At 43.2% G+C, this 144,179-nt stretch overlaps 1 protein-coding gene across 3 annotated transcripts; it reads left to right on the top strand.

The window, feature by feature from the left end:
• Positions 1-48,404: 48,404 nt before the first annotated feature.
• PELI2 (pellino E3 ubiquitin protein ligase family member 2) lies at positions 48,405-128,556 on the top strand. 3 transcript variants are annotated; one of them, XM_062618446.1, is made up of 6 exons: positions 48,405-48,519; positions 75,378-75,507; positions 113,400-113,501; positions 121,919-122,116; positions 122,803-122,991; positions 126,124-128,556. In XM_062618446.1, exons 1-6 carry the CDS (start codon positions 48,467-48,469, stop codon positions 126,688-126,690), a joined length of 1,239 nt encoding a protein of 412 aa, XP_062474430.1. In that variant the 5' UTR covers positions 48,405-48,466; the 3' UTR covers positions 126,691-128,556. The 3 variants fall into 3 exon arrangements, with proteins under 3 accessions (XP_062474430.1, XP_062474429.1, XP_062474431.1); XM_062618445.1 differs by having other exon boundaries at positions 48,405-48,543; XM_062618447.1 differs by lacking the exon at positions 113,400-113,501 and having other exon boundaries at positions 48,405-48,543.
• Positions 128,557-144,179: the final 15,623 nt, after the last annotated feature.

Here is a 144,179-nt window from a genome sequence, read left to right as displayed (position 1 = left end):
AGCATGGAATATCTGGGACCAACAGAGATCCGATCCTAAACATTGCATTTGTGATAACAACTACATCAGTATAGCTAGGAGTTTGCTACTGAATAGACGTGCATATTGAAGCAGAAAGGCTGCGGGAGGCCAGGGATGCTGGAGAATGGTGGATGCCAGGAGCAGCTTGTTGGCAGAATTCTGGTGGCACCCTCCTGCCTGCAGGTCTGAGAGTCTGGTTTCTGGCTCAGACCCGTGCGGCTTCGTGCCACACTGTGAGCATCCAAATGGCTTTCAGGCTTTGCTGCAAACCACAGGACTCAGTGACCTGCTGGGATAAGGAGGGGTTCCCTCCGTCATGCCTGATGGGCTGAGATATCTGTCAAGCTGATTAGCAAGGACAAAGGGGAGGAAAAGGGATTCTTTGCTGTTCTCTGGCCTTTTAGGGAAGGTGTGCAGGCAGGATGGTGAGTGGCAGAACCATGTGAGAGATCCATCCCAATTTCCTTGCTCAGATGTGCCCTACAGCTCAGCATCCCAGTTTCATCCCAGGTTGAGGGCAACACGGGGCAGAGACATGCCTGAAATGTGCAAGAGAGCAACATATTTAATTGACACATCCCATGATAAATACATAAACAAGTGAAGTCTACTGAGCACTGAATCTGTGAGCCAGCTGTGTGCCAGAAGATTATTCTACTCTTGGTCTTGCCACTGCTATGTGCCAAACCGCAGTGGCTCTTTCACAATCCCCTTGTTGGGAGTTGCCTTTGGCTGCTTGGGCTGGGTCTGCAGCAGCAGGCCCACTGACAGGGCAGTACGGTCATCACAGCACCCTGTTTTCTTCCCTTGAATATTGTTCATAAGGGATAACTCAGTCAAAGGGAGCTTACAGCTCTTTGTGTTGGTTATTGCTTGGTTTGCTAGGGCTAGCAGAAGAGAAATGGAGTTGGTTTTGCCCTTGTAAGGGCATAACAGGTGGCTTTCCCATTAGCATGGACCCCCTGAACGTGGATGAGGCTCGAGTGGGCTCCAGAGCAGACCTTGCAAGCACATTCTTCTGCTGCTGCCAGTAAAGAGGCAGCGCCAAAGGTGGAGGGGTTGAGTGGATATCACCATGTGGCTTCCCCAGCCACGGGGAAGGTGGAATGCCCACCCTCGCCTACATCCACCCTGCTGCCTTGCCTTTCTCCCAGCCCTTTGGAAAGGTGCACAATATTCTAAAGCTGTAGAGGGATGCTAAGTGTAGTAAGCCCCCAGGATCAGGGAGAGACCCTGGAGCATGGTGCTGTCAGATGAGGAGGGATGCAGAGACCCCAGAACAGGTGATGTTATGGGGTGGGAAGAGAGGATAACCTTGTAAATCAGTGTGGGAGAGGATCAGGCATGGAGCACAGAGGATGAGGTGACAACATTGCAGGAGCTGGTGTATGGGAGAGTATCTCCCATGAGGCCATTTCTTAAAATTACAGCTGCTTCCGCACTGCCTGTGGTGTCTGTTCCCATGCATTGCTACACTATTGCCAGGAAGTTTTTCCTAATATTTTTCCTAATTGGTGTCTTTGCTTCAGATAAAGCTGATTTCCTCCTCTTGTAGCTGCAGCGGATGCTGAGAACAATAGGTGCCATGCCTGCTCTGCCCACCCTGTGTGGTGGGGACTGATATCCTGCTTCCTTAGCACTGATGCCCAGACATCTACAGGGAATGAAGCAAATTCGGAGAACTCGCCCAAGGGAAAAGTGTTACTCCAAAGAAGTGATTTGGAAGATAACTTTGCAAAAAAATTGTAAATGGTAGAAAGCAGCAACTGAATGAAGAATAATGTCTATAGTTGTTCCAAGATGGGTACAGCAAAATAGACACAGGTATCCATAGCACAACTTCCATAAAATTAATAGAAATAAAAGAATCTCAGCACTGGCATGTCTGCAAGCATAAGGAGTTAAGAAGCAGCCAAGGGTGACCGGCACGACGGAGGAAGACTGTGACCAAGCTTCAAGTGCTGTGTCGCGTTGTTGCAAAGAGAAGGTGCTGCTCAGGGAAACCTCATCCCAGGAGCCCTTCACAGGGCAGAGACCTGCTATGGGGATCCAGCCACTGATGTGAAGCTGCTTATTGCGAAATACATAGATGAATGTATCCAGTTATCACTGTCTCGGGGTAAAACCTGAGCTTGTTGTTTTAAAAAATAGCAGATGGTGAAAAAGTCTGCAGCCCCAATTGTTTAATCCTTTCTGCGTCAGCCCTTGTTTCCAGACCTTGTCTGGTTGCTCTTTTCTGGACTGGCTCCACCTCATCTGTGTTATCACAGTGAGTCAAAACACTGCACACAAACAAAGGTGTCACCTCCGGTGGCCGTACCCAAGGGTGGGTCTTGTGCCTGCCCCTCCCTCCTGAGCAGCACCCCAAGCTGGTTCCCATCACAACCTCCCGAGCTGTTTTTTGCAGGTTATAGACCTCTCCAAAAGTTATTTCTCAATTGTGTTCCAAAACACAGCTCTTTACTTCTCTGTTCTTCCTGATTTTGGTCTAGATCACTCAGAATAAATGCCATGAATTTATTAAGATTGTCTCTGATTATTTGCCTCCCCAAACCCTTGTAGTCCTTGTAGCTCAGAATTATCTGCACACTTTGTATCACACTCTTCAGTCTATCAGCTGGGTTGCTAATGCAAATTTTGCATACATAGGAACTGGGTGCTCCTTCAGATCCTCTCTCAGTCTGACAGGGAAAGCCTGATAACAGCTTGCTGAGCACAGGTTTTTTTCTCTCTGTTGTGCCCCCCCTTTATAACCTCACCTGGATCAGGTTTCCCTTATTTGTTTGTAAAGTTGTCAGCCAAGACGGTGCCAGGAGCCTTCCTGGAGTGAGGATCTGTCACAACTACAGCTTCCCTTCATCAGCCAGGCCGGCTTTCTTGTCAAAGAGTAGAAGGATTGACATGAATTTACTCTTGGAAAATCCCTGTTGGCAATTTCTCTTTCCCTGATTTCCTTCTGATCTAATACTTCTAAATTGTTTCACAGTTTTTACTGGTAGCTTTCTGGATGCTGAGATCCAGGCTGGGATGCCCTGGGCACTGCCTAAATACACTACCTGCTTTGGATCTTGCGTTGCTGATCACAACCCGGGAACAGTTTGGCATGTTTTATTCAGCAGTTCTTTGGTGGAGAGGACAAGAGATCTGCTCCCCATGCAGGCTGCTGCAACACCAATGGATTTGTTGTGGCTGTGGAGGGCAATCTCCCCACCATGTAGGCAGTGCACTCAGGATATCTGGGAGAAGCTCCCAGCTCTTTGAGGATGTCACAGAGCCTTTCAATGCAATGTCAGAGGTCACTTGTATTTAGGTTTTTGGTGCTTGGCAACATTTATGAAGGGCAGAGAAAGCATAAGGGACTGGCGTATATTCTCAAATGCTCCATGACAATGTCAGCTGAGGAAGGTTTATATCAGAGCCGGAGCATATGGCATGCTTTATCACTGCAATCTTCTGCCAGGACATGTGCCGTCACTTAATCACATACCCACATTTTGTCTTCTCTGCTTTGCATCTTGCCTTATTTCCTGCAGAGGCATCAGCCATGGGTTTTTTAGATGGAGAACTGAGTGATGCTCCGTCAGAGCAGTGGGACATCCAAGACAAGGACAGCAGGAAGAGGTTTCCCTGCAGGCATCTCCTGGATTTGGTCTCATGCTGGTTTGTGTCTCAGAGCTTGCTGAGGAGTTAATGCACCTCTTAGCTCCCATGTGGCTAAAATCCAGCTGGACTGGCTCCTGGGGAGATAAAAAGAGGATAAGGGCAATCAGAGAAAATAGATGTCTGTTTTAACACATTGCCTGTTCCAAGGTGACACTCTGCTCTGCATTGTTCCTATATACTCACCGAAGTTGTTCTTAAAGATGTCCAGTGATGCAGACTCCTTTGCCTCCTCGGCTAATCTATACCCCTGCTTAATTAACCTTGTCATTAGAAAGATTTCCTCAAACCTCACCCGAATGTGCTAATTCACCCCTTGTTGTCCTTCCTTGCAGTGGAGATGGAGAACTCTCTGAAGGGCTGTTATATCTCGAGGATTGTTGGAAGGTCTTTCCTCAGTTGTCTTCATTTCCATCAGACCTTAAGTTAAGTTTTCTTGATATACGGTTGTCTTTGCTTCACCCCTTTGGGCTCTGCCCAGTTTGTTTGCATCCTCCGGCACTGGTACTCTCCAACTAAGACGTTGCCAGCATTGGGCCAAACCAAAGGAAGACTCTGTGCGCCTTAAATCCAGCAGCTGTATTACCTCATCCCATTTTCAGGAAAGAAAATATCAAAGGCTCTCATGGCCCCATCGAATTGGTGAAGAGGGGGACAGACACTGCGGAGTAGAAGACAAAAGGTTCTGCCCATCATAGTGGGATTTCTGACTGCTGGCAACCAGGGCCTTCCTGTTTGGGAAAAGATTTTCCAAACTGGAAAGAAAAAAAACCCAAATCTATCATGATCCAAATGTTTTACATTTGGAGTTCGATTTCAGTGGTATTTTCAGACCTGCTTTGGTTCTAATGTGTCTCATTTTGAAAAGATGAGAACATTTTGTGCCAATGAAATTGTCTGGCTTAATTGCATGCTAGAAGCATGTTGATGTTTATATTATGTGAATATTAATTTTAATCTCCAATATTAATCAGCAGTAATGTAAACAATGTATTGACTATTATCTTCACTAGGTTGTATTTGTATATAATTTAGTATTTACAACAGCTGTTTAATATTTTATATTGTGTGAGAATGTTTCTCTGTTACTGTTCACCAAGGGTAGGAGAAGAAGTAAGGCTTTAAATTGTATCAAGGAAGTTTAGATTAAGCATCAGGAGCATTCGTTCTTAAGGGAAAGGCAGTGAAGCCCTTGAGCACTTTGACAAGATGGTGAAGAAACTGCTGTGACCCCAGTGTCTGAACCCATGTTGTTGCACCAGGCCATCAGCCCTGTTCCTTTCATCCTTACTATTCCCATGGGGAAAGGAAGCTTCAGAAGTTGCAGCCTGTGAAAGGAATTTCTTTGAAATTCCTGAAATCTCATAGATTTGATTGCCCTAAGGGAACAATTTATTTATTTATTATTAACTATGTGACCAGCAGGTCAAAGGAAGAAGCTCTTCCCTGTGAGGGTGCTGAGGCTCTGGCACAGGTTGCCCAGAAAAGCTGTGGCTGCCCCATCCCTGGCAGTGTTCAAGGCCAGGTTGGTCAGGGCTTGGAGCAACTTGTTCTGGTGGAAGGTGTCCCTGCCCACGGCAGGGGGGTTGGAACTGGATGAGCTTTAAGCTCCTTTCCAACACAAACTATTCCATGATTCTGTGATTCTGCAAAAAATGAAGAAAATTAAAGGCAAGATCTGGACTGGTTAAATTTTGCTTTGATTGGGATGTTGGGGTCATTGAAGTAGCTTAAAATGAACTGCCCAGAAAACCATGGTCTAATTTCTCCTACTTCCAGAGTCAGCTAAACTTTAGCCATCACTTCCTGGCAGGACTGAAGACCATGTATCCAAAGCTGGATTATGGCATGTGCCTGAAGATCAAGGGTCTCCATAAGAAATTATATTTTTTGCTTGTAAAGCTGCAATCTGTCTGTCAGGTCTGCTGGGTGTCTGGAGCACCCAACTGGCACAGCATGGGAGCTGTGGCCATTTTCACCCCAAATTTTAATGGCAGAAGAACCTGCTGCCATTCACCTTTTACATAATAACCTGGAGCTAGAAAGCTTAGTGGAGAAATTTGGTCTTCAACATACAAGATGCTTTGGATCCTGTAGGAACTTTGTTTTTATTTTCCAAAGGGTAATGGCCATTAGGTGGAGGTGGCAAGGGCAGGATGGGATGGTGACAGTGTCTGTGTTGCGTCACAGGCTATACATTGTGAAAGCTATGGAAAGCAGAAAAGATGCATTTCTCAGTCCCTTTGTCCCAGGGAAGGTACCTAACACCAGTAGTGAGCACATAGCACATTTAGAGACATCAGGAAAGAACACAACTTCAATTTAGGACACCTAAATTACCAAGACAATTGAAAAAACAATGCATCTTTTCAGCTGTTTGAGCACCTCTAGAAGTTTTTCTCACCGTTCCCTTACCTGCTGTGTCTCTCCTTGCAAGGTGCCAGAGCTGAGGAAACCTGAACTGTATTTCTGCCATGTCCTCTAACACTTGGATCTACAGCAGGACAACTTCCTTGGATGTGACTCTTGATTGCCAGCACTGAAAGAAGGGCAATCCACCCTATCTTCTTCAAAAATTACTTTGAGATCTCATGGAGTTTTGTAAGAGCTAAACATCATTTTTCAGAACTCAACTGCACTTTTGACATATTTTGACTTTGAAAATAGAAAGTTGGGGTTTTTTGTTATTATTTTTTTTCCAGGAAGCCATTTGATTAAATTACATTTTAATGATGTTTCAAAAGACTTCAGTACAGGAAATAAAGTAGTCACAAGTTATGCACCTAAGCAGTGATTTGCATTATATTTCCTCACAAAAAATATATATTCGTTGTTGCTATGAAACCAGAAGTTTTGCTTAGATCAGATAATTTTGTTCTCATGTAATGGATAAAGGAACTGAATGAACAATGCATTGCTAATGGTTTTCACTTTAAATCTACTTAAAGAAACCTCTCGCCTCCCACACTTTCCAAACAAATAAGGTCTTTTAAAAATGTTTTTTGGTAAGTTTAGTGTTCCTGAAAGTCCCTTCTGCAGCAAGGTGGGAGAGGCAGAAAGAGGGGTCCTGGGGATGTCTGTTGGCCTGGCAGTTTGAGTTTTGCAGTGGTTTATGCCTTTTTTAAGTTGAGGGGTGGTTTTTTGCTTATGCACCAGTTCCCCCCTTCACTAGAGAGGGGCCTCTGAGTGTCCTGAGCCTGCTCCTGTGTCCTGAGCCCAAGTGGAAGCCCAGTGTGTCATCAGGATGTTGATAGTGAGACACTGATGGTGAAATGATGATAATGAGAATCTTATTTTTGGTTGAATAGCTTTTTCTGGTTGCCTTTTTGAAGAAAGATATATATATATATATATATATATATATATATATATATACACACACTTCTGTTTTTTTGTATCTATATATATGCACATGCAAGCATATTCCTGAAAAAGGACTCAAAGAGAGAAAGTTTGTCTTGCTCCTGTCGTTATGTATTTCTAATAGTGGATGATGGATTGCATTTATATGGTTTCCTCTAATCGCTTTATTTAATACAAATATACCTCTGTGAGAATTCCTTGGAAGAACTGCAGGCAGAAAGCTAATTTAGCCTCGGTACTGATTCACATTCCTTCCGTGCTGCAGACATAACAGTAATGGGTTTGTAAAAGCTGGTGTTTGCAGAAAACCCCACCTGTTTCAGGGAGCAGCTCTGGGCATCTTGTGAACCCCCGTCTTTCCCCTGTTATCAGCAGGAGGGTGGCTGTGAGAACAGTGCCTGTGTAACAGCTCGTGAATGGGAAATGAGATGCAGCAGCCAAAACTGGAATGAAAGTCTCTTTTTAGCTGCTGAACAGAAGATAGGAGTTAAAATATGCAAGTCCATGACAGAGCCAGAAAAATGTGCGCTTCGTTAAAATTAACCAGTGAGGGCTGTTCTCCATCCTTCCTCCTCAGCCGCCACAGTAAACACCACGGCTCCTCTCCAAACAGGAGCTTATTTTTGGGTTTACCTTGAGCAAGCTTTGACCCTGCCATCCTCATTCATGTGCTGGAGGCACTGGGTACTGCTAGTTGCAAAAATCTTCCCAGATATCCGTCCCGGTGCATGCATACATACATGTATATATATATATATATATTTACAAGTCTCTAGCTGCTCTGTTTGCAAAATAAACGTTCAGTCTGTGAATTAAAAAGAATGCAGAAAAACTGAGAGTGAGTGAACTTTGAGACTCTTGGAGCAAAGGGATGCTGTCTGTAAAATCAAAATGTTTCTAGGGCTCCTCTTGCAGGTACAGATACAAGTCCCATCTCAAACTACCTGCTTCATTACTGCAGCACTTCTGGCAAGTTTATTCTCTCGACTTAAACCGAGTTTGCAGGGAGACCAAGAGAACAGTCCCTAATAGTAACCTAGTTCCTACCACTGTTGCTTTAATTTACCACTGAGCATCACTGATTTAACTACAACTTAGCTCATTAAATCAGGGATGAAAGAAGAGGGCATCTCAGAGTGAGAGGAATTAACCCAGCAGGGAACAGGGTGATCAGGCATTGGAAGAGGCTTCCCATTGATGTGGCAGAATTGTTGTCCCTGGAAGTATTCAAAATGCGTAGATGAGGCCCTCAGTGACATGGTTTAGTGTTGAACTTGGCAGTCCTGGGGTAAAGGTTGGACTTGATGATCTTAAAGGTCTTTTCCAAACTGGCTGATTCTATGAATCTATGAAATGGAGATGTAATATATAATATGTAATACAGGAGGCTCCAGGAACTGATTGGTATGGTAGCCCTTTAAAATTTTCTACCCAGGCAGCAGGATCTTCCAAGGGGGAAGATTCGTGCAAGTAATCTAGGATATATCCCATGCCACACATAAGCCAAAAATCCCAGTGGATTTCTTTCAGTCCCTTAGCAAATTCTGGCATTAAACTTGCAGGAGTTGTACTGGTTGAACTGGTTGTCTTTTATAGATACAGAGAACACAGCTAAGGGAAAGCTGTCATGTTTTCCTTTTGCATCCTCAAAAACAAACTGTAAGAACATGTCCTCAGCTGTTGGGGCAAGAAGGGAGGAAGACCCACATCTCTCCCCTTGAAACCAGTGATAATTCCTGGATGGTTTGGATGAGAACAAGAAGGGAATTAGAGGATGCACAGAATGTAACTGTTGGGATCAAAGTGAACTTTTGGGCTTGTCGCACTGGGGTGTGATACATAGCATGGCTGTTTATACCTCCAGTAGGTTAAATTAGCATCATTATCTATTTACAAATGAGTAGGTACTACCATGCTGCCTCTTAAAAAAAAGCAATTTCTGTATCTATTGGGTAGTACATTAGATGACACCATTTAATTATAACCTAATTTATCTCTGAATGAAATATACGTAAAACTGCTGTACAGTACATCATTCCATTCAATTACTGCAAATCTCTGTCCGTTTGCTGCCACACACGAGCTCTGTGTTGCCAAGCTGGCCACACAGACCAGCGAGTGCTTGGCTTTTTCTCTTCTGTGCCTGATGAGTCAGCTCCACATTCAGCCCCAGCAGGCTGATTTCTGTCTTTGATGGCTTTTCCAAGCTTTAGTGGAGGCAAGATGTTTTCCAGCCATCCCCAAATGACCAGGGCTGAATTCAGCACTGCTGTTGCTGATCCCTCCTGAGAAACTGTTTCTGCAGGTGCCACAGGCCTTTGGAAGGCTCATGCCAAATGGGATGCCATCCTTGGAAAAGCTCCCAACATATTTCCATAGTATGCATTACAAGAGGTCAGCTTTGGGGTTATCAGGAGAATCCCACATCAAACTGATACAAGACTCAAGAAGAGGTTGGAATACCTTTAAGGGATGTGGGATGATATCCTAGCCCTACTGAGGTGAAAGGAGTTGATGACCATGTTCATGGGTTAGGGTTTCTACTGCGGCCTCTGGTGAGGTCTCCAAGGTTAACCTGCAGGGAAACCAAGCTGAAATCCAGCAGTGGCCCATTATTTTAGTCCTTCTAGCAGAATTAAATCATGCCCCAAAAGTTTACATTTCACAAAATTCCGTGTGTTTTCAGTCACAGAAGCTCACCAGGTGAAATAATCATGGCAAGATTTGCCAATTTGGCTTAAACTTGGGCAGAAACCTGCTACTGCTAGCCAAGGACAGATAATTTGCTGCCTGTGCTGCTAACCAGTCAAAAGAAATGTGCTTGTTCTACGTGTGTGTGACTAATGGACCAGTAAAATAAGGCTTTAAAATAAATAAATAAAATAGCTACGCCTCTGGCCATATGCTCTGGTTTGCCATTATGTCATGTCCCATTTAGCCGTGCCACATTTGAAGTCAGGGGCAGGAGGGTGCACGAGACACCATGGCAGTATACATGGTGCAGCATATTTATTGGGGAGTTTAAGAAAGCCCTTATTCATTTGAAAAAAAAAGAGAAATAGAGATGATTAAATTATTTAATTGAATTTATAATGTCATTTCTGGCAAGGTTTGCTGTCTGAAAGGGCAGACGTGGATATAATTGTGTGCCACTGTCAATGATGCTGCCTATCTGAAGGCAGATATTCCTTGCTACTACCTGGGCTGGTGGCATACCCTCAGCTGTTGCCCTGGCTTACTCAGTCCTGTGCAAGAGGAAAGTGCCTGTGAAGCACTTTTCCATCAGCTTTAAGAGCTGGCAGCAGTGCTAAGTACCCTAACGACATGATGTTTGTGACTGCTGTCCTGTTTGCACAGGGTTGTGGGAAGCCAGAGAGAGGATTTCATGACTTTGGGAATACAAAGGGCAAACACTGTTGAAAGAATAACACTTTTGTGCAGCAAACCAGAAGATACACAGCTGCCCACTAGAAGCCTTTTGTATATAACACACAGTCACAGCCTTGCAAAGTGCAGTGTGAGAGGGAGGTCATTTCTATTATCATTAATTTGTGTGATATTACTATCTTCTGAGCAGACTGAAATTGGGCAAGAGGTTTAGGGATGGTTGGGAAATAGATGCAGACAGTGTTCCTGCTGCTTTTGCCCTGAGCTACAAATCTCCCTGTGCTAAAGGCATTTTCTTCAAACACAGGTGCCACCACTGCTTCTTCCTAGGACTATGAAATATTGAGGCATCACATTGTGAAGGGAAGGAAAAAAAGACCCTTTCGAGGGACTCCTCCAGCCCCGTGGTAGTGCAAGCCCTGTCTCTAGAGCATGGACGTGGGCATTTTCCAGCCTGAGACTGGGCACCAACAGCACCTGGCAAAGGGCCTTTCTCACAGAGCTTGACATGAAGCTGTCACAGCTGTAACATATCTTTCAAAGCAGGTTCAATCTCCTGCTCTTCAGTACTGTGTGATCCACAGGAAAGCACCCATTCTCTGACCATTTGCTTTGCATTTGGATGGTGTTGCTCACCATGCTGGAAGGGAGGTGCAACCTGGAAGGGAGGTGAGTGGGGTTGGGAAGTTGGCCCTTCTTCTCTTCTGCCATGCCTTTCTTCTGCAGAAGAAGAAAAGATTGGCTGCAAATCTAATAAAACACAAATCCCATGCATTTATCAAAGCCTTTGATTTGAAATACTCTCCACAAATCTGGTGAGCTTCATTTTGTCACAGGTAGTTTTTTTAGCTATATTCACTGCTTTTGCGTTTTCTTGGGGGGCTCTGTTCTGAATCCCCTTAGACCCATGGTCAGGATTTCTCTAGGGATCACATTTGCACTGTTACTTCCACCTTCACACTCTTTCCCTGCACAAGTCCTTCCATGTGGCCACAGAAACGTGCATATATTTTTCCTATGTGCTATATATTATTTGTCTGCTATATATGGTCTGTCTTCTATAAATGGTCTATGTGCTATATAGCTATACATTAGTATTCCAAATACATTTACATACAGTAATTGTGATATGAAATAGTAGCTTTTGCCTAGAACCACTCAGATCTCATTTATTTTACGAAGGCAGCTCCCGAAGCATGTCTTTAGAGACACACCAATTTCCAGCCCGCAGAAGGGTGTGTTGTTTTTCGAGGTAAACAATCTCATACCCACACTGATGCTGGCTCAGAACGTATTAGCGTATGGATTACATGTAATGCAAACCATTATGCAATGCAGCCTGGATTACAGCCTGATAAACTCCATGTGCGCGTGAAGCTTTGCAAAGCTGAAGCTGTCTTCAGCAGCTCTTGAATGGTAGTTACTGATGTGAGGCTGCTCACACATGGTGTTTCAAGGCTCAGGCACCACAGTTTTTAGCTTTTCATTTCAGATACTCATGGGAGTTGAGCCTCCAGCCCTTCCCTCCCTGGGCATACATGTCAGTATGGGATGCCCAAACTGCAGGGAGGCATTTGCGGTTTTATGGCTCCTAGGGCACATCCTGGTGGGGATGAAGGGGGTATGCATCCCTGTTGCAGAGCATGATGCCTTTCTGTAGCATCCTCGGGTCCTCAGCAACTCCTTCTTCTGCTCAAATGTTGTTTGAGTGATGCGGAATCACACAGCTGGGGCAAGGTCTGCCTTAAATTTATGATGTCTGTGTGACCTTTTTTGTCTTTTTTCCCTCTAATCCAAATACACTATCTGCTTTTTATCCTGAGCTATAAGAGCTCCATCCTTTGCCTTTTGGATCATGCTAATTGGGTTGGAACAGAGGCTTTCATTACCAACAGCAATAGCTCACAAGGATCGGCACCAATTATTTTCCTAGCAAATGCTGGTTTATTTAATCTGAGGCTGGATTTTGAAGTCAGAGGTACAGGGGATAGGGATGCCACATTAGCCTGGCTATAAGGGCATTAGGGATGAGAATGATTACTGAGAAACATACATGGGCAGGGCATCGCCTGCTTTTCAGGCATGATTTTGGGGGATGTGGAGGTGTCAGACCTGATAAAAGGTGAGCAGCTGCAAGAACCATTCAATGTCAGGATTTCCCAAGGCCAAGGTTTAGCCTATTCTGTCATGGAATATGGGAGAGCCTGGAATCACAATTGCAATTGATAACAAGAGAGCTGGTGGGTTTATTAATCTTCCTGCTCTCAAGGTTAAGATTAATTAACCTCTTACTATGAGATGCCAGGATAGAGCACCCAAGGGCTGTTGGTTTCCATCCCTTAGAAAAACCTGCCTGGTTAGCCCTAGTACTAGGAATCTCTGTCTCCCCTTCCTGAGCTGGGATGCAAATGGGAAAAAAAAAAATAAATAAAATTTCCTGTTCAGCGGGAGGATTTAGCATGGCCACTGCATCTCCAGGTCGGCACAGAGGAGTGGAAGCTGCAGAACAGATGCAGTAAAATATTTTTGGTCCAGGGAAAACACTGCCCTAAACTGTTGTAGGGTATTAGGACCGTACAAAAAGTGTCCTGTGCAATAGGGGTAGAAACCTTCAGGCTGTGTGGCACCTGCAGAGCAAGACCTTTTTTAATCCCTGACCTCTGTGCAGCTAATGCAGGAGATTAAGGGAGTAAGGACAGCTGCTCCGCTCCTGTGGGAACACCCAGCCAGGCTGCTGCTCCACACGTTGAGTTTTGTTCTCCCAGGGGGCTGCTATTGGAGACATGGAGAGAGGAAAAGCAGCAAGGAATCATCTCTGATTAATCAAATAAGAGTACACACGTCCATGGGGATCAGCTCAGCCCTGCACGGGAACGTGAACTCTGCTGTGCCTGATTAAACCCCGTCCATCTCCTTCAGCTTCTTGCCCTGATGCTGGCAATCACCAGATGTTTCTGTGGAAGGTGTAAGAAAGTCTGGGACCAGTCAGAACCCCCACTCGATGTTTTCTCTCCTCTGCCTCTCTGCCCTATTTCTTTGCCATGCAAAGGGGACTGCAGTGACTGCTTTGCTCTGGGCTGCAGAACAGGCTCTGCATGCTGGGGGGTTCTCTATCTATCTATCTATCTATCTATCTATCTATCTATCTATCTATCTATCTATCTATCTATCTATCATTTATCTATCTATCTATCTATCTATCTATCTATCTATCTATCTATCTATCTATCTATAATCTATCTCTATCTGTATCTATGTATCCATCATCTATCTCTATCTATCCATCTCTATTATCTGTCTATCTATCTATCTATCTATCTATCTATCTATCTATCTATCTATCTATCTATCTATCTATCTATCTATCTATCTATCTATCTATCTATCTATCTATCTATCTCTATTTATCTACCTATCTATCTATCTATTTAGAGTTCTACTCATCACTGTGCCCAGAGCTGTGCTGCTTGCTCCTGGGGACCCCACAGCATCCCAGCCTCTTGCCCAATAGAATGGACACAGATTTAGAAAGCCCAGCCAGCTCAGGGAGGGGAATGAGGCAGTGGCTGGATTTGCAGCATTTCTCTTGTATTTGAGAAGCTCATACTGGGCAGATTAAATAGCTTTGCCTCCTTCTCCCAGCACTAAGCCTGCTAAAGGCAGAGCTGCAACCCCTGCTCTGACCCCAGCCATGGTCCCAGAGGTCATGGAACATGGATTTTTCCAAGCCGCTCCCTCCAGCAAAGGCAAATGATGGGTGAAGCCCTGGAGTGGTCAGCTGGGGACAGGCATGGCGTCTGCAATACGTGCCCCTGCCTTGGTGAACAACTTCAATACCTTCCCAGTCTTAGGGCAGGACCTTATCTTCATCTGCCCCTGCTGTCACTTTATTGCCCTCCTCAGCACCTGGATGCTGTTGCACGTTGCAGGATGAAGGGCTGGTGCCTATCACACTGCTGCAAATGCATCTTGTGCTGAGCCTCCACAAGTGCAGCTGTGCTGTGGAGATGCTGGATGTTTTTTTTTTTTCCTCTAGAAATAAGACCCAACTTTTCTTAGATCTGCAAGGCTAATTGAGTGGAGGAATTGATTACCATGGGCATGAAACATTTCTTATCTCTTTAAATCCATAAATGACTCACACCGGCATAGTTATGAAATCTCTGTAAAGTCCCTGAGGTGTGTTCTGCCAGAGCAGAGATGCTTGTGGGGTCCCTTCCCTTGAGAAACATGAAACCCAGGGAGTGATGCCCCATTGCTTGATGCCTCTTCAGAGGATAGCTGTGATTTTCTGTCTCAAATGGCTTCATGTTGCTCCAATCAGCAGGACTTTTCCCCAGCCACAGTGGTGGAAACCACAGAGGTAGCTTATATTTTTGCTGGGGATGACGCTGATGCAGGCACATTTCAGCTCACCAGTGCCATTTGTCCTTGGTTTACCATTACTCACTGCCCTGAAATGCACACAACCTGTCAATCCTGACCATGCTGAAAGCAATAAGATAGACTTGGTGGTAGCAAACTTGTCACAGTGAAAGACTGTGTCACTGGGTATCTAATAGAACATATTTTAAATGACTATATGCACGTTAATGCATGTATTTAATATATTTAAATGTCTTTTAGACTGTGCAAGTTTTCTGAGCTCCATGAGGAAATACGATGATTGGCACCATCCACTGATGTATTCCAACAGCTCTGATGTTTAAACTCTTCCTTTCACTGTGAACCTCAGCATCCCTCACTGACACGTGTCTGTGCAGTCACATAGAGTATTACAGGCACCAAGTGTTACAGTTTCAAGCCAAGCTTTGGAAGACTTTATGTGTTTGTGATAAATCCCAGGCTATTAGCGATTGCTTCATGTTTTTTTTTTCAACCAGGATATTATCAACAGCCTAAGTGGATGCTTTCTACTTTATTTTTTTTCATGTATCCTTTGTGGGCAGAACCACATAGTGAGCAATCTGTGTGCTCCAAACAAGATAATGTGATGATACAGTGGACCTCCTGCTCAGCTGGAGATTGCTAAATAATATATGGTATTCTGGTGAGATAATAACCCAAAATGGAGTGAATATTCCTCCCTGCAGTGTTTACATCAAATACTTTGTGGACAAAGAAGACAGAGGTAGTATCATCTGACTGGAGAACAGAAAATACTTGAAAAGTGGGGAGAAAAGAGCTAGTAATTGAGATGATTTTACATTCTTGAGCTTGCTAGGCTGGGAGGCCTTGGGATGAAAGCGTATGGAGGGAATAATTTGAGTTATAAAGAGTGGGCAGCAAGCTTGCTGCTGTATGAGTTAATGAGCTATATGAAAATTAAATCCCCAGCCTGACAGCCCTGTATTGAAGATGCTCTTCCTTGCGTTTCTCTTGCTGGCTATCAGCAGATACTAGAAAATGGGATGCACGGCAGCATGGGTTTTGCCATAGATGATGCCAGGCCAACTCGCTGACACCCAATTTCTTTCTTCTAAAGGGAGGAGACTTTCTAGGCAAGGAAAATAGAGTGGCTGTGGTACTCCTGCCTTCCCTAAAGCATCGTCTGTATGCCAAGAGGATATTACAGTGTGAGTTTAAGGGTCAGTGTTGCTATTGTGGCCTGGGAAAGGCTGCAAAAGCAAGGGAATGTGTTAGAGGTGATATAAAATAGGGCAGAATGCCATACTGCATAGGGTGAGTTCATGAATTTCGGAGATGAAGCAGATTTTCTGCTGAACTGAGGGCTCATGACTGCAAATTACGAGGAGAAAGACCCTGGTGCATTCTCTATGTGCAACTTGCATGCAGTGTTGCTGGGGAAAAGCAAAACATGACCCTAAAGTGTAGTAAGCAAAATAGAGATGAAGAAATATTGAAGTACCCTGTGGAACACTGGGGCGATCTCTTTGGGAATATGCCACGATGTACTGGTGTTTGCTCCAAAGAGTCTGAGTTTAAATCGCGGCAGGTGCAGCAAAGGGTTGCTGGGAAGGGCAGGGGAAAAGGGACCTATTTTAGGCAAGGAGATGAAAAATATAATCTGTGTTTGGCCAAGGAGGCTGAGGGAGGATGTGATGCCTGTCTATAAATACAGCAGGAATGTAAACACCAGGGAGGGAAGCCAACCGATTTAGCTCAAAGGGCAATGTCAGCAGAAAAACAAATCACTCTGAACTGGGCTGGAATACATCTAAAAGGAGATCAGCGCATGGTTATAGGATCCTGGGATGACTGGGGCTAATAGGATTGCTGAGGGTGAAAGACCTCAAAACTAGTTTTGAGGCAGAGCTTGTTAAATTGATGACAGATCTGACAGGGCCATTTTTGCTGGCAGCAAACTGGGGGCTGAGCTGGGAAATCCCTCTGGGTGTGTATTACTGTGAGGTCCCTGGCTTGCACCCACAACACTTCAGTGACCCTAAGCTTATTGTAATATTAGTAGTGACTATCACGAGTTTTAAATCTTAAATTTTTCTGCATGCCTATCCTATGCCATTTGAAAAAGAAAAAGTAATTGGAATATCTGAAAATGCCTCCTTATCTCTGGATGGATATTCTGGGAAAAATTCTTCCGTGTGAGGGTGCTGAGGTGCTGGCACAGGCTCCCCAGAGAAGCTGTGGCTGCCCCATCCCTGGCACTGTTCAAGGCCAGGCTGGACAGGGCTTGGAGCAACCTGGTCTAGGGGAAGGTGTCTCTGCCCATGACAGGGGGTTGGAATTGGATGGGTTTTAGGGTTCCTTCCAACCCAAACCTGACTGTGATTTTATGCAGCAATGCAAAGCCACCCATAAAAGAGCTCACAAGGTCCTGTGCTGATGGGCAGAGCAACAGCAGAAACGTTATTAGTCCCTGAGTGCTCAGGGGAGTTAATGAGCCTGTTCATGGGTCAGGTGTGTGCCATGCCTGAGCCAGCTCCTTTCAACTGAGCTGCATCCCAGCGGTGCTGTTTTTAGGAGTATGCAGAGTGATAGAACCAGCACAGCTTCAGCTGATGAGGAAGACACAGATGGGAGGATCTGGTGGGGTCTGGCCATTGCAGAAGTGGGGCAAGCACTGCTGCAGGCTGCATGGTTCTGTGCCCCAGGGACAAGGCAGGCAGCAGGGGACCGGAGGGACTGGGATAAAGGATGCTCAGCTCTGTCTGAGGGAAGGATGCATGGGGGAGTGCAGGCACAGCAAAACCGCTCTGAGCTGATGTGTACTGCTCCTGTTATGGGAAGCACAGTATTGCGTTAATGCTTTGTAAACAACAGCCCAGAAATTGGCAAAATTGACTTTTTTTCTCCAGTTAACCTGAATATTTCCTGCAAGCTGAGAGCCTCCAGACAGATGAATTGTAAAGTCCTCTCTGTGTTTTTTGCAACAGGCTTTTGCAGGGAGATTTGCGGGCTGCCAGCTACACATAGGATTTTGGAAAGGGTCATGCGAGGGAAGTGGGAGAGGCTACCCTGGGGCAAAAGGCTGTTTGTTCCACAGCAGGAACAAACCTAGGAATGATTTTCCTACTTTTTTCCCTAGGCATTTTTTTGCTAATCAGATGAAGCTTGCAGATCTGCTAATTCGTTGGACTGGAATATGCTTAACCTCGTGATGAAGGTCTTGGGATAAAGCATTCGGGAAATTGGGCTGTTTGGACACAAAGGGGTTTGCTAAAGCTTGCGTGGGGTTGCAGTGACCTGATTACGACTTAAGGGAAACTCTGGCTTTGTAAGTGGGCTGGGTTTCAGATAAACGAAGAAGGTACCTGGACTGTGCTGTCACATGTAGGATATAACATTAAATGAGCTTGTAAATCAGATGGCTCTCATTATAAAAGGGCAAGTCTGATGAACAGTTCCTGAGAGCTTTCCCCAGAATGATGCCTTTGACTTCTGCTGCTCCTCTTATTATGGCAGGACAAGAAGGCCGGGTGGATATGAGGGGTAATGAACTGATGATAACGCCGAGCCTTGGAAGAGCACGGCTTTGATGCTGGCAATAAAGAGCAATCATTTTGCCTCTGAGCCCAGCACCAGTAAATCTATGCATGATCACAAAGTTCAGCATGGCTGCTCAGGAGCACAGCAAAACCATTATCAGGCCCTGGGGGACTGAGATTCCTTTGGAAGTCATTGTCAGTGTTGGTGGAGGTTTTGGGCAGGTGTCATGCCTAGTGTCCTACTGGGGCTGGCATGGGCAGGTGAGTCACTCTTGGGTGTATTTACACTCAAACTCAAGGAATTTCCTCACAGCATCTCCCCAAAGTCTCTCCAGAAGCAGAGAACCCCAGCGCCCAGGGCTGGCACAAGCCATGGTGGAGAACAAGTCAAGAGCACTTGGCTAAGTCCTCAGGATGAAGGAGCACTGTTTTTTCCTGCCTAAAATGATCTTGACTATTAAACCTCAAGTCCTAGATCTTCTCACCCTGATGGTATCACTTCAGAGGCATAAGATGATTCCCCTTGAGCTTTCTACTCTCTAGAACAACCTGTGTTTCAGCTCAGCCTACTCATAACGGCTCTGTGCTACGGCCCAGCTAAGTGTAAAGGCTCTGGGGACATAGGCAATATCTCTTCTGAACACCAACGGCTGGAGGATCAGAGATGTCCATCACATTGGTCATCAGGTTAGAGCAATTTTCACATGCAAGGGATAGATTTTGCTGAATAAGAAAGTTTTTGTTACCAATCCTGTAACTGAAGATTAAACTCCTTGCTTCACATCAGTTGCATTCCTGACTCTGGTGGTCACTTTCTTTGGTTTATTGGAAATACACTAACAGATAGGGGGAGGGCCTTGGGGGTTATAATGGAGAGGACCTATCTTTACGGGATCTGTACTGGATTCCCCAGGGGATGCTGCAAAAGGTTTCCTGAACTCCCCTGCTCTCCTGGAAGAGGTATTAGGCTCTGACACACATCTCCAGCCAAACATCCCCAGGCAATTTAGATGTTCACCATTCATAAACATGGTAGACGTTCACAGTTTTCTCTGGGACAAAGAGACTGATGCCCTGAGTGTCTGTGAGTATATCAGACCCAAAGCACTTTCCTTTTGGACTAATATTCTTCTGTGCCAGAGATTAAAACCTGCCCCACGCACTCTCTATTTTCTTTTCCTCATCTCTCCTGCACCCTTGATCTTTGCCCACAGGTTTGTCAGGGCCAGGACTACACCTCACAGTGTGCCTGTGCAGGTTTAGGCAATGAGGTCCCAGTGCTGGTTACACCCCTCAGCAGGAATCGATATTCCCTTAAGCTGGAAACTACATGAATAAACCCTTAATTTTTAGCACCCTGTGCTGCTTTCCTGACTCTGACTACAGCAGTTAGCAACCCTGAAATTGTCACTGTAATTATAGGGGACTTGGAAACCCTGAGCCCTGCCAGAAACATAACTTAATCTTTCCTGAGATGTTCCCTTTGAGGGCTGAGCATGGGGATTTACTCTTCTTGTGGTGGCAGGGACCAACCCTGAGCCCACCTCCGGCAGGGAGGGTCTGGGTGGTTGCTGTAGCCTCCAGGCATGTAACAAAGTGCCCAGGTAAGGGCAGCACATAAGCTTGTTACAGGGGCTTATTCACCAGATGGACGAGCTGTTCCCAGGTAGATCTCATTTTTCATTAATATGCCATTAGCCTTATTTGTGTGCCTTGCTCATCTCTGGCTGTATCATTGTCTGGCAGAGAGATTGTGTTTCCAGCTCAGCCTGTCCTTGGCATCGCGTTGCCGTTGCTCCTCACCTCCCTAGATAAAAATAAGCCATGAGGGATCTTGGACTACCTGGCTATGGCCATGCCAGCCGTGCCAGCCTGCCCAGGGCTGAGACTGGTCCGAAAGGTGGCACTGGGTCACGGTCCCAGAGGTAGGGGAAAGGCACTGCTCCCAGAAGCATGGCTCTGCCATCTCTTCCCGGGGTGATGTGCCATGGGGTGAGAGGAACTCTGTACTGACAGGGATACAGGCTCCAGGGACCAACACCTCCTCCTTACTTCACCTGCAGCCAAAATCAGGCTTGTCAAAAATGAATTAACCATGTTGCCCAGAGAGGTTGTAGATGCCTCCTCCCTGGAAACATTCAAGGCCAGGTTTGATGGGGCTCTGAGCAACCTGCTCTAGTTGAAGATGTCTCTGCTCATTGCAAGGGGTTTGGACTAGATTACCCTTAAAGGTCCTTCCCAGCCCAAACCATTCTGTGATTCTATGATTTGACTGCAAGAGATGCCAAAGGTTTCTGTATCTTCTTCAGGTGCATCCTCCCAGCATTGAAAAAAAACCCTGGGATTTCAGAGCCCCTGGAGGAGTATCTGTGAGCTCTGCAGCATGTTGATGTGAGGACAGGTAGGTGACACAAAACCTGCGGCACAGGGGAGAGCGATTCAGGACTGGGAACCTACTGGGTTCATCTGTAGCATCTATCAAACTCCTCTGAAAAAGTAAAGCCTGTTAAAATCCCTCCTCCTGTGTCATTCTTTCTTAAATGTTTGCTGTCAAGTACATTTGGTTCTCCACTTTCCTCAGTACGTACTGAAATGAGAGATTTTATAATGATTCACACTGTGCTCTGCTGAGCAGCTTCAAGCAGCAACCAGGGAGTCTGTTAAGTAGGCATCCAGCCCAGAATATTTTGTACACTATCTAAATACAGTGCTGTAATTAAAATACATGCTTGAAATAAATGACAGAGGGCTTGGGGTTTGGGTTTTTTTTCAATCCTTTAATTGCCAAGGGAGGATAAGGAAAGGCAGGTTGAAGTTGCACTGAAGTATTAAAAGGCACAAGAAGCATATATTTGAACAAATAGTATCTAACAATGCGGGCCGACGGAATGACTTCTGTTGCTAGATGTTCAGTTATCACCCAGGGAACTTTCTGTCTGATTAAAAATAATTATTGCTGCCATTAAATCTGTTTAGAATTACTTGGCACAATTCATTTCTTATTGCACGCTGCTACCATATGCCTGGTTTGTTGCGTGGAAAAATGTCTCTTTCTTTCAGATAAATAATGCTTTGTAAATATTTAGAGATGACTGTTCTGGATCAGCGAGCGGCTATTTTTTTCTGACAATAAATATGTGCAAATGAGCTTGGTTTTGGCAGTGGCTCCGCTTGAGGCAGACGCTATATGGGGCCAGATTAATCCCAGTGTAACTGTGCAGAGGCTGTGTCAAGATGACTTACCACAGGGACAGCAAAAGGGTCATTTCTGCTGTTGAGTAAGTGGGGCAAAAGCAAATTTTTACAGATTTTAAATCTATTAAGCACAGTATTTGCAATGCCTTCGCAGGTACCTTTGCAAATGCCATGGGTTACATTTGTTCCTGCTGCAAAATACCTAGGAGGACCTGTGGGGCATGGGGAAGGGCATGTGAGCTGGATCCACATTGTGTCTGGATCTGACCCTGCTCCCCGACACCTGGAAGGAAGGTTTGCTTGAGGAGAGGGTCACAAAACCTCTTGGCATACCTCAGACTCCCACCTGCCTGCCCTCTGCCGTCACAGGCTTGTGGGGCTGGACGGGACCATGGGTTATTGCTCCCGAAGCTGTGTGACAGCAAGGGAACTGATGCTTTGCTTCTTTCCCCTTTTGCACATCAAAAGTGCTGCAAGGAAACCGCTCATCTCAGTGCCAAGAAACATATTTGCTGAACACATGTAACCACCAGCACAGCTGCTCTGCCTGGGTCTTGGTGATTCACAGGAAGGGACCACAGCAAGGGCTGTCAGAGGGTGCGCAGAATATTTAGAGAAACACAGTTTTCACATGCAGTGCTTTGTCCAGAGGCTTTAAACAAGATGATGATTCTATGATGCTATGAAATTACTCCTACTAGTGAGATAAGGGGCTTTGCGAGGGGTGGGAGTTCAGCCAGACACATCCCTCCGCTCCTGAGACACTTCCCAAGGAGCAGGGCTGTCAGATAGAATGTCCCAAATGCTGAATTTCTTTCCCTCGGGACATGTACAGGAGGGAAGGTGCAAGTCCCAAGCCTCCAGCTGTCTTCACCGACGTACTGCCACCTCTTCGTCTCCGTCTTCTTTTTCTTCCTGGCAAATTAAAACTGGCAGGAGATCTCAGTCCTGCCTGGATTGGGCTGACTGTCTCAGTGAAGACTCTTCAGATGTATTTGCTTTGCATTCGATTAGAGCACAAAGGCAAGCAACAAGCATTAATGAATTCATTCGTTTATGATGACAATATGTTTTTGAGTCCTGCAATTGATTTGCCAAGCAAGCTGATAAAAAGAGCAAACCTTGCATTATTTACTGCCCCGAGTCTCAATGTAATGTCTGAATCAACAGACAGAGCTTGTTTGCTTTTTAAAATTCAAATGAAGACAATAATAATCTCCTTTCCAGGAGGCTGGCAGTCCGCTGCAGGAGGGGTTTTACCCACCTCTCTCAAGAAGATGCCATGGCTTAAGGCCAACCTGAATGACCTGGTAAAACTAACTTGTATTTGCCAGAGTTTCAAGGTCTGCACTAATGCATAGGGAGGCAGACACAGGGTCATGTTATGAAAACTCGAAACCAGAGCAAAAAGGCTTTTGACAGTTGGCTGAGTCATCAAGTCCTCGTGGTTAATTAGGCATAATTCCTAATTAAAGTCACTATTTACCTTGGAAAGCAAAGGGCTGGGCTGCTCCTGCTCTTGCTGGGTGCAGGGCTTGGCTTTGATGTGTTCTCTGAGGATGCTGAGAGGAGGATGGGTAACTGGAGACAGACAAGAAACCAGAAACTAAGAAATAGGAGCCACTGAGAGGGTCAGAGCTGCTTCTGGCGCTTTGGGGTTTCCTCTGCACTATCCCATGTACAGTGGCAGGATGTGATAGAATGGAGAGGGATGAGCAGTGGGAGCCCAGCTGAACACAGGCTGGATCAAAACCACCCCTGTGCAGATTAATAAAACAAATAAACAAACAAAAAGCAGAGGAGTAAAGAAGTTCCTTTATCCCTCTGGAATATCGGGTACTGCAGGACACACCTCTGCCTCCATGTTCACCCCTAGAGCAGATTGAGCAAACCCATCCTCTGTTTGCTGCTCCAAACAGCATGTTCAATCCTTGACCAAAGAGACCATTACAAAAGCAAGCCAAAGCCTCAGTTTAAACCAGCTTGTTTAAATATTTTTATGCTCCATGTGGTTAGACTCCAGACTTTTACTCCCTGATTACTTTAGCCTGGAAAAAAAAAAAAAAGGGGATGCTGGAAAGCAAAAAGAAAGGCCTGATTCACTGATGAGGGCAAGGCACTTCTGAACATAGGGTGCTACAGTTTCCCCAGGAATGCTTTTGGGTCTCAGAATGCCCTGTATTAAATAAAAATAACCAAAGATTGCGAAGGCACATAGGAGATAATTTTACCTGACCTAACAAGTTACAGGGTGCTGTTTGAGTGAGCAGTATGCAGGGGATGCTCCTGGCCACAATTAGCAATCATTTGTGGTTATTAATGAACAGCCTATGCTTTCAGCACCCTCAGATTATTTTTGTTCAAGATCCTGAAGTGACTTTGGGTTTACTGGGCATTCCCTTCCCTGCATGCCCATGATGAGAGGTTGGAAGGACCCTTCCCATCTTGCTTCTCCCTCTGAAGTGATGGCTGCAGGAGAGCACCGGTGCCTCTGGGGCTATGCTGAGTCCAGGATCAGCTCCAGCTTCACCCACAAATTACTTGTGGTCATTACTGGCTTTCTGCTGCCCTGGTGTCTTTGGCGCGTCTGGTGTAAGGGAGATGCTCAGCAAGGAAAAACCTCCCAGCATGCTTGCCTTGATACCCAGAACCCTATTTTCTTGGTTTTCCTGCATCCAGGAATGTGCTTGCAGGAGCACCTTCACAATCCACAAACTTTGATGTCCATGGAAGAGACCGGGGAGATCTCCCCCATACCCTACATCTGACAGGCACTTCTTATGTCCTTCTCCCCTTTTACTGGTGACATGTGGCCTGGCTGAAAGCCTACCGTGGTCACAGCCATCTCTCCATGGCCATGGACCAGGCACAGGATCAATGCTTTTTTGCAGAAGATGATTTTTAGGAGGAAAGAGGCAGATGACAGTGGCATGCACTCTTTCCAAACAAAGATAAACAAGGGTGCCCTAGATAACTCTGTTCTTGCTGGCAAGGGGTATTTTTAACTAGCAACACAACACAAAAATAACACAGACGGCTGGATAAAAAAGGAACATTTGCTTTTTTGGGAGATGGGTTTGCTGTGTTTCATGGGGAAAGCAAGAAGCTTCTTTTCTGCAGCCCTCTCCTGGCTCTCCATCAGCCACACCATTCCTAGGAGGTGCTACCCATAGTGTTCGCATGAACATGGTAGATGTTTTTAAATGGCAGCTATAAAGTAATAAAGGTTGAAAGGTCAGGCTTGGCTAAAAACAGCTCTCAGGAGCCTGCATTTATAGCCTGGCCATGCCTTAAACCAAGATAGAAAGAACTGGTTAACTTTATGGATCCACTCATCCAGAGATACCTTGGGCATCTGGATGCTCTGGCTAATGCTGTCAGAAGGCAGAAAATACATCTCCGCCTCAGTGCCACTCCAAGAAGTGACTGTTTATGCAACACTCCTGCCTGCAGCCTGCCTTCCCCATCGTGCAGCAGAGCCAAGGCTGCCCTAGACCATGCCAGGAGCAGGGCTGAGCCTGCCCCTGGCAGGAAGAGGGCTCTTGTATGTCCTTTAGGGTGACTGGGGTTTTCTAGCTGTCAAAAGAGCCTTCATGGCTTTGGGGTAATTTATGTACATGCCTGTCAGCTGGCTTTTCCTTTAGAAAAAAATCAGGAAACAAGCTGGGGTAAGGATGGGATGTACAGCACGTGAGGAAGTTTTGGAGAGAGCCTTAGACCCCTAGGCTATGTGAGGCAGGCAGAATCTGCCAGGGATATTATATATTCAGGTGGAAAAGCAGGCGTATCCCCATGCAGGTACATGCACACACATGCGTAAGGGAAATTAAGCCTCTCTCGTGCTTGTCAGGGCTTCATTTGTGGGGAGCAGTCAGGAAAAAGAGTGGCTATGGAGGAAAAGCAAGGTCCATGCTCATAAAGCAGCCCTGTGCTGGAGGAAAACCGGCTCCAGTCTCACCAGCACCTCTCCGTGTTCTTGTGATGTGAGTCAGCTGCTTCCCTCCGCCTTCCCCTCCAGGATGAGTAATTCAGCCGTGATAACCTTTAACGAGTCCTGGGGACTGTCACAGCTTCATATTTAAATGCAGCCTTGTGTTTCACTATCAGAGCCCAGGACAGAGACAAAGTGCCGGTGTAGGAAATGTGGAGGAGGTCTGCTGGAAGTTGAAGAGACCCTTCCAAGAAATGCATTCAGTTCCTATAGAAGCATCTGCATTCGGTGGTGAGGGACCCCCACAACTCAGCCCTGTTGAAACTGCAGCAACCTCTAGTAAATCTTATTTGTATTTTAATGCTTAAAAGCTCCAGCAGCTGCGAGAGCCCTTGCCGCAGTGTTGCAGCACCTGGAGCAAGCCTTTGCTGAGCTTATCCTTGCGGTGCTGAGGCTGTGCCTGAAAGGGGAGGTCTGGTTGCAGCTTGTCCCCTGAAGCAGCCTGGCAGTGGCAGCAGCTCAGTCAGACCGTGTGGACCAAAATGTACATTTCTGGCTCAAACCTGGCCACTAGATTTTCTTAGGCTGTGGGCTTTTCGCAGGACAGGTTGGTTTCATAGAATCATGGAATCATTTAGGTTGGAAAAGAGCCTTAAGATGACCAAATCCAACAATAAACCTAATGCTTCCAAGACCACCACTAAACTATGTTCCTAAGTGTCATGTTTGTGGCTCCTTTTATTTGTACAACAGTTGGAGAGGTGAGTTGTGGCCCGTGATTTGGGCATTTTTTGTATCTCATGCAAATAATGACCTAAAGCACCTTGGGCTGAGTCCAGTGGGTGCTGAGATTTCCCAGAACAGGTCCTGCACTGTGGGAGGGGGTAGCAAAACTCACATCAATCTCTCTCCCTTTTAAACTCACAGAGAAAGCATCTATACTGCACAACTGATGTGCCATAATTGTACTTGGGTTGGTGAATCAGAGAGGCAAGTAATTTATGTCAAGATTTTCCCATCACCCCTTGCAAATTATAATGTACTATATTGTCATTATAGGATAATGCTTATGTCTAATAAGTAGTTTTGGGTGCTGGCATCTCTTTAAACTTTACTGCAGTGATTTCTTTGCCTGTCCAGAGGTAAAGGCAGACAGCAAGGTCACATGGACAGGGAGGGCTATGTGGCTGCGCAAAAGGAGATGGCTTTTGGAGGTCAGAAAGAAAGGAGCCATTGTGTGCTCCTGTCTCCTGTCTCCTGAGGAGCCTCATTGTGTGCAGCATGTCTGCTGCCTGGCATGGGAAGGGCTTGGTGGTCAGCTGGGCTCATCATGTGTCAGATCTGAGCACAGTTGCTGCCCTTTGATTTTGAGATTGATGAGGTTGTTTGATCCCCTGGCGTAATGCTTAGCCGTTGCATGAACAAGGGATGCTTCCAGCTTTGAAGTCATGGGGTTTTGCAGAAGCATGTGGTCACTCAAGGCAGTGCAAGTCCTTAGTTGTGGTCTTCCCTCTGCACAAAGGGCCTAGAAAGATGCTAGTGGTGATGCAAATGATGAAAAAGAAGATACAAACAGAGCAGGATAAAACAATAGCCATAGGTGCGCCATTTTAAAACCAGTCCTGTTCCTAGCGACTTACAAGTGCTGGTTGTGTTGTGCCTCTCTCATATCATAGAATGCCAGGTTGGAGGGAACCTCAAGGGTCATCTCATCCAACCTTTCTAGGCAAAGCATGACCAAGACTACATGGCCCAGCACTTTGTCCAGCTTAATCTTAGAATCATAGAATCATGGAATTGTTAGGGTTGGAAAGGACCTTAAGATCATCTAGTTCCAGCCCCCCTGCCATGGGCAGGGACACCTCATACTAAATCATATCACCCAAGGCCTCTTTCAACCTGGCCTTGAACACTGCCATGGATGGAGCATTCACAACCTCCCTGAGCAACCTATTCCAGTGCCTCACCACCCTAACAGGAAAGAATTTCCTCCTTATATCCAATCTAAACTTCCCCTGTTTAAGTTTTAACCCGTTACCCCTTGTCCTGTCACTACAGTCCCTAATGAAGAGTCCCTCTCCAGCATCCCTATAGGCCCCCTTCAGATACTGGAACGCTGCTATGAACGCTGCTGTTCAGCCTTCTCTTCTCCAGGCTGAACAGCCCCAACTTCCTCAGCCTGTCTTCATACGGGAGGTGCTCCAGTCCTCTGATCATCCTCATGGCCCTTCTCTGGACTTGTTCCAACAGTTCCATGTCCCTTTTATGTTGAGGACACCAGAACTGCACACAATACTCCACGTGAGGTCTCACGAGAGCAGAGTAGAGGGGCAGGATCACCTCCTTCGACCTGCTGGCCACGGTCCTTTTGATGCAGCCCAGGATACGGTTGGCTTTCTGGGCTGCAAGTGCACACTGAAGCCAGCTCATGTTCATTTTCTCATTGATCAACACCCCCAAGTCCTTCTCCACAGGGCTGCTCTGAATCTCTTCTCTGGCCAACCTGTAGCTGTGCCTGGGATTGCCCCGACCCAGGTGTAGGACCTTGCACTTGTCATGGTTAAACTTCATGAGGTTGGCATCAGCCCACCTCACAAGCATGTCAAGGTCCCTCTGGATGGCATTCCTTCCCTCCAGCGTATCAACCGAACCACACAGCTTGGTGTCATCGGCAAACTTGCTGAGGGCGCACTCAATCCCACTGTCCCTGTCAGCGATGAAGATGTTGAACAAGACCGGTCCCAACACCAGTCCCAACACCGATCCCTGAGGGACACCACTCGTTACTGGTCTCCAGCCGGACATTGAGCCAGTGACCGCAACTCTTTGTGTGCGGCCATCCAGCCAGTTCTTTATCCACCGAGTGGTCCATCCACCAAATTGATGTCTCTCCAATTTAGAGACAAGGATGTTGTGTGGGACAGTGTCGAACGCTTTACACAAGTCCAGGTAGATGGCATCAACTGCTCTACCCCTGTCCATCAGTTCTGTAGCCCCATCATAGAAGACCACCAAATTGGTCAGGCAGGATTTCCCCTTAGTGAAGCCATGCTGGCTGTCACCAAGCACCTTGCTGCTTTTCACGTGCCTTAGCATGCCTTCCAGGGGAATCTGCTCCAAGATTTTGCCACGCACAGAGGTGAGACTGACTGGTCTGTAATTCCCCGGGTCATCCATTTTCCCCTTCTTGAAAATGGGGGTTATATTTCCCTTTTTCCAGTCATCGGGAACTTCACCTGACTGCCATGATTTCTCAAATATGATGGACGGTGACTTAGCAACTTCATTTGCCAGCTCCTTCAGGACCCACAGATGGATTTCATCAGGTCCCATGGACTTGTGCACATTCAGATTTTTAAGATGGTCTCAAACCAGATCCTCTCCTACAGTGGGCCCAAGGTCTTCATTCTCACAGTCCCTGCATCTGCCTTCCAAGACTTGAGTGGTTTGCTCAGAGCCTTTGCCAGTGAAGACCGAGGCAAAGAAGTCATTCAGAACCTCAGCCTTCTCCAAATCCTGTGTAGCCAGTTCTTCCGAGAGCTTCCTGAGGGGGCCTACATTCTCCCTAGTCTTTTATTTGCTATGTACCTGTAGAATCCCTTCCTGTTACCTTTAATACCGCTAGCTATTTTTAATTCTAACTGGGCCTTAGAAAGCATCCAGTGGTGAGGAATCCACTGCTTCCCTGGAGAGATTATTCCAATGGCTGATTGTTTTTATTGTGAAAAATTTTCCTCTTGTGTCCAGCTGGAAACTCCCCAGGAGTAACTTGTGCCCATCACCTCTTGTCTTTTCCATGGGGCACCTTGCAAAAAGCGAGTCTCCATCTTCTTTGCAGCCACCCTTTAAATACTGGAACATGGTGATCAGGTCTCCCTGAACCTTCTTTTCTCTAGGCTGAACAAGCCCAGTTCTCTCAGCCTTTCCTCACATGGCTTCCCAGTCCTTGGATCATCTTGTGGCCCTTCTCTGGACCCTCTCCAGCCTGTCCACATCTTTTTCATAGAGCGGGGACCAAAATTGAGCACAGTATTCCAGCTGTGGCCTGACAAGTGCTGAGTAGATGAGACAATGACAATTGTCACCCACATTCTCTATGGTGATGCCCTTGTTGATGTAACCCAGCATCCTGTTGGTCTTTGCTGTTGCCGCAGCTGCACACTGTTCACTCCTATTGAGCTGCTTGCTCACCAGGACCCTCCAGTCCTTTTCCGTAGAGCTGCTCCCCAGCCAGGTAGATCCCAGCCTGTGCTGCAGTCTTTGACTCTGTTTACCCATGTACAAGACCTTACACTTGTACTTCTAAATGTTATAGGTCCTACACTGCAAGGGACTGTCCCCAGAGATGAAGGGCACACATGAGCTATTACCTGGCCAGTGGCTGGGTGACTTGTCAGCTCTGAGTGCCCATGAGCAGTCCTAATTAGAGTGAATAATACAGTTGCCATCTAATACTTTAAAATATAAAAAGCCTTTTTGTTGCCCAGATCTTCTTACCAAACTCAGTTCTGCCACTACCTGCAAAGCAGACCTGCATGGGTTATTTAAGTACAAAGGTCATTTTCCAGGGCTACTGAGCAGTTTCAAAATACGACAACTCAAAAATCCTAATGTCAATCTAGAAGAATAAAAAAGGAGTGCTTTCTGTAACCTGCTGATTTTTTCAAGTGTCAGCCTCAAGATCTTAGGGGACTTGGTCTATACTTGAACAATTGCAGTTGGTGAGACTAGATTTGAAGGACTGTTATCTGTATATTAAGTCTCTAGCATTCAGTTACGTGTCACTTGTATGAAAACTGAAGCCACCTTCTCCCTCAGATCTCCTGTTAATAGTGTTGCTTTAATTTGGGCTTGTTAATGGGCTGTGTAATTTAAGGACATACCCCTGTGTTTGAAGCATTCCCAATCACATCAAGTCACTCACCAGTGCTAAGTACTGCCCTGCCTTTGCACATGGATGTAGCTGGAAAAAGCAGGGGTCTCCAGAGCCAAACTACAGGTGGATGTCTCCATCTCAAAAAGGAGTTTACGCATATGTATATTTGAGTGGCCGAAAAATCAGGGTCTGTGCGTGCTTATGAAGATGCGACATGCCTGTCTCCTTGCTGGAACAGCCCCCAAAACCCATGGTGTCAGAGTAAAGAACGGGGACAAGGGATCAAATTAGTGATGCCCGGTTTGGCAGCTGAAGCTCCAGCTAAGATTTCTTCTCTAGAGACATTGTCTCTGGGGTTTTCTCTCCTGCTGCCTCCCTGATGTTCTGCTGGGTCCTTGGGCAGCAGAAGGAAGACGAGGAAGAGAAGGAGGGCTGTCAGACAGTGCTTACTTTTCTGGGGATTTTACAGCACGTGTGCCTGCTCCCTGAGCTTCTTACCACATCCTTCTCTGCAGAAGGATCCCACTGTCTGTGCTGTCTGGTCTCATTCTTCCCCCATGGCTCCTACCTTGCTCTCAGAAGAGCAGTTCAACATGTCCTTGCAGCTTTAAATTCATCCACCTCTCATTGTGTCTTCACAAGAGCAAGGTTAAGCACATGCACACATCTCTGCTAATTTACAATCCAGCTTGGGAACTCCATGGCTTCTGGATGTTGCTGAGTGGTTTTGCCAAGCAAAATAAACATCATCCTTCCAGGATTCCAGCTGATAGTTTTATTTTAGTCATTTTTCCCAAGTGGGAAATACAGAATCTACCCTTTAATTCTTTGCTAATACCTGTTTCTTTATGAAATATGTTGCTCAACTGAGTCATGGGGGAGAAGAATTACATCTAGCTGCAGAGTCAGTTCCCACTGCTTGGGATTTATGTCATGGACAACGTCATTTCATCAGGACATAGTTGCTGTGGACATCTCACCAGCAAGACAGGAAGTTGCACTTATCTTTTAGTGTGCATGTAGAACAGGTATCTTCATGATAAATCCAGTGCCAGTGCCTCACTGGAGGATTTCGTTTCTGTGGTAGGAGGAATCTCATTAACACGAACTTCACAGGAATCCAGCATTGCCAGCCAGAAGACAAGTGCAGCAATGCTGTCATCATTTGTCAAATGGAGAATGACCTTTGCTATCCATTAGGATGAAATGAAAAGCTTTGGGCTTTAACTTTGTTAAAGACATGGCTGTCTTTTTAGATCTTGGAGACACCGTGTTGCTGAGATTAATCAAATTGTGCATTTTGCTAGTGCTTTAACAGTATTGTTATTTAATTCAATCTCTGTGTGATTTCAAGACAGCAGGCAGAAGAATTGCACTGAGCCTGGATGCAAAATCATCCTGCTGTGGTCAATGTCTGAGGAGGCAGAAGGGGTTTGGAACCAAGCGCCAACCTAATGTTTTTAAATCACACCCCTTGGATTCAAGTTACTTTTGGTCAGAATTAACTTTGAGTGTCTGTAGAACTGTGTATGAACGCTTGGAAGAGCGCAACTGCAGGAAATCGGTGCACCTCACCCTGGTCTGCTATAAATCTCCCCATGGGAAGAGGGTGTAGAGATGGGGTTTGTATTGCATTTCACTTTGAAAAATGTGGATGTCCCAAGGAAAGGTGGCTATGCTGAAAAGAGGGAGAAGAAGGCACTGATCTGCTGGCATTGGCCATCAGAGAGGGTGCCCACAGAGGGAAGTGGGGCAGGGGATGAGTGTCCTTTGCCTCTCAGTGGTGGCTGGGGCAGGGGCTAGCAACCTGACCTAGGGAAAGACACCTCTGGCCATGGCAGGGACATTGGAATTAGATGATCTTTAAAGGTCTTTCCCAACACAAACCATTCTATGATTCTGAAACCCCAGAAATCCTCCTGGGCTCCTTGGCCAACATTGCACATGACCTGTGTCTGGCAGCACTTCCCTCTGTCCCCACAAGAGTTTCCCTGCTCTTTTTTCTTGTCACAGTGAAGCCTGCCTCCACTCTGGTGGTTGTGTGGGTTGATAATTTGGGATCATCTGTGTTCTGGACAACTCTTGGTGTTCTCACACCAAAAAGGAACCTATTTTATTGCGTAACCCTCCCCCCCCGCCCAGTATTTCTGTTTTTCTGGCAATCCATAAGGTGAGGACACTTCTGCTGCTGAGCCATGCATGCAAGACAATAAGATGGAGGCTGAAACCTTCTTGTCTTCACCCAGGAGCTACACCCAGCTCTGCATCCCTGAGTTTCCAGCCATTGCTGCTCTCTGGGAAGCTGGTTGCTGCCATACAGCCAAGTCCCATTCCCAACTGACTTGAGCAAAGGCAGAATAAGCCTGGAGCAAACAAAACAAACCCCCAAAATCCATGCAGCTGTGTGAATCAGTTTGAGGTCTCACCTTACAGGCTTCTCTGTGTGGTACAACTGAAAAACTACGATTGGGCCTCTGTTTAGAAAAATGGCTGTGTTTATAGATTGTAACCCAACCTGTATTTATTTCAGTGTAGGTCTGTGCAGATGCTTAACGTAAACATAAAAAGATCTTTTTCTTCTGCTTAATGTATCTGCTTATTTACAAACATAAATAAAATCTACTTTAGTGTGTATCATGTAACAGGGTCTTGTCTTGAATGAACAGCAAGCATTGTGTTCCAGCTTGCAGATAAGACCGTAATACTTTTGCATCTAAACAACCATAATGATTTTGAATCTAAACAAGCCGTACATATATATACTTGTAGCTTCAATGGAAAAAAGAAAAAGCAATGACGATGACTGCTGGAGCCTTGTAAATCAACTGAGCACCATCAGCTGGTCTGACAAACAGCAGCTGATACCTCAGTGGAAATCAATCCGTTAATAGGCAGGTTTCCTTGTCTATTCCTAGAGTTAATGCAAGTCTCTGTAGAGGATCTAAAACGATTATCTGGAAATGCATCCTTGTTTGAGAAGGGTCTTTGGGAAGTGTCTATCTAAAGTTATGTGAACTTTCAGTCTGCCAATGACATCGATGCAAATCACCTCTGAAGTGGACTTGATCCTGGATTTTTGCTATACCAAATACCATGGATATATGCCATTTATTTCTGGTTAATTGTAATAAGAAAGCTTACATCACTCAATTACAAATGCATATGTAAAAGTCATTCCCAGTGTGGACTGTGAATCTGCGTGGAGCTGCGAGTCACCGGATCCACATCTTACTCTGGCCTGCCTCTCCCCTGGGAATGTCTCTGCTCTGAGAAACTGAGCTAGGAAGCTTGAACAAGGAAGGAGTGACTAAATATTGAGTCAGGAAAAACAAAGATCCTATTTAGATGTAAATGAAAAGGGGGGGGGGGGAGGGGAGAGAAGGGGGAGTTGAGAAGAAGGAAGGAAACAGAAATACATAAAATAAGCGTCTACAAGAAGAATTATGTTGTTGCAGAATCCACTTTCCAGGTTTCCCTTGATGAGTTATCGGCAACACTCCACATATTCGAGCAGCCGGATAGCTGCGAGGCACAAGTACATTCTCCAGTAGCAAATAATTCCCTTTCCTGATAACATCTTCAGCAGGGCTTGGCTGCAGCTGTGCAAGCAGCGCAAATTTTGCTCTGAAGGTACTGGGGGCAGTGTGTCAGGCTGCTCAAATTCAAAGCAAAAGCAATATATGCACCCAGGAGGGGAGGCTTACAAAGGCACTGCCGTTTTCCTGTGGGAGACAGTCACATCAGTGGCTGGTGGACCTTTAAGCAGCTGCCTTCACCCTTTCTACGCTTTCTACATTCGGACAGCAAAGATGATAACCAAGAGCTGATGGGAGTGTTTCAGTTCTTAACAGGATGGTGCCTGGCCACCAGCTCCAGACACAATCAATTTTTGGGTGTGGAGAGGACTGTGGAAGAGACACGGGGCAGGAAAATGTATTTTCTTCTTCTTGCTTCCTGGCTGTGCTGTGTATCTGGGCTGCTCATAGGGTCCTTTAACAGTATCAGCATTTGGATTGCAGACATGTCAGGTGTTGGTGCTGCCAGAGCCAGGTCCAGACACTGGTCTTTCCCATGTCCCACCAAGTCCAGCCTCACTCAGCTCAACTCAGCCAGCCCTGTCCACCCTTTCCATTGATTATTTGCAAGCACACTGTAGCTATAATCACAAATAAATGAATGTGCTCTATCACAGATAGTGAGTATGGACATCAGCGCCGGGCTGCTTCTGAGATAGAGCCATGTGAAGGTCTACGCAGGAAACCCTGCGAATTTAAGAGAGTAGTTTCTTCTTTGCCAAAAATACAAGATGCTCTTTAATGTGAAGTATCAACACTTCAGCATTTGCAAAACAGTGTCTGTCAGACCTCTCTGCATGAACATTAATTGCTTATAGGTGGGGAGGCTGCACAGCCCAACAGACAACTCTGGCCTTGGCCCAGCTGCTCTGTGACCATCCCATCTTTCAAATACAGGTTGTCCATCTGTGCCACCTATCCCCCTTACTTTGAGGAGTTATCACCCCTGGGTCCGAGAGCATGTGGCTCCAGGAAGTTGGAGTAGATCTTGTTTGGGAAGGTAGACTTCACCCGTCTCCCTGGTGAGCAGAATGAGTGTTAAGGATGTGTGAAATTAAGTTAAAACAATGTAATATTTATTGGTTCAACTTTTTATTTCTCTTTTGTTGTTGTCACTAATGGTAACTGATTAAGACAAAGTGGAGTACTTGGAGAGAAGGGAAACTCTGCTTTCAAGGTCAATAGTTTTTCTGAGTTCCAGAAGGATAACAAAACATGAAGGAGCAAAAGTCAAATCTCTGCTACAAAGCCCTGAGCCTGTGTTGCAAAATCATGCCACTAGTATGGGCTCCTCCACTAATGCTTACACCAGTCCAAGTGCTTGCATCAAGGTGTCAAACCTTGCAGGGTTCTGCTTACCCACATTGGCTTGGCTGTAGCTCTCACCAAGCAGAAGCATTCTTTTCTTTCTCTTTTTTTTTTTTGCCACTTGCTGGGAAAAGTGTGGCAAATGCATAATTCTGTCATCCAGGGATATGTGATTCAGCTGCTGCTCTGCACTGGACACACCAACACAAGGAAAATGGGTGCAAGAGCTCAGCCAAGGGGTCCTGCTCTGTCAGGACTCCCAGCAAGCCTGTTTATTCCTAACTTGGATTTTCCTGTGGATGAAGAGCAAGTTATCCTTGGAGACACAACCCAGAGATGTGCTCGCAGACTGAAATCTTGGGCCCCGCACGCTTGCTGGGGAACGGCGCATTGGCAGTAACCACTCATAGCACGCTGTGCTTAGCAGCACACATCTGCAGGGGCCTTGCTGCTTGTAAGGGTCTCCTGCTCCACAGTGGGGGAAAATGTGATTTTCCTGTGTGTTTTCTTTATTTTTGGAAGGCCTTGCAGGCTAGGATTTGGAAGCTTTCCCAGTTTTTGCAAATAAAACCGTGAGTCTGTCTGTGGAGCGTTGGAAGAGGAATCTCAGGAACGTGGGAGCGTTCTCCCCAGAGCCGCTCTGGAGTTTCTCCGCTTGCTGCCTTGAAATACTCCTAAGGCAGTGGTTCTGCATGTCTCCATGTGCTGGAAACAAAGGCAAAGTGGAACCTAACAACAATTTTGTTAAAATAGGCAAATTTCCCCACCCAAAGCAACAGGATTGGGCCCTGCATTTACAGAACAAAAAGAAGGAAATAGCAAGCTCATGTGAATACATGGTGAATGCAGGACAAAATTGATACCAGCACCAGTCCCTGCTTCAGTCACTGCAATCTGTAAAAGACCTCAGTGCATCTTTGTACTCCGCTTTTCATGTCACCACACAACGGAGGCTGTCTATCAGGGCAGTTAACCAGCTTCCTAACTCTAATGGGACTCAAGAAAGCCAAGAGATATTTAATGAGCTGAGATAAATGGCTGTAGCTGTCTCCCAGGCTGTATATATTAAAACCTGGGATGTTCTTTCCTTGTTCCCCATCTATGTGAAAGACATGATGACTAAGCATAAAATTTTATAGAACAAAAGCTTACGGGCATGGTATTCCCTATTTTGTGAGTTAGGAGTTGCAGCCAGCTCAGGAATGTGATGAACCCTGAAAAGAATAAGTTTTTATTCCTAACCAAGGACTGGAGCTGTGCAGTACTACCGGCAGGATAATCTATTTCCTCCAGGCTGCTGTCTTAAAAATGTCAAGAAGTTAAAGGGATTTGAGTAAAAATAGAAAAGAACATCCTGGATGACAGGGGAAGGCTTCGCATCCGGTGGGGAACTGGGGAAGTCAGGAAGGCACCAGGCAAAGCCCAGCACCAGCAGGGAGTCCAGCTCACATGGGGACCTGTAGGCTGGGTTGGGAGGCAGTGAAGAAACCCCGTGGAAAATCAAAAATCCAAGCTGACCTCTTTTCTGGGGGAAATATGGGTTTGTTTCTGCTTGTTGGTGCTACTCTGGCATGAACATGGGATCAAAATAAGATGGGTGCTAGGGCTCAGACTGGATCTTGGGGCCAGTGGGGTGGATGGGGGGGGCAAAGCACCTTATCCTGTCCACAGCAGCACCAGTGAGCATGGCAAACCCCTTGACTTCTTGCACATGGGCCACCTCAACAAACAGGAGCTCTTTTCCCTTTTAGTAGCAGTGAAGAGGTAACGCCAGTGACTCTGGGCTGGAGATGTGGAGGCGTGGCATTTTTCCAGGGCTTGGTGCTGAAATATCATCTTGGGATAATTGAGTGAAGAAGACTCAGTCTGTCCTCTAGCAGCAAATTAAACACAACTTTGTGGGTTTGGTGGTTTGCTGCCAAGTGCCAATACAGCTCCATATTAATAGCTTATGACAGGATTATTCTCCCTGTTTTTGGCAGGAAGGAGCTCTTTGGCCTTAATCCTGCCTGTGGCTAAGGCGAGAAACCCAGCACATCCCCTTAACAACATCCTAACTCTCACTCCCAAATATTGCTTAAATCCCAGATTTTCAGAGATTAGCACAGTAGAATGACCCTGCATCAATCCAAAAGTGCTTCAGGATGATAGGGGGTGGTGAGGATCCTTCCTACACATCCCAGATGCTGAGGTTTTGAACACGGATTCCCCTGAGTGACCATGGGCACCTGTCCTCCCCTCAAAAATAGAACATAAACTGTCAGGTTGTTAAATGGAGGGCTCTTTAAAAATCTGTTTATACCTGTAGCAAGCTCAGCATTTAAATGACTGAAAGGAGAAAACTAAAGAAATAGTGTTGGAAATAGAAAAGCAAAAGGGATTTGAAGTGGTAGGTTTAGGAGGGCAAAGCACTCAGCACACAACTAGGTCAAAACCCCTTCAGGGGGCATCTGGATAAAGGCTCCCACAGCATTAATCCTTTTTAAAAATCACGGAGTCCAGCCAGGGACCTCAGTGTTCACAGAGAATATACTTCAGTGCAAATCTCCAAATTACGCATGTAAACTAGTTCCCAGGGAAATCCAGCATCCCACCCCTCCCTATGCTTGCAGCGATGAGGAAGTGGCCAGAGAAGCTTCAAGGGCTTGATTTTGGGAAAAGATGAGTTGCCAGCACTAGCAACCAATCTTTGCTGAATTCTACTGGCAGCATCACTGAAAATAAAAGCAGGAGTTTTCTCCAAAAGGGTATTTTCAAAATTTGTCCCTAATTATCAAAGTTTTGACTGGATATGTCAGAATTTGCTGGTTTCTGTGTGGGCAGCAGGGCTGGGCTGGCACTGGAGGCTTTTGGACTGGCCAGAGCTCGCGTTGGGCGGGGGGGAGGCGGGGACGGACAACAAAGATACGTGTGTGCAGACCACTAAACCTCCAGGAAAAATGAGGACAGCCTTGAATTTTTATAAGGAGGTCAGCACAGCCATCGCTTTGTGCTTCCCACGGACCTGCGGACAATGTCCCTTCTCACTGTTACACATTTGCAAAGAGGAGGAGGGGAAACAAAAAGTCAAACTTTGTCTCCTTCGCCCTGATGGTGCCAGCCATGCCCTGTGGGCACAGAGGAGGTGATGGGGTGATGGGGTGGCTGGGGTGGAGGTGGCACCCTGCAACACCGAGCTGCTGTTGCTGCATCGTCAGTGCAGATTTGGGAAGCTAGAAATGTTTATCTCAGTATCACACTGGAAACTGTGTGTGGAGTAACCAGGAGTCAAAGCATGAATAAATAACTGGGGGTGGGGGTGGTGGGGGGTGGGGTGGAGAAGCCCAAAGCTACCTCAATGCTTGAGTCTGCTTTAAAGTTCTCACATGTCATGAAAGGGAGACATCTGCACTTCTTCTGTGTTCCTTTATCTTACCAAAACCACAGAGGAACGTTTACCCATACACACACAAACTTTTCTGAGAGGATGCCAGCAACGAAACACTAAAATATTTAAATGTAGTACTACAGTCAGTCAATGACCTTTGCATAATTAGAAACTCCTTCTTTTTCTGATCATGGAAACGGCCTGTGGTTTCTGCCTTTGTTTTGCTTGCTATAGTCTCCATATGCTCCATTTGCATTCTGAAATTATCTATTGTCTGCGCTTCTCAAATGTAAAGATTTATAAGCAGGAATGGCAGGGTTAGGGGTCCAGGTGGTGGGTTTGCAGGTCACTGAGGTTTTAGCTGCTGCATATGGGACGGGCAGAGGGTGTAGCTGTGTAGAGCCTTGCTAATGACTTGTAAGTTGGGCCAGTTCTTGAATGAGGAGGCTTTCTATGGTCCTGTTCCCATCTGCTCCCAAAAATCAGGCTAATAAAACACAAAACAACTCCCTGATCTCCCACAGGGCTGCCACAGCCTCATCTTCCTTGTAAAGATGTCAGTGTGCCCCCACTGCTGGCTCCATCATGTGCCTGGAAATCAGCGGGTTTAACAGCTCACAGAGGAGAAAATGGTATGTGTCTCTTTGGGTTGTTTGTCCTATAATCAGGGGATTATGGCCAGAGGACCACCTTGCATTGCTTTCACCTTTTGGCCAGCCAGAGTTGTAAGACCGTGTCCCTCACCTATTAAGTCAATGAGAATTGTTCACCAGCTCTACAGTTCCTTACTATCCAGACATGGATTTATAAGGTTGCTTTTGCTCTCCTGAATGTGCTCAGACTAAAATATCTGAACCAAGGAGTCCTTAACTCCAGAAGGCAGGTGGCGATTTTTATTAACCAGTGGTTTCCTGTTCTTTCTGTTCCTTCAATAATGCATTTTCTGGTGCTGTAGTTAGATGTGTGCTATATATATGTATATATATATATGATCAATAACACTTCGCAATGAATTCATGTTGATTTTCTTTCAGCTCACAGGCCTTTTTCATTCATTTTCTGGCTCTTAATGACAACAGCAGGTATATGTGTGCCCTTTTGTAGAAAAAAATGTCTTGCAATCTTTTCATAGCTTCTTCTAGTGTTTCCATATAAAATCTTCCCTAATTTAACATAGTTAGTAAACCTCAGCAACACGTAACAGTGCTTTTTTTCCCTGTCCAAAAGGCAAGGAGCTCTCAACTTCTTCCAAGGTAATTCAGCTCCTTCGTAAAGTAAAGACATTTTCTGATGAGGTATGAGCACCTTCATCTCCTAACAATTCCAGCGAAAGCCAGTAGCAATCAGGGGTCTACCAGAATTGCATTTCTCAGCCATTACCTTATTGCTGTGCAATACAGTTTCAGCTGTCCATCTGCTAAAGAACCCATAATAATGACAACTCGAGCTGTGTCCCCACCAATCCTGACAATAGCGAGCCTTTCAGATTACAAAGCTAACGGCTTACTAATTACCCAGCAGGTGTAGGAGAAGTGACCATCTATAACCATCTATATAGTGAAACCTCCCACAACAAGGAGGAAGGTAGCACTTCGAGTTTCAGGAGCTGCAGTTGCACATTGACTTAACAGGATGTTGCAGGATATTGTTCCTTCTGCTCTGTCATCCTGACATCTGTGCATGGATGGTTGCTGGTTTTTTTTGGTGGGGTGTGTGGGTTTTTTCTTTTTTTTTTTTTTTTTTCCTTTGTTTTTGATTTGTTTGTTGGTTTGTTGTTGTTTTTGTTTTTTTTTTTTTTTCCTAATGCTCAGATTTCAAGTTTTCAGGGACAGCAACAGCCTTTTTTCTGAGTTTATCCATTGCCTGGCTGAAGGCAGCCTGGAAGCCTGCCAGGAGCACCTGGCAATGCACTTCGTAAATTATAGTAATGAAAAGAATGTCAAATGCTAGGAGGTAGTTACGAGTCTTTACTGATGTATATACTCTGAAGGCCAAATGCTGCTTTTAACATATTCGGATATGACCTGGAACCTCTTTACCCTAATAAGATGCAGAGGAGCAAACTGATGAACTGTTAGGTCTTACTGCTGGTGAAGTCTGAGTTACCAAGCAGTTATCAGCTGCATATCCCGTTGCCCTTAGCAAAATGGTGCTTCTCTTCTAAAATTATATGCACATATCAGTGCTGCAAAGACTGCAAAAGACAGTGCTGAGGAGTTTGGGGAGATGAGGTGACAGGCCCCCACTGGCTCAGTGCTTTTGGCTGTGGAGATGAATCCTGTTTGGGAACAGCACAGGTTGGATCACGTTGGAGATGTGGAGGATGTTTCTGTAACCCACTGAATTCTGGCTGAATAGGAACTGAAATCACTGCTGGCTGAATGGGTGCCAGGGGACCGTCTCTCATTTTTAATATGCAATAATTTCTAAACTGCATTTCATTTCTGTAGTGGAAATATGTGAAAATGATGTTTAATTTTAAGTGTCTCTGTGGGTGTTCATGCTTTGCTGGTGGGTGAAATACTTCAGTGCCTGCAAATTGGGAAAGTTTCGGGTTTGAGGTTTACGGTGCTGACATAGCAGGGCTCCTTTTGTCCACATGCTCCTCAAGCATCCCCTGAAAATCAGATTCCTTGGTTAATAAAAAATAATTATGTGATATCAGCAGCTAGATGAGGTTTTCAGCATGTGCAGAGATCAGTGCGATTAGCTGACAAGCCCTCGCAACAGGAGGCTTTCCTACACAGGCTGATGTAGGGTAAACCAGAGAAACCAGAGCCAGGCTGAGACCATGAATCCAGACTTTACCAGAGCTCCAGCACTTGAAAAGCAGAGCTCCTCTCCTACCTTATATCCTGCAATGATTTGTGTGTTTTCATTCTGTTCAATGGGGGAAGTCTGGTTGACCTGTGGGAGTGCTGAATATCTCTTTGTGGAGGGGACCCAGACATCTGCTCTTGAAGCTGCTATCTTGGGGGATCGGGAGCACCATTGGCAGGGATGGCTCCTGTATCAGGACAATGTTGTCCAAGACTGAGAAACCAGTCTCACTAACTTTGTCTGTTGGGATGAAGGCCAGAGCAGCAGAATTTCCCCTAAATTAGGTATAAGTAAATTATATGTCATAGAATCACAGAATCATGGAATCGTTAGGGTTGGAAAGCACCTTAAGATCATCTAGTTCCAACCCCCCTGCCATGGGCAGGGACACCTCACGCTAAATCATATCACCCAAGGCCTCCTTCAACCTGGTCTTGAACACTGCCAGGGATGGAGCATTCACAACCTCCCTGGGCAACCCATTCCAGTGCCTCACCACCCTTACAGGAAAGAATTTCCTCCTTATATCCAATCTAAACTTCCCCTGTTTAAGGTTTAACCCATTACCCCTTGTCCTGTCACTACAGTCTCTAATGAAGAGTCCCTCTCCAGCATCCCTACAGGCCCCCTTCAGATACTGGAAGGCTGCTATGAGGTCTCCATGCAGCCTTCTCTTCTCCAAGCTGAACAACCCCAACTTCCTCAGCCTGTCTTCATGCAGGAGCTGCTCCAGTCCCCTGATCATCCTCGTGGCCCTCCTCTGGACTTGTTCCAACAGTTCCATGTCCTTTTTTATGTTGAGGACACCAGAACCGCACACAATACTCCAGGTGAGGTCTCACAAGTAGAGGGGCAGGATCACCTCCTTCGACCTGCTGGCCACGGTCCTTTTGATGCAGCCCAGGATACGGTTGGCTTTCTGGGCTGCAAGCGCACACTGAAGCCGGCTCATGTTCATTTTCTCATCCACCAACACCCCCAAGTCCTTCTCTGCAGGGCTGCTCTGAATTTCTTCTCTGCCCAACCTGTAGCTGTGCCTGGGATTGCTCCAACCCAGGTGTAGGACCTTGCACTTGTCATGGTTAAACTTCATGAGGTTGGCATCAGCCCACCTCACAAGCATGTCAAGGTCCCTCTGGATGGCATTCCTTCCCTCCAGGGTATCAACTGAACCACACAGCTTGGTGTCATCGGCAAACTTGCTGAGGGCGCACTCAATCCCACTGTCCATGTCAGTGACGAAGATGTTGAACAAGACCGGTCCCAACACCGATCCCTGAGGGACACCACTCGTTACTGGTCTCCAGCTGGACATTGAGCCATTGACCACAACTCTTTGTGTGCGGCCATCCTGCCAGTTCTTTATCCACCGAGTGGTCCATCCATCAAATTGATGTCTCTCCAATTTAGAGACAAGGATGTCGTGTGGGACAGTGTCGAATGCTTTGCACAAGTCCAGGTAGATGACATCAACTGCTCTACCCCTGTCCATCAGTTCTGTAGCCCCATCATAGAACTGTCTCCATCCTCTACCTCCCACCTCTATGTTAACATTAACTTTCAAATTGAGACAAAATTTAAAAGGAAAAAGGGGCAACATCTTGGAGAAAGAAAATCCATTTCCAGATGAGCAACTGGGGCAGGAGAGACCATCCTGCAAAGAAGGATGAGGTGATTTGAGAGGTGACGACTCTGGGCTGCAGGTCCTCATTTGTGGATGGACTGGGTCCTCCTGGGGAGAGAGCAAGAAAGGCGACACTAAGATTTGTATTGCCAGTGCTTCTGATTTTGACAGATACATGCAAAAAGTGTTCATATCCCCTCAGCTATCACAAGTCCTTTAGGAAAGAAGCTGTAAAAAGACTGCACAGTGCCAGCACTCCAGGGAAGACGGGTAAGTGATGTGGCACAGGGCAGAGGGCTGGCGCTTCTGGGCCGTAGGAAAAGAGGTACAGACCATCCACCAGAATAACCCATGTCACTGGAAAAGACCTACAGAAATTTCCTGTCTCACTTTATTTGTCTTTTAGACTCAGGTTGATCTCTGAGCTGATCTTTCAAGAGAAGAACCTATAGTGATGTAAAACCTCAAGATGTCTTTCCTGAATGATAATAGCTCAATTAGAGCCTGTCATTAGACAGATATGGCTAAGGACATCTTCTCTTATGTACTTTACTTGGACATTTTCTTGCTTGGTCCTTCTATTCAAAGACCTTGGTCCTTAGTCCTTTGCAGTCAGCTTAAAATTTTTGGCCTCTCAGCAAACTTTCCCATTACAAGTTAGCTTCCTGGCCAAGGTCCCACAGCACCACAAAATCCTGGCAATAGGCTCTCCTGAGTGTGAAAATAAGAACCTGTTTCTAGCCTTTGTTTTCTCTTGTAGTTAGCTGGTAATCCATGAAGCCTTTCCTTTGTTTCATGCTACTTTTATTGCTTTGACAGCTCTTAACGGTAGCAAAGCTTTTATGAACTCCAGGTATGTGATACACTATCACCTTCTTCATCATATTCATTGACTGCTTCAAAGGATGTGAATGTATTATAAACTTTGACTTCTTTCTCCAATAAAAACCTGTTGCCCTTTCCCCGGTTTATCAGATCTGCCATCCTTAGATATCCATCTGTATCTATACTTGACTGTATTTTCTATGCATTTGCCTAGCATAGGTCAGATCAATTGGAACTTGATTCTTAAACTTGCCTCTTTAGAACCAGTTTCATGACTGCTATTTCTCGTTTGCTGTGGACAAATAGTGTTAATTGCTCATATAATTGTATTTGAATCTCTTGACAAGTCTTTGGTCAGTGACATCTCACCTTGGCAATTTGCTCCTTTCTCAGTTTCTCTCTTTTTTCCAAAATCTCTGTCGGTAACACTTGCATTTAAGAAGCTCATCATGGGGAAGACCCACTCCAGAGAAAGATGGTTTTGCTGTGCATGTCTCCAGCCCCGTCTCCCCATGCAGACACATGGGAGATTCATTTACCTGACCCATTATGGTTTTATTTCACCCAGGACTTCTTTCAAGCTTCCACCACTTGCCCACAGTCCCCATGAGTCCCTTGTAGATTTTCTGTCTCTACTGTTTTTACAGGCATTTTTATGCCTCTGGCAAACTGTTCTGCAATATCTTTTTCACTTGCTTTATTGTGCTTTTATATTTGCCAGTGTTTCTGCTATATTCTATTTCCCTCATTTGGATGTAGAATTTTGATGGCTATCCTTCTTGTTCCTAATAGCCTTCTTCACTCTGCTACTTAACTCCTCTGCTTTTAGAAAATCCTTTAGGGTCTTTACTAAGGAGTGTTATGTGTTAAGCTGAAGCCTTTAATATACCTTTAAGCTCTGCCATGATACTTGAAAGTATTTTATCCTTTTAGTTCTTCCATTTATTTTTAATGTAACTTCCCTTTCTAAATTTTAGGTGTTACTGTGAATCAAGACCACTACATAGCATGGTGGAAAATTACGACAAGAGCAAGTTCAAAGCACTTAGACACCTTCCCAAATGTTGTAAAGAAAAGCAATTCTATTTTAGCCCAATCTATGATGGGCACTGAACCCCTGAACCACAGGACTGAAAGGGTTCCCAAAACATGCTAAGCTCAGTACTGCATCATTATCATAGAATCATAGAATCATCAAATCATTGAATGGTTTGGTTGGACAGGACATTAGTGCTCATCCAGTTCCAACCCCCTGCCATGGTCAGGGACACCTTCCACTAGACCAGGTTGCTCCAAGCCCCATCCAACCTGACCTTGAACACTGCCAGGGATGGGGCAACCACAGTTTCTCTGCGCACCCTGTGCCACGGCCTCACCACCCTCACAGGGAAGAACTTCTTCCCAATATCTCACCTAAATCTACCCCTTGTCAGCAGTCCCTCTCCATTATAAGCAATGATATCACATTTTTTCCTGTAGTATATTCATTTAACCTAATTTTAAAGCATCTACAGCTCTTTCTTCTGCTGCTTCCACTTGGTGGCTGCTCAAAAGCCTTAGTCCCCTGCTAGCTGGGGACTTTCCAACCTGAGGGGTTTGCACCCACCCAGGCAATACAGGGTTGATCCTGACCTTGGAGCTGAGACAAATTTTCACCTTTCCTGGGGTTTATTACCTGCCCTGGAGCACCAAAGCCAGGCTGCTGCAACTCCAGAGATCAATTTTCCTCGCCCAAAGTATCCTGCACCCATGGCTGAACATAAAAGCGGTCCTGCCCCTGGAAACCTTTCTATTAACAACAACTTACAGCTGGGAATTCAAACCTTTATCCCTATTTATGCACTGATCCCATGTACCATGAGTTTCACGTGAAAGCTGCAGGTATGATGTGAGGGCTATTTACATCTTTCAATACTTTCTCTACATTTTAAGCCCGGTCCCTAAGCCCTGATTCATAGAAGTGCTGAAGTACTTACTCGGAGTCCAGCACATCTGTAAGTACTTTGCTGAATTAGATCCTTATTAATCTTCTTGCATTTAAAATAACTTTTTATTACATTTTAAAAATAAATGGGCATGTACTATTTCTTCATGTTTGGGATTTTTTCAAACATTTATTTTAATGCTCTTCTGGCTTGGCTGGATAACCTTCTATCCAGCCAAGCAGCTGCTTGTGCTAAAACTGGGAGTAAACTCCCTCTTACACCGCCAGCGCTGCTGGGAAAGAGCTCCATGTTATCTGTGATTACCACTTCCAGGGGAAAACAACCAAACCTCCCTTAACCTCCCTGAAAGGTGATGCTGAATCCGAGATGGCAAGGCATTTTGAGTTGAAAAAAAATGCAGAATGCAGCTGTGGGTACATTTCTCAATTATTTAAATGTATTTGGGGGGAAAGGCCAGCCAAGTGTTGCCTGCACCAGTTGCAAAAGGAATTTTTGGAGCTGGAGGAAATAGTGGTGCTGGGGTTCAGGGCTGTGATCTGTGTGGGATAGGGACCTGTGCGATGTACAGCAAAGCTGCTTCATCCTCCTGGCTCTGCTTCATTAGTCAAAAATCTAAAATTTTAAAAATGAAAAGCATGTTTCCAGGACTGGGAGCAATAGGTCCTTGGAAATTGCAATGAGAAAACCTATGATTTTGGAAGAAATGACCCAGCAGCCCTTAAAACACCTCGTGGGGCTGCGGCTGAGCTTCCCTCTTCTCCCACCAGCCTAAAGTACCCCATGGAGAGAAGCAGAATGAAGAGATTGTTCATGTACAAATGAAACACATTTCCAAGGAAAAACCTTATGCACTACCACAAGAAGCAGGGCTTATCTTGCTGTCTCCCAAATGTGAGCATCCCAAACCTCTACAGCAAATGCTCTGGTTTGCATGCTGAACAAACAAGGTGCAGCCTTGACAGAAGGGTGCAGAACCTTGCTGCTGTAAACCTCGTGTGCAAGGCTCTGAGCAACTTTTCCCTGTTCTCTAAAAAGTGTAGTGTTAAAAAACAAGAAAGTGGTAAAAAGGACAAAATTAGGTATTCAAAGTCCTTCCTTATCCACTCCATCCCCATGTAGATGCTGTAAATCCAGCCACGTTAATGGAAGGTTTGACTTATGGAAAGTCCAGCTGAGCTTGGGAGTGTTTTCTGGAAGACTACTGAAGTTTGTTTATGCCGTGCGAAAGCCAAGGTACTGCTGAAGTCTTGCTTTCAGGGGGAGAAATGGGAGAAGTTGAAGAGGATGCAGCCAGGAGGTTTGTTTTTCGCACTGCTTTGGGGGTTGTATTTATTTTCTTTGACAGTGACTTACAGCCAGGCTTTCTTTTCTATTTAGTTAGGGCAATAAAGAAGATAAATCTGTAATAATTCAGCTCTCTGTCTTTAATAAAATCTCGTCTTCTTCACACAGCCCCTGGGAAGACCTCCGTTTTGCAGCCCTGTGAGATTGGCTGGGTTTTTCCATTTCACCTCTTCACCAGGAACAACTGAAACATTACCGGGAAAATTAATAGCTAAATAGGATTTCAGGCAAAAGGAAAGCTTTTGTCAGGAGGTGAAGGGCTCAGTCCTGACTCTGACCATGCTGGCTCATGGGAGGATTTTCAGAGAAGGCCTGTAATTACTTTTGTCTTCGTTAACAGGCTCCTAGGTTGGAGACCTCAAATAATGGCTAATAGGAATTTCTACCCTTGACGTGGATGGATGTGGAGCTGGTATTTGTTGGTTTTGTGCTTGCGCTGGGTATGGAGGAAAAGGGAAATTGAGCTCTCAGTGTAGGGCCCATGGGGCAGACACAGTGGCAGTAGTGGGTCGGGGAAAAGCTCTTGGAAGTCACTGTGGAAAGTTTGGAGTTGGGGTTTTTTTTTTAATCCTGATGCCTTTTTAAGCCTGATTCTTCACTGCACAAAGCTTTGGTTTCTGGTCAAATGCCTACCAGTTTTTTGACATAATGACTTATCTCACCTAAATTTGTCAGAAATAAAAGTGAAAATCACAGAACCATAGAAAGTGATTTATGTGTTTATGCTCGAGTGCTGCAAGGGGCAGGCTTTCAGGGACAGCCTATTTTTTCCTTTTTATGGAAAGTAAGTGTTCGGAAGGAATGGCCACGGCCCAGCTTTGGAGCAGACTGTGAAGCTGGGGATGGTGGTCGCGCCTGGAGGGGTGCGTTGGAGCACTGAAAAGTGCCGGGTTTGCAATGGAGACGATCCAGAACCCTGATGTGATCTGGCATCCTGGCCCAGACAGGAGCTGACCCAGACTCCCAGGTGATCTAGAGCCTCGGGCTTCTGGGCTGGAATGTGTCTAAAGACACCCCCTGGATGTTGACATCCCCGGGGCAGAGGTGATCTAGAACCCTCCGCAGTGATCCAGTCTCCCAGGTGACCTGGAACCCATCACCGCCCCCCCTGCCCCCGCGGAGCGCGGTCCCTTTAAGAGCAGCCCAGTCCCCTTTACTCTATGTTTACATAACACACCGAGGCTGTAGTGGCCGTTGTCGGGCGCGCCGCCGGTGAATGGGAGCTCAGAGCGGGGGCGGAGCTGGAGGGGAGGGCGCCTCTTTGCGAAGCCCCCGCGGCGGTGGAACGGCAGCGGCGGGTGACTTAGCGGCGGCCCCATGTTTTCCCCCAGCCAGGAGGAGCACTGCGCGCCCAACAAGGAGCCCGTCAAGTACGGGGAGCTGGTGGTGCTTGGGTGAGTGCTGCGGAGGGGAGCCGGGGGGGACCACGGCGGTGGGGGTCAGTCCTGGGGCCGGGGGAGCGGCGGGGGGGTCCCGGCCCCTCAGCACTGAGATGGCGCTCGGAGGTGCGAGACCCCCGGCGGTGGCGAGGCGGGAGGGGACTGATGGGTGAGGGGCGCCGCTTCCCGCCTTTCCACCTCGGAGCGCGCAGGGCGGCCGTGGGGTCCCTCTGTCGCCCTGCCCCGCTGCCGCCGGCGGCCGCTTGTCCATGCGGGGGGCAGAGCGGCTCGGCCCCGCGCCCGCGAGCGGCCCCGAACAAACTTTGTGCGGGGTGGGGGGTGCGGAGCTGCGGAGAGGGCGGCGGGACCCCTCCGGCCCCCTCCTTGCCGGTTGCCGGTCGCAGGTGCTGGCGAGCCGCGGTCCTTGGCTGCAGCCGCTTTCGGAGCGATCTCTGGCGGTTCCTCTCGTCGCTCCGAGAGACGGCGTTCTCCTTGCAAATTGCAGGGGAGATGACTTTGGAATTAGGAGGAGAGGCGGGGGGAGGGGGAGGGCGAAGCACTTCTATTCGGATCCGTAGTGGCAATGTTTATTTTCTTAGCTTGATATGGATCTTAAAGTAATCCGCTTGGTATTACGTACTTGCCCTGCAGTTAAAGCTTGAAGCCTTTCTGCTGAACGCTGTAGAAGCAGATGAGGGATAAGGGTCTAAGACGTGTTTGCTGAGAGCCCTTGTGAACCTTAAAGGAGATGCTTAATTTTGATAGTTTAATATGTAGAAACGTAGGGTTAATTGAATAATTTTTAGGAATCAATACAACGGAAAGGTTTCAAACCAGCCGTGAAGCAGAACAGTTGCAGCCTTCCAACACCATTCAGCCTTCCCCAGAACGTTAACGTATTTTCTGCAAGGTCGTAGAAAAACCTTTATCCTGGTTTGTTAGGGACTTTTTCATTTTGTTTTGGTCACGTCATTTCATAAAGAGCTGTGTTCACCTCTGCAGAAACAGTGTTTGAATCTCTGGGAGCAGATAAAAAGAGCAGTCGTGACTGGGTACTCTTGTGTCCAATGCTGTTTCTTTTTTCCTGAAGGGATGCTAAGTGTTTCATATCACGAGACTAGGTCAAGCTGCAGTTACCATGGAATAAAATACAGCTATTGCCATGAACGTGGCACAGCTGCGACTGGAAAAACTTGAATTTAAGTTGAATAACTTGATTTGGGAGAAATACCCATATCAAACTAAATTTAATAAAGAAATGATCTTGCTGTTTCAGATGTGGAAATGGAGGGTAACTTCAGCTGTGCAACACTGTCTCTGATAATAAAGTCATAGTATAATGTTGACTCTTAAATTAAATTAGAGTGCATAAATTGATGTTATGCTGCAGAGGCTTTTTCTGCACAGCTGGAAACGTTTTCCTTTCTGTTGCTTACTATTTTTAGCAGCAGTTGAAAGTATAGAAGTATGAAATGTTTTGTGTTTTGGCTCAGATCTTAACCAAGCAGTCTGGTGTGCTTTTCCTTTAATATGGGAATGCATTGATCTCAGCTTATCAGTTCTTCCAGAGGTCTTGATCCTCGCTGCTGTGTTCTGAAACATGCTAATAACATTTAAATAAATTTCATATGTCTTAATTTTCATTTGAATATCAGCTGTTCCCTAAAACTGCTGAGGTTGTATCTTCTGGATGTCACATGTGCTAAAAAGGCAAATAAATCCTCTTATAGTGCAGTTACGAGCAAGAAATCTGCAAGCAGGCAGCCAGGTCGCTTTGGTCAGTGCGTCTCTGTGGGCTATACCGAAACAATGGGACATTGGCTGTAACAGCTTCCAGACGCCATGTGCCTGGTAGATGTAGAAACAGGTAGACATGATGGAAGCAGTCTGTGTAATGATGTTTTCCATGCTTGGACTGAAGGCTGGGGGTTGTTAAGATCCTTTCAACACTTTAGGAATTGAGTACTGCATTTGCTCTCAGAGATGTCTTAAATGTCGCATGTAGTGCTGTAAATAATACAAATGTCTCTCTTTGGTGACTCAACATTTGTGACTAGGAACCCTTGGAACAGCTTAAGCATCTGTTCAGCATTCTAAAAAAAAAATATAAAATATTCTTAATACCTTTTTTTGTATTAAAATCTTGTAATCTGGAGTTCCGTTTAAATAAGGCAGTGTAAATCTGCTCTCCTCCGTATAGTGAAACTGCGACTTGTGGACCAGACAAAGTGTAGCATTGCAGCTCTTGTTAGAATTGCTTGATTAAAGTTGATAGTGATCTCACAGCTAGATTTAGAAAAGTTATTTTGAGAGGCTGTGTGTGGTTTTGTGTGTTTTTTTTTCTTTTTATTTTTTAAAAAAAGCTTTGATTGTGATGTTGATTAATATCTTCTCTCTTGATCTGTGAGACTTTTAAATTATGTGGTGAAAAGGATGATGAACAAAGAAACTGGCATACCTCATAAACTGCTCACAGTCCTCTTTTTAAGATGACAAAACTTTATCTTTCAGTACTCCTCTGTCTTCACAGTATTAAAGTATGGCTGTTGTATACTTGACCTTTAAATCAAGGGGAATGTGTTCTTTTGGCAGTAGGTAATTCTTCCACCGGAACACATTCTTGTGCTGTCTCACAATAGTTGTGATTGCTTGTCTGCGCATTAATGTGATCAGAGGGTAAAGCCTAAGGCATTTCCAAGTCAGTCATTGCAGCAAACACATTTCTAATAACCTTCTCTTAGTAGTATGTTACATATCATCTGTCAGTGATGTGGCAGCGTATGTTTGGTTAAGATTTTGTTTGAGGTTTACATAATCAATGTTGTAGTGAATAAAAACAGTTAATGTAAATCAAGCCAGACAGGTCAAGACGGTTGGTAAAGAAGAGATCATCTGCTTGATTGTGAATCTGCTCGTGTACATTTGCTCGTGGTGTCTTCTATTCACAGAAGGCTGTGGATGAAGCTTTCTTGATGAAGCAGAAACATTTATATTTTATTTTTTTGGGGGGAAGAGAGATAACAAATCTTTGTTTGAAGTCCTGTCAAAATGATAGCTCATTGTATATTTCTTGAAGCATGGGACTGGAGAGAGTTTCAAAGGAGATACTGAATTACAGTACCAAGTATGTGAGTAGATGTCACAATGTTAGTAGGTTGTTTATCAGTAGCCTTCATCTGACTTCTGTGGTATCTGGTTACCACTAGAGGTGCATGTCCCATCCCCTTCCTCCCAGTACCCCTTTTTCCTCTGACTCTGAATTGCACTCTGAAGAAATTGTTCCGTGAGAATGGTATTCAGGCCAGCAGTGCTTTTTCTTTTGTGTGTGCGGTGTGCTGGTCCCTGGCTGCATAGGGTAGCTTTCACTGAAGGCAGGTGTCAGTGGCCTGGTGCTGTTAAATCTCCCCTCCTTTGGGACTGTGTGATGTTGATGGGCAGCTTTAACTTCTGAGAAAAGCCACTTGACTAAAATGATGCAAGTTGAAGGAGGAGTGCCAGTGAGGTGTAAGTTTTAGTTAATGGCCGAGTTCTCTAGCGGTGAAAGGATTTTGTACCTGATGTTAGATATTTTCAGTGTGATGTATTGCAGCCAATCCCGAGGAGTTTTGGATGGGCTTTCTTACAGATGTGTGCATGTAAATGTAGTATTTCTTAGTAACTAAAGATTGCCGTTAGCTATTCATTAGTAAGGAGGTGCAGCCTGGTGGTTCCTCAGCTGGGGAGGAGTTCTTCTTACCTATTTAATTCTTTTTGCATTATCTAATTTTTTTTTTTTTAATTGAACTAGACCAAGCTCTAAGGGCTGTCAGTGTTTTTACAATGGTCACTTTGAAATTGCTATCAATGCTTGATCTATACATTTTCCATAGTCAACCATTAAAATAAATGAATTTGTTAACTTACAGGCTGCAGTGCCTGAAGGAGCCACTGTGGATTGTTGTGAGCTTTGTTTAACATGAGTAAACAGGCTGTAGTTCTGCTTACATTTAACCCTTTGAAAAAAAAACAGAATAAAATCCTCATCTGTGTTTGCAGTGATAAATTCCATGGTCACTTAGGGGAAGTTTTTCCAGTTGATGGTCCATTTTATGTGTGCAGCAAACTTAGATTTGAAACATGTCTTTTTGTGTTAATCTAAAGGGGCCTTCTGTTTTCTCATACAGGCTTTTTCTGACTGATCGAAGCTGCTCCTTAACCTCTACCTCCTTGATAGGCTAAATAAAGTTCCCGAAGTGTTTTGTACTTTTAAGCACATTTCCAGTTTTTAACTTACCTGTTTGGCTTTTCATGGAACCCTTTTGTTAATCACCTGCTGTGCAATTTGGGAAGAAGCTGATGCAGCTTTCCAATAGTGTTGACAAATGCAGATGCAATATGGTGTCTCTGCTTGTCCCTGGTAGCTGCTTGCTTCTGTTTACGAACCAGAGGCAGAGGGAGGATCATCTTGGCTACAGCATTAAACTGGGGACTTCTATGGCTTTGCTGTTTGATATCAAGCTGAAGAGCTTTTAATGATTCTGTGTTTTCCCACACTGTATGGTACAGATACACTGGTGGTACTGCTTAGATGACTCGGGTTCTGCTGTTGAGCCTTATTTAAAAATATACTTTAGGCTTCATTTAAAGGAGCGTCTATTGTAAGTAATGGTAGGCACCCGTTAAGTACATTCAAGGTCATGATTCCATCTGAGAATCCTTTTCTGCAACAGTCATAGCTGGGAAGCTGCTGTTCTGGAGAAAATGATGTATTATTTTATTTGATAGTGACAGTGGCTTCTCGGAGACCTTTATGTCTTGTGCTTAGTTTAGGGTGAATCTTCTGTGCTGCATATTGAGAATATGGGACCAGTGCCAGTTCAGAGCTTGCAAGTAGATTAATCAAACACCAGAAGTATTGTGTCTGACTAGAACACTAACTGCAATGTAGAAAAAATAGTAGAAAGGATTATATTTGAGGAAATCTTTTGTGGATTTTCAGTGAAAGCTTTTGTATGGCTGGATAGAGCAAAGGTTTTGCTTCATTTAAGCTAAGAAAGAAAGCATACTTGCGTTGGTTCTCTGTGACTATGTTATTCCATGGAGTACTTTTGACTTTGTCTCAGAGTACGGATTTGTAGCCAGCTGTAAGCTTTATTCACAGCATCTCAATACTGATGTAAAATCAGAAAGCAGAAACGGCAAACTCTAGAAACCAAAATCTGTATTTGTTAAAGCAAACATGTTTAACGCCTGTTATAAAAACCAAACAGAGTGCATTCTGCAAGTTAAACTGTAATCCCTTTGGTGTGTACAGGCAGTAGGTCACACATATTCAAGGGGAAGACTTTGTTTTTCTCTAAAAAGAGGAAACAGACTGTTTGAGTAAACAATGTAAGGCAGTGTTGCACTTCTCTTGTAGAACCAAAGAGCTGTGCCTTCCTATCTTGGCAAAGTCAGGGATGCATAGTTTTCCATTTTCAGCTGAAATTTATTAATAACTTGGAAGTGAGCAGATACTGTGAAAGTCCACTTGTTTCTACTTTAAAATATGGATATAAACCTATAAATTACTTGCTAAGCTATTAAGATTTGGGGTTTGTTGCTGAAAACAGCATCTTGTTTAAGCTATTTCATGCTCTGACTTAACAGCAGGCTGTTTTTCGACTGTGAAACAAGGTTGCTTGAGAACAGTTTTGTTTTTTTTTTTTCCTAAGAAGTCAGGAACTTCTTATTATCCAGTTTAAATTATGGCTGTTTAATGCTCATTTATTATGGAGCTAATGCTGCTCCCTAACTTGCTTAGTCCTTATTTTTCAGTAGTGATACTTTGAGAAGATGCAACTTTCTTTTCCTCTAATCTAAGGTAATGAGAAGCTGTGTGAGTGTAGTATGGCACCGAGCCTGCGCAGAAGGTAGGGTTTGTTAGTTCAGAGTGCCAGCAGAGTTTTACAACTCTTTGCAAAATACTATTCATATGCCTGTAGGCAACAGCTGTTCAAGTAGGCTGAACTAGCCGTTGTCTTGTGTTCTTCTTGCTGGTATTGTCTGCACATGCCTTGGTTCCGAATTTGCCTTGAGTATCTGTGACTAATATGGGTATGAAACCTTCCAAAGGTGACTCCTGTAGCATGCTGAACAGTTGTAGTCTGACTTCATGTTTAGTAGAAGTGCTTCTCATGATGTCATCTAGAGTTGTGATTGGTTATTCTGCACTGTTGTACTTGTTTATTTGTCCCGTGGTCAGCAAGGAAAGTGACGTAGAGGACCATTCAGTCTGAGCTCCCAGCTTGAAACAAAACCTGATTGGTTTCCAGGTGTAATTTGTGCTGTCAAATCCTGTTCCACTATTACGATTTGATACCCTAAATCTCATTTGTGTTGATGCTTTTCCTATAATCAACAAATATCCTTATGTTTATTCTCACTCTGTCCCAAGGTCACCACTGAAAAGCTTGCATGTGACCTGTCACAAGCTTAAACCTTGAGGGCCAGGAATGGGGATGCTGGTGTAGAGAGCATGTTTACTTCCAGAGACTTGTAAGGCAAAGATTCTCATTTTGCTTGGTTTATAAATACATCACTAAATGGTGTCCTCACATTTTTATTTTTTTTTCACTTTTATCACCTGCATATGCTAATATTGTTTTGAAGGGGTCCCACTTCTCTTTTAGATGACTTGTTTTCCTCTTGACGAGATGTAGTTCAGAATTTTATGCCTCCCTTACACTTGCCTCATATTTTTTTTAGGCACCTACTGGTGTAGCTTTGTGCAGGTTAGTACTAAGTTTTGAGATCACAGTGTTATTTGAATTCTTGGGGGGGGGGGGCAGTTCAATAATACTTTGACAAACTAAGTAACATCTGGGATTCAACTATTTTCATCCTATTACTTGGTAGCCTAGAACAGGTTTTGGACTTCATATTAAGCAAATATTACAGTTAAGAGCAGCAGGAGCTTCCATAGTAGATCAGTGTGCTTTGAGGGTAGAGGTGTAGCTTGGAGTAATGCTGTTGGAGCTCTTCAGAGGTGGTATGCTACTGTGCATGTTCTCTGGATGACCAGATGTGCCCCTTCTTGTGATGACTCCTACATTTAACCTTGCACAGAAGGTCACAACCTAAGTACTCAATAGTTGGGTCTCTGTGTGCTGTTGATGACTATATAATGGTTGCACTTCTGGCTATGAGATTTAAAACCCAACAGAGACCTGGGGGAGGGAAAGGGTGGCAGGCAATTAGCTCTTTGGGGGTTTTTCTTAATGTCCAAGTAGGTATTGTGGTGCTGGGAGTTCAACAGCAAGAGTAAGCTGTCTTCAGGTTTGACTGACTGTACAAAATAAACATCTTTCTACTGCCTTTCCCCACAAACAGCGCTTGTTGGCTAGAGTTAGAGTTTAAGATGGAAGAATACAGACCTTGTAGGGCTTGCAGTAAGCAGCAAAGCTTAAACAGTTATAATACAAACATTCAGTCTTTGAAAACTTGTTTCCAAGGGGCTGTGTGGTAGGAGGACACAGCATCTTGGTGTGGTTGGGTTATGGACGATACATGAACAAGGTGACACTGGGCTTAGATTGTCTAGATGTAGTTTTTACTTGCTTTGATTAGTATGACTTCTGTTCCTAAAACCGGCAAGTATCAGCTGTTTAGCGCTGAGGTTTTGTTTAGTTCTTCCAAGCCTGGAATATGAAGTCCCACTAGGTTGGTCAGAAGTGTGCATGTGCTTCATAGTAGCAGCAGTTACTAGTTCATGGTGAAGAAGTAACAATTCAGCTAAAAGCTCTCTTCCGTTTCACAACAGAAATGTCCTATAGATGAAAGATTGCAAACAGCAATTGTGAAAGCGGATACAGACAACATCTACAGTGCTGAAGAGTCTGTTGTATTAAAAGCAGAGTGGTTTTGAGATGAGCTCAATTTGATCAGGCATGATATGAGGGTGCATATTGCTAAAGGACCTATTAGGTATGCTTCTATCAACAGCAGTTCATTTTTCCTGTAGGGAGGGAAAGTAAGCAAGCCTTGTTTTATGCTTCTGGAAGCGATTTGCTTTGGGGAGGGGGTCCCCCTCATTTAACAGTATCATCTTTAATAGTGGACTTAGGCACACTGCACATCTCAGCCTCCCTGTAGATAAAACTAGCCTACTTCAAGAATGGCGAACTAGATGTGGGACCGTTCTTAATCTAATGTAGCAGAAGGCTTCCTATACTGGGGAATGGCACGCATGCCACACATGTCCTTATGAAGCATTTGGCAATAAAGGCCTAATGCTAATTTGTCATATTTATTGCTTATACTGTGATACAGCTACATTACTGTGTAGTGACTAATTGTATTAAACAGAGACAAAAGCAGCCAGTTGTACAGCGAGAAAAACACTGACTCAGAATGTCAGTTTACTGTGCTGCATCTCCAGGGGAATGGGAACAGGAAAAAAAAAATTAGAGGTAGCTGGTGCATAGTAAGTTTAAAAAGAAGGCCAAGAAGTATTTATGGTCTTCTCGAGTGTTGTAATGTTAACTGATCTCCATTGTTGCAAAATTCCCTTTTTCCTCTTTGCATTGAAGGAATTGATGAAAAGGAGATGTTGGCATCATCCTTCTTACTGATAAACACTTTTGAAAGGCAATCTTCATGTTGCTACTGTAGTGATGCACTTGGGCTTTCAAATTACTATTCACCCTCAAATATGTATGCTATCTTTATTTTAGAATCCAGTAAATTCATAAACTGTCATGGAATGATTTTATTTTTCAGACTGGATGGCTTTAGTAATGCCTAAAGAAACAGGTAGTCTTCAAACTGATGAGGTGTATCCTCTTAAGGCATGTAAATGTCATGGATGAAGAAAAAATGGTACTGACTGTGAAGACAATTAGTCACTGTGTGAAACTAAACTAAATGAATTGAAGCATATACAAGCTTAAATCTCCTCTTGCATATTGCAAATAAGCTGGAGACCAAATGTGCAAACTCCCTAGCACGTGCCTTTAGGAAGAGTGAAAGAACTGTTTAGTCTAGATGCAGAAGTTAATGGGCTGAAACTGATAAAGCACAGCTGTATTTCTTCATGTACAACAGCTTGACCTTCTTTTGATTGTTGATGTCTGATTTAGTAATGTTGGAGTCTTTGAAACAGGAGTAGTGTGTATGCCCTTCTTTCACAAGGGAGACCAAGCTGTTGAAAGATACTAAGAAATGTATGGTTCTTGCTTCCCTGCACATCCTTTGGCAGGGTTCTGTACCTCACAGATGACTGGTTTCTTTTTTATGGAACATTGACTAATAATAATAAGAAATGTTGTTCTATTTCCAACTTGCCTTCCTCCTAGTCCATGCTTGACCTCTGAGAGTAAACAGCTGTGAAACTCAGTACTTGGATTCAAAATTCATTTTGGCATTGGAGAAGAATCTTTCAGCTGAGATAGGATTCTTCACCTTATAGCTGTTCTAACCTTTTTGCTAACAGATGTGTAAGACCTACTATGCATTACTTTTTGAATCTTAAAATTTGCTGGATAGTTTCCCAGTGCATCAGGGAACTGAGTTTTGAATTTGTGAGTTTAGCATGTGGCGTTTTGTTGTATGATGGGAGAGGTCACAGAGCCTGGCTGCGGGTCTGTACTCGCTCTAGCAGAACAGCAGTGAAGGTAGAGGATTTCTTCTTAAAAGTGTTCCCTCATCTGAGTCTGCCAGAAGATTTTATTGAAATGTGCTGTCAGTATGTCGTGGTTTAAACCCAGTCAGGTAATTCGTTCACTCACTTCCCCCCCTTTCTTGCCCTCCCCCTGCTCCCGGAGGGACGGAGAGGAGAATGGAAAAGAATGCAACTCCCACGGGTTGAGATAAGAACAGTTTAGTAACTAAGGTATAACACAAATCACTACTGCTACCACCAATGATAATAATGATAAATAACAAGGGAAGAGAATACATCATCTCACCACCAGCCGACCGATAACTCGCCCCCCAGGCCCAACCAAGCTCCGACCGATACCTCCTCCAACCCTGCAGTCCCCCAACCCTTCCGGCTAACTCCCAGTTACATCCTGGGCATGACGTGCTGTGGTATGGAATACCTCTTTGGTCAGTTTGGGTCAGGTGCCCTGTCTCTGCTTCCTCCTGGCTCCCCCTCCTCCCTGGCAGAGCATGAGGCTCACAAAGTCCTTGGCCAAACCAAAACATCGCTTGTTATCAGCTCTGTTCCTGAGCTGAAAGTCAAAACATTGCACTGCACCAGCTACCAAGAAGGGGAAAAATGACTGCTACTGCTGAACCCAGGACACAGTACCTCAGTGGTTTTGGCCAAAAAAACTACCAGCAAATGAGGCAAGTGGAACAAATTGGTCTTGGGTCAGATCTATGAGGAGTCCAGCTTTGCTTGACATGAGGAGCTGAGTAAGTTCTTCCATTGAAGCTGAATCTGGAGAAGGAAGCTTGGCAATAGGCGAATGGGTCAGTTTTGCATGGATTTTTACTCATTTTTTTTTTTGTTGGTTTTTTTTTTGTTTGTTTGTTTTTTTTTTTGTTTTTTGTTTTTTTTTTTTAGCTGGTCTTTGCTGGACCAGTGAAAAGTCTGAAGCACAAGAAACGCTTCTAAACGCCACTGACAAGCAGATGCCTTTGGGATAGTATTGGTATTCCTCAAAGTTATAGGATATAGGGATGCTGGAGAGGGACTCTTCATTAGGGACTGTAGTGACAGGACAAGGGATAATGGGTTAAAACTTAAACGGGGGGAGTTAGATTGGATATAAAGAAGAAATTCTTTCCTGTTAGGGTGGTGAGGCACTGGAATGGGTTGCCCAAGGAAGTTGGGAATGCTCCATCCCTGGCGGTGTTCAAGGCCAGGCTGGACGAAGCCTTGGGTGGCATGGTTTAGGGTGAGGCGTCCCTCCCCATGGCAGGGGGGTTGGAACTAGATGATCTTAAGGTCCTTTCCAACCCTAACTATTCTATGATTCTATGGATGTGCCACCATGGGCAGTGACCCTGGAAGCTGCAATGCTTTTGTTGTATTGATGATGTGGAGATGTTTTCCTTAGGTAAGATGTATTGCTGAGGGTGCCGGGGTAGAGGCTGCAGACTATTCATTTGTTTTTACAAATGTGCAGTACCATTTCTTTCCAGAATTCCAAAAGCATTTCTTAACTTTTTGGTAGTGAACCTCTGCACCTGTTTAAAACCTTTGACAGAGCTTTCCCAAAAGCTTTAAATATGTTCCTCCTTTTGCTTTTGAGTAATAAAGAAGCCCCCCCCTTTTTTTTTTCTTCCTGGTATTTTCAGTCTGCTTACTGTCAGAGCAAAAGAGCCTTAACTTTTGACTGTTTTGTGCCTTATTTTCAGTCTCTGAGCACAAAATACTGCTGTTACACTGCTGGCTCAGCTGTACCTTATCTATTTGGTTGCACAGTCATACTTCCAACTGTACTACTTGAGTGCTATCTAGTTTTATTGCAAGTTTTGAGTTTCTGGCATGCAGAGGCTGATGTAATACAACAAATACCTTTCCATGTAAGGATGCAGGGAGGCTACAAACTATACAGCACAATTCCCTCTGTAAGCAGAGCTAGGGTTTTAGTAATTAGCAGGGTCTAAGTCACGTTCAGACTACCTTCCTAGTTTATTATGTGCAATGTGACTTTAAATTCAGTTCAGGAATTGGCTTCTGATCATGTATTGCTAGTTTGCACCTTAAACTCCTTGGAGGAGGCTGGTTTATATTAAGGCTTTAACTGCTGGAAATCTTTCAGCACAGAGAGAACAATTGTAAAGTAATACTTTGTTAAAGATCTTTTTGTGGCAAAAGTGATTTGCTCTTTCTCCTCTGGGCATTTTGTAGCCAGTGCAGGCAGATAGGAAGGGACCGGCTTTGGGTTTGGCTAGATTCCAATTACAGACTCTATTCAGAACCAAGCCAGGAAGAGTATAGGCTGATTTGTAAGGTTTGGGTAGAGATGGCAGCTGAGAAAAACAGCTGTCATAGTTTGTGGACTGATGAAATTTGTTATGAATACATCAGGTAGTACAAATGTGATGCTTTGTGCTATGTAGAGTTAGAGAAACGCATTAAAGATCAATTTGTCATGTGTAAGTTAAGAGAGCAAAACAGTTGAGATAAACTAAAAATACTGGTAGATAGGCATGTATGATGTTCTTTACTATACAGAAAGTGTGTAATAACCTGTAAAACTAGCTACTCTTTCATTAAAACCAGATGTGCAAAGTGATGTTCTCCCTCTACCTGCCACTGTTCTTACTTGTCTGTGAACTAAGTGAAGCCTGTGTAAGTGATGTTAAGCAGTCTATCATTTACTTAAATTAAGGTAACTTCCCACCTATGTTCATTACTAAGCCTAAAGAGAGGTCTGGTTGGGGATAATACAAACTTTCCATTTTCTTCCTTCCTCTACTTGTAGTTTTTATGTATGCTATTCATTCTCTGTTTTTAGAGAGAGGAGTTTTAAGTACAGACCTATGCAGAGCATGACAGCTGGTTTTATAGTTTCCTGTTGTTTGTTTTGTCTTTCTCTAGAACAACAAAAGTCTAGATAATGACTGTTCACATGTGCAGTTTGTCTTGGCATTAATTAAGCTTACTTAAAATTTAGGGAAGCTCTGATGAGGTGCTGTTTCAAACTGACCATGGTAACTGTTCGTAGCTTCTAGAACTGCCTGTATTTATGTGGTATGGGATAAACTTTTTGAGGATCTGATGCTTCTTTGAGACTGTAAAAGCTGGAAGTTAGATGGTGGCAGAACAAGGTAGTTGTTTTGGGGTGATGACTCAAATGGATGGAGTAAAGTAGATATCTGAGGTAGTTACAGCTCCTGGCTGTCTAGGCAGTCATCTTGTGGGAGGACACCACATCCTCAGCTCCACTAGCAATATTAGCTCCCTGTTCCAGTCATTTTCCCATCTGCTTCTGATGAATATGTTGTGATTTACTGAAAGATGTAGTGACAGGAGAGGTGGTAGTCTGTGGCTGGAAATGAAGTATGTCACTGAACAGATTGTATTCCAAAGCCGTTCCAATGCTGTGTGAGCTCTACTGAGGAGAGTTTGTAAGATGAATGAGATGAGCCCCCCCTCCCGCCTCATTAGACATCAAGGAATCTATGTGACTGATTCTTACCTCTGAGGAAAAGCTTCAATTGGACCTGTCACCTTGGTAGACAAAGAAGGAATCCAACTGCAAGACATGTACCAGAGGAAATCTTAACTTTGCTGGTTCTCTGACTCATGGAGCAACTTGGTTTCTGATTATTCCCTTTGTCACTACTAATGCTTCCCCTCTACTGCCTGCAGTGATGGCGGATGTCAACTTTTTGAATGGGAATGGACACAAATGTTCTGGCAGTGCAAGTAACTATGGGGAAGGGGTTTGAATGTAGTATTGCAATCCCTAGTGGCAGCCTGGGCTGCACCATAAGGTCTGTTCGTGAAGAAAACAGTGCTTGTGGAGAGTACTTCAGTAAATGTTCATCGTGTTCTATGTGTAAGTCAGTACAGTGCCTCTGGGTGGATAATTTTCTGGTGGTTATTGGGGTACTGGAAAAGCCTTAATGTGCTTCCTAGAGCACTGTGTGTATCACTGTGCGGTGATACTTAACTTTTGCTTTGAATCAGTTCATCTCTGCTTTTTTAGTGGAAAAATGATGTCCCTGAAGAACAACTCTGAGTGTCTGCGTTTTTTGGAAAACGGGGGTTTTGGAGACATTTTAAACGCAACCTGAAACTTCAGAATTGTAAATAATATATTTTAGCAGCCTCATTCTTGGATGTCTTGTGTGAGATCAGTTCAGAACTAAGACTAGTATGCTGTGTTATTCAGCATAAACACTGAGTTTTCTGGGTATGAAAAGCCTTCCTTTCCAAGTGGTTATAAAATAGCCCAGTTAAAGACTTTTGTCCTTGGCCAAAACTCTGAAAGGAGAAGTTTGTCTGGGATCAGTCCAGTTGCGAATGCCTCTGTAGTGAACTGCAGGCTTGTTATAATGGGCTGAGTTTTTACAGATGAAGATACTGAAGCAGATTGATGGGTGTGTTTCTGTACCTCATTCTTGTCTTCTGTTACCCCTCAAGGTGGCAGAGTGATGACATCTCTCGCCTGAGACATTTCTTAGATTAACAGAATGAAAGTTGTAGGTGCCCCCATCCCAGGCAGTGTACAAGGCCAGGTTAGATGGGGGTTTGAGCAGCCTGGTCTAGTGGGAGATGTCCCTGCCCATAGCGGGGGTTTGGAATGGGATGATCCTTAAGGTCTCTTCCAACCCAAACCATTCTATGATTCTATGAAATGCTATAGTGCTTTTTTCTGCTTTTGGAGGAGGAAAGTAAACAGTTGTGGGAGACCCTTACAAATACTCTTATGGGTATAAAATGCCAAAGTATTGACAGAGTAGCAATGGACCATGCTCTTTATTTTCTAAAATGCGTATGCAGTATCTTTGGCTGGGTAAGGAGGAATAAGTAGGAATTTGGTTTTCTGGAAAACCCACATGAAAAGGAGGTAGACTCTGTCTGTTCTAGTGTATTGTCATGCACTTGCAGGGGATTGGGATGCAAAATTCCTTGGCGTTGCAGTGCTCCTCTATTCAACTGAAAACAGCATATCATGGTCAAGGTGCCCTTATAGAGAATGATATTGGGTACAAAAACTGGAGGACAAAAGGGAATCTCTGGAGCCAGCCAGCTGTAACCAATTACTTTATTTTTGTGGCTCTGAACTAGCTCTCTTTCAGACATGCTTTACTGGGGAATCCACTTCCAATTTCAGACTTGGGCTCATGAGCTTTATTTCTACAGCTGAATTTCCATTTGGCTTACAAATACTACTTCTAAGTCCTGTAATACTGTTTGGAATTTCAGCCTGTACTTTGGGAAGCTGCTTCAAACAGATCCTCCTTTTTTTTTCTTGTCTTGTTTGTCCTTTAGGTCATCCTTGCATTTAAAACTAAGGAAATCTAGATAGAAACGTATGGGTTGGCTTGTTTTTTTTGAAAGTTGGTGAACAAAAATAGTACAGTAATAGTATGCTGACTGCCTTTGTGGGTTTTGGCTAAGAAAAAGAGCTGGATATCCAAAGGAAAAAAAAATGAGGGAGAACTATATGTGGTCTTAAACTTGTTTTCTGTTTTACAAACCATTGTGCCACTTGTGTGCGTTACTTAATATCTATTAGAATGTATTTTAATGAAATTTTTTTGAAACTTAAGTTTGTTGACTATGTAACAAGAAGTAGGCAGTCTGAAATAGCACTGCAAACAAGTGAAGGGAAAACTTTGGTCTTCCAAGAAACTTCACTGGTGTAGAGCCTTCAGTGTGGCTTGAGGGTTTTTCAGTGGTTGCATCTGTATTATAAACACCATCTTGCATAGCTGTCTTGCATAAACTCATGTATTGCTGCATCACTGAGAAGGACGTGCCTTCCCATCTGGAGATGACAGTACTGCAAAGTCTCTGGTTTCAGCAGTTGTTGCAAGAAGTTCTGTAGTGAGATTCTTCTAGGGAACAGAATTCCTGAGCATTGGAAATGAACAGCGGTAGGAATACACCAGTTCTGTGACTTGATTAATTCTTAAGAAGTTGATGCAGATGCCTCATAATTCTGACCATATCATACTTATTTGATGTAGCATTTTGGGAAGCCCTCTGAAGGGAAGAAAAATCTCAAAATGCTGTGGGTAAAGGTGTGAAACTGGAATACTTTGCTGTCATAAAGCTGTTTAGATCAGCTGGTTTTGCTGATCAGCAGTAAACATTTAACAGCCTTGCGGAATCTTTTCCTGGCTAGAGGTGTCTAACTTTGTTACAGATTATGATAAAAGCAAACAGCTAAGGTTGCTGTGAATTAGTAAGTTGTCAGAGTGTTTTAAGTCTGACGAAGATATATTGAAGTCTAGTTCTCTGCATTGCTGCACCATTAATTTCTGGTTTATTAAGAGTTTTAAAAAAACCCCAACCAACCAGCCAAAACTCACAGGTTCAGTATCTACTATAATGCTTGTGTACTTCTGGTACATGAACTGATCTGGTAGGTTTTGGATAGTTCTATAAAAGTGGGTATGAATAATTACTTCTCCTGTCTGGCTTTTAGTGCACATAGCACACTTGTTACCGAAGAATAGGTAGTGCTTAAGTTCCTTGCTAGCTGTTCTAGGAGTAATGCTGCGTTGATCTTCATGGTGCTCTCTGGGCCTCTGGAGCTGTAGTTCTTCCAGGCTTGTGTACATTCCTGGTATCTCACTGGCTTTATTTGTACATCTACTTCATAGAGTGCCCATTATTTTCTTATTTACATAGTTTGGAGGGGAAGAATTAAGAGCAGGACCCTCTGGCAGTAACTCACACTGAGTAATACTAATGTAACCACAGAACAGTTCTCAGCTAGGTCAGTACATCTGGTCCAGTACATCTGTCTGGTAGTGCAGCAATTTCCATCTTGAAGCTTTCAACCTCTAGATTTTGCTGGCTGCCAGAAGGTGAAAATACAGTTGTTTTTTTCTGTTTACTTGCCTGCCCTAAATCTGCTTGTAGCAGGCTGTGTGGTAGATAATCTTGCCTTTGACTGCTTGTGTCACTGTAGCAGTTGATGATACTGCAGCACCAGTGATATTTAAGGAAGCTGCTGTGCTCAGAGCAGTAATGCTTACAAGTGCTACAAAGAAGGAAACCTTATTCTTTATGTTTTGCTTTTTGATGCAGACATTTGAGATCGCTAAAAAGTTGGGATTGAACAGGGAGCTGTGTGTTTGTAAGGCTGTATTTTCCCAGGGAAACTAAAAGGAATGTTAAAGTTGGTAGGATTTGACACATGTTGCAGGTCAGGATATGGTAGTTGAGTGCTTCACTTTATATTCAGTACATTGCTTGTGAGACTACTTATACTCACAAAATAGATACAAATTTTATCTCTTCCTCTATGCTAAATGATACTGGAATGAAACTAAGAAGATTCCTGTCATGCTTTAGTGTTTGAAAAAGCTGTAAGTAACAGACATCCTGGAACTGCTTGTTTGTGGAATCACAGAAATGATAGTACCACTGCTTGTATTTGGAGAATAACTGAAATTATAAGAAAGCTATCACTTTTTCTTATGAAAGTGTGAGCTGTCAAATAGTTCTTGATAGTGTTTTATGAAAATGTTTCATTGCTTAGGAAATGAATTGTATGTATTGTGATTTTTTTTTTTTTTTTAAATGGCCCAAATGTCCTTTGAATCAAATGTAGTTTCTCTATACTGTTTAATGTAATGAAGTTTCAGATGGAAAATGGTGTTCATTCCTCAGACTAAAATTTGAACAGCTTGCTTTTGCACCTTCAAGAATGCATGAAGAACAAATAGGTTGGGAACGTGTTTAGAATGTCAGGGCACGTGTGTTTTGAGGTCTCTTTTCCCCTTGTGTTACGTAAAGTCTAATTTTTCTTAATTTTGAAACTTGCAGTTGTCTTTTGCTCTGGTATTTGAGAGAAGATTGTAAATTGTTTCTCAACAAAAGTGTGTGGATCCTAAGCCTCTGGTATTTTCTATAAACAGTCTTCCTCTTTCACTTCTTTCTCTCTTGCATTGAAACCCAGCTGCGCATAGTGCTTTCCTTTGAAAGGGATTTTGTGTTTATCTGACTTGTTTTGAATGCAGTAAAAGCTGGATCTCACTTTCTATCATATCTATCTGTATTTAACAAAATGCTGTATCAAACAATTTCAGTGGCATTTGGCTAGATTATAGATAGTTCTCAGATTAATAGCATTTCTGTAGTATGAGAGGTTTAGGGTTGGAAAGAGTATTCTCTAAACATGGTTCTTTGTCCACCTGTTATGTTGTTTTAGCTAGAATAAGAAACATGCTTTAGAATGAACTTGATTAGTTTATACCCTGTATTTTGCTGTGCACTAAACATTGTTGGTTTTATGCAGTTGTGAGTGGTTTTAGCTGACAGCTTTGGAGACGGGCTTAAAGCACTGAATAAAACTGCCTCCTTGTTAAATGAATGCTGGGGGGAGCTGTAAAATGTTGGAAATAAGGATTGTTAAAGAAGTCATTATATGAAAGAACAGATTCCCTTACCCTTTGCTTCCTAAAAGGAAACCCTCTTGCATTCTAATGCTCTTCTGGGATATTACTTACTGGAATTGGTATAGTAGAATCTTAAATGTGGGGTTTTGGTGGGGTTTTTCCTGTTAAAGCTAACTGGTGTTTTCCCCTACTAGTATCGTGTTTATTGATACTTTTAAGAAATGTATGTTGTGAGACTATAATCATTCCTTTCTCTGGCTATAGTGCTTAACTGGGCTGTCTATATAGGTTTTCAGCTACTAACCTGTTTGGAACTATCACGTTACTTGACTGCGTTAACTGAAGGTTATCCTGATGTTCTACAGACTCCTATCTGTATTGGTATGCCCCTTTGGGCATCCTAGAGCATCTCCTTTTAATCAAACTCTTGTGCTGCTTAAATAGTTGTCTTATACTAGCCTCTGCAGCAGATATCCTCCATTACTGCCTCGAAATACCTGTTTCTATGTTGTCATTAACACATGCAATTGAAGATCTTTAATTTCTTTAATTAAAGTTGCAATGCCAACTGAAACTTCAACAGAAACTTGTGCCATCACAATCTTTCAAAAGTGGTGGCATGGTAAGGGTCTGCTGTCTTTGATTTCACAAGTTATTTTCTAGATAAAATAATCGCTGGCAAATAACAAACCACTTGCTAAGAAAAAAATACGGTTAAAGAGAGTGAGAAGTTTCTGTAGTAAGTTCCTCCTGCCCTAGAAAAAAGATCAGCTAGTTTACATGAGTGTCAAAACTATGCTCCTGGTGAGATCTCCATTATCTTATGATACAAGTAGTTAGAGTAGTACAGCCCTGACTCCTGTGTCCGTCATGTGGTGACTGGCTGCTTTTGCTACTTTGCGTCTGTATTTTCATGCGCTGGTTTGGAGGAAACTGGATGTGTAGTGTAAATAAAGGTGATTAAAAGCAGTTCTTACACGGTCGATTTGGTATTTGCCAGCCAATAGCATCCTTTAACTTTCTGTATGGGGTGAAATTAGTTTAGATGAGGTGCGAGTTGTTTTGAATTGCCTGTATCATGTTAGCTAAACATGCATGAGGATTAGGCAGTTGTATTTTCTAAAATTCTTCCTGAACCAAACTTGATTTTTTTTTCCTTCATATTGGGTAGCCCTGCATTGGGGGGGGTGGGGGGGGGTGGTAAGAACATCTGGAGTAGGGCGGTTCAAAAAAGCAACCTGTGAGCTGATCTGAAGTGTAGGGTACCAGATAAGGGGAAGGGGAATGTCGATGGGACAGGGAATGCCAAATGTGGACGGGGGTATCCCATAGCAGCCATAAATAGGCTTTTTCACCTCTGAAATAGTCTTTTTTGTTGGTTTATTTTTTGTTGCTGTTGTTTTTCTGGTTTGCAGGGGGTAAAAAAAAAAAAGGAGCCAGTTTTCCTCCAGAGCACTAAGAGAAGTAAGGTCACCCTGGAGAACCCCAGCTATTTCACATGTGATTTCTTGTGCTGTTTTCAGTAGATAAGGTTCTTCTTAATTTGTATACTCTGTAGTGGAAGGAAGTAGTTTCTAGGTTATCTGATCTGTTGTAGGTGCCTCTGAAGATATAATTTTTTTATTACTATGTGTTCAGTTTTTTGTTTTCTTAGGTTTTTTGGTTTTTTTTTTGTTTTTTTTTAATGGTATGCATAACCTTTTAGCCATGTGTTCAGCTAATCCACACTTCTGGTTCTGATCAGAAAGAGCCTGGCTGTATTTAAACATAAAAGCACTATAAATGTAGCATACAGCTTTTGGTCAAGATGACTGGTAGGTTCCTAATGGTAGCAGGACAGTTAGGAGCAACTTTTGAAGGGTAGCTGAAAAAATAACCCTTAATCAGTAGCCAGAAATATAAATAGGCAGTCTCTGAAAGTACTGCTTAATAGTTATCAGGTCAGACTGCATTTCACTGAGCCACTGCAACCTCTTTGAAGGCTCTAGGAGTGATGGCTAGCAGTAAATGAGGCAGGAAATGCTAAAATTTGGTGCTGGGGAATAGAAGGCATGTGCTAAACACACAGGAGGGATCACTACACAAACAAGTACTCCAGAAGTGCCAGATGAAGGGAATACCTCCTGAAGTGTCTTGTGATAGTAAAATGACTTCACAGATGCAAATTGTAAGAGCAAACACTTGTCTCCAAATAAAAAAAAAAAGGCAAAGTGATTATAGCCAGAATTAACTGTTCCAACATACCTTTCTCAGGGATGACAGAGTTCACAGATGCAAAACCACTGCTCTTAATTGGGAAAAGAGATGAGATTATCTGGGATTTTGGAATTTGCTAGTTCAGATTTTCTTGCTCTGCAGGAAAATAAACCAGTACTATCCTGCTGGTACAGAAGTACTACTTTTCTTTGCCTATTTGGCAACACATGCCAATGAGATTAAGTTTGAGAATAACTTCTCTGTTCTGTTTCACTGAAACTCTCAGATAATTGGCAGACAGCAGCTGCTTGCTTTATGAAGGCCTGATACAGATAAACATACCTGGAATAAGTAGTCAGTTTTCTTGAAACAGTACATCAGTTCTTCTACATAAAAAATAAATTGGTAGGATACAAGGGAGGGTGGTGTAAAGAGTATGAAATACTGGCAGTGATATTACATAAAAGGAAACCCAAGTTATTTTGTGGTAGTGTTACATATGTTGAAGCTTTCTGTTTGCATTTAAATACAAACCAGCATATAACTTTTTCTTCCGTTTACTGTGTGTTCAAGGGGGTAAATGTTGGATGTGTCAGCTGAAGAGGGCCTTCGAGTTAGGGTTTGAGAGTACAGTCCTGAAAATCTCTGGGGCTGGATATGGTGAAGATGACTCTTTAGACATCTACTGCTGTAGGTGACTTCTACTGCTGAAGGTGAATCTTTAGACTTTTACTGCTGTAGATGTCATGATAACTGTAGACATATGGTACTTCCAGAGGAATCTCTTCTGCCCTCTCTACTTTTTCCCTTGTTGCTAATAAGTGCTTCTGTGGCTTTGCAGTAAACTGGAGAGCAAGGAATTGGTGTGGTTTAAAACTAAATTTAAAGCATACACCTGGTTTTGTTTCCCCTTCATGTGAACCAGGGAGAGAAGTAGCAGGAGCAAACTAGCAAATGGAAGGTTGGACTGCTGCTTTTGGCAGCAGCGTTGGCCCACACTAGTTTGCTGATGGTAAAAATATAGTGTGAGCACAAACGGAATTTTTGATGTGTGGAGTATATACTACTGGATGATACCAACTATGGAATGAGAATGCATGTAAAAGGAAATATTCACTCAAGCCTGACTTCACTTCTGCAGCTTTATTGTTTAGTGCAGCAGAGATGTTTTCTCTCACCCATTAGAGCTATGGAAACAGCTGAACTTGTAATGTTATCTGTTCATAGCAAAGCCTGTGAAACAGGATGGTTTGCGTCTAAAACTGATGAGGTACACAGTAGAACTGTTAGTACTAGGTGAGGAAGGCAAAGTGAAATACTTCTTTTTGTCCAGGAGCAATACTTCCTGTGAAAATTATGACTTGTTCAGTTTGTAGTGTTTTAGGAGCTAGGTTGCATAGGTTAAAAAAAAAACCTGAACAGACCAACATAAGCTACATGCAGCAGCTTCTGTGTCTGGGAAGTAGTAGATGTGCCCTATAATCTTGAGGATGACTTCCCTGGGTTGAAGTTTAACGTTTCAAGGTGCAGGTCAAGATTTCTAGAGCTCTTGGCCTAAATAAGAGACCTTGTTTACTCTTTGCCACTGGCTAAGCTTGATCCTTTAAAAGAACAACTAAACAAACAAAAAGCCTGTGTTACAGGTCTTGTTGATGATAACAAGTAATGAGTGGTGTCCCTCAGGGATCGGTGTTGGGACCCGTCTTGTTCAGCATCTTTGTTGGTGACATGGACAGTGGGCTTGACAATCTTGCTGAGGGTGTGCTCAATGACACCAAGCTGTGTGGTTTGGTTGATATGCTGGAGTGAAGGAATGCCATCCAGAGGGACCTTGACACGCTTGTGACGTGGGCTGATGCCAACCTTATGAAGTTTAACCATGCCAAGTGCAAGGTCCTACACCTGGGTGGGAGCAATCCCAGGCACAGCTACAGGTTGGGCAGAGAAGAGATTCAGAGCAGTCCTGCGGAGGAGGACTTGGGGGTGTTGGTCGATGAGAAAATGAACATGAGCTGGCTTCAGTGTGCGCTTGCAGCCTAGAAAGCCAACTGTATCCTGGGTTGCACCAAAAGGAGTGTGACCAGCAGGTCGAAGGAGGTGATCCTGCCCCTCTACTCTGCTCTTCTGAGACCTCACCTGGAGTATTGTGTGCAGTTCCATGTCCTTTTTATGTTGAGGACACCAGAACTGTTGGAACAAGTCCAGAGAAGGGCCACGAGGATGATCAGGGGACTGGAGCACCTCCCGTATGAAGATAGGCTGAGAAAGTTGGGGCTGTTGAGCCTGGAGAAGAGAAGGCTGCGTGGAGACCTCCTAGCAGCCTTCCAGTATCTGAAGGGGGCCTATAGGGATTCTGGGGAGGGACTGTTCATTAGGGACTGTAGTGATAGGACAAGGGGTAACGAGTTAAAACAGGGAAAGTTTAGATTGGATATAAGGAGGAAGTTCTTTCCTGTTAGGGTGGTGAGGCACTGGAATAGGTTTCCCAGGGAAGCTGTGAATGCTCCACCCCTGGCAGTGTTCAAGGCCAGGCTGGACAAAGCCTTGGGTGGCATGGTTTAGTGTGAGGTGTCCCTGACTATGGCAGGGGAGTTGGAACTAGATGATCTAAAGGTCCTTTCCAACCCTAACTATTCTATGATCTCTGAAGTAGTCAAGTAAATTCCTACAAGTTTTGTAGAAAACAGGAACTTGCCACAGCGCTCAGAGCATGGGAGTGTGTGTGGTCTTGCTCTCCAGACAGCCATGAATGCGTGCAGGGGAGAGGCTTTCATTACATATCCCAACCATGGGAAAAACTTAATTGAAGTTAGCAGTTCTTATATACCCATGTCCTCAACTGTTTGATGTAAATCTGTAGGAAACTGGCTTTGATAATTGCGGTGCCCATAACCTATGCCAGCACCACTCCCTTATTTGCAAGGAGTAGTGCTATCAACAGAAATAATTATCCCACAAGGTTTCATAATGGTAGTTGTCACAGCATTGCTGTCACTGAGAAGCTTTTGGGAAGGGCGTAGGCCTGCTTTTACCACATGCATTGGTCTGATGTTTTGAAACATCTGGAGGACTTCAGAAGTGTCCCGTAGATCTGCATGTGAAGAGGCTCATCTCAGAAGTGGTCACTGGGTCTCTGAAATGTGATTATTTTTTCCTAGGTTTTTTTTTATTAGTTGGAAAGAACATTTTGTTCTAGGCTTTTTGGTGGGGTGTGGGAGAGTTCCAGCTGCAGGCTGTCTTTTGGAAGTGCTGGCCATCTTGTGAAGCAAAACATTGGCATAAAAATGTGCTGGTCCCTAAGATGCACTGGGCTTCTGGAGCTGTTGTAAGGGTGCGGAGGGAAGAGAAATGGGATGATCCTTTTGGAGAGGTGTTGTGAGAGGTTTCAACAAGGAGCTTCTGTTTATGGAGCTCCAGTTGGTTGTGGGGAAGCTTGGGGTCTCACAGTGTTCAGTAGCAGGGAGCTTGTGCCTTTAGTCCTTGTCCCTCTTCTTCCTGTGCAGTTCCATCCAGTTGTTGCTCACCAATGTGCTGCTCAGTAGGACAGTTGAGAAAAATGAAGGATCGGAGAGGGCTCCTTCTCTTGTTGTAGCTCCTGGTGCTGCTGCTTAGAAAAGCTGACTTGGCAAAGCGTGGGTGGACATGCCTGTGTTCCTCCTCCTCTTGAGTACTGAAGCCCACTGTGTCCTTCAGGACAGCTCAGCTTAGAAAGGCAGGGACTTGCCAAGAATTGCTGCCTCAAGAGCAATCAGACTTGTGCACTTGCCAGCACAGGATGGTGGGTGGGTGCAGTCCTGTTGCGGCTGACAAGATCCCATGACATTACCACTGGTTCATTTGGTATGTAGATGGTTTGGGTAGTGGCAAGGAAATGTGTGGCTCAAGTGCTGTGGGGAGGGTTTCTTTGTGGTGAATAAGTTGAGTCCTGGCCTAGAAAAAAATGAAGGTGTCTGCTGGCTGTGGGGAGGAAGGAGGCAAGTTTTGACACTTTTTTTTTCCTGTGAAACTCATATGTATGCCTGGTAATTGATTTCCCTCTTTTCACCAGTGTCAGATCAAAATAAAATTTGCAGGTCTGTAATTAGAACATAAATAGTAAAACTACTACTCAATTTCAACTGTCCTTTTGTACAAATGAAACTCTAGAAATTGGCACAAGGAAAACCTTCACGAAAACTTGTCATTGCTAATCAGGATGAATGAATTGAACTTTCACTTTGCTTGCATATCCTTCCTATTTAAAGTTTCCAAAAGGCCTTTTAACCTTGAACAGCTTCTTTCTTTCTCTTTCAAGAGAATTAAATCCCAAAGACCTAAAATGAAATCAAGTAGCCTTTCCCAGTTACTTTTTTTTTTTTGTGAAGATGAGGAAAACCCAAATAAAATAATCCTACTAGTCTGGTTTTAACTTTCAGTGGAACTACTTAGATTCAGTCCTTCTTAACAGTTACACAAATACAAAAAGTGAAATTACAGAATACAAAGCTAGTGATGATTTTGTCAGGTTCTCAGATAAAAGTACTTGTAGAAAGAATGTTGTCTTCAGGCAAGCTAAAACTTGCTGGCATATTCATGGTAACATAATGTCTTTGAAAGAAAGCATGTGTATATAATTTGTAAGATTCAAGCTGGAAAATCAAATCATTCCTATTTTAAGGCTTGGTGTTTAGGTTGCCTGGGGATCATACTGAGACCACGTGTCTTTCTAGGAATTGGTCTCTTGTGATGAGGATCTGCTGTGTTAACTGAGTGCTACTCTCTTGTGTAGGGTTAATAATAGGTTTCAGGATACTAGAAGGCCTAGCATGAAATAAAGTGTTGTTTTTCTGCTGTGCTGGGGAATCTCTTAATATTCCAGAGATACAGTAGCCTTCCCTGTGAAAACAGGGGTGAGAAGAACAAGTTCATTTGTAGTCCAGCTGTAAAGCTCTTCATTATGTGTCTAGCATCAAGTGTTAAATGTATATTGGAAAAAAAAGTCTGGTTTTATGCTCTAGAGTACTTAAATTTGAGATTATTGCAATCTTAAATCTGTTCTTGTTTGTGCTCACAAATATTTATCAGTCCTGCAATTCAGACACTCTGCATGTGACGTTTTAAACTATCTTCCTGTGTGACAACAGGTCATCCTTACCCAGAGAAAACTTTAGTCTTCTGCAGGACAGTGCTTCAGAGCCTTAACAATGAGACCACTTGCTTTCATCCATGACCCATTTCTCATTTGTTTGCAAAAAGATACAGGGCTCTACAACTGCATTCTCTTGTTACACAAACTAGTTAGTTACATACACAGAATGTAATGGCAAGGAACATTACCCTTTAATGGTATTGTCTGTACTTCTTTTCCTAGTCAGTGATGGTCACAGAACTGCTCTTACAGCCCTAGCAGTGAGTGGCTGTTGGCCTTCTGCAGGTCAACCAACAAATGATTTTGATCTGCAGATAGTTTGGATGTAGAGCCAAATCACTTCAAGGTGTACCTCTAAGCAGATAATGAGTTCTTCTATCTTTTTGTTTTTTTTTAGTCTCCCCTGCTTGGCAGGAAGTTAGTCATCTTTAAATCTTTCTCTTGCTTTTCTTTTTCATAATCTTTTCCTGACTGTGATATTAATTTTTAATCATAAAGGCTGTAGGAGAGGGTATATGTGATCAGTATAGAGTAGACCTCACCAGTAAGACAAATGAGACTTGTAAGTGGAATAACTTCTGTAGTTCTTCAGGTAAAAGTATGACATCTGAGGATCAGGCATGGAAGAGACTTCTGTGCAGTGAAGTAAAGTTCCTGAGCTGAGAGTTAGCAAGAATGCTACAGGTGACAGTGCTGTGATGAGAAGCATCTACCTGTCCTAAATCTTTGGGCTGGGTGGCAGTGAATTCCCTGCTCATGCAATGCAAAGATTTTCAGTTGATCCCTTCCCTGGGGAAGGAGTTATGTCCCCCTGAGGCTCAAGACTTCTCTGAATAATTAGTCTGTTGGGTCTCTGTCTTCAGAAAGAGATGAAAGAACTGTTGAAGGCTGTTGAGTTACACTTGATGAAGGAAGTCAGTGGGTCTGCAGATAGTCACATAAATTAAAAACACTTGCATCGTCTTTCCTTAATAGATGAAGCCTTTAGGATTAGAGATTAAAACCAACAAAAGTGGAAAAAAAAAAACAATAGAAAAGTTGTATGTGAGTGAATAAAATTCCCTTTCATGTAGTTTTACTTTCCCTAAATTACTTTGTTTTTCCAAATCATGCCTGTTCTTCCTCTTGTCTTCTCCATTCCTGCATGAGATGTGGGAAGGCCATCATAGGGTTAAAAAAAACACCATTAAAAAAAAAATCCTCATTTTTTGAAATGACAGAGAAAATTTAGGGATTATTCTCCAAAGTTCCTTTGATTCTAGAAGTAAAGTAGTATTTCATCAGCTTAACTACTCAGTATTTCATTAGTAGTTTATTTATTAAGAATGAATAAGATATCGATCATTGGCAGGTAAAGAATATTTGAATACTCATAATTCAGGAAACAAAACTTACCATGGTGGTTCTTGCTTTTGCCCCATGTATTTGATGATATCAGGATATTGTGACCAAATTGCTTCACTCCTTTTCTGTATTTCAAATTGGTGGTGGTTTGTGCCAAACTTTTTTTGTTTATTTCTAGGTATAATGGATCCCTTCCTAATGGTGACAGAGGGCGCAGGAAAAGCAGATTTGCCCTCTATAAGCGACCCAAGGCAAACGGAGTTAAGCCCAGCACTGTTCATGTGATTTCTACTCCTCAAGCATCAAAGGTATGGGGCAGTGGGGCATATCCTGTTTTTTCTGATGGTCCTGGGTGGTGAACATCTCCTGAATTACTGCCGATTTATCTTGCTGCTGGTCCATTCTTTGGTAGTCAGATATATTTGTTTTAATAAAAAGACTGCAGTGGATTTTCTTTCTGGGAGTATAATCTTCAATTTTAACCCAGTTACCTGTTTAAAATAGTCTTTAACTTGAGGTATGAGAGAACCTTTCTGCTGCTGTTCCAAAAGTTGACTTTGTCAGTGCTGAGCCACGGGGTAGTCAGGTGATGCAAATAAAAGCAGTGTGTTAATTGCTTTCTTACTGGGTTAGTATGTCTCTTTCCCCTTCAGGAAGTTAACATAGTATAAATAAAGTAGTGAATGCCTCTGTGCCTTTCATTTTTGTTGCTAATAATGATATTGTATATGTTACCTGAAGTTTGGTGTAGATGAAGTTGAAAAAACAGCAAATACGTTAATTTATGGAGGAAAAGCAGTAAATATGTCAGTATAGTAATAATATATAGAACTGTCTGATTAGAGTTCTGGTTATGGAGCACATTTTAAGCTGCAGAAAGTCATGCAATGTCTCCTCAAAGCCTTTCTCCTAGAAGCAAAAAGTGACTAGAGCAACTGGAGGGGGAGTTCTGTGGTGATGACACACAAATGGATGGTGTAAGAGGTGTACATCACTTTTACTGAAATACACATCAGGGGAGGGAGAGAACCTACACCATTCTCAGATGTGTGCTAACTTAGACCAAGAGAGGAATACCATTTAATACAGAGTATAGGCTTATATTTTCATTTACAATACATACCATACACAGTAAGCACCTAAACTTATTAAAGTCTACAATGTCAGAGCCTGTTATTTTAAAAGATTGTATAGGATATGCCTAGAGGAGCTAAATATGTAGTCTCTGTAAGTATTTTTCACTGTCTGTATCCTCAAAATGAAAGCATTTGGAAGTTGCATCTTTCTGACTAAGTAAACTTTCACAATAGGCCTGTAGTATATGTTTGTATGTTGGTAACTCTGGTCTGTTGCTTAAAGATTAACAACTTTTAAAAAAGTGTTATATAAAATACTAGCTGATGGGAATATATGTGTGTTCTTGGTGGATAATCTTAATCATTTGGACTGCAGATAGTATTTCAGCATTTGAGTTGCAAGATATTTGAATATTGCAAGGTATCTGGTTAACGTTCATTTATGGTGTTACTGTAGTGAAGATAAAATGTGTGCTGTACAAATTAGTGCCCTTATAAAGATAGCATAGGGCTGAGACATTAAAGCCCCTCCTTTGAGGATTTGGATTCAGGTAGATATATCAGCTTGAATGTATTCTTTTGCACTTTCTCTGAACCCTTATAAAAGCCCTTTTGTGTATTTATACTGTTGTCTGGCACAAGGCAGACTTGTGCCAGAACAGTGATGCAGTGGATTCCCGTTAGCACTCTTTTGATGCTCAGAAAGAAATCTTACATTTTAAAACTCTGTGGTAGACTTTTCTGACATCTTAGACACCAGAGTCTAAATCTGTTTCACTAGGGATGGTTTCTGCATACAGCTGCTGTGAAAGACTGCAGAAACATAGACCAGTAAAAAAAAAGTGAGCTGCTTTGTTCTTGAAAAATAATGTGCAGCTTGACCTCAGGAATTTTGTTCTGCTCTCAGTCTTTAAGCCTAACTCTTTTAGGAAGATAAAACAGGGCTGCATAGGGTATTAAGAAGTTTTCTCCCTCTACATCCTTCCTTCTAACTTTCCAGATACCAGTTCTCTGTTTTGCTTTGCTTGACTGTCACTTTGTAAACTGAGGCTTTGAGTAGAAGGACATTTTTAGAGTATAGATGCTTTTTGTGTGGTGGATTTAGAAGTGTTTTGCCTTTGCTGTAGCATGGATGCTGGAGTAAGGTGCATGGCTGGGTTTGTGCTAATTGTATTAATGCAGCAGCTCAAGAACTGTAACTGCCACCAGTTTCGAGTGTCAGCTTGAAAACTGCAATAGATCATAAGAGGATGCTCGTCATGTTCCATTGTCTCTGCTATGCAGGTGTCAAGGACAGCTGGAGTAGCAATTTTTTCTGTAGTAAATTTAGCTGAGTTAATTGCATATGAATCAGTGCCTTTTGTGTTTTCCACTGGAATGCTTGTGGTTTTGCCACTCTGCCTTCTGGAGTTGCCAAAGAAAGTTTAGAATTGTTTGGCCTTCTGAGGAAACGGGAGAACTGGCTGAGGTTCTTAATGACTTCTTTGCCTCAGACTTCACTGGCAGGTGCTCTGCGCACACTACTCAAGTCTTTGAAGACAGCTACAGGGACTGCAAGAATGAAGACCTTAAGCCCACTGTAGGAGAGGACCAGGTCTGAGTTCATCCTAAGAATCTGAATGTGCACAGGTCCATGGAACCTGATGAAATCCATCCGCAGGTCCTAAAGGAGCTGGCAAATGAAGTTGCTAAGCCACTGGCCATCATATCTGAAAAGTCATGGCAGCTGGGAGAAGTTCCCTTCATCCAGAGGGACCCTGACATGCTTGACAGGTTGGCCAGTGCCAGCCTCATGAAATTTAATAATGCAAAGTACAAGGTCATACACCTGGTCAGGGCAATCCCAAGCACAGCTACAGATTGGGTGGAGAAGTGATTCAGAGCAGCCCAGTGGAGGAGGACTTGGGGGTGCTAATTGATGAGAAACTGAACATGAGCTGGCCTCAGTGTGTGCTCACAGCCCAGAAAGCCAACCGTATCCTGGGCCGCATCAAAAGGAGCGTGACCAGCAGGTCGAAGGAGGTGATCCTGCCCAGCTGTTCTGCTCTTGTGAGACCCCAGTTGGAGCACTGTGTGCAGTTCTGGTGTCCTCAGCATAAGAAGGATATGGAGCTGTTGGAGCAAGTCCAGAGAAGGGCCACAAGGACTATAAGGGGATTCGAGCACCTCCTGTAGGAAGATGGGCTGGGAAGGTTAGGGTTGTTCAGCCTGGAGAAGAGGAGGCTGTGTGAGGACCTCATAGCAGCCTTCCAGTATCTGAAGGGGACCTATGAGGATGCTGGATTGAGACTCTTCATTAGGGACTGTAGTGATTCATAGAATCATAGAACAGTTTGGGTTGGAAGGGACCTTCAAAGGTCATCTAGTCCAAACTCCCTGCAATTAGCAGGGGCATCTTCAACTACATCAGGTTGACCAGAACCACATCCAGCCTGGCCTTGAATGTCTCCAGGGATGGTGCATCCACCACCTCACTGGGCAACCTGTGCTGGTGTTTTACCACCCTCATTGTAAAAAATTTTTTCCTCACATCCCGCCTGAATCTTTTTTAGTTTGAAACCATGACCCCACATCCTATTACAGCAGGCCCTGCTGAGAAGTATCTCCCTGTCTTTCTTATAGGCCCATTTTAAGGACTGAAAGGCTGCAGTAAGGTCTCCCTGGAGTCTTCTCCATGCTGAACAACCTCAACTCTCAGCGTTTCCTTGTAGGAAAGGCGCTCCATATTGCAGGCCCTAATACACCCTGTCCTATATAAAATTGTATGATCCCAATTTCTGCTAAGCAGAGATACTCAGGTTCCCATATATATCCAGGCTGTTGATTCAGTGGGCTTTTAGGTTAACACTTCCCCCTGTGCAAGCATAGTTGGAACATCAGTTTGTTCCCTCCTCTTCATAGCCATTAGCAGCATCCTTGTTAGATGTTGTTAGTTGGAGTTGTTTTTGTGGAACAATGGGTGCTGGCAGCTGGTGTTAACAATGAGGTTACTGGTGATGCTGAATACTGAAGACCTGTAATACCCCTGTGACTTCAGGTTTGTGCACATTTAAATTTCTTTATTGGTTTCCAGTGTTTTGGAATTATTTCCATGGATGTGAATTTTAGAAAAATGAAGGAGCTTCATGCCATAGTTCAAGTAACTCAAATGCACATTAGGAAGCTTGAATTGTTGACATTAGCCCTCCAGGATTCCCTAGGATTACTGTGGAAGCATGAATGAATTCTAGAATTGTGGAGTTTGAGACTTTCCAAAGTACTGTGTCAGTGGGCAGGAGAATAAAACTAGCAAGCACTAGAAGGACTCCATTCTAGCAAGTGAATGTTGTGCTTTGATACCTGTTTCTTGCTACTGACTTGATAGAAGATTGCAAATGTCTTAAATTACTGCAGTGCAACACACCCCCCCCACCCCCTTTAATACTGTTTTATGGTGGTATGTCTTGTTATTTATTATGTCTGTCTTGGCATCAAAATTTTCTTTTGGTAACCTGTAGTAGATGAAGACAACCTAGTTTCTCCCCTATGAAATTACTATTTCAAGCTGACTGGGGAAGATCTTTCCCACTTCAAGTCCAATTACCTGCCGAGTTGGCTTCTGCTTTGTGCTATCACAACAGCAGCTTGTGTAGTCACTGGCTGTGTTCCTGCAGCTCAAATCAAGCTTCATGTTGCTACTGGAGAAGAACAAAATGCAGCCAGACAAGTAATTACTAGGTGGGGAAGAGAGCTGCAATTTGTGCTTTGAGTGATGAGATAAAATGAAAGTATAGGATTCTTGTGATTAGTTATCTACTGTAGACACTGCATCTGCTTTGACATACTTCATGAATTTTGAGTAAAAAGACCAGAAATCCTTTTGGCACTGACAGCTTTTTGATGTTTGCTCTGGATGAGAGCTGTAAAGCTCAGCTGCTGTCAGGAGGATGCTGTGTCTGTCAGTGACTTCTGTCTTTCCTATTGGGCTTATTTATGGTGTAATCAGTTCACAGAGCACTAATTTGTTCTGAAGTAACTTAATCACATAGGTATCTTGTGAGACTTGAGTTGTGCAGAGGCAGCTTTTTCTTGGCTCATCAGACTGAGTCTGCCTGATAGTTCCCTTGGTGTAATATCCTTGTCTTAAATTAAATGAGCATCACAATAACATGCTAAGTCCCTGTCCCCTTGCCCTTGCAGATAGTAGGGAATGGTTAGAAGAAAATAGTTAGACCAATTTCATTAGTAGGGCTTAATAAATAACAACTGTAACTTGGTTTGAAGCTCTCCTTCCTGAGCTTTTGGGACCTATTAAGCAGAATGCATGTCAAAGGTTTTTCAAAATCATTTTATAGTGTTTTCTAACAAAAAACAGATGTTTAGTGAAGGAAGGCGATCAAAAATTGCTGAGGACTACAACAGTTCTTTTTTTAATGACTTAAAGTTGCTTTTTGCTTTCATGCTCTCCCTTCAGAGGGTAGACAAAAGATCAAAAAATGCTTTCCTTGTAAGCTGTTTAAACTACATCTGCTCTAAATCAACATTTAGAGTACTTTAATTTGGGTGCCCTTCGAAAGCAGAGGAAGATGCAGTGATCACCAGAGCTAGTGTTAAGAAACTCATTAGTGTTACATTTCCCTGTATGCTTCGGAAGTGTAACCCACTGCTGTGCAGTATCTGTCAGTTTGCAACTTCCTTTACCCTGTCAGAAATAACCTGGGGGAGTTTGGTCTTGTGGTAATGGAGAGCTACGTAGAGACTGTATCCCAGCTGAGTTTAACATGCTGTAGCGTAAGGTCAGATGCTGCAAACCTTTGCTGTCCCTCAGGGAATATCCTCAATTGTTTGTGCCACTGGAAAAGCTTCAAGTAGTATTTATACTGCAGGCAGCAGAGCCACTCATTTCACTGACAGGTAACAATTTCACTACTCTAGCTTTATGTAGCAGGACTTGTTTAAAACTGTCTTGTTCCAGTTTGACTGGGTTCTGCATGCTTCCCTACCATTCCTAAGATTTAGAGTGGAAACTTTAGACCACCTACTGTAGTGGTGAAGGTCTGTCCTGTTCTGCATTTATTCTACTTAGACTCTTATTGGCTGGAATAGATCTGGTATTAGAAGTGCATGTCTCCTGAGAGCTGGGCTGGTTGGAGCCTCTGGAAAGTTAAGAGAAAACACAAAACTGGTTTAGGATCACATGAAGCTGCGTGGACTGAGTGTAATATTCCTACTTGTGTGGTGGTAATGCCTTTTGTTGAACTTGCTCTTGGGGATAACACATCATTGCAAGTTGGCATTACTAATTGAGAACCTCCCTAGAATATTAAAAAGTGAGGGCAATCTACTGTTATGTTCCAGGTGTTTGGGTAGGCTGTGCTGCAGCACAGTTGTGAACAGTCTGACTACAGAGGCTTGTACACAGTTGTTGCAAGAGTCTGGGACTGTTAGGAATAAAAATGAAGGAGTTCCTAGCTACTGATTTGGATATTTCATCACCTGTGTTGTGGGGGGACTTTACATAAGTCTGAAGTGTAATTTTCACATTAGCTTTGAACTTCAAAGCCACTTTAGAGACAGACATTTGGATTCTAGACTGTATAGAATTAGCACATATGACACAGAGCCTGTCCTTGACTGAGACTTGTACCACAGAACTGAAGACAGATACCCTGGCATTTTAAAGAGGCGGCGTGCACATTTTTCTTCTCTCGCCCTCTTTCAGTGAAATGAAAGGTTACTGGAGTATTTATGAATGTTGCACATGTAGGTCTTTTCATGCTCAAAAGAAAATGTGGGAACATGCAGCTAATGACATATATGCTTTTCCTGTTATCTTGAACTTTAATGTCCAAATTAAATTGTTTTAAATGGAATGTTGCATTTTGGAAAAATCAGGTAGCATATACTCAGTCACAGCAGTGTGGAACAGCTCTCCTGGAACAAAGGAGTTGGAACTGCATCAAAGAGTAGAGACTCCTATGCTCCAAGGCTTTGTTGAGAGGGGCAATTATTTTGAAAACACAGAAAGTAATTCAAGCTTCATGGGCCAACAGTAACTTTTCAAAGACACAAACAGCTGCTATTCCTGTTTTACAAATTAGGGAATACTTATTTTCCAGACTGCTTTGAGATTTTCTTGATGGAAAGAACAAAATCTAAATATTTTCCTTTTTCGGAGTCTTTTGTGACTACATCAGTAAAATAAGTAATTTTATCTGTTCACTAAGTGAAGTACTAGAGGGGTGACTCTTGTGAAAAGACAAGATTCCTCATTCCACTGTTTGTAGAGCTCTTGTCTGAGATGTGTTTTATGCTTCCTTTTAGATGAAGGACTACTTTATTTCGTGATCTCGCTCCTATTCAACACCAAAAACCTCACAAAGATTTTTAGGAGAAAACAGGGAGTACTTTATCAGGATAATCTCTTGAAGGGATGGATCCCCAGCAAAGTTGTTATGGTGATGCTTCATTTGCTGAGTGCTCCAAGCTCTTTAGTGTCTTTGACAGTCATAAAAGCAATTCAGAATTCTTTAGCACTATGGGTTTGCTTCTACAAGATCATTATCATTTTTTTTTTATCATCTCATGAGCTTTCCTTTCGTGGCAACAAGTTTGTCTAGCCATTGGCTCTACATCAGAGCTTGTACTTACATGACCTCCATGCAAGGCTGTGTGGTGTGTACAGACCTGTCCTTAAATTCTGCATGTATCTGTTGTCCGTAGTGCTTCTGTCAGTATTTCAGGAAGTTCTGGACTCTGCAGATGCCTATTGTGAGATAATGTGCATGGCAATATATACCTTGGCCTTCTAATTTCAGTAACAGCAGATGCCTATCGCTTTGACTTGAGGAAGCTCATTAAAGGCCCACCACTGCCAACTTGTTTGTTTATATAGTACTCGTTTTCCTCCAGCTCCATATGAGTGAGCTCAGAAAGATCTCTCCTACACCGAGTTTTCAGTCAGGGAATGATGGATGCTTTCTCCTCTGCTTTTTGATACTGGCAAGGAAGAAGGGGTATTGGCCCCTATCAAGCTGAGAAACTGGATTTGGTGTGCTGAGATCAGATTTGCATATTCCCCAGAACTCTCAGGTGACTACTGGCCTGATTGTCTGATTGCTCATGAGAACGAGACCAGTGTCCCAGCAGTTATCTACCTTGGACTGGGATCATTCAGAAGTGTTGCGTGCTCGGCCTTGGGTATTGACAACTACCACTTTTGTGGTTGCAGAGATTTCCTTGGGAACCATTCCTGTTTTATCTTACACCTGTTTAGGTATAAGATAAAGGGGAAGCAAACATTTTGTTGGTGTGGTTGTGGTTTTTTTTAGTTGTTTTTTTTTTTCCATGGCTCCTATGTAGCCAAAGAAACTTCAGATCCAGGGCCTCTTGTGTAGCTACCTGTAGTTGCACAATTCTGTTTCTCCTTCCAGACTTCTCAACTGAGTGAAGACTTAGGTGACAGAGCATTCCAGTTTGCAGCTTTGGTAGCTCTTGTGTCTAAAACCATACTGTTTTAGCTGTTCATCTTCAGTGAGGGATGAAGCAAGGGAATTGGGGAAAGAACCTGGAACTTTCCTGTTGATATAAACCACACTATTATATGCTTACACTGCAGCAAGATAAACTTCTCGGTTTTTATTGCTAGTTGATCTCAAACTCCAGTTAACTGAAGAGATACTTTCCTTTGTAGGATCAGGACTTTGTGGAATTCTCTGTGGAAGCTGTTTTTTGGGTAGTGATTACTGCTTCTGAGGATTTGAGGTTCTGTTCCTTCCTCAGACAATGCTCTTCCTAAACAGCTCCTGTTGCTGAAGCTTAATTGCAGCTGAGAGAGGTTATTCCAGCTTTTCCCTTCCTGACTATAAGGTGTGTGCATTTTTGAACAAGTTGTGCTGTCTTCTCCAACTGACATGAGCAGCAATGCCCCATCGCTACCACAAATAGCTAAAGGTTTGGTCATCTTACAGCTGTGTTAAAACCTGCTGTGGACTCTCTTGCATTGAAAGGACTGAACCATTCCTAAAGAATAGTTCAGCTCCTGAGATTTGCCCTAGTTACATGTCACCATCATTAACACAAATAGTGAAGTGTCTAGATGCTGTACTTGGAAAAAGTTGTCATTCAGTCCTTGGCTTAACTGTGAACTCCAGGAGACTGCTATGCCCCTGGATCTTTGGGGTTGGAGTTCTTCTTGGAGTCCCTCACTGTATGGGTGGACCTAAGCTGATCACAAAGATAACCAAACAGCCTCTCCTTTGAAGCTTCTTCCTTCACAGTATTTTGAGTATGCATCTGTTTAACATGCAGTCTCCTTCTGAGTCCAGAATTCCAGAAGTGGTAATTAAGGACATTAAGATGTGGTTGAGAGATGGTGAGGGATGTGTATTTTTTGTGCTTGAGGTTTTAGAGCGATTGGTGAGTGTAATTAAAGCAAAACTCTGTACTGCATGAATGCAAAGAGAGTGCATGAATGGTCAAAAAAATCTTCAACAATTATGGGCTCATTTCTGTAGTTTGCACATCTGATGGCACTGTACTTCATATATCCAAACCTTACTAGTTTTGCATTTTCTACAAAGCAGGTTTGGAGGAAACGTGGAGTAGGTCAGTGACTGCAAACCCACAAAACTGGAAGGAGGACTGAAAGGAACTTTGCATGGGCTTTGTGGGTTAGTTACGACTGCTAGCCTTAACGTAATGACATTTACTCTTATAAACTTCAGACAATAGACTACTGTGTAAGACACTGAAATTTGTCTTCCTCCCTGTTTCCTTATGCTAGCATTTGGATTTCCATGCTGTTTTCTCTGTGCTTCAGCCCACCAAAGAATTTTAGGCTGCTGAAGGTCAGCAATAAGGCAGTGCCTTGGTGGTCCAGGTGGGAGGCAGGCAGGAACAGAGCTGACCTCGCTTTAGCATGGGCAGCTGCTCTTTATTTTGTTCCAAATGAAAAGCTGGCCTTGGAAAGCTGGATTGTGAAACTTCTAATAGCTCATAAAGTGTTCTTCTGAACTCATCTCTCCCTGTCAAAGCTTTCTGAAATCTTGCTGTTTGGTGTTTTGTCACAAAAATTGACTCTTGCTGCTTGAGTGTAATAAAATAACTGTAAGTCAAAACAAAATGCTTGCAATTTGCTAGAGACAACCCATGTTAAATAGCTTAAAATATCACTGTGTTATGATCTGGACTATTGCTGGGAAGGTCTAACTAGTTTCCTTGGTTGAAAATATCTTGGTTATTTAACATTTTATCTTGGTGTCTGTATACTATAGTAGCAGATAGTGCTGGAGTAGAAAGTATCATGTAAAAAAGCCAGGACTCTTCCTGAGGAACTTTTTTTAAATTCTGGAAATAATAGAAAAGATTTCATAAAAGCATGAAGTTGCATATCTATTAAGTTCCTTTGGATATGGCAGGGGGGTTGGAACTTGATGATCTTAAGGTCCTTTCCAACCCTAACTATTTTATGATTCAATGTGAATTTACTCAAGGTCTCAATTAGATTATAGAAAGTTCAAGTTAAAGTAGCCCCATTCATTACTTTTCCAGAAATGTTTTTGTCAAATGCCTATGTAATGTGTGTATTTAGATGATGCAGCATGTATTTTATGGATATTTTTCTGAACTGCTTTTATGGCTTTTGCCATGGAAATATGTTAGGAACTGGAGAGAGGAAAAAAAAAAGGCATTCCAATTCTTAAAGAGTACTGTAATTTTTTTTGAGAGAGAATTTGTAGCTTTAGTTTGGTGGCTATAGAACTTGTTACAGTAAAATTTGGGTACAGAGTTCATTCAGTAAATCTAAACAGGAGTTATGTGATCTGTACCTTGTACTTTGTTCAGATATTGGACAACTACTATTTATTTACCATCAGTTACTAAAAGACTTTGGCAGAATGCTTTTCTTCCTATTTGCTGTGGGGTTTAAATCCAGACCTTCAAGTTCAGGATGCTTCTTCCTGGTGAGTAGGTGTGAGGAACATCTGCAGATCCTGACAGATCAGCCTGTACCTCCCCTGCAAACCTCTGACATCCAACTTTATTTCTAATCCTTAGTGCTTTAGTCTCCCTGTATACCAGTATCTACATACTTACTGCTGTCCTGTCTGCAATTGCTTTTTTTTCCATTTTTCCTCTTACTGTAAACTCTTGATGTGGAACACTGTCTAATGCTTTGGGAAGTTGACAGTTGTGTGGTGGCAGTGATATGGTGGCATTGCATTGCTTGATTCCATTACCTTAAGGAGGTATTTCCCTTCCTGCATTCTCTTTCTCTCTCTAGATGAAGATTTACTTGCTAAGATGAGAAAGTAGGGCTTTTGGCAGAAACTGATAGATACTTTGCTGGGGCAGGTTGTCTTCAAGTATGCAGTTTGGTTGTATGTGTAAGCAGTGTGAAGACCTGCTCTCTGATGCGGTGTTTTGGGTGAATTGCTGCAAAGTTACTAGGCTGGGAGTTAGTTCCTAACTTTGCCAAGGTTTGGGGTTGAGATGGTTGCATTAAACTCTTAAATAATAAACATAAAAGATCTGGCTCTGACATAGTTTTGAAAGGGTGCATTCTAAACTTACTACAAGAAGATGACATACAATGTGGAAATAAGCTGAAACAGAAACTAGTGGTTTGTCTTTCCCTTACACAATCTTCTTTGTGTCTCATGAAAATATATATAATGCATAACTTAGGGGAACCTTTGATTTGATGAACTTATCCCATCCCCTACCAGTTACCCATCTTGTGCTTCTCCCCTATTCTGTTTTTCTTGTCACTGGGAAGTAAGAGACACCAAGAGTATTGAGGTCGTTTGTTTGTTTGTTGGGTTTTTTTTGTGTTTTTTTTTAATGTTTTTTCATTGGCCAGTATAGGTATAGGTGAGATGCCTTTGCTGAGCTTCTTAGAAAGTATTCTGCAATGTTGTTTTTGGAAAGATAATGTTAAAGCTGCACTCATGTTTTTTTAAAAGAGAATTTGCCTGCTCATTTTGCATGTAATATATAAAACATACACTGTGCTTAGCACTCACTACGGTTGTAGTGCCTTGTTCCTACTGGAATACATAAAGTAAAAATAGTCCAATATGCTCAGGAATTGAGACTTGGTGTGTCCCAGTTTTCGTTTGTACTACTAATGCTTGCACAATGTCGAACCATCACTCTGTTGGTAGGATTTGATTATTTTTTATTTTCCTCTTAAGCTGTCAAATGAGAAACTGGGTTTTGCCATAGCAAGTTTCTTGTCTCTGAACACAAACCACAGCAGTGTAGCAATAGAAGGGGAGGGGATGTGTTGTCAGAATGTTCACATATGCCATCAGATCTGGGAAAGATATTTTAATCTAAAATGTAGAATTACAGATTGTTAATAATTTGCTTTTAACGCCTGTGTTCATGAAGGTAGTTCAGAATCAGTGGGTTCTGGCTTAAATCCTAAATTCTTCATTGAGTCCTAGTTTTGAATCTTCATAAAGAAATAGGTCTTACCTTTGTAAAGCAGGAAATTGTAGTATTTATTGCACTGCTATTTGTTCATGTTCTGTGAAGGGGAATCTTGGGATAATAAACATGTTTCTGTAATTAGGATATTAGTTATAGTAGATTATCTCTTCATTTTACTATTTCATACTGAAAATCAGTACTTTATATGCTTTGTTAAGTAAAATGCACAAAAACAAGCATTAAAAATTACGTTACAGACTTCAAACTCTTCTGCTGCCTTTGTATTTTACTTGGTATTGAGGCCTTTTGCTACTGAAGGCAAAAATGCTGTTCTTTCATAGCTGCCGTTTCTTCAAAACTATTATTTTCCTTGGAAGCTAGTCTGAACAGAAAGTGTCTGTCATCTGTGTGCATGTCTACCAGCAGAACACTGATTTTTTGATGTCCTGGTGTCACAAATAAAAGGAGTGTTTCTGGATCTAGACAGAATTTCAGATAGTTTTTCCTGTAGCATTCTCACTGGAGAAGCTTCATAGTAACAACTCAGCTTTTTTCCTCCAGCAGAAATGCCTTGTCTTTTGTTCTTACAACTTAAGTGCATTGTTCTTTTATGAATGCCTTTTCCAGAAGTGCTGTGCGGTTTTTGTTTCTTCTTAACTAAAATTGAGAAAAAAAACCAACTTGAATTAATTTGTGAAATTATCTGAATTTCCTAACAGAAGTTAGTCAGGTTGATGTGCAGAGATACAAAGCTGCAATTATCGCTAGCTTTGTTACTCCCGTGGGGCTTCATTAAAGTGGCTCCTCTTTAGCTGCTTCTGCTGCCCAGCGCCATGAAGTTTGGGATTCAGCAGACGCAACAGATATTTCTTGTGTGTACTATTCCATACTTGCAGATGGAATGTTTAACTGCCCTTTTTCACTGCTGTTGTAGCAGCAGGAAGATCTATGTGAAGTCTGACAGACCTAGTATTTAAACCTACTTGTGTGACTGTGATGTAGCAAAAGTATTGAGACTTTTATTGCATCAGCTAATTCATTGCTCTCAGCTACAGACACGGACAGTTGTATCTCTGGAATAGCATTAAACTGGTGTATTTCTAATATTGCTTAATGCAGTTTGACAGGCACTTAACACTTTAAAATCTTACGCTTACCTTTGAGCAGTGAGTATTGAATATTCATAGAATCATAGAATAGTTAGGGTTGGAAAGGACCTTAAGATCATCTAGTTCCAGCCCCCCTGCCATGGGCAGGGACACCTCACACTAAACCGTATCACCCAAGGCTTCATCCAACCTGGCCTTGAACACTGCCAGGGATGGAGCATTCACAGCATCCTTGGGCAACCCATTCCAGTGCCTCACCACCCTAACAGGAAAGAATTTCCTCCTTATATCCAATCTAAACTGCCCCTGTTTAAGTTCTAACCCGCTACCCCTTGTCCTATCATTAGAGGCTCTCTAATGAAGAGTCCCTCTGCAGCATCCCTATAGGCCCCCTTCAGATACTGGAAGGCTGCTATGAGGTCTCCATGCAGCCTTCTCTTCTCCAGGCTGAACAGCCCCAACTTCCTCAGCCTGTCTTCATATGGGAGGTGCTCCAGTCCCCTGATCATCCTCTTGGGCCTTCTCTGGACTTGTTCCAACAGTTCCATGTCTTTTTTTATGTTGAGGACACCAGAACTGCACACAATACTCCAGGTGAGGACTCACAAGAACAGAGTAGAGGGGCAGGATCACCTCCTTCGACCTACTGGTCACGCTCCTTTTGATGCAGCCCAAGATACGGTTGGAGTTCTGGGCTGCGAGCGCACACTGCTGGCTCATGTTCATTTTCTCATCAGCCAACACCCCCAAGTCCTTCTCCGCAGGGCTGCTCTGAATCTCTTCTCTGCCCAACCTGTAGCTGTGCCTGGGATTGCTCCAACCCAGGTGTAGGACCTTGCACTTGGCATGGTTAAACTTCATAAGGTTGGCATCAGCCCACCTCACAAGTGTGTCAAGGTCCCTCTGGATGGCATTCCTTCCCTCCAGCGTATCAACCGAACCACACAGCTTGGTGTCATCGGCAAACTTGCTGAGGGCGCACTCAATCCCACTGTCCATGTCAGCGATGAAGATGTTAAACAAGACGGGTCCCAACACCGATCCCTGAGGGACACCACTCGTTACTGGTCTCCAGCTGGACATTGAGCCATTGACCACACCTGTTTGTGTGCGGCCATCCAGCCAGTTCTTTATCCACCGAGTGGTCCATCCATCAAATTGATGTCTCTCCAATTTAGAGACAAGGATGTTGTGTGGGACAGTGTTGAACGCTTTGCACAAGTCCAGGTAGATGACATCAACTGCTCTACCCCTGTCCATCAGTGGTCCATAGAAGGCCACCAAATTGGTCAGGCAGGACTTCCCCTTAGTGAAGCCATGCTGGCTGTCACCAAGCACCTTGTTGATTTTCATGTGCTTCAGCACAGCTTCCAGGAGAATCTGCTCCAAGATTTTGCCAGGCACAGAGGTGAGACTGACCGGTGTGTAATTCCCCGGGTCATCCATTTTCCCCTTCTTGAAAATGGGGGTTATATTTCCCTTTTTCCAGTCATCAGGAACTTCACCTGACTGCCATGATTTCTCAAATATGATGGACAGTGGCTTAGCAACTTCATTTGCCAGCTCCTTCAGGACCCACAGATGGATCTCATCAGGACCCATGGACTTGTGCACATTCAGATTTTTAAGATGGTCTCGAACCAGATCCTCTCCTACAGTGGGCCCAAGGTCTTCATTCTCACAGTCCCTGCATCTGCCTTCCAAGACTTGGGTGGTTTGGTCAGAGCCTTTGCCAGTGAAGACTGAGGCAAAGAAGTCATTCAGAACGTCAGCCTTCTCCAAATCCTGTGTAGCCAGTTCTCCTGAGAGCTTCCTGAGGGGGCCTACGTTCTCCCTAGTCTGTTTTTTATTTGCTATGTACCTGTAGAATCCCTTCCTGTTATCCTTAACATCCCTAGCCAAGTTTAATTCTAACTGGGCCTTAGCTTTCCTAACCTGGTCCCTAGCTTCCCGAACAACATCCCTGTACTCTTCCCAGGCCGCCTGTCCTTTCTTCCACTTTTTGTAAGCCTCTTTTTTTTCATTTGAATTTTCCTCAGCAGCTCCTTTTCCATCCAAGGACATCTCCTGGCCCTCATGCTTCACTTCCTTCTAGCTGGGATGCAACACTCTTGAGCTTGTAGTAGGTGCTCCTTGAATATCCACAAAGAGTTGATATGGTTCTGGTGTTGTGCGTTATTTTGCTTCATTGCAGTGGAAGACAGGACTATATGAAGGATGACCCTAATTTTTTTGTAAGTGGTGGTGTCATCCGTTATTGAAGATAATTTGGAGCACCTGGGCAAATTCTGTTATGTATGTTAAATAGCATATGTGAGAAACTCATTCGGGAGGTTCTAGTCCAAAAAAATTCCTTGCTTGCCTATGTAGTAATTCAAGGACTCTCTAAGACGAAACTTTCTCTGGCATTTCTGTAGCTTCCTGAGGATTTTTTGCTGATATAATAAAGGACACTTTCAGAAGGCTTATGAGGAAGTAGGGAGAGGGAATGTTGTATTCTAAACTACTTACCTTCATGTTTTTGTTGATGAAGGGGCAAGAGCATAGCATGAATACCAGAATCTAGTTTCTCACCCATTTCAGTTATTTGAGCCCATTACAGTGTCTTTTGTACAGCTGGAGTAATGAAGCGTTCTTTAAGTTTGTTAGGAACATGAGAAAGCCTGGCTGTCTTTTGTTCCCAGAGGGAGGTAGGCATGATAAGGCTTGCGCAGCACCTCTTCAGTGTGTTTTCATCTCTGTTCGCACATGTTTTTGTTGCCTGTATTTGGGGAGAAAAGCAGAACAGCATGTCTGTTCACTGGGGAGTTATGAGGTGAGTCCTGGTTTATTGATATGCACTAGAAGAATCATATAGAATCATAGAATAGTTAGGGTTGGAAAGGACCTTAAGATCATCTAGTTCTGACCCTCCCTGCCATGGACAGGGACACCTCACACTAAACCATGTCACCCAAGACTCCATCCAACCTGGCCTTGAACACTGTCAGGGGTGGAGCATTCACAACATCCTTGGGCAACCCATTCCAGTGCCTCACCACCCTTACAGTAAACAATTTCCTCCTTATATCCAATTTAAACTTCCCCTGTTTAAACCTATTCCTCCTTGTCCTGTTGCTACAGTCCCTCTATTTGCATCCTTGTAGGCCCCCTTCAGATACTAGAAGGCTGCTATGAGGTCTCCACACAGCTTCTCTTCTGGCTGAACAGGCCCAACCTTCTCGGCTCGTCTTCACAGGGGAGGTGCTCAAGCCCCCTTATCATCCTCATGACCTCCTCTGGACTTGCTCCAACACCTCCATGGCCTCCTCATGTTGAGAATACTTTTTAAATGAGTTTCCAAGAATCCTGAGTGGCCAAAGAGAGAGCAAGAGCACATGCTGGCTTGGTGATTCATTATTGGTATTATCAGTTGGGGAATTCCTGAAGAGTTTTAATGGTCTGCTAAGAGTGTGAAAGGTAAACTGGGTGATAAAGGGACTGGGATTGAATTTCTTACAACTCCATGTACAGGGTGGGAGCTCTGTGGACTGTGCTCTTGTTGATAATGTGCTGATGTATACAGGACCTGGGCATGCAGCTTGTCTGATTAACGGTATCAATACCCTGTTGTGTGTAATCCTAAACAAGTTACTGTGGTTCAGCTGCCTGGTCATAACAGTTGAACTGTGCTATTAATATGGTAAGTGTGAGGAAGTTACTTGTTTTTAGCTGAGAGGAGTAAAATTACTGCTAGTGTTTGCACAGTATTGTGTGACACTAAAGTGAGAATTGTGCACAAGGATGGTAGAACAGCTCACTGATGGTAACTTGTGCTTTGTATTTTCCTTATTCTCTAAGATACTACGTTTTTTAGCTAATGATACTCTGATACAAAAAGTCAAGAAACAGACATGGGAAGGAGCTGTATGTGATTTTATAGTCTCAACCACTATCAGCTGGCTGTTAACTAAAATCCCAATAAGTTATTTGTGGAATTTAGCTGATCACTAATGGAATAACACAGCAGAAATTTACAGCACTAAACACATCATTTGAAAGATTTTTATTAAAAAAAACAAACAAACCAAAGAAGCCCACATAGCAAATCCCACAAACTTCATTTGACAAAATTATTAGCAGTTCAGCTGTCAGAAGGATAAATAAGGGTGGCTGTATAGAGTGGAATAAATAGTTCGGTGATACAGTTCCTTTTTTAAAGAGGCATGTTGTTTGTAATAGAACTTTAACCAAAATTCCAGCAACACTAAATACTTGGGGGGTTTCAGTAGGGTCTATAGCTATTGCAGCAGGGACAGTATCTTGGAAACAGGAGATTTCTACACTTGGTAAAAAGGCGTGATATAATTCTTGGCTTGGATTAAGAGGGAAGCAGTAGGAGTAAGGGAATAGGAGCACTGTATAGTCCGTGATGATGAGGCTGCTTAATGAAATACTGTATGCAGTTCTGCTGCCAGGTTTTCAGAGGGATTTTGAAAAACTGGGCAGGATGCAAACAGCAATTGCAAAACTCAATTGAATGAGGGAATAGACTGACATGAAAACTGGCAGCTTAAAGTAGCTATTCTTCAAGTTACTTACCGCAGCTACTCAAGAAACTGCCATTTCCATGGCAGAAAGTGGCTCACAAATTTGCTTACCAACTGCAGGAACTGGCTGGCAATTTAAACTTGCTGCTGTATGAAAGCTGAAACTCCTTGAATAGCAGCCTGTTTTACTTCTCAAAGACTGTGGAGCTCTGTTAGCATGTATCCTGCGGCCATGAAAATATGGGATGCTAAAAGGCATTCTGTTCTAGCAGGAGGGTCAATAACTAGAGCTAGAAGCTGAAGCCATACCAACTCGAACGAGAAGCTTTTTAGGAGAATAGTTCACTATTGGAGCAAATTAGTAAGAAATGACTTAAAATCTTGGTGTCTTTTAGTATCTTGATGAAATCAAATTAGCATGGAGCAGACTGAAAGATGCCAAGCATGGTTTACTTAAAAACTAACATTGGGACAGCTGGATGAAACTGGAAGATATGTGGTATGGGGAAAGTCTGAGGTGATACAGAAATTATAATTAAGATTTTTAAACTCTTTAATTATGATTGAAGTGCTCTTTGGGAGAAAATAGTGCCCAAGGGTCATTCTGAAGCTGTTGCTTACTCTTTTCTTTAAAGATGGGGTGGGGGATGAGGTAAAGTTGTGTTGCAGTAGCTGTGGTGGACTGAGAATGATGGAAAATATTCTTGGTTACAGTAGCCACTGTTAGTAGTGCAGGGAACTGGATGTTATAAAAACAGGGCTGTTTGTGAGCAAATGCCAAACTTGAGACTTTTATGTGAAGAAAATGATAGTGTTTATAGAGAGACAGTAGTATCTATGTATACAATGTGGGTAGAAAACCTGGGAAGCATTAGTACCGAAAGATTAAAGGAAGATACTATCTTTATTGCCCAAATGTGATTTGTAGCTTCAGCTCTGTCTGCAGAGGAACTGGATTGCGGGGAGGAGGTGGTCGTGGTTAAATCATGACAGAGGTAAAAGCCCATGCCTTCGTGGATATGAAGAAAGCCTCTCGGCTGTCAGGGCTTTTTGCTTTCAAAGCAGATGCCATTCACAGCTAACAAAGTACGGATTTAAGAGTTTATTTGCTACTCCCTTATAGAGGCACAATAAGAAAATCGAATACCAAAAGATCCTCAAACTGAAGCTTGTATTTAATCTGCACAATTGTAAATTTGGAATGATAATGAATATAGTGTAAAGAAGTGGTTTAGAATCAACCATGAATTTTAATTTATAGCTTCTGTCATTACATTAAATCCCTGTGTTACCCATATTCACTGACCTAACCTAATAGTCAGAGGGTGAATCTCTTGCGTGAAACCAGTTTTACATCAGTTGCCATGTACAGGAGCTAAATGGCCACAGTGAGATACTTTCATAAAGGGTATTTATAAATTACTTGTTATAGCTATTTAGTAAGGGGCTAATACAGCGGGATAGATTAATGTAGCTGAAAAACCCTTTTAGTTCTGAAATGTTTTCTACATATTACTTCACTTACTGGGCTTGCTAGTAATAAGTTACTGTTAATAACTGCCTTTATCCCAGAGAATTAATAAAGCATGGGAGAGTCAATGTAAACAATAATGTTTTAGTAAGACTAGGCACGCCGAGACAGTAAATCGTTCTAAGTCAGTTGCAGGTGGGCAGTGCATTCATTTAGAGATGCTCAAATGCTTCCTTACGTACTTACAGAAAAACTGAATAGGGGTTTCAGTACAGTTTTCTAAAAGTAATTCTTTAATTAAAGCTGTTTGTGTACAATCTGCACATGAAGATAATATTTCTTTGGCATTGCACTCTGTGTGGTCTGTGTTTCTCCAGCACTACTGTGTTACTTACTACTTGTTTTTAAGAATCACTTGTATCTGTACTAGCTTGTTGGGTGTTTGTTATGAAAACTGATAAGCTTTTTTCAGTTATAATTAAATGTGAATTTGAATACATTTGTCAGTTACTGATTTTGGAGAGATTATATTTTTCTTTGGATTTCAATTTATTATATTCTAAAAATGTGTAAGTTCTTAATATTTTTTTTTAACCTGGAATTTGATCTGGACTGACATTTTCATGTTGTCAGTAATCAGGCTTCCTGCTGGTTTTGTAGCTTTGCAGTTCATGCCTCATGAAAGAGTCGATTGCAGTGTAGATACCCACATTGACCTCTTTGGCTCAGCATAGTGGTGGCTGGCTGATCAGTTTTTGTAATTTTATCTTCGTAGTCACTGCTGCCTATTTTATATTATTAAAAGGCTATTTTTAATTTTTCTACTGCTGCCTTTGTTAGATGATCTTTATTTGTAGATAGCAGTTGCTGCAAGGAGTATCTATAACTGCTTCCAGACTCACTCATATACAGTTGACTTCACTTGCCATTTGTACATTCAGTGTCCTGAGAATTCCTTTGGATACCATCCACATATTAAAGAAGTGTACTGGAATTTGACTAGTATTTGACTTAAAGCCATGTGATTTAAATGTTTTTAATTATATACTCTATATATTTTCCAAATCATGCAACTACTGTCATTTGGTCAAGAGACAATAAAGGGTTGATATGTCCGAGGTGAAGGTGAGTGCAGAAAAAAGGGATAGCATAGTGCAAATGATTTAGACAGTTCTGGGAATGCTTTTATGCAGCAGCTCTCAAAGTGGTAACGGGACTTTCTGGTAGAGGACTTGCAGAGGGAAATCTGTTCTTATTATGTGCAGCATAATTTTTCTGCTGGAGTCATCAAATCTTAGAAACTAATGTTGGTCTGTAATATACGCAGTTATTTGGCACATGAAATGAATACACGCTAAGCTAAAAACCTGTGTAACAATCAACAGGCTAAACTTCAGATCTGGTTGTGGATTCAAGATGTTGTCCTTCAAACTGCTAAGTTGGTCAAAACCACATTAAATGGTGGGTATCTAGCTCAGCTCACGGTTCCAGACATGTTTGGGAACTTAAGCACAAGCTGTTCCTTTGGGAACAGTTGTGTTCATGGGCTGAAAAGAGTGAGTAAACAATTATCTCTTCAGCTGAATACAACTTGTAGGTGTCTGTGCTAACACACTTTTAACTGGCAATCTCCAGTTCATGTGCTGCCTGCAAGGCAAGACGGTGTATGTCTCGCCAGCAGTCAAAAACATGAAACTTGGGGCGAAGTCTCCTAGATGTTCAGAGTTCTAACTTGAAGAAGGCAGCATGGTGGTGTTGTACAGGGGAGTTTTGCAGGCTCCTGACATAGCACGTGTGTTGTGCTGCAGTGTAAAAGGTTAAGAAATTGAATACTGGGGGGGGAGGAGAGGGCATGGTTTTGGTTTTGTTAACTTACTTTTCAGTAAACTTATAAAATTGTAGATGGTGAGGTGATTTGACTGTGAAACATCACATATTGCTAGTAAAACTCTCAGAAACATATATCTAAATTTATAAGTTCTTAAATTTAAGCAATAGTCTTGAACTCATTTATCTTTATTATGGGTAGCTTAACAGTGCTGCTAACTACTCTCTCTTAACTGTCCCAAGACTGAGAGCTGAAGCTCTACCAGAAGAGTTCAGTGCAGCAAAGATTATTTTTTTTTTCCAATGTGTTAAAACCTGATTTAAACAACTAATTTAAGAAATTAAGTAGTTTAAGACACCAAATTAAAAACATGATTTAAATCATCAGTTAACACTGTTAAACACTAATTTCTATGTAAGGAACTTGTATCCAGTCATGCTGGGGGAAAAAGGTACTTGATGTGCTTTTTGCTGTATGTAATTCAGTTGCCAGCACCTATAATAAATGCTTGGAGCACTGTAGAGTTATCCCAGCTGCTCCAGCCAATGGGCTGGCTTCAGTTGGAGCTCAGCTCAGATGCCTCTATACAAATGCCTGTAGCATGGGGAACAAACAAGAGGAATTGGAGATGTGTGCACATCTACGGGAGTATGATATAACAAGCATCACAGAAACATGGTGGGATGGCTCCTATGACTGGAGTGTTGGAATGGAAGGTTACCGGCTCTTTAGAAAAGACAGGCCCGGCAGGTGGGGAGAGGGAGTTGCCCTTTATGTTAGGGACAGGCTGGAGAGTATGGAACTATGTCTGGGGACAGGTGAGCAGTCCACAGAGAGTTTGTGGGTCAGGGTTAAAGGGAATATAGCTATGGGAGACATTACTGTGGGGATCTGTTACAGACCGCCTGATCAAGGAGAACCTGTGGATGAAGCACTCCATAGACAGGAAAAGCTTCACGCTTGCAGGCCGTTCTTCTCGTGGGGGACTTCAACCACCCTGACATCTGTTGGAGGGAAGGTACGGCCCGGCACAAGCAATCCAGGAGGTTCCTCGACTGTGTAGAAGACAACTTCCTTCTGCAAGTAACAGAGGAGCCGACAAGGAGAGGTGGCATGCTTGACCTCGTGCTCACCAACAGGGAAGGGCTGGTTGGAAATGTGACGCTCCAGGGCAGCTTTGGATGCAGTGATCATGAGATGGTTGAATTTGAGATCCTCAGGACAGTGAGAAGAGCATGCAGCAAGCTCACTGCCCTGGACTTCAAAAGAGCAGACTTTGGTCTCTTCAGGAACCTGCTTAGTAAGGTTCCATGGGATACAGGCCTAGAGGGCAGGGGAGCCCAAGACTCTTGGTTGATATTCAAGGATCACCTGCTACAAACTCAGGAGTGTTGCATCCCAGCTAGAAGGAAGTGAAGCACGAGGGCCAGGAGACGTCTTTGGATGGATAAGGAGTTGCTGAGGAAAATTCAAATGAAAAAAGAGGCTTATAGAAAGTGGAAGCAAGGACAGGTGGCCTGGGAAGAATGCAGGGATGTTGTCCGGGAAGCTAGGGACCAGGTTAGGAAAGCTAAGGCCCAGTTAGGATTAAACTTGGCTAGGGATGTTAAGGATAACAGGAACGGATTCTATAGGTATGTAGCAAATAAAAAACAGACTAGGGAGAATGTAGGCCCCCTCAGGAAGCTCTCAGGAGAACTGGCTGCACAGGATTTGGAGAAGGCTGAGGTTCTGAATGACTTCTTTGCCTCGGTCTTCACTGGCAAAGGCTCTGACCAAACCACCCAAGTCTTGGAAGGCAGATGCAGGGATTGTGAGAATGAAGACCTTAGGCCCACTGTAGGAGAGGATCTGGTTTGAGACAATCTTAAAAATCTGAACGTGCACAAGTCCATGGGTCCTGATGAGATCCATCTGTGGGTCCTGAAGGAGCTGGCAAATGAATTTGCTAAGCCACTGTCCATCATATTTGAGAAATCATGGCAGTCAGGTGAAGTTCCCGATGACTGGAAAAAGGGAAATATAACCCCCATTTTCAAGAAGGGGAAAATGGATGACCCGGGGAATTACAGACCAGTCAGTCTCACCTCTGTGCCTGGCAAAATCTTGGAGCAGATTCTCCTGGAAGGCATGCTGAGGCACATGAAAATCAACAAGGTGCTTGGTGACAGCCAGCACGGCTTCACTAAGGGGAAATCCTGCCTGACCAATTTGGTGGCCTTCTATGATGGGGCTACAGAACTGATGGACAGGGGTAGAGCAGTTGATGCCATCTACCTGGACTTGTGTAAAGCGTTCGACACTGTCCCACACGACATCCTTGTCTCTAAATTGGAGAGACATCAATTTGATGGATGGACCACTCGATGGATAAAGAACTGGCTGGATGGCTGCACGCAAAGAGTTGTGGTCAATGGCTCAATGTCGAGCTGGAGACCAGTAATGAGTTGTGTCCCTCAGGGATCGGTGTTGGGACCAGTCTTGTTCAACATCTTCATCGCTGACATGGACAGTGGGATTGAGTGCACCCTCAGCAAGTTTGCCGATGACACCAAGCTGTGTGGTTTGGTTGATACGCTGGAGGGAAGGAATGCCATCCAGAGGGACCTTGACACGCTTGTGAGGTCAACCTTATGAAGTTTAACCATGCCAAGTGCATGGTCCTACACCTGGGTCGGAGCAATCCCAGGCCCAGCTACAGGTTGGGCAGAGAAGAGATTCAGAGCAGCCCTGCAGAGAAGGACTTGGGGATGTTGGTCGATGAGAAAATGAACATGAGCCGGCTTCAGTGTGCGCTTGCAGCCCAGAAAGCCAACCGTATCCTGGGCTGCATCAAAAGGACCGTGGCCAGCAGGTCGAAGGAGGTTATCCTGCCCCTCTACTTGTGAGACCTCACCTGGAGTATTGTGTGCAGTTCTGGTGTCCTCAACATAAAAGGGACATGGAACTGTTGGAACAAGTCCAGAGAAGGGCCACGAGGATGATCAGGGGACTGGAGCGCCTCCCGTTTGAAGACAGGCTGAGGAAGTTGGGGTTGTTCAGCCTGGAGAAGAGAAGGCTGCATGGAGACCTCCTAGCAGCCTTCCAGTATCTGAAGGGGGCCTATAGGGATGCTGCAGAGGGACTCTTCATTAGAGAGCCTCTAATGATAGGACAAGGGGTAGCGGGTTAGAACTTAAACAGGGGCAGTTTAGATTGGATATAAGGAGGAAATTCTTTCCTGTTAGGGTGGTGAGGCACTGGAATGGGTTTCCCAGGGAGGTTGTGAATGCTCCATCCCTGGCAGTGTTCAAGACCAGGTTGGACGAGGCCTATGGTGATATGGTTTAGTGTGAGGTGTCCCTGCCCATGGCAGGGGGGTTGGAACTAGATGATCTTAAGGTCCTTTCCAACCCCTAAGTATTTTATGATTCTAATTCCATAAGCTGTCTGTATTTTACATAAAAATGTAGGCTGCTTTATCCTACTAAGCACACTGTATCATTATTTAATATTGTTTGTCAGTGTTTGTCTCATTCAGTAAAAAACCCCAAATTCCATGCATCACTGGGTACTAGTCTGCATTTTTCATAGGTATAGTGACATATCCCCTAATTTTGCTATTACAAGTCTAGTGTTGTGCTGAACCTTGAAAAAAATTACACCTTTCTGATCATATATTCAGATAACTTGGTCCTTATTACTAAGGAAACGTGGAAAAAAATCACAGAATCCTCAGGGTTGGAAGGGACCTCAAAAAATCATCTAGTCCAACCCTCCTGCAAGAGCAGGGTAAGCTAGAGTACATCACACAGGAACTTGTCCAGGCGGGCCTTGAATATCTCCAACGTAGGAGACTCCACAACCCCTCTGGGCAACCTGTTCCAGTGATCTGTCATGTATTAATACAGGATGGAATTCTGCCTTGCTTATTTCTGCGAGAGCCTGTATGTGTGTGTTGGGGGGGAGGGGTACATATTGATGGTAAAATCGTGTTGTGTTAAGTGCATAGCTTCTGATGAGCTGTTCTGTTATCTAGCATTACATATGAATATAAAACAAGTTGCCTGTAAAGCTTGCTTTAAATTTGAATAAACCGCACAAGAGGTAAGTGGTGACTTCTGGATACGAGCGCATCTAGTACAGCCTGCTAAAACTGAATTCCACTGTTATACATTTTAAAACAAAGTTTTGTGCCTGGGATTTTTAAGCCCCCGTTATAGATTTAAATTTTAGGAACACACGTTTTCCTTCCTCCCCTCTGTCTGAATCAATCTTCCTGAAAAATGATAGAAGATTGGAATTCAAGAACACAATGAAAATAACAGGAACTGAGACCAATAGAGACAATTAATCCTCCTGTTAGTTTCTTTGAACACTGGGAATTGTGCTGCAGAATATCCTTCATTACAGTCTAGAGTAAGGTAAATTTATTCCATACCATAGCTACAGAGGGAGGGATTTCACTGCTGAGTTGTAATAGTAATGGGCTATGTTGGTCTTTATCTGATATAACAAAACAGATGTGTACTGTGTCAAATGTCTACTGCCATGTATTTTTCTGGGTGTTACTTGCCCTTTGCTCACCCTCAACACCCTGGGTTTTGGAATTTGCTTAAATGGTAGGTAGAGCACTCCGCTCTGCGGGGCGAGGGCTGAGAATGTGGCATATCTGCGGCAGTAACTGTTTGGGTTGGACTGACTTACGAAAGTTAAGTTGGGCTCCACTCAAATATCAAAGCTATTTAGTGGCAGATGTGACCCACATTTTGGCTTAAGTGCTCTCAGACAGTTCTTGTGTACTCTTACTTACTCGAGTTGATATTGACATTTTTCCCAATCTGGTATTCCACGCTGCAGTTAAAAAATAGACAAAGGTGCTGAATTACTTGGATTTCAGCTGAACCTTCCTGCCCTAGTATTGAATGTATTTTATGAACCTAGCTGTTAGCTTGGACTGTAAAATGGCATGAGTGCCAGGGACAAAGCATTCTGATAAATGAATCCTGAATGTGGTTGTTAACACCTGGCAGTGTTCAAGACCAGATTGGACAAGGCCTTGGGTGATATGGTGAAGTGTCCCTGCCCATGGCAGGGGGGTTGGAACTTGATGATCTTAAGGTCCTTTCCAACCCTAACTATTCTATGAGTCTGTGATCCAGGTGAGTGACCGAGAATGGGATATGTATATGTTGCTTTCTCGCTGTTCTTTCTTCTCTGCAAGATGGAGAGGCAATGTTAGTTACTGCAAACTGCCAGAGCTGTGCTATCTCCTCTGTGAAGAGATAGTTTGTCTTTTTTCCTCTGGATAATAAAAAAAAGTCTGGGAATTGGGGCCAGACTTGTTTTCAGTTCTGTACGTATTCAGAGACAGCATTGGAGGAGCTTACAGTCACTTATGTTTTGAAATGAGCTTGGCAACTGCACATATAGTGAAGAAACCTCCTTGTTTCCTGCTTGTTAGCAAGCTGATATTTTTCAGCTTACATGCACTTAAGTAGCACTTAATCACTTAAGTAGCTCAGTTAAACAGAGTTAAAAGAGGTTGCTTAGTGATATTTATAAGTGGCAAGTAGAAAGATTAGAAATGCTTTTGTGTACTCTATATTCATAGGGCTTAAATCAAAAGTGATTGTTTCCCACATGCAAGATGTCTGCTACTAACTTGCATGCTGTTTCTTATACTTGAGTATTTGTGTATTGAGAGCCTGCTGATCAGACTCATCACCTTCATCCATATACAAGCCTGATCTTACAAATGCACCTCCTGTTACTGCTACCCCCAAGAATGTCTTGCAGTAGGATGCTCTTTTTGAAAGGTGAGCTGAACTTGTTTTTCTTGTGGGCTGCTGTCAATAATATTTGTCCAACTTGGTTCAAGTACCAGCTGAACTGTTCTGCAGGAATTGTTTTTGTTAGTAGTCTCCACAAAGGAAAATTTTAGAAAGTCTGTTTTGTTGCAGTGACTTCTTGTAATTTCTGTGGGAATCTCAGACTGCTAGAAAAGAATCTGATTGCTTTTGAGGTTGATCTGTCAAAGAGTGTGCTTTCTATCAGGACAATACTCCGGCTATAGTGTGAAGTCTAGAAGGCAGCTTCTATCCCTTGTTGGGCTCTGTAAAACATAACTGCTTTCTGTAAGCACTTAATGGCTCTTTTGAAAGAGGAAGTTCAATTTTTTTTTTTTTGTTTTTTCCTTGTGAGAGATTTTTGTGCAGCTGCTTAACAAGTCTGGAGAACTTTTTTCTGTCTTAATGTAAAATTGATTTGTGTCATTGAATTTATGGTTTCTGGAAGCTACAGGATGATATGCATCCCTTATTATGTGCTCTCCTTTGGCAGGCAGGCTTAGATTGGTGCTCATGCGTGCTTCTTTGATTCACAGAAGCATTCACTGCTGATGCACGAAGTGTACAAATCTTTCAGTCCCTCTATTGATAAAAGCCCTCGAGGGGACTTTGTCACTGTGGGGTTTGGTTTGTTTTTTTTTTTTGTCTGTTTTTTAGTTGAGGATTCTGATCTGTGGGGTTTTTTGTGCACTTGGCATATCCAATTACGTAAGTGTAGCAGGCATCTGCTGCTTTTGTTCCTATGTATATAAATGAATTGTAGGCTGTTGGCACCAATGTTCAGCTACAGACACTGTTGCATCCTTCTCTAATTACTGATATTTTTGTGGGTGTATCAAGAGTATTGGGGGATGTGCTCCAGCTGCAGTTGCAAAATCATGTTTATGCCTTCATGTTTAAATTTATAGGCTTATAGTCTTCCAGAAGAAATACTACACTTGGTTCACTAATGCCAGGAGTTTGGGGGTCAGGAGTTTTGTTTTCAGGAAGCCACGCATAGGGGAATGTCATACTGGTCTTCAGTATGTGATCTTAATAGAGTAAGCATCATGTTCAGCACAACTCTCTGGGTAGTAGGCTTTTTTTGGTCAACCAATTAGTCTTTTTGTCCCTGAAGAGGTTGTAGCTGAACTGACTCTTGTGCAAAGTCTCTTTCAGTAGACTGCTAGTTTCTTCTGCTCCCCTTGCTTTCAAGCGAGAAGGTTTCTTAGGCTTCTCTCCTGTGGAGATAGGAACCAGCTCCGTTGTATAAAGGTAGTGAACCTTAGCACTACTGAACTCCCAGCAGCATGACCAGAAACAGGAGCTCTCAGCAGAGCTTGGCTGCTTATCTCTCCTCTTCCCTGTTTGTTGCACATAGAAAACCTCAAATGCTCATTATATTGTTAAAAGGTCTTGTTCCAAAGTGGCATCCTGGCAGTAATACGTTCAACTTTTTGGTCCTACTTTTCTGGGCAGTTTTGCTTCCTTTCTACAAATGGAAATAAAATATGCTGCAAAACCACTTTGCAAATTCATGCCCGTATGAACTTTTTTTTTTTTAGACAGTAGTATGACTGCATAGTGGGTTGAAGCTGAAACAGGGACAAATGTATCTTCTAAAAAGTTAAGAAAGTATTTTAATCATTTGTTTATAGTCTGTATTGACAGGTATATGGGAATCTAACCTGTAACGCAGTGGGTGCATCTCTATATGCTCCACAGTGATCAGTTAAGATAATACCTGAGGAAAAGAGAATACCTGGTGGAGTAAATGAGAAGTTGTAGTATGAGTTGTATGTAATACATATAATTAAGTACAGGATGGTGATAAACGTATGTCTCCTGCTTTCCAAAGCAGGTGAAATGTGTCCGCAACACAGGATTAAAGCAGACTGCTTCAGAGCAGTTGCAATAGAATTACACCTTCTATTAACAGCAGTGTGCAGGCAGTGATTTGCTCAGAGGAGTGTTCTGGAGTTTGGGGTAAATGATTTATGCTGTGGGTAGCTGGTGTATCTGACACTGCTGCAGCTCTGTGTTGTGCCTCTGAGCTATCTCTATCTCTAGTCTGCCTGGGGGAGGAAATTTGCTAACCTGACTAAAGGTGGAAAACTACAGACTTAATTTCAAAGATGGATGAAAGATCACTTGCAATATAATGTTCCTGAATGCAGATGCAAAAAAAATTGAAAGGGTATAGAAACATTTTAAGGACTAGAAAAGCTAAAAGGTGGCATGGGGAGGAAAATGATTCACAGGTTGGTCAGGTAAGCCGTTGATTCACAACCACCAAAAGTTTGTGATTGACAGAACAATTCCTGAGCTACTGTATCATGCAGCTGTGCCTGTTAGTATAAAACGGCACCTATTTTGAGCTGCTTTTTATACTTTGAATTATTAAGTGGAACACCGTGGGTTACTTTACCAGAGCTGCTCAGAAGTCATAGGTACAAGGTAGAGCTTGAGTCTGGTAAGTGGCTGCAACAATGATGATTTTGGCCACCTAACTTTAATCTGTGCACTCTGGTTAACAGCCACTGTACATCTTGAAGATGTGTTTTGAATATTCTCAGCCTACCTTGTTATTCCCTGGAATAACAACATGCAGTTAAGTGTCTGTCAGCCCTGACCTAGCTTGTCTAGAAAAACTTTCAGATCATTGCCCCCTTACCCAAAATGGAGAATTAAGGAACAGCATATTTTGACACCTCTTCTGGAGAAAGAGTGTTACGCACTGCGCGGGCTGGTTGTCTAAAATTGCACACCAACTCAAATTCAGCAAATGGAGAAAATCATTTCACATCTGCCTATTGAGTTGATAAATGGTAAATTGCTTGAGTGGCAACACACAACCCCACATGTGCACTTGTAGCAGATGGCTTTGATGTATGCCGGAGACAAATGTGATGTCCCCTCTGCCCCCTCCCCCTTCAGTCTCCAAGCTCAGCATGAAAGGGTACATAGAACTTGTGAATGCTTTGAAAGCTGTAAAAGCCTGAAGTGTAAATAAGCTAGCCTATTTGGTGGAATTGTTTCTGCATAGGCACAGAGCCTTGTACCATGAGTTTTGGGGGGCAGTTCACATTCAGCAGATTGAGGAGGGGTGGCCTTGCAGGCTGTGTGCATTAGCTTGATTGCTGTGACTGGGGTTGCGGACCTTGCTACGCATAAATAATTTTAAACTGTTTCTTCAAAAGTCAACTACTTGTTGTCAAATTGCTTGTTACATGTGGGTTTTTAACTCCCCCCTGGTCTGTTAGTGCTTCAATCATGTAATTACCAAAACCATCTGAAACCAGTAAAGAATTTGTAATGTTTTTGCAGTTAATTGGTGTTTTTCAGAAGGCAAGCATTGTTCTGTTCAGTTTGCCATGCAAGAAAAAGAAACAATTTGCCTGTAGGTAGCTGCAACATCAGTATATGCATTAGTGCGTATTTCTGAAAAATATTTAAGTGCTGTGTACAAAATTTAATTTCTTTATGGTGGCATGTTTTTACTTGTATTTTCTAACTCTTAGTCTTTTTTTGACCATTTCCTAACACACATTTAGTTGTCAAGAGAATATTAACAGCTGAAATATTAGACACAGACAAAATTTACAAAAATGTGTGCATAGATGTTGCAGTTCTAATGTAGACACTTGTTTTGGAGGAAAGGAAGAACATTGAACATGGGCTTGTTCAGAGCTGTGCAGGGAGCAGATGCAGACTTGCTGAACAGCTGGGCCTGTGGTTCTGGTTGCTTCAGTCATTTCAGCCATTCCTGTAGGCACATGAAACCCATAAGGTTTCCATGATAATGTCTAGTTTCTTTTTGAAACGCTAAAGGAAAATTATGTATAATGGCTGTATCAGTAGCCAGAGGTCAGTGTAATTTTTCAGTGTTATTACAATCTAGTGTTACAGAAGCAGTAATTCTGTGCAATTACTGTTGGGTTTAAGATGAGACAGAGTAAAATTGCAGTCTTTAGTTATATGAATTGACATTTGTCACAATTTGCTGGGAAACTTCCAAAGTGGACACGCTTTTCTGATGTAGGCAAAACATCAGTGTGTCACGTTCATGAGCTTTTGTTGTGTTTTGTTATGGTAACCTAATGTCTTCTGGCTCTGGAAGTCAGTCCAGAAATCCAGTGGAAATGCGATGTGTTCTTCGCTTCCTTCCTTGCTAGCTAAAGCTTCCTTTTAAGTTGCAAGATCTTTTGTCTGACAACCCTGAGTGTTTCTTGTGTTCTCTTTTTATAAAAGAAATAGAAGGCTGGCAGCCAAGTAAGAAAGCATTTAACTCATGAAGGCACTGCTGTCATTAATTTTAAACACGTCAGTGTGGTGTCGGTCAGCTTGACTACCAACAAAGAAAACTAAAGTGTTCCCATAAATCATTTTATTGTCCTAATCCAACCTAATTAACTAAACTAAAACTCCTATTCTAATAGAGCAGCCCTTCCTGTGAGACATCTGCCTCTTTCTTAACGGATTTTAGCCCTCACTTCCTGCTATAGTGCAGAAGACTTGGTGACCATAATGGTGTTAAGTCTCTCTCGTGCCTAGCAAGCTCCCCACAGATCATAAGTGAAGTGGGAAGTTTAAATTTCAATTTCAGTATGCAGAGTTTTCTTGGTCTGTTTTTTTTTTTTTCTTTCTTTATTTATTTGGTTTTTGTTTTGTTTGTTTTTTCTTGGAAACATTGCAGACCAGAAGAAAGCAAAATCTCCATTTCTAGAAGTGGGTTAGACCTGCTTCTTACAAGCCTCCAAGCAGCAGCTTAAAGGCTGTGAGAATTTTGGGATCTGCTTTTCCAGTTTATTGATGTGCTCCTTACATTGAAGGCTTGACCTAATAGTGTTAAGAATACCGTCATGCTGTGAGCTCCTGACCTGTTCTTAAACTCTTGGGCTGAAGATTACTAAGGGAAATGAGCAACTTCGTCAGTGTGTGGGGAGAGCTGTGGCACACCACCTAGATAGGCAACATCTGGCTCAGGGTAGTTGTAACATCTGCACAGGGATAAATCATAGAATCATAGAATCGTTAGGGTTGGAAAGGACTTTAAGATCATCTAGTTCCAACCCCCTGCCGTGGGCAGGGACACCTCACACTAAACCATATCACCCAAGGCCTCATCCAACCTGGCCTTGAACACTGCCAGGGATGGAGCATTCACAGCCTCCCTGGGCAACCTATTCCAGTGTCTCACCACCCTAACAGGAAAGAATGTAGAATATCTTACTAAGGAAACTTGCTAAATAAACAACCAAAAACCCAACTGTACTTCAGGTTTTGAGCCTCAAGCTAGAATCTTTGCTATACCCTTATGTCTGTCATAGGTCAAAACAGGGACATGCTTCTTACAGAAGACAGATTTTAAGAATGCACACTAGTTCCTCACTGTGTGCAAAGCGGGAACTTGCAGAGATCTCAATAGCCCATTAAAAAAAAAGACTTTAAGGAGAATGTGAGTTTTCTTGTTACACTTGGAGAAATCCAACACTGGTATAATTAACCTCTCGGAAAAAGAATTCAGTCTTGCATCAGATTATTTTACAGGCTTTTTGTATGCTCTGCAGAAGGGGTAGTCTGCTCCTGTTTAACCTTGTGGTTTGTCAGTTGATAAAGGCATTTCTGGAGATGTGTTTGACACTAATCTGTCATTGTGCACCAGGAAACAGTTAACATTTTTACTGACCTTCTGTGCGTTTCCAGGGCAGTAGCTGCCTATGCTGTCAGTGCTTAGGGGAGAGGTGGTACTCTGGAGTGGTGTCACTCAGTGCAGTGCTCACTCCCGGGTAACGCTGGGTGTTTGCAAATGTGGTGTTGTGCGTCACTGCTAGTCGATTGGGCTTATGTCCAGTCTGCTGAAGATTTAATACTTTTTAGTTGTGTTCCCTCCTTTTTCTGTGTCTCTGCTAAAAAAGGCAGAGGATTAAAAAAATGCTGGTTTTGTGTATTCTTATTCCCCTTATCTGCAAGGATTTTTATATGTGGGATTTAGGGAACTCTACTTTCTCAGTTCTTGAAATGATGGTAAAACTGATAGCAGCTGCCTTTCCAGGGGAATGAGTGGAGAGCAAAGAATTCAGGTAGGCTAGGATGTTCCAGTTGCAGTATTGCTGTTGGGAAAGCAGCCTCTATTTGATCTTAGCTCCTCTGAGACCTAGCAGATTTGTAAGCCATAGCCTTTAACTAATGCTTTGATTGTGAGTGCAGAGTGCTAGAATGTGGTTTTGTTCTCAAAAGGGAGAGATAAGAGCAAGAATGAAAAGTGTGTGTAAGGAGGCAGCGGAGAAACCAAGGCCAAGTGTAATGCCAGCCAGCAGAAAGAATATAGTTCAGAACTGAGCTACCAGGAAAGTTTAAAAGAAACCCCAAAGCCACAAATACTTGCTTAGTCCATATTAGCGTGGAGGAGAGAGCGTGCCTTCTAAGATGCAGCTTCTCTCAGTCTCTGATAACATATGGTAGTTTTGATGACCCAGAATCACTGGACAGGCATCTCAAGGGAGGGGGAGTGCCACAGTGGGGGTAACTGCAGGGTTTGCTTTTGAGTGATGGGAGGGGAGGCGTCTTGCTGCTGGGGTAAACTCACTACTCAACATACAGTGAGGCTTGGAGCTGCTGCACACTCTTCCAGGTTAAAGCCCTATGGAGAAAGATGGATTACTGTACAAACACAAGCTCTGCTTTGGAAAGATGTTGGGATGTCTGTCCCTTCATGCCAAGTAGAATATGACACCTCAGTATTCCCTTGTTGCTTTCATTTGGCATTTGGGCTTTCTAAAATCCCTCAGCCCTAATGCAAACATAAAGTCACTGTCAGTGGAATCATGCTGGAAAAGTCCCTTATGGCTATTATCTGTTTTATCAGTCCACAGGGGTTTTGTCAGTCTCCACTTCGCTGTTTCCTCCAAAGGGAATTACTTGAATTCAGCATCTTGAGACAGTTAACCATATAAAACAGACTGTTCTGTGGGCAACTGAAGTGATCTAGCCTGTGTCTCCCCACCAGAATTCTTGCTGGACAAGAGATGGCATATGCTATGGCCGGTCTGGAGCCACATGTTTCAGATTGGTTTGGCAGGCTCAGGCTATATACATTAGTGAGGGTTTTCCAGTATTTGCCTCTGCCAGGAACTAATGTAGCTTTTTTTCTGTGCTCAATTGATGACTTTCATTAAACTTTTAAGAACCTGAAAGATACAAGACAGCTGCTCTCAAATTAAGCTGATCCTGGCCCATACACTCAAAAGCTTGGTGGACGCTGAGTACAACCTTTGAAAATACTCGTTATTGCTCTGATGGATCTTGTCAGCCTTGAGGTGGAGTTGAAGAGATAGAGGTAAAGTTTAGTGCCTGCTTTTTGTTCTTTTGTGTTTTATTTCCTGCCTGGAAGGTGGACATGGTGGCATCCAGCATGAAACTCTTCAGTCATCTGCTACAACTTGTAATGCTGCTATATGTCTTGCAAGAGTCAGGACTTTTCTCACTTCAGCTGCTGCAGCAGTGCAGTTATGTGACAACATCAAGGTTTGGGGCAGGGGAGATGACATCCTACTGGTGGGGGCCAGGGGGAAAAGAAGTCTGGAAATTTGAATGCTAAAAGCAGTGAAAAGGCAACCTCACTATTTTGGTTGCTACAAACCAATTTCACCATACTTTTTTGCAGTCTTGTAGTGTGATTCTGTAGCTCCTCAAGCAGAAAAAATCCTTCATGATCCTTCATTCAGCATTCCACTTACAGTATTGTTTTATTAAGATACTTACCTTTCACTGGTCAGTCGTTGTGAATAGCTCGTAGTTCTTCTTTATTTGTGTACTTCCTGAAATTCTGCTGTTAATTTTTTTTTTTCTTACTTGGAAGCGGCCAATTGCTTTGAGACCAGCAATTAATGTGCCTGTAAAAGATATATGAATTGGAGCAACTGTTGGTACTGAGCAGACTGTGAAAGTGCAAGTTGAAACACTTCTCATAATGTTCTTTTATTTGAAAAATGATTACACAATTCCAGGAAATTATTGTGGCATTTCACGCCGAAAGTAACTGGATTTAAATAGCGGAAAACAAAGAGGAGGGGAAATAAGACGAGGAAGAGAAGTTGGGAAGGGAAAGGAACGCCTGGAGAAAAAGATTGTGTCCTACTCCAGTATTTCAGAGAAGATACCCTGGTCAACCTAATGGGCATTATTAACATATCCCTGTCCAGGAATTTTACCAGGTTGCTGATGGTCAGTGCTCCACAAACTGTCTGGAAGCTGAAGCCAAGGGCCATCATGTTCACAGTTGGTGATAGGCCTGTCCATCATTGTATCTGCAGCTGTCACAGTTTTGTGGAAATAAATGAAAATTTTGTGTGTTAAAGCTATTACTATCTGGTGTTTGAAATTGATATCTGAAATAGGAATATAAATTCATTATTGCAGTATTATGCTTAAAATGCAAGGTGTGAGAGTCTCCTGTTCATCACTGTGTTTCATTGATATTCTAGAAATACCCGAGACCTGCTCAGGGCTTGAGATCCCCTTGTTAGTTGTCAAATATGCATAGAAAGAAAGGTCTTCATGTGTATTTCAGACCTAGAGTTCAGTGTCTTAGGATGTCCCAAAGTGTTAGTGATTTCATTTGAATTGCATCTCAAGGTGATGTTTGTTCTTGCAACATGCCTGTGTAATGGTTATTACAAAACATAAATTTAAGCTGGTAAATTTAGAATCTGTGTACCATTGATTATCAAATAATGTTTACCTCACTTTTCAGCTCTTGCTACAGTAATTGGAACAAAAAACAATGCCTTGAAATTTTGTCAAAAGCTTCATTGCAGAAAATAGTACTGGAAGAGATTGGGAAAAGTTATCTTGCTTAGTCAAAGAATCATATCATTGAATGGTCAAAGAATCATATCATTTAAGGGAATTGCCCCTTAAAGCTCATGCAGTTCCACCCCTATGCCATGGGTAGGGACACCTTCCACTAGACCAGGTTGCTCAAAGCCCCATCCCACCTGGCCTTGAACACTGCCAGGGATGGGGCAGCCACAGCTTCTCTGAAGAAAAGCTGTGCCTTCTCTTCATAATCCAGTCTCTGCCCAGCCTGTATTTGTGCTTGAGGTTACCCCAACCCAGGTGCAGGACTTGGCCTTGTTGAACTTCACGAAGCTGGCACTGTCCCACCTCTCCAGCCTCCTCAGGTCCCTATGGATCCCATCCCTTCTCTCCAGCATGTCAGCCACACCACACAGCTTGGTGTCACTGGCAACCTTGCTGAGGGTGTGCTTGATCCCACTGCCCATGTTGCCAACAAAGATGATGGATCCTTTGCCTCCAAGTAGTAACTCCTAAGCCTAAATCCTTAGCAAGTGTTGAGCATGTGTTTAGCAAGTGTTAAGAGCTTTCAGTGCGAGGCGTGTTGCAAAAGTAGTCTCTCATCTGTTGCTGTAAGTGCATGAGATTTACAGAAAAGAATTCTTCCAATATGTGTTTTCAGTAATTCTATGTCAAATACTTTTGCTAACTGTTAGTAGGCTTTTAATATGAATGTAGGTGGTGTTACTACCTCCAACATTCAGTAAAACTTTTAATGATTTGTTTAATAATTGATCTATAGCTTTGGGATCATTTAGATTTTTGTGGGAGATGACAGAAGAGTAGAATATATTTAGCTGCTTAGTTTAATCATCCCTATCTGTGGATTTTGTAGGTGAAGAGCAGCATGAAGCAATAGAGCTAGTGAGAGAACCTCTTCTAGAAAATTACCCCCCTTAGCAGGGTAAGCTAAGGAAAGCTTTAATTAACTTATTAATTCAATACGTAAGTGTCTGCAAAGTGTTTCCTGAGCAGTAATAGTCATTACCTTTCATAATTGTGTGCAGTTACGCAGACCTTATATTTGCATGTATTTCCCTATTTGCCAATAGATTTATTTCTCAGCTTGTTTCCCTCTGTCCTGAAGCTTTTACTGGTGCATTTACATTGTACAGTTAGCTCAGTTATACTTTGGCACCATTTAATCCTTTGAAGTGAGTGTTGGTCTTTAAGCTTGAAAAAATGATCATTGGTGCCACAAAGATTTTGTATGCTGAGTCTCGGAGGTTCTGAAAGGATCTCTAGGTTCTGCCCCCATTATGGCTCTCTGCTGTGGCAGCTATGCTCTGTATTTATTAATCAAGGAAAACTGTTTCTTTCAATCAAGGTTGCTGTTTCTTTCCAAGTTGAGACTGCTTCTGTGTTGGGGTGATGTCTCTCTTCTGTTCTCTGAAGGACTTGCTGGACTAATAAAAAGGGAACCTAGAGATGTAAATCTGGAAAGTCTTAACAAATAAGGATTTAAATCTTAGTGAGCTACAATAGAATAGCAGTTGTCCTTTTCTAGTCTAGTTTCAAATACTAGAATACTATTTTGTCTTTGCTATATCCACATCTATAGAGACCAGTTTCCTTTGACAGGTAGTATGAAGTACCCTTTTAATGAGGAAAAACAGGCTGAAAGCATTCACTCATCATCACATATGAAATTGTTAGGCTCTTTCTGATGTAACTAGAAATCTATTTAACTGTAATGATATCTCTGAAATCCTGACGCTTTTAACTGTAAATCAAATGTATTGCTCACTTGCTTGAAAAAGCAGAGAAACCAAAGAATCCTAACCCCAAAGTCTGTGCTAGGATACAAGTTCCTATGAGGGTTAGGAACTTAATATAAATTCAGAGAAAACCACGTGTTTGGAGTCTAAGCTGTGAAAATGGTAGGTACTGGGTACTTCTGAACTAGAAACAACCTAGTGCCACCTGGGGTTTTCATTAAAAGCAAAATAAAAAATCCTAGTGAATGTGTTTACCTAGCCTTGTAATAACATGTTACAATACACTGCTTTTCCTGATCATAGTAAAGGTGTTTATATAGTGAAATGAATTTGATATTATTTTTGTGGAAGCTGTATACAATAGACATATTCTTTTATTCAACAGGCAATCAGCTGTAAAGGTCAGCACAGTATCTCTTACACGTTATCCAGAAACCAGACTGTTGTAGTGGAGTATACTCATGATAAAGATACAGACATGTTTCAGGTAAGACTCTATGCAATATATGCATTGTTTTTTAAAAGCAACACGTGGAACCACAGTTCTGCATTACATTTTTCTGGGTGTCCTCTGTGATCTGTGGAATTTCCATGGTTGAACCCAGTTGCATTAATACGGGAGGACTTTGCAGTTTCGCATTCTCTGCTCTTCTCAAACCAGCACTAGCATGTTAATATCCTTACTGCTCTCACTGTACTCTGCTTTTTGTGCAAGGACAGTATAGCAGTTTTACAAATATCACCAGAAATAAATGTGTGCTCTGTTTGAATTTGTAAATAAGCACAAGAATACACCCCTCACCCTCGGTTCATTAAGTAGCTGGAGTAAAAAAGGAAGTGGATAGGAGTAGGATATGGGATGGGGAAGAAGGAAGGTAAAAGCAAGGATAGGGAGGGGAATGTGGGAGCTGTGCACTAAAGGAGACAAACTAGTGATAGAATGATAAAGAAAGCCATTCCTGGATGGTGTGCAAATATACCAAATGGTGTAGGGGACTGTGCCGAGTTTCTCTAGGCACACGTTTTTCTAATATGTTTTCTCTTCCCTGTATGCATTTGTGTTTTTCAGAATCCTAACATTCTGAAAACCAAACTTACTTTTATTTGTGCAGTGCTTAATTTTATATATGATAGATCAGAAATTCTGCACAAACTTAGACCTCCAGCTTGAAAAAAAAACACTCACAGCCTTTTCCAGTCTAGACTAATCAGGTTTGTCTTGTCAGTGATTAGACCATCTTACCATGAATTATCCCTCCTCATTCAGTCTTTCCTGTTTAGAAGGGTGCGTAGTTGAGTTGTTGACAGACACTATCAAGATGTCTGTACTTCATGTGGCTTCTGGGTTTTTTGCTCTATATAAAATCTAGTGTGACTTTGGAATGGTTAGGTCCAAGTAGGGTTCGATTTAAGAAAAAATATAAAAAAATAAAAAACCAAAAAGTCTTGTTCATTTGCTGCTTCACAAAGGATTGCACAGGCAGAGTGAACTGATGTTGACTGGTAAAAGAAAAATTTAACCCATCCTTTTGGTTACTGTGTGATACTTGTTTATCTTTACAATATTCTTTTGTGCCCTTATTGGCTTCAGTGAAACTTTCCTGTATGTAAATGCACAGAATCATCAAATGGTTTGGGTTGGAAGGTACCTTAAAGATTATCTAGTTCCAACTCCCTGCCACAGGCAGGGACACCTTTCAGTAGAGCAGGTTGTGCCAAGCACTGTCCAACCCAGCCTTGAACACTGCCAGCGATGGGGCATCCACAGCTTCTCTGGGCAGTCTGTTCCAGTGTCTCACCACCCCCATAGTGAAGACTTTCTTCCTAATACCTAATCTAAATCCTCCTCTCTGTCAGCTTAAAGCCATTCCCCCTTGTCCTATCCTTACAGGCCCTTGTCAAAGTCCCTCTAAAGTTTTCTTGAAGACCCCCTTAGGTAGTGGAGGGAAGGCTTTCCAAAGAAATGGTCAATGGGACAGGTTGTTTTCCCAAACCTATGAGTATCTCATGTGTTTTTGGATGCTAAAAGGTTTCGCAGGCAGAAGAGCTCTGTGCGCTCCAGCCAGTCATTAACATAGAGAGCAATACCCCCTCCTTGTCTCCCCAGCCTGTTCTTCCTGAAGAGCCTGTATTCTTCCATTCCAGCACTCCAATTGTGGGAGGTATCCCCCCACCTCTTCATGATGCCAGTAAGGCATAGGCCTTTAGGCATGTGCACGCCTCTAACTCCTCTTGCTTTTCACCCATCCTATATACATTGCATAGGGGCATTTAATTGGGGCCCATCAATTAAGCTGTTTTATTGTCAGGATTGGCTGGAAATCCTTTCTGTTGAGCTCTTTAGCTGCTCCCTTGCTGTCCTGCAGTCCCTTCTCAGGCTCTGGAAATCTCCTGCTGGCACCGGGATGGAACTAGCAGGAGCAGGATGGATTGAAGTTTCCCTTGCCTGGCAGCTCTAGCTTAACGCCCCCTTTGCCAGCTTGGCAAGCCTGTATCTGAAGATACTCTTCTGCTTCTTTGACATGTGGTCTCTAGCAGACCAGGTTACTCAAAGTGAGTCCCATTTTCTAAGTAGCTGAATCCCTGGCTGTAGCACCAATCCTGTAACCATTTGTTGATTTGCCAGATTCAACTGGCCCTTTCAAACCCTTTCCATTCAACTGGGAGAATTGATTAGAAAACTACCTCAAAACAAAAAACCCAACATTTTGAAAAGCTGTTTTTTTGAAAGCTAGAATTAGAGTTGCATTACAGCTGCTTTTCTGGTCATATCATATAGACAGCTCTTTTCTTGATTGTGCAATGTCCTAGTGGTGCTTACATCTTTTACTTGGGGGGTACTGGTATAGAATTAGGTCATTTGGGGTGCTGAGCTGTCATTCTAATAAAATTTAGCAGTCTGAGGCAAGGAGATGCATAATAGGCAAAGCAGTGCTCCACATGTCCAAGTGACCCTTGTCTAAGGCAGTAGGTTAAGGCAGCTAATTAAGGATGTTTTGGATCTAAAGTAGAAGTTTGACTTAGCAAGGAAGGGGCTGGTTAATTATAGAGTAGCCCAGCTAACAGCGTATCTTCCCCTGCTTCCCTTTGAGACCCGTTGGTGCTTGGAAGTGGAGGAATTTGCACAGGGTCATACACCGAGATGGCTTGGGCTGGCTGCCTACCCCAGAGACCTCCTTTACTTCTACAGCTGGCACTGGAGTGTACATCCCTTGCTGCACCCTCACAAACATAGCTCGTGCTTTCTCCTTCCAGCAGCTCCTGGGTGCCCAGGGAAATATCACAAAAGCCCTAATTTTGGTCCATGTACTGATTCACCTGTGTGACTGCCTATGGTTCAGGCAGTTATCTGCCATACATTTATAGTTAGCTGACTAGTTTAGCTTGTAATGGGTAAGATTATCCCATTTTAACAGTAAAACTTTTTTGAGCTGAATCTTGTGTTGATAAAGTGTCTCAGTTCTCCTGGTCCCCCCCTCAAATACCTAATGTGTCAGAGTTAAGGCTTACATGTTGCTTAAAATTTCTCTTTCCAGTGTAGTCTGTTTCTTCTGTCTTGATGTGTAGACTGTCTTGCTGTGACTTGTTCTCGACTTGACCTCTAGCAGTGTGTCCTGGTTCATGTTTCTGCTCTCTGTGGCCGTCTTCTCGGGGTTGTGCTCCACACATTGGCCTAGAGGGGCTGATAGCTGTGAGAGTTGGAAAAGGAATAGTCTGGTAGACTGAGACAGTATTTTGCTGCTCAAGCAATGCCTGAGAGCAGCTGAAGAGGTTTCCATTATTTAGAGAAGCTATTAGATTTTAATTATACGCAGTAACCTGATTGTGAACAATCAGATTATTTGAGGACTGATTTGTGCAGCCCAGTGGTAGATGATGACAAATTATATGTCCCCTGTTGATCCAGACAGTAATGTCTTACTGTTGATCTGGCATCACTTGAATAGGCAATCCTTGGATTTTGCTGTTTTCTTTTGAAATGTATGTGCTTCTGTAGAACACTGGCAAGGATGGGGAAGCTGAAAAGGGGAAGATAATGCCTGGACCACAGAATTACCTTGAAGCTTAAGGCCCCTCCTTGGCTGCTTCTGACACGTATTATCTTGGGCAAATAACTTAATGTTGTTTTTTTTTTTTTTTTTTTATCTTCATCTTCCCCTCTGTGAAATAGGGTAGTAGCACTGCTTGACTTCACTAAGGTAACCATACTAAGAAATGTGAGAAGCTTGGAATGGTGGTTGTTAGTAACACCTTAGTCAGTGGGACCTGAAATAGGAAAAAGGGACAGCAGAGTTTTTTGTTTCCTTGGTCAGGGTATTATTTCTAACCTGTGAATAACATGAAAACAGGAGGAGTGATGTGTTGGTGACTTTTATTCTGAAGTTTTTCCAGAAACAAATGGGAAAACTGTAAAGATTACAAACCCAGAATAGCTTCTTATTTTATGTTTTCCAATTTTATAACCAAGAGGAAGCATAAGTAGATGGTTTATTGGAAGTGAGGCATATATGGAAAGTGTGGGGAGACTATATAGCTGTTGTTGTATGTAAGTACCATGCAGCCGCTCGCTCCCTCACTCCCCCCAGTGGTATGGGGAAAACTGGAAAAAGGTAAAACCCATGGGTTGAGATAGTAACAGTTTAATAATTAAAATAAAAAAATAAGGAAAAAGAGGAGTAAAAGACAAGTGATGCACAATACAGTTGCTCACCACCTGCTGACCAATACCCAGACCGACCTGAGATCAGTCCCTTCCAGGTGACTCCCCCCAGTTTCTATATTGGGCATGATGTGCTGTGGTATGGAATACCCCTTTGGCTAGTTTGGGTCAGGTGTCCTGTCTCTGCTCCATCCTGGCTTCCTGTGCCCCTCCTCACTGGCAGAGCATGAGACTGAAAAGTCCTTGGTCAGAGTAAGTGCTACTGAGCAACAACTAAAAACATTGGTGTGTTATCAATGTAATTCTCAGACTAAAGTTGAAAACACAGCTCTACCAGCTGCAAGGAATTAAAGAACTGTTAAAGCTGAAACCAGAGCAACAAGGGACAGTAAGGAAGCTCAGAAGGCATTGAGGAGCAGTGTTCAGGCTCTCTAAATACCAATTTTATTGACATTTTCTATAATAAAATGAAAAGGGCCATATTTTCATGCATGAGCTTAGCAGTTAATAAAGTGTTTATATCACCATGCATAACCAGATGTCCTGGACATCTCTGTGATTCTGCTCTTATGTGCTAAACTGTTGTTCTGCTGTGTTGTGTGTGATTTGGGTTTTGTTTTTTTTAAGTGTAATTCTATAGTGAAATTTGTGTACAAATGCTACTATATACCTTTGTCTTGGTAACATCTAGATCAGATTTCTTCATGAAATAACAAAAAGAGAATGTACTAATGTGTTCCATCTGGCATTTCTTAAAGTCTACACGCTGCAACATCTGCATGCTGCTAATAATGAAGATTTTTTTCATTGGAGTTCGATAACCATTCTGTTCATGATGCATCAGTTAGAGCAGAACCTGCTCCTTCATGGCTTGGTTGGATGAGAATGGGTTGATTATACCTGTTCATATCATTATAAAAGGAAACAAAATGTGTAGCCTGTACCCTTAATAACTACAAGTTTATACAAGAAGCAGGTATATCCAATATGTAAAATTGATTTATTTTTCTTTTTTCTGAAGAACAGCCTTTCAGAAGATGCATGGTCCAATTCTCCCTATCATCAAAGTGAAATTCTGTTGAAGTCCAAGAATCTGTAGCTGTTAAATTATCTGCTGGCAGGTTGCCTGGTTTTGCTTTGTCTCAGGAGTGAGTGTTTTTAATAGCACTTTTTTGATTGACGGTAGATACTAGCAAATTGAGTGACTGCCTGGCTCTTACACAGCTTTGAACAATAACCTGTAGTGTAGACAACAGAAGTGGTCTTACGCATCAGTAGAAAGGTTTATGGTTTGTTACTGTGTCATGGTTTAAGCCCAGGCTGTAAATCAGAACCACGCAGCCCTCTCGCTCACTCCCCCCCGCTTTCTTCCCCCCCCGCCCCCACTCCTGGAGGGACAGGGAGGAGAACTGAAAGAGTGTAACTCCCACAGGTTGAGATAAGAACAGTGCAGTAACTAAGGTATAACACAAATCATTACTGCTACCACCAATAATAATAATAAGGGAAGTAACAAGGGGAGAGAATACTATACCACCCATCGATATGCAGCCCGATCAAGCAGTGGGCCAGCCCTTCTGGTTAACTCTGAGTTTACATCCTGGGCATGATGTGCTGTGGTATGGAATACCTCTTTGGTTAGTTTGGGTCAGGTGTCCTGTCTGCTTCCTCCTGGCTTCCCCTCCTCCCTGGCAGAGCATGAGGCTCAGAAAGTCCTTGGTCAGACTAAACATTTGAGCAGTAACTAAAAACATCGGTGTTATCAGCGCTGTTCCCAGGCTGAAAGTCAAAAACACAGCGCTGAACCAGCTACTAAGAAGGAGAAAAATGACTGCTACTGCTGAACCCAGGACATACTGGAAATGGCTTAGTGAAATAATATATATGAGGCAGTTAACAAGAAAAGTCCCAAAATACAGACTAAAACTATTGGAAAGAAGGCAGTTTTCTGTGCTATACAGGAAAATGGAAGAGAAAGGGGTAATAAAGTCTGCAAAGAGTAGCTTTGAATAGTGGAACCAAGTCTGCAGTGACTGCAAAGTCAGATGAGTTAAACTTCTGGGTAGGTAAATGCTGATAGCATCAAGTTCTTCATTTGTTCCTGGGGGACTTTTTTTTCAGGTGATCTCAACCTCAGAATTTTTATTTGATATACAGAATGAGGAAATTGCCATGAGAAGGCCACTTTTTAAAATAATTTTTAGTATTAAATTGTAGCACAAAACATTGTAGTACAGATTCTGTAGAAGGATTTTTCAGTAGGAAGGGTGCAGGGGGAACAAACAAAACCCCAAGCAAACAAAAGCAAACCCAGTATTTAAAAGATCTTAAGGTCCTTTCTACCCCTAACTATTCTATGATTCTATGGATGAGGTACATATAATATTTTAAGGAGCAAAGTAATTATGTACGTTTTAATGCTTACATATGAAGTGAAGCATTCAGATTTCATGTTGACTGATTAATATGATATGAGCAAGACTGGGAGCACACACTACTGTGTTTGTCATCATTTAAGGGAAAATAAGGCAGGTTTTTCTCTTAATTACATCTAAAAGCTGAGTCATCTATTTGAGAGACTGCAATATGTAAAAACTTGCACAAACAAATGCATTTCATGTTCGTTTCTGATTATCCTTTAAGAGACTTCACATACAGGTACAGTCAAAAGTTATGAATAAGCTTCCTGCTGCTAGTCAGTGCTGACTCTTAGCAGGAATTGGATGGGAAATAGAAGTGTGTTGGGAATAATGCTGTCTTATAGAGTAATACTGTATTACAGAATATAGCTTTAAGTCTTAGCTGCAACTTGTCAAGTTACATAAATCAGAAATGTCCCATATTAAACAGTTTCTAAACTCTCTTGGGTATTCTAGTAGTCACTTTGTGTGAAAAATTGAAGTGCATACTTTTGATTAGGCCTTTTTTAGTATTTCCTCAGCACTTTTATCTGCAGCAAGCTGATCACATCTTATACTTGGGTTGAGACCTGTGATGTGGAGAAAGTAACTGGGTATGTCACGTCAGACATGAATTTCAACATGTCTTTAACACTGCAAAGTAGAACTGGGAAGTACGGGAGTGATCCCTATATTGTTGCTCTCAGTTCAGTTGTGACAAGGGTTAAGTATTAATAATGTCACTTCCCTTGATGCTTGAATAAGGTTTCTTTACAGTAAATCTAGTTTGCAGAGATATATGTTAATGGTGAAACCATACATCTCTTCCCATAGCTGGCTTTGAAGAGCACGAAGCTAAGCGGAACGTAACTTCTTAGGGGACAATGAGGTTATTTTATATAAATGTAGATGCCTGATATTGCAGGTAGTTTCATGTGAAAAATATTCTTAGTTTTCTTCTGTTTGATCACAAGGTGTGTATAAAATTAAAATTCTTTTCCACTCCTTGTTCCTCTGCTCAGCTTTCCTTGTTATGCTCAAAGTTGGTATAATGCTAATTTTCCTGTAGAAGTATTGATGTGTCTTCCTGTACATTTGGTTGGCATTCAGATCCCTCTGTCCATTTTTAATCAAGTTTTCTACTGTAGCTGCCTCGATATTTCCAGGCTTGGAATTAAAATTTTTAGATGGCAAGATAGAAAAATATTTTTGTCTGCTGATCAGCTGTGTTGTCTTTCTGCTGAAAGAAGTTAACTTCTTCAGTTATGCATGTGCATAATTAGGAAAAAAATTAATCATACAGTGGGTTTTCCTGAAAACTCTTCTGTCAAGGAGCTAGAAATTCTGAAAACATGAGGGTGGGTATTTTTGTTACGATGTATTTAAATAACCGAGTTCTGGGTTTAAAAAAAGTGCTTTATTTTCATTCAAGCTAACTTGGAGCTAGAAAAGTGAATAAAACTTGTCATTTCAAGTTAATGTTTTGGTTTTTTTTTTTAATTTATAGAATGTAGTGGTAAGTAGCTTGCTGTGGTTGGATTATGAAAGAGTAAGGTGATAATACATCCCTGTTGTTGACAATACTCTAGCAAACAATTAATTGCAGCTATGTTGGGCAAGCATGTACGTCAGTCGTAGTAAGTGAAAATTTGTCATGTCAGTGATGCCTGCCTAGGACAAATGTGAAAATACAGATTAGTCTCCGTTTGGATCTTGCCATCCAAAAATGTAGTAGGCAGTAGTTTAGCAATGTCATCAGCATTAACTTGGCAAACTTGTGTCCTTAATGCTTGATATTTCTATGACTATTCCTAATTTTACTGTTACGTTAAATTTTTTTTTCAGGTTGGGAGATCAACAGAAAGCCCCATAGACTTTGTAGTAACAGATACTATTTCTGGAAGTCAAAATAATGATGAAACCCAGATTACCCAAAGCACCATATCCCGTTTTGCATGCAGGATTGTCTGTGACAGGAGCCCACCATATACAGCAAGGATTTTTGCAGCTGGATTTGACTCATCTAAAAATATATTTCTTGGTGTAAGTAATAACAGTTATGGTATGTATGAACAAACTCTGTTTTTTTTTCTCATATTTTCAAGCCCCACAATTTGCTTGTACTAGTTGATAAGTTATCCTGTCATGAGACCTCAATGATTTCAGTATACCAGCTGCAGTGTTAAGTAGAAATGGCAGTTTTATGTGCCTAATTTATTACCAGTGTGGACTCATGGTCATAATAGTCTTCAACAGTAAAACTCTATTTTAGTAATTGTTAGTGGATTTTCTTTAGGTTTATTTGATATATTCTTGTTAGCCATTATGAATAAGTTGCTATTGCAGTTGTGAGCAATGCAGGAGCAGATCAACTGCATTATGGAAAAGGATGTGCCTTTACAATAGTATTCCAGTAACTAAGAGTATCCTACTGACTTTAAGACCTTAAGTCTTACCTGACCTGCAGTCAGGGGCACTCAGCTGAGTTAAAAATTATGTTTGAAGAGAGAATAGTAATTGAAGATGCATAAGCAAAAGGTGTTACCAGTCTGGCCCAAGGTATTAAAAGTGCTTCCTTTATTTATTTTTTCTTTGTAAATCTAAGTATTGCCAGCTGCTGAGGAAGTGTGCATTAGACACCACTAGTAAAACATTCAGCATGTAAAACTTCTTTGGTCCATTCAAGTTTGTCTAAACTTTTTCTGTGCTGGGGTGATTGTCACATGCAGGAAAAAGCGGCAAAGTGGAAAAATCCTGATGGCCATATGGATGGATTGACAACTAATGGGGTCTTGGTTATGCATCCAAAAGGAGGGTTCACGGAGGAGTCTAAACCTGGAGTTTGGCGGGAAATCTCAGTCTGTGGTGATGTGTACACTCTCCGGGAAACCAGATCTGCTCAACAAAGGGGGAAACTGGTAAGTCAAAAGTAACTGGTAATTAAAACAATATAAGGGATACTTGTTTTCCTGGTTTTGAATGGAGGCAGTCATAGGGTGACTGCTGAGTGCTAGTGTTGTGGGTAGTGCTGGGTGCTGGGCACTGAAATAATCTAAGTAGATATGTGTTATAGTAGATTCTGTACTGCTCTTCTGTTTATGATTATACAGGAGAACACTACATTTTCTCCTAATGTCACTTTTCCAACTGAAATAGCACAGAGTGTAAAAGCTAAATAAACTTTGCGTTTGAATCTCCATCTCTGAAATGTTCTCCTGAGACATGGGGACATCTGGAAATTACTGCATGGGAAGCTGTCTTTTGCAGTACTATCTTAAAAGGAAGAGTCCACTTGCATGCGAAACAAGTTTGCATAACACAGCTTCTGTTTGATTTACCTGCCGCTAGGAAGATAAGAGAAGCCCTGCTAAGTATATTCCTGTTTTATTCTTTGAAGCAGGATGGGCTTTGCTGCCACAGGGACTTGTGGCATGCGTAACTGGGAAAGGGGTTCCTATGAAACATGTGCCTGCTTTTCATGAAATCATAGAACGGTTAGGATTGGAAACGACCTTAAGATCTAGTTCCAACCCCCCCTGCCATGGGCAGGGACACCTCACACTAAACCATGTTGCCCAAGGCTGTGTCAAACCTGGCCTTCAACACTGCCAGGGATGGAGCATTTTACTGCCTGGGCAACCTGTTCCAGTGCCTCACCACCGTAACAGTAAAGAACTTCTTATATCTAACCTGAACTTCCCCTGTTTAAGTTTAAACCCATTACCCCTTGTCCTATCACTACAGTCACTCCTGAAGAATCCTTCTCTAGCATCTTTGTAGGCCCACTTCAGATATTGGAAGGCTGCTATGTCTTTCCGTAGAAGATGGGAAGGAATTCCCATGGCTCTTGTTGTTAACCACCACCATATAGAAGTAGCCCAGCAAAATACATAGGTAGCCATATTTCCAGTGAGGCAGATGACCTTCCCAAGAAGTCCTCATTGGCTTCTAGGTAGGTTAGGATGCTGTCCTGCCAGCAGACCTGGAAAAGCCCGTTCTGCTCTGTTAGAGTTCAAGGGTCATCTTCACAGCAGCTGAAGTTGCCCCTTTTGTAGCTTTATAATCCAGCTAGTAGACTTTAAAGACTAAGAAAGTGTGTGTCGTGGTGGGGAATATCTTCTCTTTTTTGTGCCAAAGTTCCTTTTGTCTTGCTGCCTTAAGTTCCTATTAGCTTGATGGTATTAGAGATATCTCACATACTTGCAGAAAACTGGCTTTCCAGCTTTGACATTGGCTTTGCAGAAAACTGACTGCTCAGAGGAGTTAGGAAAATGGAGTTTGACTATTTTGTTCTGCTTTCGGTAGACAGCCTTCTGTACATAAATTGCTTTGTCACTTTAATGATGGCAGGCAAACATTGCCTTGGGGACTGGGACAGATGATGTTGCAATTGCACCCTTGGTATCTGGTTAACAGAACACCTTTTTAGTGCTGATGAAGAAAGGCGTACTAAAACAAATTCCCTTTCCTGCATCCAAAATGACTTGAATTCTCATTTAAATAAAATTACATGGCGCACTGGTATTCAGGTGATCAGTGTTTGTTGATTGGGTTCATAAAACCAAATGCACTCTATATAATGAATTGAGCACATTGCATATGAGAGAGCTTTTTGCTTTGCTGTTTGTGCAGGAGTTATCTGAAAAGTGCATAAAATCAAGGCTTCTCTCATTTCTACTTCAGATGCTGAATTTTTCTGCTGGAAATGCTTTACACTGGTAACCTCTTATTTGTAGTCTGTATTGTACCATCTAGGTGTTTTGTGCAAGGATGATGCACAGTTAATCTCCAAATTTGAACTGGATTTAAATGTAAATGCCAAATTGGTTGTCATGCGTAGTGTTCTTGAGTAGACATGATTGCATGTGACCTACTTAGTGTATTTGTATTTCGCTATTTGTTTTGCCTTAGTGGTATTTTCTATGTATTTTCTATGCATAAAGCCAGCATACGTCTGTTTTCCCCTTAAATTTCATAAAGAATCTTCTTAATATATATTCATTGTTACTGAACTGGTAGCAATAGTAGAAGATGCTTATATGCTTGTGACATTAAAATAAATTAAAGAATATTTCAGCAAAATACAGTGTGTGTTTGGCATAATCCCTTGAAAATATTTGAAGTACGTGTGTTTGGTCAGATGAGAGAAACCTTTAGGTAGCACACATTGGGGCTATATTTGCATGCAATAGTTCATTAAATAAGAGGCCTAACTAGTTGGGATGGTTAATTGTTCAGAAGTTGAGCCTGTGTGGCCTCAGTTGCAGAACTTGTTACTTGAGAAATTCAACTGGTAACTCACTCTGCTGTAATGATAATCTGTGCAAGTACCTGTGCACATAGCTTGCAGTGCACTTGTCATTTATCCCTAATGTATCTCTAGAAGAGTTTCACTGTTGATGAGGGAGTTCATGCTCCTGCAAAATGCTTTACGCTTACCACAAGCCAAAAAAAAAAAAAAAGTGTGTGAATGGCAGCTGGTCTATTCTGCGTAGCAGTTTTTATTCCAAAAAGGATCTTTTGCTGTGTGAGCAGCCTCTGCCAGTCTAATGGGCAAAGAATTCCAGGGGAGCAATCTACTAATACAGCCCTTAGGGAATGGCAAATTTCCTCTTCAGTTGATCAGGGCTTACCTTAACCATGACAAAGGCACACAGAGAATCAGTATTGGAGAGGAAAAGTAGCATGCTGAGAGGTAGGAGATATTTGTGAATAAGTTAGTGATTACTAATGTAATACCTTTCCCAATTTGCAGGCAGGAAGACTCTGTATAATTATTAGTATTGATATAGCATATAACAATTGCAAAATTAAGACAAAATTAAGACCAGTACCAGCACAGAATGTGACACCAATGCTTGCTATAATCTTAAATATAGGATAAGAGATGGATTCAGGCAAATGAAGGGGTCTCAATGAAACAATAGAAAAATATTATCTAATGTGCTAGGGATGGTAACAGCTTGGTGAGAAAGACAATACATTTACAGAACTGAGTTGTTTATAAAAGCTCTCAGGCTTAACTACTTGTCCTTGTGTTCTTTCTTTAGGTAGAAAACGAGACCAATGTCCTACAAGATGGCTCTCTCATTGACCTGTGTGGAGCCACCCTTCTGTGGAGAACGGCAGATGGACTGTTTCACACTCCAACTCAGAAACACATTGAAGCTCTGCGACAGGAGATAAATGCTGCCAGACCACAGTGTCCTGTTGGGTTAAACACTTTAGCATTTCCCAGCATCAACCGTAAGGATGTGGTAGAAGAGAAACAGCCGTGGGCATACCTCAGCTGTGGTCATGTTCATGGCTATCACAACTGGGGACATCGCAGTGACACAGAAGCGAATGAGCGGGAATGTCCTATGTGCAGAACCATTGGCCCTTATGTGCCTCTCTGGCTTGGTTGTGAAGCAGGCTTTTATGTGGATGCTGGTCCTCCAACTCATGCTTTTACCCCTTGTGGACATGTGTGCTCTGAGAAGTCTGCAAAATACTGGTCTCAAATCCCCCTGCCTCATGGTACTCATGCATTTCATGCTGCGTGCCCTTTTTGTGCAACACAACTGTCTGGGGAACACAACTGCATCAAGCTAATTTTTCAGGGTCCAGTTGACTGATACCGCTTTACAATGACCACAATAACATTTTCTTTAACAATTTACTGTGAAGATTTTGCCACTAACTCTAAATTTTACCTTTTTTTATAATGTTATTAATAGGGTGGTAGGGTGGGGATGGGGAGCTGACAAAGGAAATTGTGAGGGACTGTGGTGGAATTGGGATACATTGATACCTGGAACTTGTCAGATATCAGTGGTGTTGCATGCTCAAAAGCAGCATATTCATGAAGTCTTCTTGGTTCAATTGTAGTATATTTGTAATCTTTTTATTAGTACCCTGGATGAGAAAAAGGTGTCTTAATGATTTTTTTTAAGCTAAGATTTTTTTAATGGAGAGGTTTTTTTTCTTCTAAACTTTGACAAGCCTTTAAAACCTATTTTTCAAATCTAGAAGGAGCATACAGAATGTAACTGTCTTTAATTTGTGATATAATTTAACTTGAATAGTTTCTCAAGGAGCTAATACAGAATGTGTGGACAGCCGTAGGTGAATGTTCACTGGAGATAATTGGATATGTAAGAGAAAAATCAGCTGTCTAAATTGTAGAGTATAAAAGCTATTAAAGTATCTATTATGGTATAACACAGCTGGCCAAAAAGGCATCAAAGATTACTTGAAACTGAGGAAATCCTGTTTGCATTGATTTCCTTTCAGTGTAAGATATCCACTGTTCATTATGTATGGTATATGGCTGATTTTTATTTTTCCTCCCCTTTCCCCCACTTTAACCTGCATCTGGTGAAACTGCTTTACTTTTTTTACATACTTAATCCTGGGTTTTAAGCCAGTGTTCTGTATATGTGTAGTCCAGCCTTTTTATTTCTGCTTAACTTAGCTTGCCCTAACTGCTCCTTGCATGCCCAGGACCATTGGGTTCATTGAGATGTAGCAAGCCTTTAAAAACTGCATTAATGAAGGGGTAGTCCTGCAGCAAAACAGAAGGTTTAGGTACAACTTATACAGAACTCATTTACATAGACCTAAATTCAGGAAAGCACTTAATTTGTGTTTAGATCTAAACCCATGGATGGGACTATTTAGATTCTCAAGTGCTTCAGTGGATTGTGGTTATATGCTGTTATGTTTTGAAATAAAAATGCAATTAGGAGTCAGGTTTTTTTTTTAAGCTCACTTACTAGCCAAAATGCTATAAGGAGAATGTCGATTCTAGTTCAGCTGTGTATTTTTGTTCAGTTTTCAACCTGCTCCCATCTGTCACCTTTTTTTTGCAGATTGAGCTGTGTTTGTATCCATTTTTTTTTTTTTTTCAAATGTGTGCAAATCAAACAGCATTCAAATGTAATCAAATATATGCACCAGGGTGGTACATATGAAGTGGATCACTTGAAATTCCTCACTTTTTGAGAGCTGATAAATGTTTACTGTGGAAAAAATTAAATCAGAATTTCATGAGATGTACCCTGCCCACTGTTAGTTTCATTTCATACAGGATGATAACGCTTTGATTTGTGATTTATTTAGTTTGGGTTTTTTTTCTTTTGCTTTCTGTACTTTTGGTATCTGAGGTATCAATATATCCAGGTTAAAAAAAAAAAAGTAAAGAATTCGGGAGAAAACTGTAACATCTTTAGACGAAATTGATCATTCAAGCTTAGTTCTGTTTAATCAACTATAGCTCTTTGCTATATTTGTGTCCTTTGTATAAATACATAATTTATATGATTTTAATATATTCTGTATATATATACTTGAATTGGCCTGTTCATATTTTGGTTGTAAAGTTGTTTTATAGTTAACCTTATAAACATTTTGCATGTCCCTTGCCAGTGGTGACGGGGCATACTTTGTCTGCTGCTGTTTTTAGTATGATTTTGCTGTATAAATGTTCAGCATTTTAATAATTTGGAAATATCTTTTCTTTTTATGCTTTTTCTGTTTTAAAAAAAGAAAACCTGCAGCATTTCCTCTAAATATCCCAAACTGTACAGGAAATAGGGTGAATCTTGTTAATCTAAAACTACATGCTTCTTCCTAGTGCCTTTTCAATGAGATCATCATCTTGTGATTCTGTATTCTGAGTCCTTACTCCCACAAGACAACCTTGTGGCTAATCATCAAGAGCAACAGCCCAGCCAGATTGGGAAGAAATGCCTTTGGCCTTCAGTTCCTTGTTGTGGTTTCTGTCATAAACGTGAAGGTGCCTCTTCCTTGTTTATATTCAGTACAAGTTCCTCAGGTCCCATATGCATACAGCAGCATTATTTCTATTTAGCATATATACCTCATCTGCAAGAGGCAGTCTCACCTCCACCAACTCCTTACTGGACTCTGTGAAACATTGTTCCTCACAAGATATGCTATGAAATACACTTTCAGGAAACGTTCTTTGTTGAATTAAGGCCATGAGCTATGTGTTAAGGCTGGTGGCCAGAAGTCTCAAGCTCCATGTATGACAGCTTCCAAGGTCTGGGATGGTAACTGTAGTACTGAGCGGAGCTGATCGGCACTTGCATGTGTGGTCTCCTTCTGAGCATAAATATATTGTAAACATGCAGGTTCCCAGGTATCTCCATTACTGAGCTGCTTTACTTTCTTCTTTCACTGTTGCAGTTTAATTGCTGCTTCAGGGCTCCATATAGCTATACCTTGTGCAAAGTGAATGTACAGTGTCAGAAGAATCCTCAGTGCAAACACCTAGCACACCATCTGGTTGTGTTGTGTTTGCCTTGCATGAAGTGGAAGGTCGACTACTGGTTTGTATCCAAGTGAAGCGTCTATTTTAAAAGACTTTTAAGCAAGACTGTTGTTTTCTTTCACTGTTGGCAATTCTGTGTAACACAAGGAATACTGCAGGGAGGAAAACTCTCCTGTTGGCTGGGAAGTAAACTCTGTACACAGTTCTTTGCGTGAATCCAGGTACTTTGCCATTAACCGGCATTCAGATCTAGGGTGAGTCCTGCAGACCTGGATTTGCTGTAAAGTTTGTAGCATTATTTTTCTCAAACACTCCTGCCACACTTACTGCTCTAATGAAATGATGGACTGTTGGGCTGATAGCCCTTTTCTCCTTCTCTCATCTCAGTAAACACACACCTTCTGGTCTGGTAACTCAATAGCGAAAGTATTTGCTGGGTAAATAAAACTAGTTCTGTTTGGAGTGAGTATACTTGAGAACCACTCTCAAACTTTGTTTTGAAAGCTTATTTCATTATTTCAGCGTTAGCTGTGATTCTCGTGTACCATTTCAAATGCTGATAAAGTGTACTGTAAAGAGTTTTTTCACTTGTTACTGTTGATTCTATTTGAATGCTTCAAAACCAGCTTTGACGGCGTAACTTAGAGGTAAAGGTATTTTTCTAGTCTGAACTTTAAAAATAAGTGTTATACCCACGCACGCTGGAGCTGTTACACTTCCCTTCTTCCTGGCAGCTTTTTGATACAAGTGCTGGAGTCTAAATAGACATCTGAGTGGTAAGCATTGTTCTTATTTTGGATTGTGGTCCAATTAGTATGAAAGAGTTAGCATGATACTGCATTTTAATCACATTTTTCTTTTCAAGTGTGGTCACTTTGTGTGTCAGGGTACAGTAGTAGTGCTGTATTGGCAGAGTAGTTATAGGAGGATTTGGTTTTGTCCTTTGTGAGGCTGGGAATGGGGCTCAGAAAAGACTAAAGCCACTGCTGGGCCAGTTCCAATAGGGACAGATCCCCTCTGAAGCAAAGGCATGCCAGGAACCCATCAGAAACATGATCTGAAAGCTGGTTCATGCTCTAAAAACGATTCTCCTCCAGTTCTTTGGGAAGCTCTGGATGGCATGGAAAGGCTGTGATCTTCCCAACAAAACACTGTGATGTTTTAGTGGGATTTCCTGGAATTAAGAGTGTTCTGCTTCAGAGCCTGAGTGTGGAGCAAAGCTGCTGAGTGATCACAGTGACAAACTGCAGTAGTCTCTGAATATAACCTGTTTTTTTTAACTTCATGCACCAGCCAAAGGAAACTTGGTTTCACCTGTGGTAATTTTCCTTTTAGTGCTGTTGCAGTAGTTGGTCACTTTGCTCACTATGTTTTTTTCCTTCTTCTGGAAGTGGAAGCTTTTCCAAGACTGTCATGTTTCTGTTCATCCAGCTCATAGTCTGATGGAATGCCACATGGAATGCGAAGTGGAATTGACAAGTTAGAGCTGTTGATGGGTGCAGGTAGGAGCAGAAGAGTCTGTTGGGTACGTGATTTGAGTTGGTGTGGACAGCCCAGTATTTCTTCAGTATTCTGGCCAGGGATTCCTCATTTGCTCAGTTCTCAGCCTCTCATGAGTTCTTGGCTCCTCTCACTTTCTATTTATCCATGTAGTTGCAGGTAAACAAATAAAGCTTGGAAAACAAGAGGAACAAAAAAAAAAACACCTTTCAGGCTTGCTTATCTCTTCAAGGGAAATATAAATTGGAGTTGCAAATGTCTCTTACAGATTTTCTTCATTAATCTAATTTTTATGAGGATTCTTTACAAGCCTTCGCACCTCATGTGAAATAAAAACAGGAGGTAAGGCTGTTTTTTGGGGGATTGGGGGAATGGAGAGGGGGTAGTCACAGTAGTTCTGCAGGCTGTGTGCAAACCACACACTGTTCTTGAAAAATCAGTTGTCAGCCTTGGCAGGTAGCAAAGATGGATATTTACCTTTTGTGGTGATAAGAGTTTTCATTTATTGGCAGTGGAACAAAAATACAAGTTGCTTGAACAATCAGACTACAGGTGAAACTGGTGGCTGTCATGATTTCCTTTTAACGGCATATTTATACTTTGCTCATGGGCGATTCAGTTTTCCAGTCCTCTGTAAGTCTGTTCTGTTCATGTCGTGGCAATTAGGGATAGTGTTGCTTTCCTCTTGGATTAAATACACGATGGAGAGCCCCTGGAAGGCGCCTTCTTGGGACCCAACCGTAGTAAAAATCACATGCAGGGAAGTCCAGCATGATGGAGATGTTTACCTTTCAACAGTGTTAGCAGTTGCTACAGTTCCGGGTATATTTGTAAAATTAGTCTTTTATATACTGTATGAAATGGACTGAAAGAATTTCTTTGCTGTTGTACCTGTGGGAGTACAAGCCATTTTACAGAAAAAAAAAAAATCTCAGTATTGACTCCTTCGGTGTTTTCTCCCTGCTGGTTGGCTGTCAGGGTTTAACTTTGATTTGCAAAATATATAAATAACTTAAACAGTTTCTCCTACCCTTTTATCTCCTTTCTTCTCAGAAACAAAAACCTAAGCTTTTGAGGATTCTTATGTATTCAAGGTGTAGTGGAGTGTACTCAGGTGTAAGCGCCCTGAAATTTCAGTTAATTCACTTCCCTGATTTTTAAATTGAACTGTTTGTTTTCAATGCCAACTGCCTTCTTGCGGTGTTAACATAATTGCTAAATAAAAGCAATTTCCAGGAATAATATGCTTTGTGACTCTTAAAATTAATTTCCATAATGGTAATTCAGTGTTCTGTTTGTGTCTGTGTATTCATCCCTTTTTGTATGCAGTCCCTCTGAGTATGCAAGCTGCTTTTTTTTTTTTTTTAATGAGCTAAAATGAATTGTCAGCCTTTCTTGGTAAGCAGGAAAAAATAAATGTTGGTGTGAGAATAGGAAAGGGAAATAAGGATATCTACAACTTCTTTTAGATGTGGTTGTCGGCCAGCTGACTGTCAGGCGTCCTTGTAATTGAAGAATGCTAAACACTTTCCAGGGAGGATGCTCCCACGTGAATGTGAGGAGGAAGCTTTGGGTTTGTGTGTAACTGCATGTCCGCCTCTCCGTAGAAGAGCAAACCCTCTCCTCTGGGACTGTTGCTGTCGGTGCAGGGACTGGCTTCACTCAGAACATCCTTAATGGTGCTGGACACACACTGTACAGACCTGCTCAGACCGGTCTCTACGCCAGTGGGTTTCTGAAGAGCTAATCTGTGCTTGAAGTGCGGTGCATGGGTGGAGGACAGCAGTTCACACCTGGCAAAGGTAGACATGATCTGATTCTGTTTAAAGCAGAAGCAACTGCAAAGAAGTACTTCTGCTGGGGGTGGTGAGAGAGGTTTCTGCTAATCCTTTGAGGGGGAGACACGCCTGGAGGCAGGAACAAGGACGGAGTGGGAGGCGTGGGGAGCTCTGGTAGCTGAGGTGGCTGCTGGTAACCCAGAGATCAGACTATAGTACCCCTTGGTAATAACCTTCTGTGAGCTTTTTGTGCAAATTCCATGGATTTTTGTATCAGTTCCATCAGATAACAGGAGTTTGGCTTTTAATTCCAACCTATAGCTTTTAGTCTGTGCTCAGTTTACTTTCTGCAAGACAACAGGACCAAATGTCATCCTAATGATCCCATTCCCTTCCTGCCTTTCTCATTCTTCTAACTACCTGATGAGAGATGCTGCGGTCTCTTTTCACTCCTCAGTGAAGAGTAAGTATTCCTGCCTCTCTGTTACCTGGCTGTAAAACTTCACTTGTTTTGAAGCTTGTTCTGAGCTTGTGCTGCTCAGAAATGGTTTTTGTGAGAGGTTTCCAGAGCATTTGTGATTACTGATTCTCTTTCCCTTTCAAAGTGCTGCTGTATGGATGCATATTTTTAGGAGGAACTTAGGAAATCTCTTTCCTAAATCTAAGGCAGACAGAAATTTGGCATAGGAGTCTGAGCCTGTTATTCCTTTTTAACTTGCTGAAAAGGTGTGTCTGAAGATGGGCTCAAGATGAGCAAATACTTAACAGCACAAAAGAACTCAGTAGAAACCCAACTACATCAGTGCTTAGAATCATACAGAATCATAAAATGGTTTGTGTTAGAAGGGGCCTTAAAGCGCATCCAGTTCCAAACCATGCCATAGGCAGGGACACCTTCCACTACACTGGGTTGCTCCAAGCCCTGTCCAACCTGGCCTTGAACATTGCCAGGGATGGGGCAGCCACAGCTTCTCTGGGCAACCTGTGCCAGCGCCTCACCACCCTCACAGGGAAGAATCTGAACCTCCCCTCTGTCAGTTTAAAGCCATTCCTTGTTGTCCCATCACTTACATATGTGAAGAAATACATTTTGTGAAGTATTTGCCTTACATGCTGTTTTGCTAGAGCTAGCTAAAGCAGTTTGCAGGGGCCATCGCCTTCGAAATAAGTGGAAATGTGCAACTGAAGAAGGCTGTACTGAAGTCTAAAACTAGCCTCAGACTCCCTTGCTGTATGCTGAGGTGCTGGGGACCCTTACTGCCCCTTCCAGAGAAGCATCTTAGACTCCCCTTGTTGGTCTGGGGTTAAACAGCAGAGTGTGGCTGGAGCTGTGCCCACAGACCACAAAGGGATGCTGGTGGGTCTCCTTATGGATGGTTTCTCTATGGCATTTCTGCACAGAGCCTTGTGGAGGCGAGGGAGGTGTGTGTGCCATGGGCAGCTCCCAGGTGGCTGGAATCCAGTTGTGGCTCCATGGAGAGCTGCACAGCCAGGTTTGTCAGGAAGGAAGGGAGCCAGGCTTGGCCTCAGCCTCAAGGGACATGTGGGATTTGGGCCAAATTGCCTCTCAGGCTGAGGCCACAAATCCAGCTCAGCAAGCTGGGGAGAGCAATGAGTAACATCTGGCTCATCTTGGGTCTGTGGTGCATCCCTTCCCCTCTTATTTCTCTACGATTAAATCAAAGTGAGGAGCCAGGGTGTCCTGGGTTCAGCAGTAGCAGTCATGTTTTTCCTTTGTGTTAGCTGGTGCAGTGCTGTGTTTTGACTTCCAGCCTGAGAACAGTGTTGGTGAAGCCGATGTTTTCAGTTGTTGCTAAGTGATGTTTACCCTGACCAAGGACTTTGTGAGGCTCATGCTCTGCCAGGGAGGAGGGGAAGCTGTGAGGAAGCAGAGATGGGGCGCCTGACCCGGGCTAGCCAGGGAGGTATTCCATACCACAGCACGTCATGGCCGGGGTGGGGGTAACTGGGAGTTACCCAGAAGGACACGGGCTTCCGGGTGGAACTCGTTTCTTGGCCGGTGGTATCGTATTCTCTTCCCTTGTTATTTTCCCTTATCATTGTTGTAGTTGGTGGTAGCGGTGGTGATTTGTGTTGTACATTGGTTGCTGGACTGTTCTTGTCTCAACCCGTGGGAGTTGCACTCTTTCGATCCTCCTCCCCGTTCCTCCAGGAGCGGGGAAGGGGAGAGCCCCGGTGCGGGGCAGGGGGGACGGGACAGGACGGACCTCGATTGTTGTCAGCTCAGCACCACTCACTGGGAGTGAGTGAACAAGTTACCTGACTGGGTTTAAACCACGACAGTTCTTTTTGGCGCCCAACGTGGGGCACGAGGGGTTGAGATAAGAACAGGTCTGACTGGATTGATAGTCACTCGTCACAATGCTGATTTATTGGCTCTCAAGGTTGTTCCTCTTGATCTCACAGTTTCAGTATATCGTATCTTACTCCCATCCGGTATTTGCTGTATTAGCGTTTTTCAAGTGTGGGGCTTGGGCTAAGGTTTTTGTCCCATTGTACTTTATGGTAATGACTTGTAATACAATAGAATCATTGATCATGAAACTGATCTGGCTTATGTTCCCAGTGTGGTCACCACATTTATACTTTGGGAGGTATATGATGGAGGTGCTTAGCAATTACACATCTTTTTTCTCCTTCTCAGGTGCTCAACCTGGGAAGGAGACATCCTTTTACCCTCCCAGTCGTCCCCCCAGACCATTTACATTTGAGAGTTTTGAAGTTTTTGAATGGCCTTTTAATGCTGTTGAGACTTGTTTGCTGATGGTGATGGGAATCACCATGCTAACACGCATACAGAGTGTATTTTGCCCACTACTGATTTCAAGAGTTAAGCAGAGTCAGGTTTGGGTCTTGTCTGGGGTCAAACGACGATGTAGGAGGACCAAGAGATTTTCTCTGAGGCTGGACAGCCATGAGTGGCAGGGTGTGTGGGATAGTATGGGCAAGTATCTAGGTCGGTGGGCCCCTCCAGTACTTTGGAATTTCACTACTGAACAACTGCAAAATCCAGAAGAATTAGTAAAACACTTAAATGAGGTGTGTGGTCATTCTGGCCATACCAGAGATGGACAAATCACGGCAACGTGCTGGGGCTTGGCGTACGCTTACAGGGCCTTGTTCAACACTATCCAGCACCTTCAAAAGGAAAAGAATGTCGGCAGATCTGAGGGCAAAGCAGCAGTCGCTACTCAAACTTTGGCTGCAATGAACAGCACAGCTACCCCAGCGGCAAGTACAGCAGCTGCTCAAACTTCAACTGCAACAGACAGCGCAGTTACCCCAGCTCCAAGCACAGCAGCTACACCACCCCCAGCAACAAGTACAGTTGCTACTCAAACCACAGTGATAATCACTGCAGCCAAACCAGAGGACCAATTCGGACCAATATCGGTTGCCCCTGTACGCAAGAGAACAAGTAAAAAGGAGGCAAAAAGGGTGAAGCGAGATGAAGAACCAATGAATTCACCACCCGGTCCAGAATCTGATCAGGAGTCATCATCACATGACAAAGAAGAAGAAGAAGAAGAAGAAGAAGAGGTAACTTCTCGACCTCGGACCTCAACCGAGCTGCGGAATATGCGAAAAGATTTTACTCGTCAACCAGGGGAGCACATCATCACCTGGTTACTCCAATGCTGGGACAATGGGGCCGATGGTCACGAACTAGAAGGTACAGAAGCCAAGCAGCTGGGATCACTTGCTAGAGAAGGGGGAATTGACAAAGCAATTGCAAGAGAGAAAAAGTCCCTCAGCCTTTGGAGCCGGCTCTTGGCAGCTGTGAAAGAAAGGTTTCCGTACAAGGACGATGTTACGAGTTGTTCGGCCAAGTGGACTACTATAGACAAAGGCATCCAGTCTCTGAGGGAATCAGCCATCGTAGAGATGCTCTATCACATCAAGCCGAATAACGGGGATACACCTATAGATCCAGATGAAGTTGAATGTACACGACCCATGTGGCGAAAACTTACACGGAATGCACCGTCATTATATGCCCATTCATTGGCAACAGTAACCTGGAATGACATAGTACCACTAACAGTGGATGAAATGGTTCATAAACTCCGAGAGTTCGAAGACAACCTCACCCCTTCCATCATCTCAGCTGTGAAAAAACTGTCCCAGGACCTCGAACAATTGAGGGACGATCTATCTGATTTATCCAGCTCCTCACGTGTACCAACACACATCTCAGCTATTAACAAAAGGCGTCCTATTGTTCAAGAGAGGAGATACAGGAGGTATACGCCACGGGGTACCCTATGGTTTTACCTGCTGGATCACGGAGAAGACATGACAAAGTGGGATGGAAAACCTACTTCAGCTTTGGAGGAACGGGTGAGTGAACTGAAGAGGGGAGCAAGGGCCAAGGCTGATCGTCCCATGAGAGCTACGGCTTCAGTCTCTGGTGAGCAGTTTCCCAGATGGAATGGAAGAGCTGATTTTACTCCAGCTCCTGTGATAACGAAGAATAATCCCTTTCACCACGACTTAAGTGTCCAATGCTGTGACGACCATTAGAGGGGCCCTGCCTTCAGCCAGGTGGAGGTAGGGGACAATCGGATTTACTGGACTGTGTGGATCAGATGGCCTGGCACATCAGTCCCACAGAAGTATAAGGCTCTAGTAGATACTGGTGCACAGTGTACCCTGATGCCATCAAGCTGTCAAGGGGTGGAACCCATCTATATTTCTGGAGTAACAGGAGGATCCCAAGAGTTGACTGTGCTGGAGGCTGAAATCAGCCTGACTGGGAGGGAATGGCAAAAGCACCCTATTGTGACTGGTCCAGAGGCTCCATGCATCCTCGGCATAGACTACCTCAAGAGAGGGTACTTCAAAGACCCAAAAGGGTACCAGTGGGCTTTTGGTATTGCTGCTTTGGAGACTGAGGAAATTGCGCAGCTGTCCACCTTGCCTGGTCTCTCAGAAGATCCCTCTCCTGTGGGGTTGCTGAAAGTTGAAGAACAGCAAGTGCCAATTGCAACCACAACAATGCACCGGCGGCAATATCGCACCAACCGAGACTCCCTGATTCCCATCCATCAGCTGATCCGTAGACTGGAGAGTCAGGGGGTGATCAGCAGGACCCGCTCGCCCTTTAATAGCCCCATATGGCCAGTGCGAAAGTCTAATGGAGAATGGAGACTAACAGTAGACTATCGTGGCCTGAATGAAGTCACACCACCATTGAGTGCTGCTGTACTGGACATGCTAGAGCTTCAGTATGAACTAGAGTCAAAGGCAGCCAAGTGGTATGCCACGATTGATATTGCCAATGCATTTTTCTCAATTCCTTTGGCAGCAGAGTGCAGGCCACAGTTTGCTTTTACTTGGAGGGGTGTCCAGTTCACTTGGAACCGACTGCCCCAGGGGTGGAAACACAGCCCTGCCATTTGCCATGGACTGATCCAGACTGCACTGGAACAGGGGCAAGCTCCAGAACACCTGCAATACATTGATGACATTATTGTGTGGGGCGATACAGCGGAAGAAGTCTTTGAGAAAGGGAGGAAAATAATCCAAATCCTGCTGAAAGCCAGTTTTGCCATAAAACGGAGTAAGGTCAAGGGACCTGCACAGGAGATTCAATTTTTGGGAATAAAATGGCAAGATGGACATAGACAGATCCCCACAGATGTGATCAACAAGATAACAGCAATGTCTCCACCAACTAATAAGAAAGAAACACAAGCTTTCTTGGGTGCAGTGGGGTTCTGGAGAATGCACATCCCAAATTACAGTTCGATTGTAAGCCCTCTCTATCATGTGACCCGGAAGAAGAATGATTTTAAATGGGGCCCTGAGCAACAACAAGCCTTTGAGCAAATTAAACGCGAGATGGTTCATGCAGTAGCCCTTGGACCAGTCCGGACCGGACCAGATGTAAAAAATGTACTGTACACTGCAGCTGGGGAGAACGGTCCTACCTGGAGCCTCTGGCAGAAAGCTCCAGGGGAGACTCGAGGTCGACCCCTCGGCTTTTGGAGTCGGGGATACAAAGGATCTGAGGCCAGCTATACCCCAACTGAGAAAGAGATACTGGCAGCCTATGAAGGGGTTTGAGCTGCTTTGGAAGTGATTGGCACTGAAGCACAGCTCCTCCTGGCACCCCGGTTGCCTGTGCTGGGCTGGATGTTCAAAGGCAGGGTCTCCTCTACACATCATGCAACTGATGCTACATGGAGTAAATGGGCTGCACTAATTACACAACGAGCTCTAATAGGAAATCTCAGTCGTCCAGGCATTCTAGAAGTCATCATGGACTGGCCAGAGGGCAAAGATTTCGGAATGTCACCAAAGGAGGAGGTGGTGCGTGCTGAAGAGGCCCCACCATATAATAAACTGTCAGAAAGTGAAAAGCAGTATGCCTTGTTTACTGATGGCTCTTGCCGTATTGTGGGAAAGCATCAGAAATGGAAGGCAGCTGTATGGAGTCCTGGACGACAAGTTGCAGAAACTGCTGAAGGAGAGGGTGAATCGAGTCAGTTTGCCGAGGTGAAAGCCATCCAGCTGGCCCTGGACATTGCCGAACGAGAAAAGTGGCCAGTACTTTATCTCTATACTGACTCATGGATGGTGGCAAATGCCCTGTGGGGGTGGTTGCAGCAATGGAAGCAGAGCAACTGGCAACGCAGAGGTAAATCCATCTGGGCTGCTGCACTGTGGAAAGATATTGCTGCCAGGGTGCAGAACCTGGTGGTGAAGGTACGCCATGTAGATGCCCATGTACCCAAGAGTTGGGCCACTGAGGAACACCAGAACAACCAACAAGTGGATGAAGCTGCTAGGATTCAAGTGGCTCAGATGGACTTAGATTGGCAGCATAAAGGTGAATTATTTTTGGCCCGGTGGGCCCATGACACTTCAGGCCATTAGGGCAGAGATGCAACATATAGATGGGCCCGTGACCGAGGGGTGGACTTAACAATGGACACTATTGCCCAGGTTATTCATGAGTGTGAAACATGTGCTGCAATTAAACAAGCCAAGCGGTTAAAGCCTCTTTGGTATGGAGGACGATGGTTGAAGTATAAATATGGGGAGGCCTGGCAGATTGACTATATCACACTGCCACCAACCCGCCAAGGCGAGCGCCATGTGCTTACCATGGTGGAAGCAACCACCGGGTGGCTGGAAACACACGCTGTGCCCCATGCCACTGCCCGGAACACCATCCTGGGCCTTGAGAAACAGATTTTGTGGTGACACGGCACCCCAGAGAGAATTGAGTCAGACAATGGGACTCATTTCCGGAATAACCTTATAGATATTTGGGCCAAAGAGCATGGCATTGAGTGGGTATATCACATCCCCTACCATGCACCAGCCTCTGGGAAAATGGAACGGTACAATGGGCTGTTAAAAACTACACTGAGAGCAACGGGTGGGGGAACTTTCAAGCATTGGGATACACACTTACCAAAGGCCACCTGGTTGGTCAACACCAGAGGATCTGCCAACAGGGCTGGCCCAGCCCAGTCAGAACTTTTACATATTGGAGAGGGGGACAAAGTTCCCGTGGTGCATATGAAGAATTTGCTGGGGAAGACAGTCTGGGTAATTCCTGCTTCAGGTAAAGGCAAACCCACTTGTGGGACTGCTTTTGCTCAGGGACCTGGATATACTTGGTGGGTAATGCGGGAAGATGGGGAAGTCCGATGTATACCTCAAGGGGATTTGATTTTAGGGGAAAACAGCCAGTGAACTCAATTGTATGCTGTTTCCTGCTGTGTAATGCTTTTATAGCCCATCAACTAGATGTCTCCAGGTCACCAGCGACTGGCCCTGACTTCCCTCCAGCCATCATCCCAACAGAGAATGAACTTTGAACATCATGGACCAAATGGACTCGGCAGCATTATAGGGATTGGTCCATGCTCTAAGAAAATGATCTTTTCCTCTTGGTCTGTATGTATATGGAGGTATATATGTGGGAGAGGGATGGTGTATTGAAAATGTGGGATCTGAGCACGACGTGAATGGTATGGAATAAGGGGTGGATAATGTCCTGGGTTCAGCAGTAGCAGTCATGTTTTTTCCTTTGTGGTAGCTGGTGCAGTGCTGTGTTTTGACTTCCAGCCTGAGAACAGTGTTGGTGAAGCCGATGTTTTCAGTTGTTGCTAAGTGATGTTTACCCTGACCAAGGACTTTGTGAGGCTCATGCTCTGCCAGGGAGGAGGGGAAGCTGTGAGGAAGCAGAGATGGGGCGCCTGACCCGGGCTAGCCAGGGAGGTATTCCATACCACAGCACGTCATGGCCGGGGTGGGGGTAACTGGGAGTTACCCAGAAGGACACGGGCTTCCGGGTGGAACTCGTTTCTTGGCCGGTGGTATCGTATTCTCTTCCCTTGTTATTTTCCCTTATCATTGTTGTAGTTGGTGGTAGCGGTGGTGATTTGTGTTGTACATTGGTTGCTGGACTGTTCTTGTCTCAACCCGTGGGAGTTGCACTCTTTCGATCCTCCTCCCCGTTCCTCTGGGAGTGGGGAAGGGGAGAGCCCTGGTGCAGGGGGCGGGGGGGGGACGGGACACGATGGCTCTCGATTGTTGTCAGCTCGGCACCACTCACTGGGAGTGAGTGAACAAGTTACCTGACTGGGTTTAAACCATGACACAGGGATAGGGTGGAGGAAGGGAGAATGGACTGCAGTGACTCTCCTGATGAGAGGCTCCAGACAAGGACTGGGCTAAGCTTTCTCCAAGCAGTGCCTGTACAAAGCGGATTTTCTTCTCACGGTAGATGTGATTCAGCCTGCACGCACCCTGCCTGTATGTATACCAGGGGCCCTGGGCTCACATCTGTGCTGCTTCATACTCCTGGGAAAGCTGTTTTGCTTTTTCCTCTCCTGTGTGCGCCCAGGTTGTCTTGTTCTGATTGGAAATCTTGACTTCCAGTGAAATCTTCAGGTTGATGCAGAAAGGTGCTTACAAGAGCTGCCACAGCCACCATGTGCTGTGGAGGTTGTATGGGCACCTAAAGCCAACAAAATAACTGATCCCAGGGGAAGGCAGCACATTAACAGGGAGGGCAGGTCTGAATGCTGCTTTTCGCTTTTCAACCATTGGGTTAGATGTTATTCATTTCCCCTTTGTTATCTAAAGAATAGGAACTGCAGGGCTACCCAGCCCCGCTTGGAGGTTTGAAACGATTTGAGGGTTTTCTGAAAGAAATATGGCTTTAGCCTGAAGGGTTTTATCCCTGCTCCCTGGAGGATGTTTATTATCCCCAAGGGAAAAGCAATGTTTCTCTTCTTTTAATGGGAACGTTCCCTACAGAAAAGTGTTTTCCTGTGTGTGCTTGTTCTTCACCCTCCCTGAACTCCTAAGGGTGCCATCCTTTTGGTGAGATCTATTTTCTCCTTTCCCTCCTTTCCAGTCAAGATACACCACCCCAGACACAAAGTCCTTTGGCCAGGCCCTACATATCAGTATCCTCCTGCCTTTTCCTTGGCTGGGGAGAGTCGTGCTGGCAAGGAGAGTCAGCCCCTCCTCAGGAGGAGAGCCAGGAGAGTCACTTCAAGCCAGATCAGGAGCGTCTGGGGATTTGAGTGCATGCAACTGAACATGTCTAGACAGCCAGGAGCCTCCAGTGGAGAGAACAGTGAGTTTTACAGCGGTCCTTGATGTGCAAGGAGAGATGGTTCCTCCCCAGCACACGTGTGGGCCAGATGTTCTTCCTTGCCATTGCTGCAGTGATCTGTGGTCTCCTGAGCTGCGTGGACAGCAAACAGTGAAGGTGGGCTCTTGTCCTCATACCTAAGCTGAGGTTTGCCTGGCAGGGACAGGCATGTGTGCAGCAGATGCAGAAAGGACTCAAGATGCATGTGGAGCAGCAGGGACCTGCTGCCTGGGCTGGCAGGCATTAGGGAAGACTCAGGTTCAGTCTATTCATGTAGGTTTCAATTCAGCAGCAGCAGATCTGGTGTGTCCCAGCTAGGGTGGACTTGTCACAAGCCATTAGGTCAGAAAGTGCATGCCAAGCGGCTGTCTGAGTGGGACTTCCAGCCTAGGGAAGCACACAAATATCCAAAGCTTTTTATGTTTCTTTTTCACTTGGACAGAATTTGCAGGTGGAAGAAGAGATTTATAGTAAAATTTATATAATTCATATCCCTACAGTTAAGGAAGTACGTGTAGCCTCAGTGGAAGGGTGCTGAATTTAAGGCAAAGGAGCAACTTGCTTGTCTTCATCCTAAGCATTATTTGATCCGGTTTTCAAGGAAGGTAATTTTTTTTGTTGTTTGCTCACAAATGCAATGCTCCACTGCTGTAGATTGCTCCAAATAGAAAAACATCTGATCTGGATAAAGTTTCCCCCACTTGGAAAACTTCAGCAAGTTTGGTCTGAATAAACCCTGTAGTGTGAGCATCATCGCTTCTCCATCAACTTCCCAACAGAAGTGTTGGGAGTGGATTGTTCTGCAGCAGCTCTCAGCATTTTAAACCTTTATCTTGAAAAATTAAATCAATTAAAACGCTGAAAATGTCTTTTTAACCTTTCCAGAAAGGTTCAGAGGTTCAAGCTAATGTCTCCACAGTGGTTCTGGTTACTGCACGCATCATGTGTGCCAGCAAATACAGCAGAAATGTCCTGGAAACCCCAAAGTCTCTTCAAGTGCTTCACGATGCCAGACTGGCCAGAAAGAGAACCCAGCCCCTGTCTGCAGATTGAAGGACTTGCTGTATTTTGTGTTCAAGGTCTGCAATTAATAAACACAGAGCCTGCTAGGAGATAGGGCCCTGGCTGCTCATCTCAGGAAATGTAAGTCAATGCCCTTCTACAGGGGCTGAAGAAACTACTGTGCTACGCTTCTCTGGATCCGGCTGCTGTTCAAGGGAAGCTTTTGGAAACAGATCTAGGGTGTTTGGCAGGAGTTCTCCAAAGCAGGGCTGGGTTTAGCTTGGGAGGATAAAGCACTGTTAATGTCACTGCCCCGTCTGTATTCCTGCATCTCCTGTGCCCTGCAAACAGGGATCAAAGCAGCCAGTTCCTGCCCTTCTGAACCGAAGATATGCTTGCACTGATGGATTTCTCTAGGGAAAATATAAAAATAAATAAATCTTGGTTTTGAAACAAAGAATAAATTCACAGTGCGATCACAGCATCTACTGGATAACATAGCCCAGGGTTTGCTTTGGCAGCCCTTCCCAGTACCCAGGTTTCCTGCAGGGCATCAAGCAGCCCTAATTTACAGCTTCCAGCCTCGGGGCTTGTATAAGCTCTTCTTTCAAGAGGGATGTGACAAGGGTTAAACCCTCAGTATTTACCTGCTGATGAAGCTGGCCAGAGTGTGGCTTTTACTAGAATCAGCCGTTTCTGGCTTAGTTTTGTTCCTGTTGACAGTATCACTACAGGATTATGCATTGATGTTGAGTTGCCTCCTACTGTCTTCGTGAGCTTGTCCCGAGGCTCTCCATGGTAAAAACCCAAAGCACCATCACCCTCAAGCAATTGCTCTGCTCTGTTTCTGGTGACCTACTGGTTTCTCAAAGCACTAGCCTGTGGGCTGTGTTAAAGGGCTGT

The sequence above is a fragment of the Pezoporus occidentalis genome, unplaced genomic scaffold (genome assembly GCF_034315485.1).
Source record: "Pezoporus occidentalis ecotype Australia unplaced genomic scaffold, CSIRO_AGI_Poc_V1 ctg200, whole genome shotgun sequence".
NCBI classification, from domain to species: domain Eukaryota; kingdom Metazoa; phylum Chordata; class Aves; order Psittaciformes; family Psittacidae; genus Pezoporus; species Pezoporus occidentalis.
The sequence above is the reverse complement of the archived record's forward strand: the minus strand, read 5'-3'. Positions and strand labels throughout refer to the sequence as shown.

Coding starts and splice junctions, on each gene's coding strand:
- PELI2 (XM_062618445.1), top strand. CDS start 48,467: ATGTTTTCCCCCAGCCAGGAGGAGCACTGCGCGCCCAACAAGGAGCCC. Junction 75,508..113,399: donor CTACTCCTCAAGCATCAAAG/GTATGGGGCAGT, acceptor TTTATTCAACAG/GCAATCAGCTGTAAAGGTCA. Junction 122,117..122,802: donor CTAAAAATATATTTCTTGGT/GTAAGTAATAAC, acceptor TGTCACATGCAG/GAAAAAGCGGCAAAGTGGAA.